This window comes from Lucilia sericata, unplaced genomic scaffold (assembly GCF_015586225.1).
Source record: "Lucilia sericata isolate MDLA Ls3-8-SP2 unplaced genomic scaffold, ASM1558622v1 Contig000000F_arrow, whole genome shotgun sequence".
Lineage (NCBI taxonomy): Eukaryota > Metazoa > Arthropoda > Insecta > Diptera > Calliphoridae > Lucilia > Lucilia sericata.
The window spans coordinates 2,965,465-3,088,589 of record NW_023994042.1 but is presented as its reverse complement, the minus strand read 5'-3'; the positions used below and the strand labels follow the sequence as shown (position 1 = coordinate 3,088,589).

Sequence of the window (123,125 nt, the reverse complement as noted above, 5' to 3'; positions counted from 1 at the left end):
CCTATTATACAACTTCCTTGAAAGTTGGTTTTAGCTTAATATTTTCGATTAATGGACTTCCAATATATTTTCTGAATTTATTTAGATCTAAAAATATTATTTGTTGTCGTATTCATGCATTAAAAACTCATCCATTTATGAAACCACCTCTAAATGTGTTACTTTATGGGTTTCACTATATGCTCTATGGGTTTCACTATATGATTTATGGTCTGAAATTAATTTTTTTCAAAAAAGATTTGTATAAAAATTGATCTGAACTAACTGAATATTGATCACGATGTTTAATAACTACAATTTGGCTTAGTTTCACTAATTCGGGACGCCTTAATGGGATTAATTTTAAAAAAGGATAAGCGCTTATGGGAAGCTCTTATCATTTTTAAATAAAATGTTTATTTTTAATGAGAGATTTTAAAACATTTGACTTCTTAAAGTATTCAAAAAAACTTTTAATGAAATTACCATGAGAATTTTCATATTTTTTTCGCGATATTTTTATAATTTTCAAGATATTTGAACAGATTTCATTTTCGGCAATTCTGATATTTTCTTTCAGGATTTTAAATGAAATAATTGTGAACTGAGCTCAAAATCATCTAAATATAACAGTTTTATAATATATTTTTAATATTTACTACGAATAAAGGAAATTAATCTAACTTAGATTAGATAATATACGGTACTCCTATTTTTTTGAACAGTTGTAAACGGATATGGATTTCGAAAAAAGTGAATACCAAAAAAACTAATGAATCTATATACAAAATTTCATTTGTTTTGTATTTTAAACACTTAACAAACAAATATCGTGAAAAAATATTGGATTTCTTTCTTTTTTAAATTAAGCTGCACAATTATTTTTAAGTCTCACTCCTATTTTTTTGAACGCAGCTGTACATACAAACAAACACACATTAATTTTTATATATAGATAGACGATGCAATTATTCGTCATTCACTCTCACATTCTTCATTCAACCCCCAATTACGAACTGAATTACATGATTCGCCATACAAAATTTCAGCTGCGAATTACACAAGCTGAACGTAATTCAGTTTGAATTACCTACGAATTACGAATCATTGAGTGCCATCTCTATTTTTATCAGGTATTTATCATAATCAGCTGTTTGTTTTCATTTGCTGTAGACAAATAAAAAATTAAATTACAAAAAAAAAAAATACAAATAGAAAATATATTACTTAATTTGTTAAAATAATGTAACAAATGGATTTTTGTATCATTCACATACATGTATTCCAAAAAAATAACGAAATAATGAATGAAATAAAGAACATGGCGATGAACTGTCAAAACGAATTACGAATGTATCATGGAAACGGGTTAATTGGCTATTGTAATTCAGAGGCCGTATTAAGTAATTCAACTGTCCGTGTGAACTTGTTATTAGACCCTAAAATTCGACATAAATGTCCGTAATTGGTCCGCCCCATACTCACATTAGTGGGCAGAATAATCAGTAGTAAATAAATGATATGTACTATATACTTATGTATTATACAAACATGTTTATAACTAACTCCGGGGAACCACTCAAATTTGTTCGTAATAAGACGAAACAATATATCGGCAAAATTTGTATAAAATTGTACGTGGATTCGTTATGAGCGAGTTCGTTATAAGATATTTTTTTGTATGAAAATAGTAATTAAAATGTCGGGACTTGAAGTACGTAATAACCGAGAATTCGTTAAAGCCGAGTTCGTTACAAAAGGTTTTAACTGTAACATAAAAATAAATAAAAATGATAGAGTTTATTGTGTTGTTTTTTACCATTATGTTACGATAACGATCAATATTTCCTACAATGAGAGAAAACTTGTAGTATTTTTTTCCTCATTCTGTCATTCCAATTAACATTGGAATCAAATTCAAACAATAATTAAATTATTTTTATTTTGTATATTTTTATTTAAGCATTTATTTGGTTAATTTAATATATGCGTGGCTAGCATTACATTTAATTATCATTTATCATTATCAATATGTATTTTTTTGTTGTATTTTATTATTGTTATTATTTTTTTATTTTCTCAATTGTTGAATATAATTAATACATCTAATAAAAATGGAATATTTTATAAATCGATCGTACTATTTTTTTTTTAATTTTCTTTATGTTTATGTATTTTAGATTATTTATTTATTTAAATTGAATGTGCTTTAAAGAATTTTTGTTTAAGATAAGATCAAATTTGAATAGATTCACATAAAATATGCATGTCAGTTACAAAAAAATGTATGATCAATAATGAATTTTTTCTTAATCAGTTTTAGCAAAGCAAAAAATTTAAAAAAAATATGGTTGATTTCGTAAAAAATGTTACATTGCATTTTGTTAAAAACACTTATACTTAATACATATATTATAATTTCTATACTTTTTTAATCGTTTTTTTTAATAACTTATTAAACAGCGTTTTTTCATTTTTAATATTTTTTGTGAATACTTTAGCATTCGTTTAAATAAAATTAAATTCTTTTGAAAAAATCTAAAACTAAGGAAACATTAGTCCAATAAAGAAACAATTAAAGCAAATCAATATGGAAATTTTTCCTTTTTTAAAGCCAATTATTTAAAAATAAAAACAAATACATTAAAAAATATTAAATTGCGTTTTACATTATAAATAAATAAAATCTCTACAATATGTATTTAATATTATATATTTAAATGTGTGTGTCTTTTATTTTTTTGTATAATTAATATTTAATTAATTTATTATTTTTATGTCTTATTAGGTAAAAGTGAGTATCTTGTCGTGTACAGCAACACTTTGAAATGCTTTGTTGTTTGAATGTGTTAAATAACTAGTTAATTCATAGTTAACTAATTAAAATATTATATTCGTTATAAAAAAATGTTCCAATTTCAGCAACATCAATTAAGTACTATAGTATACACCTATAGCAGACGATCCCATAAGCCTTAGATTCTATTTAATATCCAACTTATATGTAGAGACCTTCTTAATTTTTGAATTCTGAAATAAAAACAAAGACATTTTTAATAAAATATATATAATAAATCCTGTGTTTACATATATATTATAAGATTTTTGAATTTGTTTGATTAGCCTTTACAAATATATATACCTGCCCTTCAAGAGTCATTTTTTCTCAAATTCGTTAAATAAAATTACTAATAATAGGCTGAGTCTGGTATATCCAGCGTTCTAGAAGATTAATCAATTACAATTTTACAATTTTAAATCTATATTTGACAAAGGTTCCTATTACCTAATTATGAAAAATTCTAAAAGCATACGAACGGAATTTGACACAACCAAGTTAAATTTATATTCGGATCCTATTCATAAGGTTGAACCTATTCATAAATATAAATTGTAAATGTATAAATAAAACCTGAATGTAGTTTTTCTAAGCATTTAAAATCCCTGATTCTTGTTAATTTGGTTGACAATAACATTTCGTTAGCAGATTCTTATGTGTATTTGTTTTCACTCCTAATTTTCTTAAACGTAGTTTAAACTGTTAAACCAAATCAAATATTGAGCTCTATTACCATGAACAAACCGTTTTCTTTGTGATACTGATTTGTAAAATTAAATGTGAAATTTTAAAAATATTAATAAATATTAAAAATTAAGTGTTTTTGTTTTAATTAGAGTCCATCTTACCTAATATTGTTATATCAAAGTATCAAAAAACTTAAATATATCATTTTCGTATGAGAGAATTCTCTAATGGGGTGGATGATCTTCTTTGTTGAGAGCATCCTTCGTTTTTACATCGGTGCCTTCTTTTACTGTTTCTTCTTCGTGAGACCAATAACTTGATGACATCGTTAAGCCAGACATACTCATGGCAGAATCTTCCATGAGAGTACTGGAGGCACAGCTTGTTATACTGCCAGACATTTGCGAATTTCCAGCACTTGTCTGGTATGTGGCCGTAGTTCCCGCCGAACTGGTGGTGGTTTGATCAAGAGCACTCATTTGGTTAAGGGATTCGGCGGAGAAATCTTTCGTCATCATCTCTGGTGCCGAGGCATCAAGAGATGTACTACTGGCGCCACCACCCGTTAGAGTGGTTTTTGTTATAATTCGCGTTGTAACGGTTGTGTGTTCATGTCCGTCGGCATCCGTGCTTGTCGTCGTAGTAGTTGTCGTTGTTGTTAGCCCATCTCCTAATGTTACTCCGAATTTAGACATGACATCATCCATGTGTTCCATTTCAATTGATTCAATGCTTTCTTCTCGTGTGGGCTGACGTTTATCAACTTCCAAGGAATCAATGTCTGATTTTGTAGTGCCATCTTTCGAAATGTCAAAACTGTCATCCACACTGCTTGTAACCATGTCAACACTTCGATTCATTTCTAAACTATCTATACTTCCTTTATCCGAATCAGCCTTAGTTTTCGATATTTCACTTATTTGAATGGAGCTTTGAGCCCGTTCACATTCCTGCAATTTTTGTTTAAGTAATGTTTCGATATCGGGAGGCTGTTGACCAGACTGAAGAACTTCAGTGTGTGTTACTGTTCGTGTGACTTTACTGACTACGACTTTGGTTGAGTCTAAGATTTGATCGCGATCACTACCATTTGATTTGTTAGATTCATCGGAACGCGATAGCATTGCTGCTTCTTCCTTGGCTTTGATTTCAATAAGATGAGCTTCGATACAAGCATTTTCAAGTCCTTCAAATTCTTTGAGACTAGATATGGATATATCGTCACCTTGAGCTGGACCACTTGCGCTATTGCGCAATATGTACCGTCTCTGAAAACTACCATTGCTGGAATCGGTTGATCCTTGATGGGTTCGATTACGATTTTCTAATGAAATTGCTTGTTCCAATGATTCAAACTCTTGTAAACTGCTCATTGAGATATCATCATGCTCGCCCCTTGCTGCGTAATAGCGTCGAGCAGCCATGACGTCATATTCGGGTGTGCTAGAGAATGAGTCCTTAAAACTACTGATGCGACTGCTTCCGACCTCAAATTCTCCGTCTTCTTCTTTTATGTCCTCCAAGACACCACCTGTTAGGTCGTATGGATATCGCAGTTGGTTATCAGTTAATTGCATTTCGACCCAACGTTTATTGTTCGCCGCCATATCTGGACCGGAATCACTTTCGTCTTGAACTTCACTACCTGCACCTCCACTGCTGCCAGTTGGAGGACTTTCTTCAAATTCAAAGTTCAAATCATCGCGGAATATTTGCGAGCCAAGCTTTGGATCAGCTGGTGCAGATTTAATTATAATTTTTTCCACTTCTTCGTCATGCTTAGATTCATATTTGGTAGGGGCAATACGTATACTTTTGCCACCTAAATCATCTTCATTGGCTTCTTTGGCCACCTCTTCAATAATTACAAATTCATCCGAAATGTCGGGTTGGTCTACCATTTCAAATGAGTCTGGAGAGTCAGGTGCTTTGTTATAATCGTAGTCGGAATCACCAATTTCGGCTTTTTGTAATTCAGCCAACTTTTGTTTATACTGTTCTTGAACTAGTTTTTGGAAATTTTCTTCCTTTAAATCAATAACCATCTCTTTTTCTTCATGTAAAGGTCGATCGTCGGTGGCTTTGTGCAATTCTTCTTGAGTTTTAACTTTGTACAGAGTTTTTTCTTCGAAAGTGTCTTCTTCTAAAATTGGTGATTTAGGTTGGATGTCCTCTGTAACCATAATGTCTGGAATATTTGAATAGTTAAGCATATTTTGCGATGGTCGTCGTTCTTCCAAAAGACATTCCTCTGCTTCCAATTCTTCAGTTAGACTATCTTCTACAATTACTTCAGCTACAAGTTGTGATGGTGTAAAAGGGCGCTTTTCTGTTTCAAAGCTGTGATCCATTTCGGCAGCTGCTTGCTTTTTCTTCTTACTTTTACGATCTGAGGGTGATCGGAATTGACGAGCATATTCCGTTTCGTAAGGATCTGTATCCGATTCGCTCTCTGATTCTTTTCCTTCGCCTTGTGGTGCTGGTGTATCTTTGTCTGGAATACTTTTAATGTCATCTCCAGATACAGATGTGCTCTCGGAACGCTTATGGCCACGTTTTGTAGGTGTTTCCCCAGGAGGTGTAGTGGCAGTAGAATTTTGGGGAGATAAGTCTCCACTTCCGTCATCCATTTCCATTACGAATGTAGTTTCTTCTGGTAAAGAAGATGCTGCGAATCCTTCAATACCAGCTAGTGAAGAAGCACCAACAGATCCAACAATATCTTCGAAGTTTTCAACCACAGTGTCTATGTTTGAAGTACTTGACATACTAACAGACAGGATGCTACCTTCATCTAAACTAGATGCGTATTTAGAATCATCGATTGAACGTCTAATATCTCCATGATATAAAAGTATGTCATCGGTGTCTTTCAAATCATCTGGTTTGGTATCTTCCATAGGATATGTTAGACCCCAAGTTTTTTCTATTTCCTTTGGTTTTGCATATTCCTCAATTTGCACGGTTTGAATGCATTTCTCTTGATCTTCAAATTCTTCTTCGGATTTACGAGAAACTTCATCAGATTTTGGTTTGAAAATCATTTCTTGCGATCGTTTCATTTGCGACTGCTGTTGTATTTTACTTTCGCTTACAGTATAATCCATTGTTTCTAAATCCAAACTATCATCACTATCTTCCTCATCAGCTAAATCTCGCAATCGTTGAATTTCTTCAGCTTCTTCTGTGGACGACGCTACTAGAGTTTCTGACAACTCTGAAACATCTATGCTGCCCAAATTAGCGGATGTCTCAGACTGTGAATCAAGACTGCGCATGCTTTCATGGGAACTTATGGTTTTTCCTGAACTACTCTCGAACGTACTAACAGCACTTACAAACTCTGTAGTTTCTCTATAAACCGACGATACATCTGCGGCAGTCTGATATTCCGAAGAATTTGCTTGAGTCATTAGGTTTTCAATATCTGAAGAAAGCGGACGACTTTCACTTTTCTCAAAGCTCTTATAATAGCTCTCGCTTGAACTTGATTGGTCGATTTCAGGAACTGACCAGCGATTTTGTGCATTATCTGCGCTCTCAGTTTTAATACGATGTACCACGTCCTCGAAAGGTTTCATTGTTAGTTCAGAGGAAATTTCACCAAAGGTGTCGACACCAGCAGTAGTCGAGGTAATTACTTCTTCCTTCTCTTCTTTAGCTTCGGTTACAATATCGGCTTTTGCTAATTTTTCCTGATAATAATTTTCCATTGAGCTGAAGTCTTCAGCAGTTTCACTAGAAATAAAACCAAGAGAGGCTCGTTCTTCCTTAACAACATGATCATCTGATGAAGTATGAGAATCTTGGGATTCTGCAGTTCCGGTGGATACGAAACCGAGGGAAGTTTCAGGTTTCTTTTCTTCAAATATATTTTGAGCATAATGTAGCATAGCAGCTTCTCGATTTAAACTCTCAATAACTGTGCTAGTTATAATATTTTCTGTCTCTTGATTGTGTTTATCCTGTATATTTTCCGGAACCCCTATAAATGAAGATATGTCATCATCTTCCATTAGCTCAACATTTTCTTCAATGATCTTTTCCGTTTTAATACCCATATCTGAAATCTTTTCTGCCTCGGAACTACCACTGGCAATTGTTTGGGAAAATGAACGGAACTCAAATTCTGAGGGCGACTCTTTAATAGATTTACCGTCCTTTAAAACCGATTTAAGTTCATTTTTAGCAGCATCTAGTGACTCTTGAACTTCCTCGAGTGTTTTTGCGACCATTTCTTCGGTTAAGGCCTCTTTTGTTAAATTACTAAGAATAGGTTGTTGTGGTGAGTGCACAATTTTTCCCGTTCCTGTTGGAGGTATTTCTTTTTCTGTAGTTTCCCATTCACTTTTTTCTAGTGGTAAGTCCAAATCGATTGGTCTTTCGACTTCAATATCCATGGATTCAGATATCTCCCGTACTGAATCATCTTCCCCCGTGGAGTGAATGACTTCCAATGGTGCTGAACTAGTAGACGTAGTTGATGTTATAGTTGTTGTAGTAAAACTTTGTTCTGTACTTGTTTTTCGTAAAGTTCCGTCTTCGACAACTGCTCCAGCTGACGTTGTTGTTGTCATTGTGGTAACTACAGTTGTCGATTCAATTGTTTCTTTAGTTAGAGCGTCCTCTTCCAACAAATCATTTCGGGTCTCTGAGCTCTGACGACGAATTCTTGTGCCCGCTTCTGGTTCCGTAGGTTTTATTGTAACATATTCCTTGAAGACGTCGTTTTCTTCGTCAGAATCCACTGAGAACTCCTTCATCAATGATATGTCTGTTGCTTCAATGGGTTCTCTACACATTACTGCGGTTAGCGGCTCATCTGCTGCCCCTTCACTGACACTGAGCTTAGTGGGCGTTGTTTTAGTTATAATATTGCGGCTAGATTCTCCTATATAGAAACTGGTCTTGCGTTCGGTTTCAACATTTCCATCATCGATTGATAATTCACTAGGTGGGTCTATAGATTCTGTTGCAGGATCTTCAGAAGTAGTTGTTGTGGTCGTAGTGGTTGTTGTAAGGGGGTAATCGAGCTGTTGAGATTTCATTGAAATCGATACAGACACCGAAGGATCATCAGTTCGAGAGGTTTCTTCAGTGTAATCGAAGCTACGTAAACTTATACTATCGGATTGAGACGGTTGATGATGTTGTTGTAGTTGTTGTTGATTTAAAGTGTCAAGATTCTTAAATGAATCTGATGTTTTCATTTGGGAGCGTGGTTTCGGCACGGGAACTACGGAGATATCCACATCATCTGATAAGTCAAATGACACTTCCTGTTCTTCAGCTTCGTATGGCATTTGAGACGACATTTTTTCTTCTTCATCATCTTCTGTGGGCGTAGAAATTCTTACCGATCGGGGTTTTGGTTTCGGCACATCACCTATTAGTGCGCCTAAATCAGCATCAGCATTATCATGACTTAGCTGGGACGATGTCGTTGTTATTGCAGACGGTGGGACGGGTGTAATGTCTGTGGATTTTGTTTCTACAAAAAAGTAATGATTGTGAGAACAGAAAAAGAAGCATCTTAAAACGTGTCGTAGTGAAGTTACAGAAAAACTAAAACTCAAAAATAAAATCATAAATAGTTATAGGAAAGAAAGTAGTATACAATAAATAAGATAAGAATATCGGTGATTATGATACATATAGTGGGTTGTGGAGTTAAAAGTTATAGAACAAACGAAAATAATTGTATTTTATATATATATATATATATATATATATATATATATATATATATATATATATATATATATATATATATATATATATATATATATATATCTTTTTCAACATTAGACTGGTATATAAAAGAGAATTATTCAATCAATAGAAATCGATAATTATTTCAGTTTTTATATTTGGCTGAATAATTCTCATATTTTTTAGTATTGATCAGAGTGATCTTCTAAATATTTGTATTACTAAAAGTAAACATAATCACAATTTTGATTAAAATTTTGAATATTTAAAATACAAGTACTTTTTGTGTTGAACTTAATAGAAGGAAAATTTAATGCAATCATGCCAATTGTTTTGAATAAATATTGTTATTTAGGATAAACATGCTACGGCTCGTAAAAAATAAATTAAACAACTCAAATAAATAAATAAATATTATGAAAATGCATTTATGTACGAATCTACGCAATTAGAGCTCAATATTATTTAAATCTGACAATTGATTCAGTATTGTAATTCAAATGATGTATAAATATATCTTATACATATATAAGATAACAGCATATTACTAATAGCATATACTACATGTACTGGGTATGTATATATATTTAGCACGTTTGTATGTACATATTAACTATATTACTCGATCGTTATTACAAAATAATAAGAAACATTTACTTATACTTAAATTCTAATTTGTTGCTAAATATATTATTTTACGCTTAAATACATATTTATGTATGTTATTTTATTATTTATGTTTATTTTTGGCATATACCTGCTGCTATTTCTTGAATATCATTATCTGGTGTACTTTGACCAATATCGCCCAATGTATTCGTAGTGGGCGATTGACTATCATCCCAACTTATTTTAGAAAAATCTCCTTGTAAGTGACTTATCTCATCGTCCGGCACAACACTTTCAAATTGTTCATCAAATTTTGCCGCCTCGATGTCTACGTCCTGAACATTTGATGATATTTTTTGAAATTTATGTTCAACGCGTCGTGTTCTAATTGTACTACGATCTTCTAAAACATCGTCAACTAATGAATTTGGGAAAATTTTAATTAATTTAAATATAATAAATTATATCGATGGCAAAATATTGACACCATTTAATTAAGAAAATGATGTCAATCATTATTATCTTCATTATCACATGTTTTTTAAAAATTTTAATTACTTGTGTATATCGTTTATCAGAACCTTTACTACGTAGAAACATATTTGTGTGATCATATATGTATGTATGTAAGTATGTACATTAGAGTGTCTCGAGGAATTGCCTTTAAGAATGTAGTAATATCTCTCAATCGATACGTATTAATATACAAAACACGAGGAAAATAAATTTTTTTTTTGATAGGGGCCTCAGTTCCCTACCAGCGATTGAAAGCTTTGACCTCAGTACATTATTGGTTTTAAATATTTTGATTACTGGGAAAAATTGCAAAATAGATTTAAAGTATTTTTCGCTTTTTTTTATCGAAATAGCGAAAATTTACGAAATTTTTAGCTTATACAGAAAAATATTAAAAACTTGTTCGATATTTGGATTATTTTGGAATTTATATGCCTCTTAAAATGAACTAAAACTCGTTTTGCGGATCAAAAATATTCTAAAAAAAATCGAAAAGATTGCAAACAATTGTTTAAATTTGTTGTACAGAGATAAGGATTTTCAATCGCTGGCAGGGAACTGAGGTCCTTTAAAACAATATTTTTCTCGTTTTTAGTACATTAATACGCATTGTTCGAGAGATATTCCTACAAAAAAGTGGTCCACGGAACACCGTAATGACATTAGGGTATAAGCAAAATTAGGCCCTATCACTACATTGTAGCCTGTAGTGTTCCAATACAAAAATATTTTACTCGAGTCATTTTGGTGCTAAAACTTTCTAAATGTTTTGGTACTAAATTTAAAAGCCTTTTCTACGGGTAAAAGTCGTGGGTCAAATAATGATATTTGTTTATAACAAATTTCGAGTTTATATTAAAAATTTAAAATTTGAAGCCGCGGAAACTTTTTTAATGCTCAGAAAAGTTTGATATACTTTTTCAATGTACTTTTCAATACTCTATATGCAATAGGGTGATGGATTATTCAACATTATGCAAATAGTTCAAATTGGTAACATTTGAAAAAACCGGTTGTTTTTTTTCAAATTTAATTTTTAAATTTTAGAGCCTTTCCTTTTAGGAGGAATTGTTAAAAAGGGTCGAATCATCGGCTTACAAAATCCTTATTTTAGGGGTATTATTATAAAACGCAATATTTAAGTTCATCCTAAATATAGGATATATCTGATTAACTATTTACTATAGTCTAAGGGTTTAAATTTTGGAATCAATGTTAAAATAAGTATCTCGAATTATGTACTAATTAAAAAAAAATAAGCTAATACATTTTTTTTTTATATTTACACTTTAAATTAATACTAACATAACTACTAATAAAGAAAAACTAACATATTTCAGATCACTATTTTTCAGAATTGTTTATTTAAAATGGATCTATATGGGATTGTGTGTGTAGATGTGTACGTGTTAAGAGTACATTTGTATATTGTGTATTTGTATTAAATTTTCTGATTCTGACTGAATTTCTGAACGAACAAAGATATTGTTCATATATACTAACAAATTGTGTTTTTACCTTGTGCCACAGATGTTTGAGTAGTTGTGAATTTAGTTCCACACATTTCATCACCATCTTGTGGTAACATTTGGTTTTTTTCTTGTGTTTGTTGTACGGAATATGTTGTTAAGGTTGTTGTTGTTGTTGCCGATGGACCAGCAACTGTTGCAATGTGTTCGTCCGTAAAACTCAAATTGTCATCGAAAGATTTGCCCGACATTGATTCAATTGTTGGTGACTTAATGACATCCAAGCCGTCAACGTCATCGCATGTTATGGCATAATTTTCACTTTCGGAATTATATTCCGCTCTAGCATTATTGTCAACAACAACATTGTACGTTTCAATATGATCACGATCTTGTTGTTCATTGACAAACTGAATACTCTCTTCAAGAACATTGTCAACTAAAACGGTTGCTTCACGGCGCACATTTTCAACATTCGACGATAGTGATTTTGCCATTATGGAATCGGTATCAATTACAGATTTGTCATGTTCATGCTCATAGTCATCGTCCTCTTCCTCGTCGTCCTCATCATCGTCAACATGATCATCACGGTCTTTCTTATCACCATCATCATCATCTTTCACATATTTCTCAATTTCTTTTTCATATTTTAAAATGCCTGGAAAACAATTGCACATTTGGTTTTTATTGTTTCGCTTGGGCGTTTTTCAATATTATATTTTGAATAAAATAATTTTATTGAAAGAAAAAAATTTAAAACTTAATAAACGCAATTAAGAGAAAGAAAAACACGTTTAAATCACGCGCATTGTATGTTAAATTAACGATATTAGTAAGAAATATTTGCAAATGAAATGTGCAATGGAAATTAAACGAAAAAACAACAACAAGAAAAATATATAATTAATAAAATCTGTTCAGGATAGATGTAGCATCCGGACCCGTTTCTAAATCCAAACCTCAGTTATTAAATAATTTAGAGTTCTAGTAATATTAACAACATACATAAATAAGTATGTATGTAGTATATGTATACCAAATCTGGTGAAACAAGCGCAGTTCAAAATTTTAATTTGTTTATGTAGAGTCAAGCTACAGATGACATTATTGATTCTGTGGCACGAGATTTATAAGAAAAGTGAAGTTTTAATTCTATAGTATTAGGAATTTAATTTGATTCTCGAAATTACATCGAAGATATGTCAAATCATATACGAAAATTAATTTTTTTTGGGAATTTTAATCATATCTTCGATATTTATGGACCGATTTTTTTATTTAATAAGTATGGCCTATCAAATAATGATAGGTAAGATTTTTGTAAAAAATGAGTTATAACCCTAGTGAACATTCAAATTTCGAAATTTAAATTTTTTTTTAATCATAAACTAAGTAGCTATAGTTTTGAATTATAGTAAATAAGAAAATGATATTGACTAAAAAATCAAAGTCAAGATTAAATCAAGATTTGGTATAAGAGTTTTTACATTTATTCCGTGAAATATTTTACTAATGTGAACATTGTATTAAGCGTTACTTGTTTAATTTGTAATTCTTTTCCAAGATCATATATTTTTAAAATAAATTTATACCACAAAAATTAAAAATAATCAAATTACAAATACATTTAATTTATTAATATATTTAAATTAAATAAGTAGTAGTTGTTGCGGCCGATGGTGATGGTGGTGTTAGTGATGATTTAATGGTGTTGTAATGATAAATGTTTGTGTTTTTACTCAAAAGAATGAAAATTAGTAATTATGCTGATGTGATTTAAAAAATATATTTCAAAAAGCATTTATTTTATTATAAATATTTACACATTTTAGTAAAAATCCTCATAAAGAATATTTGTACGTGGTACTGTCACTGAGAGAAAAATAACTTGAGTCTGCGGTCTAAAACCTATGCCAGATAAAAATAAAATATATAATACATATGTATGTATACTATTAATAGGGTGGCCTCAAAACTCAAAAAAAAAAAAAAAAAACATAAGAATTCATATGATTTTTTAAGATCATTATTTAGAATTGTTTGTTCTGTTACGAATATTTAGTGAGCTGGATCAAATGATAAGGTTAAAACGGTCGATTATTGATAGCAAACACACTTCAATCAGCAGTCAACGCAACTGCATAAAAATTGATATTATGAATGGCAACTTTCATTAGTTATCATAAAATTATCGATATTGTGTCATCTGTGGTTATTTTGACAGACTAGCAACTGAAAAATGTAAACAAATAATAAAAGATGTAATTTTAAATTAAAGTTGAATTTGTGAAAAAGTTATGAAATAAATTCAGAAGTGAAGTGCACATTGAAAATCCTTTTAATCAAGTTAACAACCACTAATAGAAATGATAACCGAACCACTTCAATTTGGGGAGCTTCAACTTCTATAGAACCTAACATATTCTCTCCAAGTAATGTAGTTCTTAGGATTTTGTTTTAAAAATAGTTTTGAAAATCATGGCCAAAAGTTTTGAAAAGTTTCAAAACAAAATTTCTAGTTGTCAATTTGGCAACTGATATTTGCAGCTGTTTTTTGGCAGTTGCCATCTGTAATTTCATTTTGGCAACTGACAACTCAACTAAGTTCGGTTGCTATAGATAACATACCCATTAGTCTCTTAAAAAACTAAACTAAACTATATACATATTATAAAACTATTTTGCCAAGGCAAAAGGGCCTACATCTAATTATGATTCATTATATGAAATTTGAAACAGATATTCAGATGGTATATTTATATAGTCTTGGGCCAGATATAAACTTATATTCTTAGAATATTATAATGGATTTCGGAAGCGGCCCTAATTTATTTTACAGTTAGTGTGGAAATCATTAATGAATCTATTCTAAAACGAAGTATTGAGCTCATTTAAAGTGCTTGATCTCAACATTTCTTAAGTTTCGAACAACATTTTATGAGATAATTTTAATACATTAATATTTTTTGATTATTATTATTATTTTACACATAATATAATAAAAAATAATGTATGCTATTTTGCATAAGCTACTTTAAATAGTATATATTATATTTATCAGGAAAAATTGCATAAGTTTTGAACAATACTGTATGTGCGCTATAAAATACCTTTTTATGTCAATTGTAATATTCAAATTGTACAGTTTCAAGAAACCATAAATTATTAATTAAATTAAGGTCTTATTTTATGTAGATTATGAACAATATTTAATTATTTATATTATTAATCATTTTTATATTATCGTACATAAACTAACGAGAATACTTATAAATATGAAGCTCTAAATGCGTCTAGAAAATAAAATTAAAACTACAAGCAATATGCATAATTATACAAAAATAATAAATATTTACATATGAATGTTTAATGTTATTAAACTATTTACAATAAATTAAACATTTCAAGCGAAAACAGCATTTAACAAAAATTTTAATCTACAAAATAGCGAAATGAAAAACTATATTTAATAGACAATCTATCATACAAATTGTAGTACCAACATTTCCAGTCCTAATGTATTTACGATATATTAAAAACAAATATCAGACAACTTACAACTCATACAATAGATCATGAATTAAACATATTAACATATGTGTGTATGTTGGAAGGTTTTAAGAAAATGTCGAAATATAAACTCACCTTGTGTTGCAATTGCTTCGACAGATACAATTGGTTGTGGTTCGGGAATGTATGTTTGCAGGGTTTCTGTAATTGAATAACAAGTATTCGCGTGAAATAGAGAGAGAGAGAGAGAAAATGAAAAGAAGAATTATTAATTACAGTTATAGGCAATTTTATATGATAAACACATACATTTATACATAAATATCAATAAAATCAAACGATATAAAATATAAATAGACGATTTTAACAGTAACGAAATTTCTATCAAGTTACTTAACTGAAATTATAACAAAATAAATTATGGTTAGATAATAACTGATGTACAAAGTACGAACGAAAAGTAAACGAAACGATATTGTGTTAATGATGTGAATCCAAAGACATTTTTTCGAAATTAGTATTTATTGTGGTAGTATCCATAAAAATCCTTAAAAACTAGCTGGAATGTGTTGGTTAGTAGTATTAATGGTAAATAAAACAATATACAACTGTACGACAGTGAATAATGGAATGCATGAAATAATGAATGAATTTTTTATTCTGGCTAATTTACATATTCGAGAGAATAAAGTTTTTTTGCTTTTTTCTTTCGCTTTCGATACGTTGAATTTTTACTTACGAATTGGTTTTGTGATTGAAATAAATTTTAGATTTGAATTAAAAATGATTATTTGATTTGATTGAAATGTTTGGATTAAAGTTGCGGATTTATTGTATTCGAAATTATTTGCTGCCTCTAGCGGCCGATTCATCTGACTCTACATATTCAATGTCAGTGTGAGATTCGCGTAGCATACCCTTTATGTGTAATTTCTCGGCATCGATATTGAAGCTATTGCTACATTTTTCGTGGACTGTTGTACAGCTCTCATTTAGCATTTCGCTTAATTCGTTGCAAACACAGTCAACTGTTGGTTCACTGTTATTCATGAATTCTTCTGCATCTGAAGGGAATTGAACGTCTTCGACATCTGTCTGCTGCTGTTGTTGATTATGATGTGTGATTTGACAAGTTTCCCGGAAAACATGAGTATTTGCTGTTTTACGGCTGTTATGCTTGGCACATGTCGCCGATCCACAGGTCTCTAATGTGACCACAATATTTTTACTACTGAATTCATAATCTTTTAAGTTGGTAGTGTTCGTGTCTATTGGAGGTAGTTCAGCATCTGATACATCATCGGCTGTCATGTCTTCTACATCGGTTACTTTCTCAGAATGAGACTGATAAGATTGGCGGTTGGCTTCAAGTTTCTTAACACATTTAAAGGCGCCGACGGATAGACCACTTTCACTAAGATCCATATCTTCGATATCAGTACCGCCGCCGTCTTCTCGAGTAGTTGTTTTTGGAGTCTCTAAAAATTTAGATTTACCTTTGGATTGGGTGCGAGTTTTCGATTTCTTTTTTCGACTATTTGTTCCGGCCATATAAATTTCCTCAACATCTGTGACCGACTCAGCATTGGATATAATCTCTAAACGTTTGCTTTGCTGAGTTTTAAACACTTCGTTTGCTACAGTAACATCAGATTCCACTAGTACGTTGCTAGGCGAAGGAGATGGCGAACATGATGGAATTTCAACTCCAGATACTTGAATATCCAAATCATCTGCACAAGAAAATTCCTCAGTATCCGTTACACATTCATCTTTTACAGCTGCATATATCCCAAATTGATATTCTTTATCCATTGGCATTACACTGGTAATGGTGTCTCCAAATTTGTTTTCTTGAAGCATTACAACCTCTCTTTGCGGTAGCGGTATGGCGTTCAGGTCAACAGAATGTGGAGCTTCGTTGTCAGATGCTGCTGTTTCGGACATATCGTCACAAAACATGTCTTCGCAATCTGTGACACATCCGCCCTCATCACGTGTAGCCATAACGACAGCTTGAGGAATTGGTTGCTGGTCATCATCACCATCAAAACTGTCGTCATCATCACCTTCTGCCACCGAATCATCAAATCGTTCAATATCGGTTAAAACTTCCTCCTTCTTGTTTTCTTTTACTTCTAAAAACATTTTTCTGCAAAAGCCACCTTTCGGAACTGCACCTTGCACAAATGGATCGTTTATAAGCTTGGTCCTATTTGTGGTATGAATGAATGCAACATCTAATGGTGGCATACTAGCACTACTAAGTAGATCTTCTTCTGAAATATTTCCTTGATGTGATATAGATTCGGAATCTGAACATGATATTTGGCAAATTTCCTCATTACCAGATAACTCTAGAACTTCATCTTCAGACATGGCATGCAATTCCTTTCCAGTAACATCGGATATAGCCGAAGCCATATTGCTTATATCACTTACAACTGAAACTTCGTCGTAGTCATAGTCGGAGTCCTCGTGATCTTCAGTGTTTACTGTCGTGTCCGCTATGTTAACTCGACCTTGTTCCACAAACGTCTCATTCAAATCAACACATACTGATTTCACGTATTCGTTTTCTATTTCAGACTCTGTATTATAGTCTTCACAATCAGTCAAATAATCGCTAAGTGTATTTAGATTTTGGGCTTGCAAAAAATTACCAGATTTGTGCTCTACCATCTCCTTTAAGCCATTGCTAGTCGATATTTGTTCTTGAATGTCATGTTGCAAAAACTCCCGCAGCGAAACCTTTAACTCGGGATAAACTACACTTTTATCATCCTCTTCACCTAAATCGCTATCATTATAATCTTCAACATCAGTCACGTCGCCTTGAGTATCTGGTAAGCCTTTCGTTATTGCCACGCTATTCTTCGATGATCTTCTTGATCGAGGTCTCTCTATATCTGCGTAACTATCAAAATCTTCAACATCGGTCACACCACCTCCAAAATTTTGATTATAGTCCATATCATTACTATATGAATCGGAATTATCCTCAGAATTGGACGAAGATGATGTGTGGTGGTGTTGATAGTTATTCGAAGAATGAGACTCAGCAGTAACTGATATTTTTGGTATATTTGTGGACATATTGATATCGGTATTTATTATTAATTTTTTTCGTTTTTGGGAATTTTTGTACTAATTGTGTTGCTTTTAGTGGAAAACTTTTAGAATTGTTGTGTTGTGTACTTTCAATGATTTTCTATGTGAATTTTTCGGGGAAAAAAACAAATAAATAAAATGATTATAGAATAGAAAATGGCGAGCAAATAATTGTTTCATTACGCCGAAGGAAGTTGTTAAAGTAATCTTGTGAACTTCATTACATAAAATTAGAAGTTGTCATGTCATTTAAAGTGGGATATATTTAAATTATTTCTTTAAAACTCGTTTACTAATCCTTAATATTTCGAAATTCGAAATTAAATATTAATGAACAAAACAATTGCACTTTCAGGTTATATTTTACTAAGCGATGCATACTGTACTTATATATGTATGTAGGTATTCAAATCAAGCCCTGTATAAATTTTAATTATTAATCTTTTCTCAAGGTTAGATTTTTATAAAACAATTAAGATGGAATTTAAGAGATTTATTTATATCAAATATGGACCGATCATAATGAAATTTTGTACTTATATTTTTGTATATGAAACTTATTTGGATTGAAGGGGTTTATTAAAGTTCGTTTTGGGAAGTATTCATTATTATATAGTATTCTGAAATACTACACGATTTCCGCGATTTCAGAAATTTATAATTACATTTTAGGAATTTCTAATTATGTTTCAGATATATAAAATATATTTAAACATAATATTTTCGAAATTTCTAATTCAATTTCAGAAAATTCCAATAATATTTCAGATATTTCTAATTATATTTCACAAAATTCTAATTGCATTTAGAAACTTCTAGTTGTATATCAGAATTTTCCATATTTATTTCAGAATATTCCAAATATATTTCAGAAATTTCTAATTGTATTTCCGAATTTTCTATTTGTATTTCAGAAAATTTACTTGAAAATTCTAATATAAATTTCTGAAAAATAATTAGAAATTTCTTAAATACAATTGGAATTTACATACGTTTTAACAAAGTGTGTAGACAACATAAATAATATATATATTTCTAGATATATAAATGCATACTTATGGAGTACCTACATATAGATACAAATAAGGATTATTTACGAGTTTATTTGAAATACTTAAAATATAACTTTCCTTCGGCAGAAAATAGATATTTATAATTTCAGACATTGTTAAAATAACTATGGTGTGTATCAATTTAATTAATAAGTAAATAGAAACCAAAAAATAAATAAAACTGTTTGTACTTAAATCGATAAATACTTATTATATGTATATACATCGATAATAATAATAATAATAATAATAATAATAATAATAATAATAATAATAATAATAATAATAATAATAATAATAATAATAATAATAATAATAATAATAATAATAATAATAATAATAATAATAATAATAAGAAGAATATTAATAGTAAAATGTGATCGATATCTTAGTTAGATTGTGTTTGCAAATATTTGAAAACTTTACCTTGCTTTTGCAGATCGTTGTCGTTAACTATAGACGTTGTCATAGGGCTTTCAGATTCCGATCCAATCATGCCCACTGCTTCAAATTGTCTTTGCAATGTGGGATCCAGTGCAAAACCACTGGCTTGCTGTTTGCGTATTGTCTCCTCTATTAGAGCAAAGGGGCTGCGTGTGGGTTTAGGTGAACCAGGACTGGCAGCGCACAAGCGATCTTGATCAGATGTAAATGTTGGCAATGCCACCGAATCGGAGAGACTTGAATCGGTTGTATCAATGAAACTAACATCGTATTCGTTGACACAACGTTGTTCAACTGACTGAGGACGCATTATGCTCATGTAATCTACTTCGGGCTGACGGTATATTACTTCGAATGGTTTATCGGGACCAAATGTCTTGGTGAAGACTTCACTTGTTATTACCTTTCGACTACCAGATGAACTGGAGCTCTTTGTGCTATCATTGGAACGTACAGATCGTGTATTGTTTTCCGAGTCATTGTCATCGGTTATTACGACCGTACTTACAAGAGTAGTGGCTATTGGTTCGCGATGGAGTTTTACGGTTGAAATTCTATTGGTGCCCGAGGAGGTGACGGTTGTTGTAAATGACTTTTTCTCAGCTAACTTACTATTGAGTAATTCTTTCTCAATTTTATTTGTAGACTGGCTATTTTTTGAGGTAGTTGTTGTTGTTGCAGATGTAGATGTTGATTTGCGAGAACTGTAAGAAGAATGAGACATTGTTGGGGAAGATTTAGGAGTTGAGCCCGCTTGATTGTTGAGTGTGTTCTTAAGTTTCTTTTGTACTTTCAGATCAATATTTTTACTTTGCACCAATTTATCTTTCGTGGTGTCAAGTTTCTTTGTGGTATTTCGTTTCACCGTGCTTTGTTTTTGGTCAACTTTCGCTTTAAGTTCTAATTTATTAACTTTCTCATCTGGAACTCTATTTGTTTTTGTTCTAATTGGAACTTTGGATGATGCATTCGTAATTCGCTTTTGATTTGTTGTCGAACCATCACGGTCTTTTAATCTGTTAGTATCTTCGGATGATAGTTTGGAGTCTTCTCTCTTTGTTGTGGACTTCGAGGTAATTTTTTTCTTGTCGACCGCCTTTTCTTTTGAGATTTGTCGATTATAACGTACATTGCTGACTTGCTCAATTATAGCTGACTTTGTTAAACTATCGGATTTGTCAATCGTACTTTTCAAACTGTTGTCTTTGATATACAAGTTTCGGGCTCGTTTTGTAGTAGATTTTTGTTTAGTATCTGCTGTTGATTTCGTGCGCTCAATAGAAATTTTAGTTTTTGTTTCTATAGATCTTAATGATTCCCTACTATTACTATTGATTTTGTTCGTTTGCATTTTTCGAGTTCCCGATTGAGGTTTTGTTTGTTTACTTTGAAATGTGTTTTTATTTGTGGTGGCTGCAATTTGAGGAACTGGAGACTTTGAAAACTTTTCATCTAAACTAAGTTCACTATCTGCTGATTTCAGATTTCCATAACGCCTGCTATGTGCAATTGTTGGTTGCATGTAATGATGTTCTCCAATCGGAACTGTCGGCGTTCTTAAGCGTCTTCTTTGTGAATCGTCATTTGGTGTCGAGCTTCTTGAGCTTGGTGAATGGTCGGTCTGTTTCCTGACAACAGACTTTGTGGTTTTTTGTGTTTTTCTAGTATATGCATATGTACTTGTAATAGAAGAATAGTCCGGTTTAGGTCGGTTAGCTGGTGGACTAAATGTTCTAAGCGTTTGTTGCTGAGGAACTCTAGTAATATCAGTTCGGATTCTAGGTCTAGGGGTAGTGCTACGACTTCTAGACTGTACATTTTCAGAGAAACTAGGATTTGTTTGAGGACTTAATGTTCTTTCTAAACGTATTTGATTATTTAAAGCGGAAATTTTTGTTTTGTCAGATATTATTCTCTCATAATCGTTAACAACAGTTTTCTTAATATCTTTGCGAGGCTTTAGATTTGTAACGGAACTCTCCATGTTATTTCTTTTGGATAATCGTTGGGTTGTTTTCATTTCTCTAATGCTTGTTTGAGTTGTACTTTTCTGAATTTTAGGAGAAGTTTCGGAAATAGTAGTTCTTTTTGAGTAAGTCTTCTTGCTAGTTAAAGGTATTTCCCTAGGTTTTACAGAAGATTTTGTATCTAATTTAGGTTTACTTATTTTTAATTTTTTATCATAATCTTGTTTTTGGTGTATATTTGGTCTAGAATGATGAGATTTTGATTTATCACCTTCGTCCAAGTCTACGAAATAAGCAACTGCACGAGTTTTAGTTTTGTCAGTGTTTGAAAGTTTTTCACTTTCAAAAACAGTATCAACTGCATTTGACAGAGTAGGACTTGAAATATGTTCAGTATCTTTAATAATTATTTGTGATGTGTCAGAATCTTTATGTGTTTCTTCTGAAATATATTTAGGATGTTTTGGAGAGAGTGACGTTAATGAATTCAAGTTTTCTAAATCATCAATATATACATCACCGGAATAAGGCTTTTGTTGTAATTTGGGAGTATCATAAGATGGCTTGCAAATATCTAATGGACTGGTTGAGTAAACCAAACTATCATTTTCAGTAGATTTCATAGCTGATGATGTCATCACATCATTTATAGATTTTCTATCCGAATACTTTATAATGCTTTCTGACTCCATTTCATCGCCCGACTCATCATCTGAATAAGGCTTTAGTGGCGACTTTGGTGCAATAGTTGGCGATGTGGGTTTTTGTGATATATATTTCGCGTCCATAAGATAATTTTTACGATATATTGGACTTGAACTATTTGACTTATTCAATAACACTTCGTCTTCCGATTCATCATCAGAATATGGTTTTAGAGGGGACTTTAGAACGTCACTACGAGGCAGCGCGTTAGCGCTTGAAATAGATGTACTCATTAGAGGAGATAATCTATTTTTGGGGCTATACCTAGTACGTACTTCCACGCAAATCTCATCCTCAGAATCATCATCTGAATAAGGCTTAATAGACGATGGAGAAATCGATTTACTACCGTTAGATTTGTCGGATTCACTAGCAATTCTTGACAAAACTGAAATAAAATTATCTAATGACTGTTCTGGGCTACGCCAAACTGGCAGATTGCCATCAACTTCATCTTCAGTTTCATCATCCGAATAAGGCCTAATGGTAAGATTTTCTTTGAACACTGGAGGTTTAGGTTTATCTGCAACATCAGTTAGAATCGGTAATCCTAAAGATTTGTTCGAATCTGGAGGAGATTTTGGTATATTTTCTACAGATGTTGTAGATAATTCAAGAGAAGATTTTGGTTTGTCCGATTTGTCAAGAGATTGTGGTAAATCAGAAAGCTGTGGAGGCATCGAAGGCTTTGAGTCAATAGCTGTTGGATTCTTTAATTCAAATTTATCTTCAGAATCATCAAAAGATGTTGGTTCAACGGATGACTTTTGCGAATCTACAAGAGATTTTGGCTTTTCCGATTTTTCAAGAGACCCTGGTAAATCAGAAAATTGTGGAGGCATCGAAGGCTTCGAGTCAAAAGCTGCCGGTTTCTTTAGCACAAATTCATCTTCAGAATCATCTGCAGATGTCGGTTTAACGGCAGATGTTTTCGAATCTGTTGGAGATTTTGGTTTGTCTGATTTGTCTAGAGATTCTTGTAATTCAGAAAATTGTGTAGTAATCGAAGGCTTCGAGTCAATAGCTGTTGGTTTCTTTAGTTCAATTTCAACTTCAGAATCACCTAGAGATGTCGGTCTAATGAGAGATGTTTTCGAATCTGCAGGAGATTTTGGTTTGTCCGATTTGTCAAGAGATTCTGGTAAATCAGAAAATTGGGGACGAATCGAAGGCTTCGAGTCAATAGCTGTTGGTTTCCTGATTTCATATTCATCTTCAGAATCATCTGCAGGTTTGGCAGGAGATGTTTTCAAATCTACAGGAGATTTTGGTTTGTCCGATTTGTCTAGAGATTCTGGTAATTCAGAAAATTGTGGAAGCATCGAAGGTTTCGAGTCAATAGCTGTTGGTTTCATGAATTCAATTTCATATTTAGCATCATCTACAGATATCGGTTTAATGGGAGATGTTTTCGAAACTACAGGAGAGTTTGGTTTGTCCGATTTGTCTAGAGATTCTGGTAATTCAGCAAATTGTGGAGGCATCGAAGGCTTCGAGTCAATAGCTGTTGGTTTCTTGATTTCAAATTGATCTTCAGAATCATCTGCAGGTTTAGCAGGAGATGTTTTCGAATCTACGGGAGACTTTGGTTTGTCCGATTTGTCTAGAGATTCTGGTAGTTCCGAAAATTGTGGAAGCATCGAAGGCTTCGAGTCAATAGCTGTTGGTTTCATGAGTTCAATCTCATATTTAGTATCATCTACAGATATCGGCTTAAAGGGAGATGTTTTCGAATCTACAGGAGAGTTTGGTTTGTCCGATTTGTCTAGAGATTCTGGTAATTCAGAAAATTGTGGAAGCATCGAAGGCTTCGAGTCAATAGCTGTTGGTTTCTTGATTTCAAATTCATCTTCAGAATCATCTGCAGGTTTAGCAGGAGATGTTTTCGAATCTACAGGAGATTTTGGTTTGTCCGATTTGTCTAGAGATTCTGGTAATTCAGAAAATTGTGGAAGCATCGAAGGCTTCGAGTCAATAGCTGTTGGTTTCTTGATTTCAAATTCATCTTCAGAATAATTTGCTGGTTTAGCAGGAGATGTTCTCGAATCTACAGGAGATTTTAGTTTGTCCGATTTGTCTGGAGATTCTGGTAATTCAGAAAATTGTGGAAGCATCGAAGGCTTCGAGTCAATAGCTGTTGGTTTCTTGATTTTAAATTCATCTTCAGAATCATCTTCAGGTTTAGCAGGAGATGTTTTCGAATCTACAGGAGATTTTGGTTTGTCCGATTTGTCTAGAGATTCTGGTAATTCAGAAAATTGTGGAAGCATCGAAGGTTTCGAGTCAATAGCTGTTGGTTTCTCGATTTCAATTTCATCTTCTGAATCATCTGCAGGTTTTGCAGGAGATGTTTTCGAATCTACGGGAGATTTTGGTTTGTCCGATTTGTCTAGAGATTCTGGTAATTCAGAATATTGTGGAGGCATCGAAGGTTTCGAGTCAATAGCTGTTGGTTTCTTGAGTTCAATTTCATCTTTATTATCATCTGCAGATATCGGTTTAATGGGAGATGTTTTCGAATCTACAGGAGATTTTGGTTTATCTGATTTGTCTAGAGATTTTGGTAATTCAGAAAATTGTGGAAGCGTCAAATGCATTGAGTCAGTAGCTGTTGGTTTCTTTAGTTCAAATTCATCTTCAGAATCATCTGCAGATGGCAGTTTAATGAGAGATGTTTTCGAATCTACAGGAGATAGTGCTTTGTCCGATTTGTCTAGAGATTCTGGTAATTCAGAAAATTGTGGAAGCATCGAAGGCTTCGCATCAGCAGCAGTTGGTTGCCTTAGTTCAAATACATCTTCAGATTCAATTTCATCTTCAGAATCATCAAAAGATGTCGGTTTAATGGGAGACATTTTCGAATTCACAGGAGATTTTGGTTTGTCCGATTTGTCTAGAGATTTTGGTAAATCAGAAAATTGTGGAGGCATCGAAGGCTTCGAGTCAATAGCTGTTGGTTTCTTGATTTCAAATTCATCTTCAGAATCATCTGCAGGTTTAGCAGGAGATGTTTTCGAATCAACAGGAGATTTTGGTTTGTCCGATTTGTCTAGAGATTCTGGTAATTCAGAAAATTGTGGAAGCTTCGAAGGCTTCGAGTCAATAGCTGTTGGTTTCTTGATTTCAAATTCATCTTCAGAAACATCTGCAGGTTTAGCAGGAGATGTTTTCGAATATACAGGAGATTTTGGTTTGTCTGATTTGTCTAGAGATTCTGGTAATTCAGAAAATTGTGGAAGCATCGAAGGTTTCGAGTCAATAGCTGTTGGTTTCTCGATTTCAATTTCATCTTCTGAATCATCTGCAGGTTTAGCAGAAGATGTTTTCGAATCTACAGGAGATTTTGGTTTGTCCGATTTGTCTAGAGATTCTGGTAATTCAGAAAATTGTGGAAGCATCGAAGGCTTCGAGTCAATAGCTGTTGGTTTCTTTTGATCAAATTTATCTTCAGAATCATCTGCAGATGTCGGTTTAATGGGAGATATCTTTGAATCCACAGGAGATTTAGGTTTGTCCGATTTGTCTAGAGATTCTGGTAAATCAGAAAATTGTGAAGGCATCAAAGGCTTCGAGTCACTAACTGTTGGTTTCTTGAGTTCAATTTCATCTTTAGTATCGTCTACAGATGTCAGTTTATTGGGAGATGTTTTCGAATCTACAGGAGATTTTGGTTCGTCCGATTTGTCTAGAGATTCTGGTAAATCAGAATATTGTGGAGGAATCGAAGGTTTCGAGTCAATAGCTGTTGGTTTCTTGAGTTCAATTTCATCTTCAGTATCATCTACAGATATCGGTTTAATGGGAGATGTTTTCGAATCTACAGGAGATTTTGGTTTATCTGATTTGTTTTGAGATTCTGGTAATTCAGAAAATTGTGGAAGCATCGAATGCGTCGAGTCAGTAGCTGTTGGTTTCTTTAGTTCAAATTCATCTGCAGAATCATCTGCAGATGTCAGTTTAATGAGAGATGTTTTCGAATCTACAGGAGATTTTGGTTTGTCCGATTTGTCTAGAGATTCTGGTAATTCAGAAAATTGTGGAAGCGTCGAAGGCTTCGCATCAATAGCGGTTGGTTGCCTTAGTTCAAATACATTTTCAGATTCAATTTCATCTTCAGAATCATCAAAAGATGTCGGTTTAATGGGAGACATTTTCGAATTCACAGGAGATTTTGGTTTGTCCGATTTGTCTAGAGATTTTGGTAAATCAGAAAATTGTGGAGGCATCGAAGGCTTCGAGTCAATAGCTGTTGGTTTCTTTTTTTCAAATTCATCTTCAGAATCATCTGAAGGTTTAGCAGGAGATGTTTTCGAATCTACAGGAGATTGTGGTTTGTCCGATTTGTCTAGAGATTCTGGTAATTCAGAAAATTGTGGAAGCTTCGAAGGCTTCGAGTCAATAGCTGTTGGTTTCTTTTGATCAAATTTATCTTCAGAATCATCTGCAGATATCGGTTTAATGGGAGATATCTTTGAATCCACAGGAGATTTAGGTTTGTCCGATTTGTCTAGAGATTCTGGTAAATCAGAAAATTGTGGAAGCATCAAAGGCTTCGAGTCACTAACTGCTGGTTTCTTGAGTTCAATTTCATATTTAGTATCGTCTACAGATGTCAGTTTATTGGGAGATGTTTTCGAACCTACGGGAGATTTTGGTTCGTCCGATTTGTCTAGAGATTCTGGTAAATCAGAATATTGTGGAGGAATCGAAGGTTCCGAGTCAATAGCTGTTGGTTTCTTGATTTCAAATTCATCTTCAGAATCATCTGCAGGTTTAGCAGGAGATGTTTTTAAATCTACAGGAGATTTTGGTTTGTCCGATTTGTCTAGAGATTCTGGTAATTCAGAAAATTGTGGAAGCATCGAAGGTTTCGAGTCAATAGCTGTTGGTTTCTCGATTTCAATTTCATCTTCTGAATCATCTGCAGGTTTTGCAGAAGATGTTTTCGGTTTGTCCGATTTGTCTAGAGATTGTGGTAATTCAGAAAATTGTGGAAGCATCGAAGGCTTCGAGTCAATATCTGTTGGTTTTTTTTGATCAAATTTATCTTCAGAATCATCTGCAGATATCGGTTTAATGGGAGATATCTTTGAATCCACAGGAGATTTAGGTTTGTCCGATTTGTCTAGAGATTCTGGTAAATCAGAAAATTGTGGAAGCATCAAAGGCTTCGAGTCACTAACTGCTGGTTTCTTGAGTTCAATTTCATATTTAGTATCGTCTACAGATGTCAGTTTATTGGGAGTTGTTTTCGAATCTACAGGAGATTTTGGTTCGTCCGATTTGTCTAGAGATTCTGGTAAATCAGAATATTGTGGAGGAATCGAAGGTTCCGAGTCCATAGCTGTTGGTTTCTTGAGTTCAATTTCATCTTTAGTATCATCTACAGATATCGGTTTAATGGGAGATGTTTTCGAATCTACAGGAGATTTTGGTTTGTCCGATTTGTCTAGAGATTCTGGTAATTCAGAAAATTGTGGAAGCATCGAAGGTTTCGAGTCAATAGCTGTTGGTTTCTCGATTTCAATTTCATCTTCTGAATCATCTGCAGGTTTAGCAGAAGATGTTTTCGAATCTACAGGAGATTTTGGTTTGTCCGATTTGTCTAGAGATTCTGGTAATTCAGAAAATTGTGGAAGCATCGAAGGCTTCGAGTCAATAGCTGTTGGTTTCTTTTGATCAAATTTATCTTCAGAATCATCTGCAGATGTCGGTTTAATGGGAGATATCTTTGAATCCACAGGAGATTTAGGTTTGTCCGATTTGTCTAGAGATTCTGGTAAATCAGAAAATTGTGAAGGCATCAAAGGCTTCGAGTCACTAACTGTTGGTTTCTTGAGTTCAATTTCATCTTTAGTATCGTCTACAGATGTCAGTTTATTGGGAGATGTTTTCGAATCTACAGGAGATTTTGGTTCGTCCGATTTGTCTAGAGATTCTGGTAAATCAGAATATTGTGGAGGAATCGAAGGTTTCGAGTCAATAGCTGTTGGTTTCTTGAGTTCAATTTCATCTTCAGTATCATCTACAGATATCGGTTTAATGGGAGATGTTTTCGAATTCACAGGAGATTTTGGTTTGTCCGATTTGTCTAGAGATTCTGGTAATTCAGAAAATTGTGGAAGCATCGAAGGCTTCGAATCCATAGCTGTTGGTTTCATGATTTCAAATTCATCTTCAGAATCATCTGAAGGTTTAGTAGGAGATGTTTTCGAATTTACGTGAGATTTTGGTTTGTCCGATTTGTCAAGAGATTCTGGTAATTTAGAAAATTGTGGAAGCATCGAAGGCTTCGAGTTTATAGCTGTTGGTTTCTTGATTTCAAATTCATCTTCAGAATCATCTGCAGGTTTAGCAGGAGATGTTTTCGAATCTACAGGAGATTTTGGTTTGTCCGATTTGTCTAGAGATTCTGGTAATTCAGAAAATTGTGGAAGCATCGAAGGTTTCGAGTCAATAGCTGTTGGTTTCTCGATTTCAATTTCATCTTCTGAATCATCTGCAGGTTTTGCAGGAGATGTTTTCGAATCTACAGGAGATTTTGGTTTGTCCGATTTGTCTAGAGATTCTGGTATTTCAGAAAATTGTGGAAGCATCGAAGGCTTCGAGTCAATAGCTGTTGGTTTCTTTTGATCAAATTTATCTTCAGAATCATCTGCAGTTTTCGGTTTAATGGGAGATATCTTTGAATCCACAGGAGATTTAGGTTTGTCCGATTTGTCTAGAGATTCTGGTAAATCAGAAAATTGTGGAGGCATCAAAGGCTTCGAGTCACTAACTGTTGGTTTCTTGAGTTCAATTTCATCTTTAGTATCGTCTTCAGATGTCGGTTTATTGGGAGATGATTTCGAATCTACAGGAGATTTTGGTTCGTCCGATTTGTCTAGATATTCTGGTAAATCAGAATATTGTGGAGGAATCGAAGGTTTCGAGTCTATAGCTGTTGGTTTCTTGAGTTCAATTTCATCTTTAGTATCATCTACAGATATCGGTTTAATGGGAGATGTTTTCGAATCTACAGGAGATTTTGGTTTATCTGATTTGTCTAGAGATTCTGGTAATTCAGAAAATTGTGGAAGCATCGAATGCATCGAGTCAGTAGCTGTTGGTTTCTTTAGTTCAAATTCATCTTCAGAATCATCTGCAGATGTCAGTTTAATGAGAGATGTTTTCGAATCTACAGGTGATTTTGCTTTGTCTGATTTGTCTAGAGATTCTGGTAATTCAGAAAATTGTGGAAGCATCGAAGGCTTCGCATCAATAGCAGTTGGTTGCCTTAGTTCAAATACATCTTCAGATTCAATTTCATCTTCAGAATCATCAAAAGATGTCGGTTTAATGGGAGACATTTTCGAATTCACAGGAGATTTTGGTTTGTCCGATTTGTCTAAAGATTTTGGTAAATCAGAAAATTGTGGAGGCATCGAAGGCTTCGAGCCAATAGCTGTTGGTTTCTTGATTTCAAATTCATCTTCAGAATCATCTGCAGGTTTAGCAGGAGATGTTTTCGAATATACAGGAGATATTGGCTTGTCCGATTTGTCTAGAGATTCTGGTAATTCAGAAAATTGTGGAAGCATCGAAGGCTTCGAGTCAATAGCTGTTGGTTTCTTGATTTCAAATTCATCTTCAGAATAATCTGCTGGTTTAGCAGGAGATGTTCTCGAATCTACAGGAGATTTTAGTTTGTCCGATTTGTCTAGAGATTCTGGTAATTCAGAAAATTGTGGAAGCATCGAAGGTTTCGAGTCAATAGCTGTTGGTTTCTCGTTTTCAATTTTATCTTCTGAATCATCTGCAGGTTTTGCAGGAGATGTTTTCGAATCTACAGGAGATTTAGGTTTATCCGATTTGTCTAGAGATTCTGGTAATTCAGAAAATTGTGGAAGCATCGAAGGCTTCGAATCAATAGCTGTTGGTTTCATGATTTCAAATTCATCTTCAGAATCACCTGCAGGTTTAGCAGGAGATGTTTTCGAATCTACGTGAGATTTTGGTTTGTCCGATTTGTCTAGAGATTCTGGTAATTCAGAATATTGTAGAAGCTTCGAAGGCTTCGAGTCAATAACTGTTGGTTTCTTGATTTCAAATTCATCTTCAGAATCATCTGCAGGTTTAGCAGGAGATGTTTTCGAATATACAGGAGATATTGGCTTGTCCGATTTGTCTAGAGATTCTGGTAAATCAGAATATTGTGGAGGAATCGAAGGTTCCGAGTCAATAGCTGTTGGTTTCTTGATTTCAAATTCATCTTCAGAATCATCTGCAGGTTTAGCAGGAGATGTTTTTAAATCTACAGGAGATTTTGGTTTGTCCGATTTGTCTAGAGATTCTGGTAATTTAGAAAATTGTGGAAGCATCGAAGGTTTCGAGTCAATAGCTGTTGGTTTCTCGATTTCAATTTCATCTTCTGAATCATCTGCAGGAGATGTTTTCGAATCTACAGGAGATTTTGGTTTGTCCGATTTGTCTAGAGATTCTGGTAATTCAGAAAATTGTGGAAGCATCGAAGGCTTCGAATCAATAGCTGTTGGTTTCATGATTTCAAATTCATCTTCAGAATCACCTGCAGGTTTAGCAGGAGATGTTTTCGAATCTACGTGAGATTTGGGTTTGTCCGATTTGTCTAGAGATTCTGGTAATTCAGAATATTGTGGAAGCTTCGAAGGCTTCGAGTCAATAACTGTTGATTTCTTGATTTCAAATTCATCTTCAGAATCATCTGCAGGTTTAGCAGGAGATGTTTTCGAATATACAGGAGATTTTGGCTTATCCGATTTGTCTAGAGAATCAATAGCTGTTGGTTTCCTGACTTCAAATTCATCTTCAGAATCATCTGCAGGTTTAGCAGGAGATGTTTCCGAATCTACAGGAGATTTTAGTTTGTCCGATTTGTCTAGAGATTCTGGTAATTCAGAAAATTGTGGAAGCATCGAAGGTTTCGAGTCAATAGCTTTTGGTTTCTCGATTTCAATTTCATCTTCTGAATCATCTGCAGGTTTTACAGGAGATGTTTTCGAATCTACAGGAGATTTTGGTTTGCCCGATTTGTCTAGAGATTCTGGTAATTCAGAAAATTGTGGAAGCGTCGAATGCATCGAGTCAGTAGCTGTTGGTTTCTTTAGTTCAAATTCATCTTCAGAATCATCTGCAGATGTCAGTTTAATGAGAGATGTTTTCGAATCTACAGGAGATTTTGGTTTGTCCGATTTGTCTAGAGATTTTAATAATTCAGAAAATTGTGGAAGCATCGAAGGCTTCGCATCAATAGCAGTTGGTTGCCTTAGTTCAAATACATCTTCAGATTCAATTTCATCTTCAGAATCATCAAAAGATGTCGGTTTAATGGGAGACATTTTCGAATTCACAGGAGATTTTGGTTTGTCCGATTTGTCTAGAGATTTTGGTAAATCAGAAAATTGTGGAGGAATCGAAGGTTTCGAGTCAATATCTGTTGGTTTCTTGATTTCAAATTCATCTTCAGAATCATCTGCAGGTTTAGCAGGAGATGTTTTCGAATCTACAGGAGATTTTGGTTTGTCCGATTTGTCTAGAGATTCTGGTAATTCAGAAAATTGTGGAAGCTTCGAAGGCTTCGAGTCAATAGCTGTTGGTTTCTTGATTTCAAATTCATCTTCAGAATCGTCTGCAGGTTTAGCAGGAGATGTTTTCGAATCTGCAGGAGATTTTGGTTTGTCCGATTTGTATAGAGATTCTGGTAATTCAGAATATTGTGGAAGCTTCGAAGGCTTCGAGTCAATAACTGTTGATTTCTTGATTTCAAATTCATCTTCTGAATCATCTGCAGGTTTTGCAGGAGATGTTTTCGAATCTACAGGAGATTTTGGTTTGTCCGATTTGTCTAGAGATTCTGGTAATTCAGAATGTTGTGGAGGCATCGAACTTTTCGAGTCAATAGCTGTTGGTTTCTCGATTTCAATTTCATCTTCTGAATCATCTGCAGGTTTTGCAGGAGATATTTTCGAATCTACAGGAGATTTTGGTTTGTCCGATTTGTCTAGAGATTCTGGTAATTCAGAAAATTGTGGAAGCATCGAAGGTTTCGAGTCAATAGCTGTTGGTTTCTCGATTTCAATTTCATCTTCTGAATCATCTGCAGGTTTAGCAGAAGATGTTTTCGAATCTACAGGAGATTTTGGTTTGTCCGATTTGTCTAGAGATTCTGGAAATTCAGAAAATTGTGGAAGCATCGAAGGCTTCGAGTCAATAGCTGTTGGTTTCTTTTGATCAAATTTATCTTCAGAATCATCTGCAGATGTCGGTTTAATGGGAGATATCTTTGAATCCACAGGAGATTTAGGTTTGTCCGATTTGTCTAGAGATTCTGGTAAATCAGAAAATTGTGGAAGCATCAAAGGCTTCGAGTCACTAACTGTTGGTTTCTTGAGTTCAATTTCATCTTTAGTATCGTCTACAGATGTCAGTTTATTGGGAGATGTTTCCGAATCTACAGGAGATTTTGGTTCGTCCGATTTGTCTAGAGATTGTGGTAATTCAGAAAATTGTGGAAGCATCGAAGGCTTCGAGTCAATAGCTGTTGGTTTCTTTTGATCAAGTTTATCTTCAGAATCATCTGCAGATATCGGTTTAATGGGAGATATCTTTGAATCCACAGGAGATTTAGGTTTGTCCGATTTGTCTAGAGATTCTGGTAAATCAGAAAATTGTGTAGGCATCAAAGGCTTCGAGTCACTAACTGTTGGTTTCTTGAGTTCAATTTCATCTTTTGTATCGTCTACAGATGTCAGTTTATTGGGAGATGTTTTCGAATCTACAGGAGATTTTGGTTCGTCCGATTTGTCTAGAGATTCTGGTAAATCAGAATATTGTGGAGGAATCGCAGGTTTCGAGTCAATAGCTGTTGGTTTCTTGAGTTCAATTTCATCTTTAGTATCATCTACAGATATCGGTTTAATGGGAGATGTTTTCGAATCTACAGGAGATTTTGGTTTGTCCGATTTGTCTAGAAATTCTGGTAATTCAGAAAATTGTGGAAGCATCGAGGGCTTCGAGTCAATAGCTGTTGGTTTCTTTTGATCAAATTTATCTTCAGAATCATCTGCAGATGTCGGTTTTGAATCCACAGGAGATTTAGGTTTGTCCGATTTGTCTAGAGATTCTGGTAAATCAGAAAATTGTGGAGGCATCAATGGCTTCGAGTCACTAACTGTTGGTTTCTTGAGTTCAATTTCATCTTTAGTATCGTCTACAGATGTCAGTTTATTGGGAGATGTTTTCGAATCTACAGGAGATTTTAGTTTGTCCGATTTGTCTAGAGATTCTGGTAAATCAGAATATTGTGGAGGAATCGAAGGTTTCGAGTCAATAGCTGTTGGTTTCTTGAGTTCAATTTCATCTTTAGTATCATCTACAGATATCGGTTTAATGGGAGATGTTTTCGAATCTACAGGAGATTTTGGTTTGTCCGATTTGTCTAGAGATTCTGGTAATTCAGAAAATTGTGGAAGCATCGAAGGTTTCGAGTCAATAGCTGTTGGTTTCTCGATTTCAATTTCATCTTCTGAATCATCTGCAGGTTTAGCAGAAGATGTTTTCGAATCTACAGGAGATTTTGGTTTGTCCGATCTGTCTAGAGATTCTGGTAATTCAGAAAATTGTGGAAGCATCGAAGGCTTCGAGTGAATAGCTGTTGGTTTCTTTTGATCAAATTTATCTTCAGAATCATCTGCAGATGTCGGTTTAACGGCAGATATCTTTGAATCTACAGGAGATTTAGGTTTGTCCGATTTGTCTAGATATTCTGGTAAATCAGAATATTGTGGAGGAATCGAAAGTTTCGAGTCAATAGCTGTTGGTTTCTTTTGATCAAAATTATCTTCAGAATCATCTACAGATATCGGTTTAATGGGAGATGTTTTCGAATCTACAGGAGATTTTGGTTTGTCCGATTTGTCTAGAGATTCTGGTAATTCAGAAAATTGTGGAAGCATCGAAGGCTTCGAATCAATAGCTGTTGGTTTCATGATTTCAAATTCATCTTCAGAATCACCTGCAGGTTTAGCAGGAGATGTTTTCGAATCTACGTGAGATATTGGTTTGTCCGATTTGTCTAGAGATTCTGGTAATTTAGAAAATTGTGGAAGCATCGAAGGTTTCGAGTCAATAGCTGTTGGTTTCTCGATTTCAATTTCATCTTCTGAATCATCTGCAGGAGATGTTTTTGAATCTACAGGAGATTTTGGTTTGTCCGATTTGTCTAGAGATTCTGGTAAATCAGAATATTGTGGAGGAATCGAAAGTTTCGAGTCAATAGCTGTTGGTTTCTTGAGTTCAATTTCATCTTTAGTATCATCTACAGATATCGGTTTAATGGGAGATGTTTTCGAATCTACAGGAGATTTTGGTTTGTCCGATTTGTCTAGAGATTCTGGTAATTCAGAAAATTGTGGAAGCATCGAAGGCTTCGAATCAATAGCTGTTGGTTTCATGATTTCAAATTCATCTTCAGAATCACCTGCAGGTTTAGCAGGAGATGTTTTCGAATCTACGTGAAATTTTGGTTTGTCCGATTTGTCTAGAGATTCTGTTAAATCAGAATATTGTGGAGGAATCGAAGGTTTCGAGTCAATAGCTGTTGGTTTCTTGAGTTCAATTTCATCTTTAGTATCATCTACAGATATCGGTTTAATGGAAGATGTTTTCAAATCTACAGGAGATTTTGGTTTATCTGATTTGTCTAGAGATTCTTGTAATTCAGAAAATTGTGGAAGCATCGAATGCATCGAGTCAGTAGCTGTTGGTTTCTTTAGTTCAAATTCATCTTCAGAATCATCTGCAGATGTCAGTTTAATGAAAGATGTTTTCGAATCTACAGGTGATTTTGCTTTGTCCGATTTGTCTAGAGATTCTGCTAATTCAGAAAATTGTGGAAGCATCGAAGGCTTCGCATCAATAGCAGCTGGTTGCCTTAGTTCAAATACGTCTTCAGATTCAATTTCATCTTTAGAATCATCAAAAGATGTCAGTTTAATCGGAGACATTTTCGATTTCACAGGAGATTTTGGTTTGTCCGATTTGTCTAGAGATTTTGGTAAATCAGAAAATTGTGGAGGCATCGAAGGCTTCGAGTCAATAGCTGTTGGTTTCTTGATTTCAAATTCATCTTCAGAATCATCTGCAGGTTTAGCAGGAGATGTTTTCGAATCAACAGGAGATTTTGGTTTGTCCGATTTGTCTAGAGATTCTGGTAATTCAGAAAATTGTGGAAGCTTCGAAGGCTTCGAGTCAATAGCTGTTGGTTTCTTGATTTCAAATTCATCTTCAGAATCATCTGCAGGTTTAGCAGGAGATGTTTTCGAATATACAGGAGATTTTGACTTGTCCGATTTGTCTAGAGATTCTGGTAATTCAGAAAATTGTGGAAGCATCGAAGGCTTCGAATCAATAGCTGTTGGTTTCTTGATTTCAAATTCATCTTCAGAATCATCTGCAGGTTTAGCAGGAGATGTTTTCGAATCTACAGGAGATTTTGGTTTGTCCGATTTGTCTAGAGATTCTGGTAATTCAGAAAATTGTGGAAGCATCGAAGGTTTCGAGTCAATAGCTGTTGGTTTTTCGATTTCAATTTCATCTTCTGAATCATCTGCAGGTTTTTCAGGAGATGTTTTCGAATCTACAGGAGATTTTGGTTTGTCCGATTTGTCTAGAGATTCTGGTAATTCAGAATATTGTGGAGGCTTCGAAGGTTTCGAGTCAATAGCTGTTGGTTTCTTGAGTTCAATTTCATCTTTAGTATCATCTACAGATATCGGTTTAATGGGAGATGTTTTCGAATCTACAGGAGATTTTGGTTTGTCCGATTTGTCTAGAGATTTTGGAAAATCAGAAAATTGTGGAGGCATCGAAGGCTTCGACTCAATAGCTGTTGGTTTCCTGATTTCAAATTCATCTTCAGAATCATCTGCAGGTTTAGCAGGAGATGTTTTCGAATCAACAGGAGGTTTTGGTTTGTCAGATTTGTCTAGAGATTCTGGTAATTCAGAAAATTGTGGAAGCTTCGAAGGCTTCGAGTCAATAGCTGTTGGTTTCTTGATTTCAAATTCATCTTCAAAATCATCTGCAGGTTTAGCAGGAGATGTTTTCGAATATACAGGAGATTTTGGCTTGTCCGATTTGTCTAGAGATTCTGGAAATTCAGAATATTGTGGAAGCATCGAAGGTTTCGAGTCAATAGCTGTTGGTTTCTCGATTTCAATTTCATCTTCTGAATCGTCTGCAGGTTTTGCAGAAGATGTTTTCGAATCTACAGGAGATTTTGGTTTGTCCGATTTGTCTACAAATTCTGGTAATTCAGAAAATTGTGGAAGCATCGAAGGCTTCGAATCAATAGCTGTTGGTTTCATGATTTCAAATTCATCTTCAGAATCACCTGCAGGTTTAGCAGGAGATGTTTTCGAATCTACGTGAGATATTGGTTTGTCCGATTTGTCTAGAGATTCTGGTAATTTAGAAAATTGTGGAAGCATCGAAGGTTTCGAGTCAATAGCTGTTGGTTTCTCGATTTCAATTTCATCTTCTGAATCATCTGCAGGAGATGTTTTTGAATCTACAGGAGATTTTGGTTTGTCCGATTTGTCTAGAGATTCTGGTAAATCAGAATATTGTGGAGGAATCGAAAGTTTCGAGTCAATAGCTGTTGGTTTCTTGAGTTCAATTTCATCTTTAGTATCATCTACAGATATCGGTTTAATGGGAGATGTTTTCGAATCTACAGGAGATTTTGGTTTGTCCGATTTGTCTAGAGATTCTGGTAATTCAGAAAATTGTGGAAGCATCGAAGGCTTCGAATCAATAGCTGTTGGTTTCATGATTTCAAATTCATCTTCAGAATCACCTGCAGGTTTAGCAGGAGATGTTTTCGAATCTACGTGAGATTTTGGTTTGTCCGATTTGTCTAGAGATTCTGTTAAATCAGAATATTGTGGAGGAATCGAAGGTTTCGAGTCAATAGCTGTTGGTTTCTTGAGTTCAATTTCATCTTTAGTATCATCTACAGATATCGGTTTAATGGAAGATGTTTTCAAATCTACAGGAGATTTTGGTTTATCTGATTTGTCTAGAGATTCTTGTAATTCAGAAAATTGTGGAAGCATCGAATGCATCGAGTCAGTAGCTGTTGGTTTCTTTAGTTCAAATTCATCTTCAGAATCATCTGCAGATGTCAGTTTAATGAAAGATGTTTTCGAATCTACAGGTGATTTTGCTTTGTCCGATTTGTCTAGAGATTCTGCTAATTCAGAAAATTGTGGAAGCATCGAAGGCTTCGCATCAATAGCAGCTGGTTGCCTTAGTTCAAATACGTCTTCAGATTCAATTTCATCTTTAGAATCATCAAAAGATGTCAGTTTAATCGGAGACATTTTCGATTTCACAGGAGATTTTGGTTTGTCCGATTTGTCTAGAGATTTTGGTAAATCAGAAAATTGTGGAGGCATCGAAGGCTTCGAGTCAATAGCTGTTGGTTTCTTGATTTCAAATTCATCTTCAGAATCATCTGCAGGTTTAGCAGGAGATGTTTTCGAATCAACAGGAGATTTTGGTTTGTCCGATTTGTCTAGAGATTCTGGTAATTCAGAAAATTGTGGAAGCTTCGAAGGCTTCGAGTCAATAGCTGTTGGTTTCTTGATTTCAAATTCATCTTCAGAATCATCTGCAGGTTTAGCAGGAGATGTTTTCGAATATACAGGAGATTTTGACTTGTCCGATTTGTCTAGAGATTCTGGTAATTCAGAAAATTGTGGAAGCATCGAAGGCTTCGAATCAATAGCTGTTGGTTTCTTGATTTCAAATTCATCTTCAGAATCATCTGCAGGTTTAGCAGGAGATGTTTTCGAATCTACAGGAGATTTTGGTTTGTCCGATTTGTCTAGAGATTCTGGTAATTCAGAAAATTGTGGAAGCATCGAAGGTTTCGAGTCAATAGCTGTTGGTTTTTCGATTTCAATTTCATCTTCTGAATCATCTGCAGGTTTTTCAGGAGATGTTTTCGAATCTACAGGAGATTTTGGTTTGTCCGATTTGTCTAGAGATTCTGGTAATTCAGAATATTGTGGAGGCTTCGAAGGTTTCGAGTCAATAGCTGTTGGTTTCTTGAGTTCAATTTCATCTTTAGTATCATCTACAGATATCGGTTTAATGGGAGATGTTTTCGAATCTACAGGAGATTTTGGTTTGTCCGATTTGTCTAGAGATTTTGGAAAATCAGAAAATTGTGGAGGCATCGAAGGCTTCGACTCAATAGCTGTTGGTTTCCTGATTTCAAATTCATCTTCAGAATCATCTGCAGGTTTAGCAGGAGATGTTTTCGAATCAACAGGAGGTTTTGGTTTGTCAGATTTGTCTAGAGATTCTGGTAATTCAGAAAATTGTGGAAGCTTCGAAGGCTTCGAGTCAATAGCTGTTGGTTTCTTGATTTCAAATTCATCTTCAAAATCATCTGCAGGTTTAGCAGGAGATGTTTTCGAATATACAGGAGATTTTGGCTTGTCCGATTTGTCTAGAGATTCTGGAAATTCAGAATATTGTGGAAGCATCGAAGGTTTCGAGTCAATAGCTGTTGGTTTCTCGATTTCAATTTCATCTTCTGAATCGTCTGCAGGTTTTGCAGAAGATGTTTTCGAATCTACAGGAGATTTTGGTTTGTCCGATTTGTCTACAAATTCTGGTAATTCAGAAAATTGTGGAAGCATCGAAGGCTTCGAGTCAATAGCTGTTGGTTTCTTGAGTTCAATTTCATCTTTAGTATCGTCTACAGATGTCAGTTTATTGGGAGATGTTTTCGAATCTACAGGAGATTTTGGTTCGTCCGATTTGTCTAGAGATTCTGGTAAATCAGAATATTGTGGAGGAATCGAAGATTTCGAGTCAATAGCTGTTGGTTTCTTGAGTTCAATTTCATCTTTAGTATCATCTACAAATATCGGTTTAATGGGAGATGTTTTCGAATCTACAGGAGATTTTGGTTTATCTGATTTGTCTAGAGATTCTGGTAATTCAGAAAATTGTGGAAGCATCGAATGCGTCGAGTCAGTAGCTGTTGGTTTCTTTAGTTCAAATTCATCTTTAGAATCATCTGCAGATGTCAGTTTAATGAGAGATGTTTTCGAATCTACAGGAGATTTTGGTTTGTCCGATTTGTCTAGAGATTCTGGTAATTCAGAAAATTGTGGAAGCATCGAAGGCTTCGCATCTGTTGCAGTTGGTTGCCTTAGTTCAAATACATCTTCAGATTCAATTTCATCTTCAGAATCATCTGCAGGTTTAGCAGGAGATGTTTTCAAATATACAGAAGATTTTGGCTTGTCCGATTTGTCTAAAGATTCTGGAAATTCAGAATATTGTGGAAGCATCGAAGGTTTCGAGTCAATAGCTGTTGGTTTCTCGATTTCAATTTCATATTCTGAATCATCTGCAGGTTTTGCAGAAGATGTTTTCGAATCTATAGGAGATTTTGGTTTGTCCGATTTGTCTAGAGATTTTGGTAATTCAGAAAATTGTGGAAGCATCGAAGGCTTCGCATCAATAGCAGTTGGTTGCCTTAGTTCAAATACATCTTCAGATTCAATTTCATCTTCAGAATCATCAAAAGACGTCGGTTTAATGGGAGACATTTTCGAATTCATAGGAGATTTTGGTTTGTCCGATTTGTCTAGAGATTTTGGTAAATCAGAAAATTGTGGAGGCATCGAAGGCTTCGAGTCAATAGCTGTTGGTTTCTTGATTTTCAATTCATCTTGTGAATCATCTGAAGGTTTAGCAGGAGATGTTTTCGAATCTACAGGAGATTTTGGTTTGTCCGATTTGTCTAGAGATTCTGGTAATTCAGAAAATTGTGGAAGCTTCGAAGGCTTCGAGTCAATAGCTGTTGGTTTCTTGATTTCAAATTCATCTTCAGAATCATCTGCAGGTTTAGCAGGAGATGTTTTCAAATATACAGGAGATTTTGGTTTGTCCGATTTGTCTAGAGATTCTGGTAATTCAGAAAATTGTGGAAGCATCGAAGGCTTCGAGTCAATAGCTGTTGGTTTCTTTTGATCAAATTTATCTTTAGAATCATCTGCAGATGTCGGTGTAATGGGAGATATCTTTGAAACCACAGGAGATTTAGGTTTGTCCGATTTGTCTAGAGATTCTGGTAAATCCGAAAATTGTGGAGGCATCAAAGGCTTCGAGTCACTAACTGTTGGTTTCTTGAGTTCAATTTCATCTTTAGTATCGTCTACAGATGTCAGTTTATTGGGATATGTTTTCGAATCTACAGGAGATTTTGGTTCGTCCGATTTGTCTAGAGATTCTGGTAAATCAGAACATTGTGGAGGATTCGAAGGTTTCGAGTCAATAGCTGTTGGTTTCTTGAGTTCAATTTCATCTTTAGTATCATCTACAAATATCAGTTTAATGGGAGATGTTTTCGAATCTACAGGAGATTTTGGTTTATCTGATTTGTCTAGAGATTCTGGTAATTCAGAAAATTGTGGAAGCATCGAATGCGTCGAGTCAGTAGCTGTTGGTTTCTTTAGTTCAAATTCATCTTTAGAATCATCTGCAGATGTCAGTTTAATGAGAGATGTTTTCGAATCTACAGGAGATTTTGGTTTGTCCGAGCTGTCTAGAGATTTTGGTAATTCAGAAAATTGTGGAAGCATCGAAGGCTTCGCATCAATAGCAGTTGGTTGCCTTAGTTCAAATACATCTTCAGATTCAATTTCATCTTCAGAATCATCAAAAGATGTCGGTTTAATGGGAGACATTTTCGAATTCACAGGAGATTTTGGTTTGTCCGATTTGTCTAGAGATTTTGGTAAATCAGAAAATTGTGGAGGCATCGAAGGCTTCGAGTCAATAGCTGTTGGTTTCTTGATTTCAAATTCATCTTCAGAATCATCTGCAGGTTTAGCAGGAGATGTTTTCGAATCAACAGTAGATTTTGGTTTGTCCGATTTGTCTAGAGATTCTGGTAATTCAGAAAATTGTGGAAGCTTCGAAGGCTTCGAGTCAATAGCTGTTGGTTTCTTGATTTCATATTCATCTTCAGAAACATCTGCAGGTTTAGCAGGAGATGTTTTCGAATATACAGGAGATTTTGGTTTGTCTGATTTGTCTAGAGATTCTGGTAATTCAGAAAATTGTGGAAGCATCGAAGGTTTCGAGTCAATAGCTGTTGGTTTCTCGATTTCAATTTCATCTTCTGAATCATCTGCAGGTTTAGCAGAAGATGTTTTCGAATCTACAGGAGATTTTGGTTTGTCCGATTTGTCTAGAGATTCTGGTAATTCAGAAAATTGTGGAAGCATCGAAGGCTTCGAGTCAATAGCTGTTGGTTTCTTTTGATCAAATTTATCTTCAGAATCATCTGCAGATATCGGTTTAATGGGAGATATCTTTGAATCCACAGGAGATTTAGGTTTGTCCGATTTGTCTAGAGATCCTGGTAAATCAGAAAATTGTGGAGGCATCAAAGGCTTCGAGTCACTAACTGTTGGTTTCTTGAGTTCAATTTTATCTTTAGTATCGTCTACAGGTGTCAGTTTATTGGGAGATGTTTTCGAATCTACAGGAGATTTTGGTTCGTCCGATTTGTCTAGAGATTCTGGTAAATCAGAACATTGTGGAGGAATCGAAGGTTTCGAGTCAATAGCTGTTGGTTTCTTGAGTTCAATTTCATCTTTAGTATCATCTACAGATATCGGTTTAATGGGAGATGTTTTCGAATCTACAGGAGATTTTGGTTTGTCCGATTTGTCTAGAGATTCTGGTAATTCAGAAAATTGTGGAAGCTTCGAAGGCTTCGAGTCAATAGCTGTTGGTTTCTTGATTTCAAATTCATCTTCAGAATCATCTTCAGGTTTAGCAGGAGATGTTTTCGAATATACAGGAGATTTTGGTTTATCCGATTTGTCTAGAGATTCTGGCAAATCAGAAAATTGTGGAGGAATCGAAGGTTTTGAGTCAATAGCTGTTGGTTTCTTGAGTTCAATTTCATATTTAGTATCATCTACAGATATCGGTTTAATGGGAGATGTTTTCGAATCTACAGGAGATTTTGGTTTATCTGATTTGTCTAGAGATTCTGGTAATTCAGAAAATTGTGGAAGCATCGAATGCTTCGAGTCAGTAGCTGTTGGTTTCTTTAGTTCAAATTCATCTTCAGAATCATCTGCAGATGTCAGTTTTATGAGAGATGTTTTCGAATCTACAGGAGATTTTGGTTTGTCCGAGCTGTCTAGAGATTCTGGTAATTCAGAAAATTGTGGAAGCATCGAAGGCTTGGCATCAATAGCAGTTGGTTGCCTTAGTTCAAATACATCTTCAGATTCAATTTCATCTTCGGAATCATCAAAAGATGTCGGTTTAATGGGAGATATTTTCGAATCTACAGGAGATTTTGGTTTGTCCGATTTGTTTAGAGATTCTGCTAAATCAGAAAATTGTGGAGGAATCGAAGGTTTTGGGTCAGTAGCTGTTGGTTTCTTGAGTTCAATTTCATCTTTAGTACCATCTACAGATATCGGTTTAATGGGAGATGTTTTCGAATCTACAGGAGACTTTGGTTTATCTGATTTGTCTAGAGATTCTGGTAATTCAGAAAATTGTGGAAGCATCGAATGCTTCGAGTCAGTAGCTGTTGGTTTCTTTAGTTCAAATTCATCTTCAGAATCATCTGCAGATGTCAGTTTTATGAGAGATGTTTTCGAATCTACGTGAGATTTTGGTTTTTCCGATTTGTCTAGAGATTCTGGTAATTCAGAAAATTGTGGAAGCATCGAAGGCTTCGCATCAATAGCAGTTGGTTGCCTTAGTTCAAATACATCTTCAGATTCAATTTCATCTTCGGAATCATCAAAAGATGTCGGTTTAATGGGAGACATTTTCGAATTCACAGGAGATTTTGGTTTGTCCGATTTGTCTAGAGATTTTGGTAAATCAGAAAATTGTGGAGGCATAGAAGGCTTCGAGTCAATAGCGGTTGGTTTTTTGAGTTCAGTTTCATCTTTAGTATCGGCAGCAGGCATCAGTTTAAAGGGAGATGTTTTCGAATCTACAGGAGATTTTGGTTTGTCCGATTTATCTAGAAATTCTGGTAAATCAGAAAATTGAGGAGGAATCGAAGGTTTCGAGTCAATAGCTGTTGGTTTCTTGAGTTCAATTTCATCTTCAGAATCATCAAAAGATGTCGGTTTAATGGGAGATATTTTCGAATCTACAGGAGATTTTGGTTTATCCGATTTGTCTAGAGATTCTGCTAAATCAGAAAATTGTGGAGGAATCGAAGGTTTTGGGTCAGTAGCTGTTGGTTTCTTGAGTTCAATTTCATCTTCAGGATCATCTGCAGATGTCGGTTTAATGAGAGATGTTTTCGAATCTACAGGAGATTTTGGTTTGTCCGATTTGTCTAGAGATCCTGGTAATTCAGAAAATTGTGGAGGAATCTCAGGTTTCGAGTCAATAGCTGTTGGTTTCTTGAGTTCAATTTCATCTTCAGAATCATCAAAAGATGTCGGCTTAATGGGAGATTTTTTCGAATCTATTGGAGATTTTGGTTTGTCCGATTTGTCTACAGATTCTGGCAATTCAGAAAACTGTGGAAGTATCGAATGCTTCGAGTCAATATCCGTTGGTTTCTTGAGTTCAGTTTCATCTTTAGTATCGGCAGCAGGCATCAGTTTAATGGGGGATGTTTTCGAATCTACAGGAGATTTTGGTTTGTCCGATTTGTCTAGAGATTCTGGTAAATCAGAAAATTGTGGAGGTATCGAAGGTTTCGAGTCAATAGCTGTTGGTTTCTTGAGTTCAATTTCATCTTCAGAATCATCAAAAGATGTCGGTTTAATGGGGGATATTTTCGAATCTACAGGAGATTTTGGTTTATCCGATTTGTCTAGAGATTCTGCTAAATCAGAAAATTGTGGAGGAATCGAAGGTTTTGGGTCAGTAGCTGTTGGTTTCTTGAGTTCAATTTCATCTTCAGGATCATCTGCAGATGTCGGTTTAATGGGAGATATTTTCGAATCTACAGGAGATTTTGGTTTGTCCGATTTGTCTAGAGATCCTGGTAATTCAGAAAATTGTGGAGGAATCGCAGGTTTCGAGTCAATAGCTGTTGGTTTCTTGAGTTCAATTTCATCTTCAGAATCATCAAAAGATGTCGGCTTAATGGGAGATTTTTTCGAATCTATTGGAGATTTTGGTTTGCCCGATTTGTCTAGAGATTCTGGTAAATCAGAAAATTGTGGAGGTATCGAAGGTTTCGAGTCAATAGCTGTTGGTTTCTTGAGTTCAATTTCATCTTCAGAATCATCAAAAGATGTCGGTTTAATGGGGGATATTTTCGAATCTACAGGAGATTTTGGTTTGTCCGATTTGTCCAGAGATTCTGCTAAATCAGAAAATTGTGGAGGAATCGAAGGTTTTAGGTCAGTAGCTGTTGGTATCATAGGTTCAATTTTATCTCTAGTATCATCAACAGATATCGGTTTAATGGGGGATGTTTTCGAATCTACAGGAGATTTTGGTTTGTCCGATTTGTCTAGAGATTCTGGTAAATCAGAAAATTGTGGAGGAGTCGAAGGTTTTGGGTCAGTAGCTGTTGGTTTCTTAAGTTCAATTTCATCTTCAGAATCATCAAAAGATGTCGGTTTAATGGGAGATATTTTCGAATCTACAGTAGATTTTGGTTTGTCCGATTTATCTAGAGATTCTGGTAAATCAAAAAATTGTGGAGGAGTCGAAGGTTTTGGGTCAGTAGCTGTTGGTTTCTTGAGTTCAAATTCATATTCAGAATCATCTGCAGATGTCGGTTTAATGGGAGATGTTTTCGAATCTCCAGGAGATTTTGGTTTGTCCGATTTGTCAAGAGATTCTGGTAAATCAGAAAAATGTGGAGGAATCGAAGGTTTTGGGTCAGTAGCTGTTGGTTTCTTGAGTTCAAATTCATCTTCAGAATCATCAAAAGATGTCGGTTTAATGGGAGATGTTTTCGAATCTACAGGAGATTTTGGTTTGTCCGATTTGTCTAGAGATTCTGGTAATTCAGAAAATTGTGGAGGCATCGAAGGCTTCTGGTCAATAGCTGGTGGTTTCCCGAGTTCCATTTCATCTTCAGAATCATCAAAAGATGTCGGTTTAGCAGGAGATGTTTTCGAATCTACAGGAGATTTCGGTTTAGCAGGAGAAGTTTTCGAATCTACAGGAGATTTTGGTTTATCCGATTTGTCTAGAGATTCTGGTAATTCAGAAAATTGTGTAGTCTTCGAAGGCTTCGAGTCAATGTCTGTTGGTTTCTTGAGTTCAGATTCATCTTCAGAATCATCAACAGATACTGGTTTAATGGGAAATGTTTTCGAATCTAAAGGAGATTTCAGTTTGTCGGATTTGTCTAGAGATCCTGGTAATTCAGAAAATTGTGTAGTCATCGAAGGCTTCGAGTCAATATCTGTTGGTTTCTTGAGTTCAAATTCATCTTCAGAATCATCAACTGATGTCAGTTTAATGGGAGACATTTTCGAATCCACAGGAGATTTTGGTTTGTGCGATTTGTCTAGAGATTCTGGTAAATCAGAAAATTGTGGAGGCATCGAAGGCTTCTTATCACTAGCTGCTGGTTTCTTGAGTTCAATTTTATCTTCAGAATCATCAAAAGATGTCGGTTTAGCCAGAGATGTTTTCGAATCTACAGGAGATTTTGGTTTGTCCGACTTGTCTAGAGATTCTCGTAATTCAGAAAATTGTGGAAGCATCGAAGGCTTTGGGTCAATAGCTGTTGGTTTCTTTAGTTCAAATTCATCTTCAGAATCATCTGCAGATGTCAGCTTAATGGGAGATGTTTTCGAACCTACAGGAGATTTTGGCTTGTCCGATTTGTGTAGAGATTTTGGTAAATCAGAAAATTGTGGAGGAATCGAAGGTTTCGAGTCAATAGCTGTTGGTTTCTTGAGTTCAATTTCATCTTCAGAATTATCAAAAGATGTCGGTTTACCAAGAGATGTTTTCGAATCTACAGGAGATTTTGGTTTGTCCAATTGGTCTAGCGATTCTGGTAATTCAGAAAATTGTGGAAGCATCGAAGGTGTCGAGTCAATAGCTGTTGGTTTCTTTAGTTCAAATTCATCTTCAGAATCATCAACGGATGTCAGTTTCATGGGAGATGTTTTCGAATCTACAGGAGATTTTGGTTTGTCTGATTTGTCTAGAGGATCTGGGAAATCAGAAAATTTTGGAGGAATCGAAGGTTTGGAGTCAATAGCTGTTTGTTTCTTGAGTTCATTTTCATCTTCAGAATCATCAAAAGATGTCGGTTTAATGGGAGAAGTTTTTGAATCTACAGGAGATTTTGGTTTGTCCGATTTGTCTAGAGTTTCTGTTAATTCAGAAAATTGTGGAAGCATCGAAGGCTTCGAGTCACTAGCTGTTGGTTTCTTAAGTTCAAGTTCATCTTCAGAATCATCAACAGATGTCAGTTTAATGGGAGATGTTTTCGAATCTACAGGAGATTTTGGTTTGTCCGATTTGTCTAGAGGATCTGGGAAATCAGAAAATTTTGGAGGAATCGAAGGTTTGGAGTCAATAGCTGTTTGTTTCTTGAGTTCAATTTCATCTTCAGAATCATCAAAAGATGTCGGTTTAATGGGAAAAGTTTTCGAATCTACAGGAGATTTTGGTTTGTCCGATTTGTCTAGAGATTCTGGTAAATCAGAAAATTGTGGAAGCATCGAAGGCTTCGAGCCACTAGCTGTTGGTTTCTTTAGTTCAAATTCATCTTCAGAATCATCAACAGATATCAGTTTAATGGGAGATGTTTTCGTATCGACAGGAGATTTTGGTTTGTCCGATTTGTCTAGAGGATCTGGGAAATCAGAAAATTTTGGAGGAATCGAAGGTTTGGAGTCAATAGCTGTTTGTTTCTTGAGTTCAATTTCATCTTCAGAATCATCAAAAGATGTCGGTTTAATGGGAGATGTTTTCGAATCTACAGGAGATTTTGGTTTGTCCGATTTGTCTATAGATTCTAGTAATTCAGAAAACTGTGGAGGCATCGAAGGCTTCGAGTCAATAGCTGTTGGTCTCTTGAGTTCAATTTCATCTTCAGAATCATCAAAAGATGTCGGTTTAATGGGAGATATTTTCGAATCTACAGGTGATTTTGGTTTGTCCGATTTGTCTAGCGATTCTGGTAAACCAGAAAGATGTGGAAGAATCAAAGGTTTCGAGTCAATATATGTTGGATTCTTGAGTTCAATTTCATCATTAGTATTATCTACAGATATCGGTTTAGCAGGAGATGTTTTCGAATCTACAGGAGATTTTGGTTTGTCCGATTTGTCTACAGATTCTAGTAATTCAGCAAATTGTGTGGTCATCAAAGGCTTCGAGTCAATATCTGTTGGTTTTTTGAGTTCAGTTTCATCTTCAGAATCATCTGCAGATGTCGGTTCAACGGGAGATGATTTCGAATCTACAGGAGATTTTGGGTTGTCCGATTTGTCTAGAGATTCTGGTAATTCGGAAAATTGTGGAAGCATCGAAGGCTTCGAGTCAATAGCTGTTGGTTTCTTGAGTTCACTTTCATCTTCAGAATCATCAACAGATTTCGGTTTAATGGGAAATGTTTTCAAACCTAAAGGAGATTTTTGTTTGTCCGATTTGTCTAGAGATTCTGTTAAATCAGAAAATTGTGGAGAAATCAAAGGTTTCGATTCAATAGCTGTTGGTTTCTTGATTTCAATTTCATCTTTAGTATCATCTACAGATATTGGTTTAATGGGAGATATTTTCGAATCTACAGGAGATTTTGGTTTGTCCGATTTGTCTAGAGATTCTGGTAAATCAGAAAATTGTAGAGGTATCGAAGGTTTCGAGTCAATACCTGTTGGTTTCTTGAGTTCAAATTTATCTTCAGAATTATATGCAGATGTCGCTTTAATGGGAGATGTTTTCGAATCTACAGGAGATTTTGGTTTGTCCGATTTGTCTAGAGATTCTGGTAAATCAGAAAATTGAGGAGGAATCGAATGTTTCAAGGCAATATCTGTTGGTTTCTTGAGTTCAATTTCATCTTCAGAATCATCAGCAGATGTCGGTTTAATGGGAGATATTTTCGAATCTGCAGAAGATTTTGGTTTGTCCGAGCTGTCTAGAGATTCTGGTAATTCAGAAAATTGTGGAAGCATCGAAGGCTTCGCATCAATAGCAGTTGGTTGCCTTAGTTCAAATACATCTTCAGATTCAATTTCATCTTCAGAACCATCAAAAGATGTCGGTTTAATGGGAGATATTTTCGAATCCACATGAGATTTTGGTTTGTCCGATTTGTCTAGAGATTCTGGTAATTCAGAAAATTGTGTAGTCATCGAAGGCTTCGAGTCAATATCTGTTGGTTTCTTGAGTTCAGTTTCATCTTCAGAATCATCAACAGGTATCAGTGTAATGGGAAATGTTTTCGAATCTTTAGGAGATTTTGGTTTGTCAGATTTGTCTAGAGATTCTAGTAATTCAGAAAATTGTGGAGGTATCGAAGGTTTCGAGTCAATAGCTGTTGGTTTCTTGAGTTCAATTTCATCTACTGAATCATCAAAATGTGTCTGTTTAGTGGGAGATATTTTCGAATCTACAGGAGATTTTGGTTTGTCCGATTTGTCTGAAGATTCTTGTAATTCAGAAAACTGTGTAGTCATCGAAGGCTTCGAGTCAATATCTGTTGGTTTCTTGAGTTCAGTTTCATCTTCAGAATCATCAACAGATATCGGTTTAATAGGAAATGTTTTCGAATCTACAGGAAGTTTTGGTTTGTCCGATTTGTCTAGAGATTGTGGTAAATCAGAAAATTGTGGAGGAATCGAAGTTTTCAAGTCAATTGCTGTTGGTTTCTTGAGTTCAATTTCATCTTCAGAATCATCAAAAGATGTCGGTTTAGCAGGAGATTTTGGTTTGTCCGATTTGTCTAGAGATTCTGGTAATTCAGAAAATTGTGGAGGAATCGAAGGTTTCGAGTCAATAGCTGTTGGTTTTTTGAGATCAATTTCATCTTCAGAATCATCAAAAGATGTCGGTTTAATGGGAGACATTTTCGAAGCCACAGGAGATTTTGGTTTTTCCGATTTGTCTAGAGATTCTGGTAAATCAGAAAATTGTGGGGGAATCGAAGATTTTGAGTCAATAGCTGTTGGTTTCTTGAGTTCAATTTCATCTTCAGAAACATCAAAAGATGTCGGTTTAATGGGAGATGTTTTCGAATCTACAGGAGAATTTGGTTTGTCCAATTTGTCTAGAGATTCTGGTAATTCAGAAAATTGTGGGGGAATCGAATGCTTCGAGTCAATAGCTGTTGGTTTCTTTAGTTCAAATTTATCTTCAGAATCATCTGCAGATGACGGTTTAATGGGAGATGTTTTCGAATCTACAGGAGATTTTGGTTTGTCCGATTTGTCTAAAGATTCTGGTAAATCAAAAAATTGTGGAGGAATCGAAGGTTTGGAGTCAATAGCTGTTGGTTTCTTGAGTTCACTTTCATCTTTAGTATCATCTACAGATATCGGTTTAATGGGAGATATTTTTTTAGAATCTACAAGAGGGTTTGGTTTGTCCGATTTGTCTAGAGTTTCTGTTAATTCAGAAAATTGTGGATGCAACGAAGGCTTCGAGTCAGTAACTGTTGGTCTCTTGAGTTCAATTTCATCTTCAGAATCATCAAAAGATGTCGGTTTAATGGGAAATGTTTTCGAATCTACAGGAGATTTTGGTTTGTCCGATTTTTCTAGAGATTCTGGTAATTCAGAAAATTGTGGAAGCATCGAAGGCTTCGAGTCAATAGCTGTTGGTTTCTTTAGTTCAAATTTATCTTCAGAATCACCAGATGTCTGTTTAACGGGAGATGTTTGCGAATCTACAGGAGATTTTGGTTTGGCCGATTTGTCTAGAAATTCTGGTAATTCAGAAAATCGTGTAGGCATTGAAGGCTTTGAGTCAGTAGCTGTTGGTTTCTTGAGTTTAATTTCATCTTTATTATCATCAACAGATGTCGGTTTAATGGAAGCTGTTTTTGAATCTATAGGAGATATTGATTTTTCCGATTTGTCTAGAGATTCTTGTAAATCCGAAAATTGTTTAGGTATCGAAGGCTTCAAGGCAATAGCTTCTGGTTTCTTGAGTTCAATTGCATCTTCAGAATCATTAACAGATGGTGATGATTCTGTCGGTTTAATTGGAGATACTTTCGAATCTGCAGGAGGTTTTGGCTTGTCCGATTTGTCTAGAGAATCTGGTAATTCAGAAAATGGTGTGGGCATTGAAGGCTTTGAGTCAATAGCAGTTGATTTCTTGAGTTCAATTGCAGCTTCATTATCATCAGCAGATGTCGGTTTAATGAAAGATGTTTTCGAATCTACAGTAGATTTTGGTTTGTCCGATTTGTCTAGAGATTCTGGTAAATCAGAAAATTGTGGAGGCATCGTAGGCTTCGAGTCAATTTCATCTTCAGAATCATCAACAGATGTCGGTTTAATCGGAGACATTTTCAAATCTGTAGGTGATATCAGTTTTGCCGACTTGTTTAGAGATTCTGGTAAATCTGAAAATTGTGGAGGCATCGAAAGCTCCGAGTCAATAGCTATTGGTTTCTTTAGTTCAGATTTATCTTCAGAATCATCAACAGATGTCGGTTTAGCGGGAGATGTTTTGGAGTCTACAGGAGATTTTGGCTTGTCTGATTTGTCTAGAGATTCTGGTAAATCAGAAAATTGTGAAGGAATCGAAGGCTTTGGGTCAACAGCTGTTGGTTCCTTTAGTTCTAATTCATCCTCAGAATCAGCAACATATGTCGGTTTAATGGGAGATGTTTTCGAATCTATAGAAGATTTTGGTTTGTCCGATTTATCTAAAGATTCTGGTAAATCAGAAAATATTTGAGGCATCGAAGGCTTCGATTCAATATCTCTTGGTTTCTCTAATTCAATTTCAACATCAGAATCATCGATAGTTGTCGGTTTAATGTCAGATTTTTTCAAGTCTAAAGGAGATTTTGGTTTGTCTTCAACATTATTTTTTGTTGAGACGATTAAATGCTGAGAAGTTTTCAGTTTCGAATCGTTTAGTTCTAGATCATCTTCAGAGTCCACTTCTGATACTGTTTTGACAGAAGTTTGTATTTGTTCAGGGGGAAAAGTTTGTATGTCTTGAATGAACTTATCTTGTTCCATATAGTGTTTTGTTTGGGCGGAGATGGGAAATGATGAGTGAGGTTCATCGTTATCAAAAGGTAAATTACCGGCAATATTCTTTATGGAATTTGTCTTACGTTTATCAAGTAATGACATAATTTTATGATTTTCGTAAATTTGTTTTAATTGTTCATCATTGGAAGATTCTATTTCAGTCTGTGATTTTTGAATAAGTGGTGGAAATGTTATTTTGTCAGCAATTTTGCCCATTAACACATCAGTGCCATTTTGAGGAGAGTCGGGCAAATTTGTCGATTTGAATAAAGGAAAACTTGAGGGTTCTCTTCTGATTGTATATTCTTGTTCGATATTTCTTGTTTCATCGACCACTAATGTTGTTGGTTGTTCGCTTGTTATTGAGAATATCTCTAATGAAGTTTTGGTTAGAGACACGCCGGTAACAAGTGTTGACGATACCTCTGTTCGGTGCTGGTCAACAGTTGATATTTTTCTTATTTCTTCTTTGACATGAGCTGTTATTTCGCTGCCTGTTGGAAGGTGTGAGTCAGTGCTGAGATCATTTTTATTATCCCACATTTCATTGGAAATGCTAAACTTTGGTTTATTGTCTATGGTTTTCGGTTTACCTAAGGGTAGAGTTGTACTTTTATATTCTAATGGCTTAATAATACTAGTTTGGTTGGAAGTCAAATTCAGTTTTGGTAATTGACTTTCGTTCACAGTCTTTTCAGTTTCTATAGTATCACTATGTTTGGAATCAATCTTATCTAAACTAGTTTTGTCATATTCCTGAGTTTGATTTTGTACAGTTTCGGATGGAACTTCAAACAATTTTGCTAATTCACTAATTCTACGTTGCGAACATACTACTTCGCATGTCTCTTCAATAGGTGTTGTAGTTTGTTGGGGACTATTTATTGTTGGTACTTGAACCTTTTTCTCTGTAATTGTGGGGGCAAGTTTTTCTAAAAGTAAATCAGTTTCGGTTAAGATTTGTTTTTCCACATCGGCTGTATCTAAGTCTGTTGGTCGTTTTTCCCGCCGTCTTGGGCTAAATGGAATGGCTTCTACTGTGGATGTTGGGAATTTTTTCTCAAATACTTCTACGACTTCTCTAACTTTTGGTAATGTGTCATTATCATTTTTGGGCATTTCCCCTGTAATTGCATCAATTTCTTTGTACTTTACAATGTCGTCACTAATATTCATTTCATTCGTATCTTTGACAAACTTATCTAGTTTTGTAGGTTCTTCAGCCACCTCAAATGTTTTCTTTTTTTGACATATTTTTTCACAAACAACCTCATCAATGGCGCTCATATTACTAAATTCCTTTTCAGTTGCCTCGATTGGCGATAGTTTAACAACGTCGATGGGTGGTTCTGATGTCGTCAGCTGTGTCAATGCAACATCAACTTCATTTAAAATTTGTTTTTCTAATTGTGGCAGGTCACACTCAGTGTGGCTTCCCTGGCGTTTTCGTACCGCAAACGGTATCGCTTCGACAGTCGATCCAATAATTTTTTCTTCTATTGCATGTACAACAGTTTTAACTGAAGCATTCTTATCAATTGATTCGGATTCTGAATCCGATTGTTTACTTATATCTGTTGGACATAGTCCCTGAGTTTCCAATTCCTGTATTTTCCTTTTAACATCGCCGCATTTCATAATTTGCTCCAAATAATCTCTATCGCTTATAACGGGTACAGTTTCAGATGGTGTTAACTCTATCATTGTTGCGATCTTCTTGTCGAACCCTGAAGGAATGTTTTCATTTTCCACTTTTGGTGTAGATTTTGTAAAAGGGAATGTTGTTGTGGTTGTTGTTATTTTGGGTGTTTTCGTTCGACTACTTTCACTCATTTCTGTAAATGAGGGAGTGTCTTTAGTGTGGTAGATTTTTGTTGTTGACGTGGGAGTTTCATGAATTTCTAACATTTCTTTAGGCAACTTCTTGGATTCAATTAGTTCTTTAGTAACAATGGTGGAGAAAGTTGCGCTACTACTAGCATAAGGTTTAATGTTTTGAATGCTGAAGTGCTCTGTTAGTTACGAGTAATTAATTTAATAACATTTCAATACAAACAAACATTGAATTAGTTAATAATTGAAGTATGAATTATATAATTTTAGCAATAATGATCCGTAAGTATATTGGAGTAGTAGAATTGAAGTAGTAATAGTAGTAGGTAGCATAGTATGGCAGTAGTTTTATGTAGAAGAGGAGAGGAAGTAGTTTTTTTTTTATTTATTTTTTGGATGTGGTAAGCAAGTTGTTTGTTACAAGCATAAACGAAGAACAATACACGAAGTAGAATTGTTTGAATTAATTATATTTTTCGTCTTATTTATTTTTTACATAGAAAATAACATTCAATACATTTCTTTATATAACATACAGATCTACACAAAGTAATAATATGTATGTTATACATTATATATATAGCTATGTATGTATGTGTAACAAAAGTTGTAAATAAATAAAAGATGTATGTACGTACATACTTAAGTAAGGATATATGTATGTACGATTATGCGATATTGTGCAAATTTAAGCTTTTTATCATGCATTGCAAATTTTTCGTTTTTTGGAATTGGAATAACATTTTATCAGCATTTTGTCCTTTAAAAATTCGTCCAAAATATAAAATATAATACATAGTTTGTAATTTCTAACAAACATCATATGGGAGTTCAATTTGCTAACAATAAAACCACTATACTGGTAGCTCTTGGTGTATGCAGTACTTTATTTACCAGATCTTTGTATAGCACCCATGGGGGCATCCAGAAGTACTTAAATTAAAGTAACCTAACTTTCATGTCTTTCCTTAGCCAGGAATATGAAAAAAACATTGCAAAAAAGTACTTCTTTAACCTTTGACCCAGCTCACCAAATATTAATGTCAGGACACATAGTTTTAAGAATTGATATCTTAGAATCAATTAATATTAATACATATTAAATTTTCATTTTGGGAAGTTTTGTTTGAGAGCTAACCTAATGTAAATGTAAAGTTTTTTGTAGAGTAATTTCCAAAATCTTGACCGAAGAATTTGCAGTGATAAATGGCAATTATTAAGACAAATAGTAGTTTTATTTGAATGGAAATTTTTGCGAATTGATAATATAACAAACAAATAGAAAGTCAGTTTCTAATTTGATATCAAAATATGAAATGGACAGAACTAAAGAAAACAAAAACACAATCCAAAGAAGCTGCATAAATAAGTTGTTACAATATTTTTTGTGTGAGTTTAAGTAAAGGTTAGTGTTGTGTTAGTATTCAATCATAAGTATCGGCCTAATATGTAGTATCCTGTCAAATTTTGGTATGATATTATCAAGAATCTTGCTTTGAGTATTATTTTTTGTTTTCTATATAATTTCTCTACAGAGAAGTATTAACCAATAAGAAATTTATGCCGAGTAGGGAAACTTTTATGTAAAAATTACAATCCGATTTCCAATACCAAAATCTGACTAAAATAGGATATTGGGCCAAACTCTCCGATGTATGAATGTATTAATATGTATGTGTATAAGTGTGTGTATTATGTACATACATATGTATGTATGTGTGTATATTCCAAATGCTACATGAGGTCGTGGATTATCTTGAATGTAGTATTTGTTATTTTATTCCTTTTTTTTTAATATTATACAAATATTGGGCAAAAATAATATTATTTAAATATAAATTATAAAAAGTTGACTATTTAAGAGTCCAACAACGTTTGCAATTTTAATATTTACATTATTTGTTCACATAAATGCTAATTTATTTTTTATTTTTAAAATAATTTTTTAGAGTGTACATTTCTAAAATATTTTTCTTTTAATGAAAATTATTTAACCACGACTTCATATAACATATTTGAAATACATATTTATGTACATTTGTAGTCAAATGAATATGATATATATTTTTTACTATTAATACATTTTGTGTTTTTTATTATAAATATTTAAGGCAAAATTAAAAAATATACAAATAAATTAAAATATAACTAAATACAATATTAGTACATATGTAGGTATGTACATATGTAGTATACACTGAACGAAAAAGCTTGTTTCCATAACAATGATTACTTCATTACAACAATACAATGCCAATTGATAGTTAATAATTGAAAATTATAAAATTAAAAAAAAAAAACAACAACATTGCAATTATAAAGTATAGTTAAAATTAATGCTGAATAATTATTCATTGAATGAAAACTTTACAATGTCATTGCCGTGTAAATAATGAAGCCATTCCATGAAAATTAAAAAAAAAAATAGAAAAATAATTAAAATGATCAATATATTGTGCAGCTGCATTAGTTTTGACTTTCAAAACTACACATTTAACTAATTGTAATTAATTCATACATAAAATCATTAAATATTTAAATTTTTTTCAAATTTCGAAACACAATATATTATTCATTCATTTTGATTTATAATTGAACTAGTGTTTATCTTAATGAAATTTTGATTTCAATACTTTATTAAATTTCAAAAGAAAATCAAAAAAATATTTCAGTTGTACACTCAAGTTTGCTAAAGAAAACAGTAACAAATCTACTTAAATATTGTATTTAATTAAATGAACGAGTATTTATAAAAAATACCATCAATCAATCATTGAAACATTAAACTCAAAGAAAATTTTGAATAAATTAGTTTTTGGGAGTAAGTTTAAAAAGTTGTCAAAAAAATATGTATTGCCATAGCTCGATAGAGAGAAAAGGATCATAGGGATATACAGTGACATTTTGTAAATTGCCAAAAAATCTTGCAAGAATACTTTTAGGCTACTTACAAAAAAATAACTAACTAAAAGTATACCATACATTCCATGACAATTATTATTATAAAAAATGAAACTGTAAAACCCCTTTAGATTACTTCATTACAACTTTGGGACAATACAAATTACATAAAATATCATTATAAACATTGAAAAATATATACCAAAAAAATAATTATATAAAATGCAAACATTGAAAATTGCAAACGTAATCTGAACAAAATATTCTTACTTTAAACTTGTTAAATATACTTTATATAAATTAATTTCACTTAAATATTTTTTTTAAATTTAATTTTAAAAATACTTATTTTTTTGTAAAAAGAAGAAACGCCTAAAAACATACAAATATTTTTTTATTAATACTTAAAAACAAAATTGATACACACCATTACAAAAATATGCTAAAGTTTTTTGGAGAATAGATTTCCAATTTTAGTTTTTGATCGGACATTTCAACAACTTACCGTTATTTTAGTACAATTTTATATGCAATAATAATTTTTATTTATTTCGGTTTTATTTGTTTACAATTGTTTTTAATCAACACTTTTGTTTGCTTAATTGTTTAAAAAATATTTTGTGAATTAGATAATTGCTTAATTTCGTTTAGTTTTTCGATTTCACAGAAATTTCATTTTTTTTTGTAAACACGGACACACACAACAGCAGACAATATCTGTCTGTAAATTTTAAAACGTTGTTTCCTTCTTCAAATACAAATTTTCACTAAATTTAAAATATTCAGAGGACACAATAACATGTCTGTACAAATCTAATTGCAGGGAAAATAACAACTAATTTAGTTGTTCTAAAATTGTGTTCGTATTGTATTTAGTACGTTTTCTGTTATAGTCACAAATTAAATTAAAATAAATTTAAACAGTCTACTATGTATGGATTTATTTTTCATATGTGTGACCCTGAAATCGTTGATTTTCTTATTTCTTTATTTTCTTTTGGTTTTCTATTTTATACTAATATGTACTACTTATGTATGTATGAAAAGAATAAAGAATCCGATTAAAATTGGTACCCAATTTTGGCTGCTTATTCTTAACATTGAATTCAAATAACAAATACAAGTATCATTTCATAGTCATTTGTTTAAGACTCTGATATATTTTTCTACTTATTGGAAATATTGACTGTCAGAGATGGTTTCGAAACTTATAAGACCCATTTCATCTAGGCGGTAAATCAATAAAAAAACAATTTACTTTGCCAAAGAATCAGGATTGGCAAAGTTATTTATAAGTAATTAGAGCTCGAAGACCCCGCTTCTCCTCATCGTCAAAAAAATTATAAATAATTGACGCTTTTTTTCGAAATTCTAGAATCCGTATCTAGACTCATCTTTAAAATAAAGTCGGCAGATAGGTTATCTGTTATATTTTCCATCTTCTAGATATCTTTACATATACTAAGTATGTAGTTAAAAAAAAATCTTGTTGAAAAATTGTGTCTAAACTAACTACTATCTAATGGGACTAACATTGGTCCAAATTTCGGAAGACTTGATTTTGAATCCCCCATACATGTCACAATTTGTCTTAATTTTTTTCCATAAAAATACTTTGTGAATTGTTTACAAATATCTGGCGTTTGCTGAGATATCGCCTGATAAAGTGTTTGAGAAGTCATCGGTTTCAAAAATTGACTCACTTAACATGAAATAGCCCCATTTTTTCGAAATTCTAGAGCTACAGATTACGGAATTTTTATGAGCTAAAATGGAATATATGAACTTGAATAATATTAAGTTTCAGCAGGATGTAGCACTAAGTGTTATCAGCCGTCTGGATATGTCAATTCGACGCCTCAGATCTGTGATTTTAACATTTTTTTGTGTGCCGATATTATGGCAATACTTTAGAAAGTCCTCATTACCCTTAAGGTTAATATTGTTCGAAACATTACATAGTGTCACATTTTCCCTATCTAGAACAACAAAAGTCAAAACAGAAAAGTTGTTCGATTTGCTCATAGAGAAATGTATTTTGTAGTTTTAATTAGACATATGTATAAGGTAAATGAAGAAAAAAAAATGATAATTCTTTAGTTCCACTAAAATAATATGATGTATACAAAAGCGGATAACTTCTATTCGGAGTTAGATTTAAATTGCATATAAAAGTCTATTAAAATAGGATTAAAAATAATAACATTTTTATGCAAAATATTTATTTCAAGAGATTTTTTTCAATATGTATTTTAAAACTCCACTAATATATCCAAAATGTAAACAAAAACTTAACTTTTAATGCAACTCATCTTTTGACATTGGTCCGAAGTGGTCGTCAGACTATAGTAGGTGTATTCGTGATTATCGGTAGTATAAACTCCGACTCCGCACATTTTAGAGTTGTCTAAAAAGGACATTTTTAGCCTTTATTCGTTAATTATAATTTCAATTTTAAATATATTATCTCAAATCTAATGCACTTGACGTAAACTTTGTGATAACCCTACAAAAAATGTGTGAGGTAATATCATGAACACGCCCACTTTATTTGCAGGGTTTGATTTACGTGGTTTGTGACTTTTCTCTTGATCAATGTTTAAAATAAAACAGCATTAAGCAGAACAACTATAACTACAATATTTGTTGAACAATTATGATTATGAACAAATTAACAGCGAAAGGTGGGCGAAATGTTTGGTTGTGGGCATGGTTATCATAAAGATTACTTGCATAAATTTTCTATATAAAGAGTAGGCGTGTCCTTATTATAACTACTCCTATTTATTTAAAGCATTTTGATCTAATAAGGCTTGATTCTATTTGTTCCTTTTTAAGTTACTGATTTTTATTGTACTCAAGAAGATCGAAATTAACACTAACATACGATGTGGGCATGATACAAACGCCCTTTTTTGGTGCGGTTGTTCTAACACTTATTGTGAACATATGTATATGCCTTATATGAAGTCTATATTTCTAAAATTACACTTTTTTCGTATCAGAATGTACTAAATGTGACACTGTGCTATGGTTTGAATGCTACATTTACATATATGGACTTACGTAGAACAAATAAAATCTATTAGTACCAATTTTAATCCAACCATTTCAGTTTTTCTGTTTACATTTTTCATAGTTCTGCCGTTATTGCTTATAAGTAGTACCTATTAAAATATTACCTATACGTTCATTGTTTCGTTGTAAACGCCATTGAACTTTATCGTCTATATGTATGTATGTATATCTGTAATGTTATTCATTTTGTTCAACAGTTGCTCAATGAGAACGTACATATTAATTAGTTCCAAATATCGTTCAAACAGATACATACATAAAAGGACATACATATATACGTACACTACATCATTTCCAATTGTACTTTTTAACTTTTCATTAAAAAGTTATAAATTCAACAATTTAATCTAAATGAATTTTAATCGAACATTTACAAAAATTTTAAGAATTATTGAACAAGTTTAATATAATAACGGGCTATTTCCATAATATTTAAATTGTTATAAGATCTGAACTATAATTTTTAGTAAATTTTCCAAGAATCGATTGAAATAGAATTGTCACGTTACAATAGTATGTTTCGACTAATCCGGGCATTAGCGTCAGACTAAGCATTAAAATCACATTCAAATATTTAAGTTCTTTTATTCTTTTTAACAAGTCTTAAATTTAATTGTTACTTATTAAAAAAAAGAAAAAAACACTAAATAAATCAATAGTGAGAAACCTCAGAAAATCGAATAAAATACATTCAAACAAAGTTAACGCGTTTTTTTTTTTTTTGTTTATTTACCTTATCCTAGTTTGTCCCTGACATTGATAGTTATGTATGTATGTATGTAGTTCTGAGTATGTTTGTAACATCATTAAGGTGGTCCCATTTTTATGAAGAAATTTTGTTCAAAGCTGATATAGATTCAATCAATATATCAAATGCTTTAAGGAAATTTTTCTCAAAATTTATTTGATTTTTTAAAATTTTTATTTACACTTTTATTTTAGATTGAGATCGGTGATGATAATTCGAATATAAAATATATATTCTTGGCCCTTATTAGATTCTAAGGCGATCTAGCTATGTTCATCCGTCTCAATCAGCTACATATACATATAATTTATATATATGTATGAACTTAAATCGTGCCGCAATATTTTCTATAGCCCTATATTTAACCCAGTTATTTATCAACAAATTTTGAAAATATTTTATTATATTATCACAACTGGTGTAGGGTATTACATGGTCGGCCATATACAACGATGCTTTCTTATTTGCTATAATACAAAATTTATACATTAAATGAAGTCAAACTAATTTAAGTTGGAAACAGATAATTTTGTCAGCTGTATACAAATGGAACCACCCTAATAACTGTCGATATCCAGACATAGTAGGTATTTTACAAATTAAGATTTAATTACACTTGAACTTTATCGTAAGTACATACACATAAACCTGTTTATAATGGCGTAACGACATTTGAACTGATTTCCGATAAATCCGATTTAACAATTTCGAGGAAAACCAAAAACAAAAATATAATTAAATAAATATAGAAAATACTCGTATTTAAACCACTGCCAACCACTAATTCATTCAATATTTCTTGGTATTTCTTAAGATTTTAAAAACTTAATATAAATAAAATTTTGATTTTATCGTACAAGAATATTTCCTTAAAATTTTATTAAGATATACACAATTTTCATATTTTTATTTATCGTTATAATTAATATTGATTTGATAAGAATTGATTTTCAACTAAATATGATTTGACATTTGTCATTGATACGATTAACACGATTTTTAATGATACTATGGATTTTTGCAATACACACACAAAAAAGCCTTTGGACATTACATTAAAATAAATATTTTTGTTTATTAAAAGGAAAATAAAGAAAAATTAAATGAAACGTAAAAGAAAAATATTAAGGAAAACTAAAAACATGTTGGTTTTACAATCTACATTTAGCCAAAGAAAAATAATAAAGTGATATTTTTTTACTTTTGTTTTTCAAACGATTTTGCTTTTTTCGTTTTAAATTTTGATGTTATTTTGTAACAAAAAATGTGGCAAACATAAAAAGGTTAATGGTTTTAATAATAGTTAAGGTTTATCGATTGATATTATTATTCCAAAAAACTCATATTAAAAATATTTGCGACTTACCTATAGTTGAAATGGTAGAGACACGTTCAAATGTGGACTCTGTGGTTTTGTGCAATGTTTTTATGGTATCAATCACATTATCTGGAAATAAATTTAAAAAAAATTTACACGATTAAACCTTACAACAATAACACAATTTGAAAAACGTTGAAAAACTGGAATCATATACTTTCTAAATGATTGAGCTACCCCGAATCAGAATATGGTCCCATCTGAAAGGGTTATCTATGTTATCTTCCATCTTCTAGATATCTTAACATTTAGTTTGAAAAAAATCTTGTTGAAAAATTGTGTCTAAACTAACTACTATCCAATGGGACTATCATTGGTCCAAATTTCGAAATACAATTTGTCAATTCTACAAAAATACTTTTTGAATTGTTTACAAATATCTGGCATTTGCTAGGATATTGCCAGATAAAGTTTTTGTCTACCGTTTTTTTTCAATCGGAAGACATCGGTTTCAAAAGTTGAGTCACTTAACATGAAATAACCCCATATATTAAAAAACTATATTTTTATCAATTTATGACTGTTTAAAGTTTTAGGTAATGATATATCGAATATCAGTCCTTTAGAAAACTGAATTAAAAATTTGACGGTCTGTCTTAACAATAAATTATTACCTTCGTCCATTGTGGGTTTCTGATGTATTACTTCTTCCTCTTCTTTTTCAATTTTAGTCTCGATTGGTGTTGGTGGAGGTGTTTGCGAGTGTGGAATATCGCTTTCTGAAAAGAAATTTTAAAACATAAATATATAGTAAATGCAACATACATTCGCATCAAATCATGAGGAATCCAAATTTGCTAAAAGATATTAACACCTATCATGTATTAAAAAATTAAGACGAATATTGCATTTATTTACGATACGGAATTCTTATTATAAGTAGATGTATGGCAATATTTTCTGATATTTTTCGTTTATTTTATTCTAGCATCATTATTTGTTTAGACAATTTAGAACCATGAATACAGGGTAAAGGTTCATTCTGATGTAAATATAGATTATAACATACCTTTTATTTTAAGCTCGTCACTAATTTCAATTAGTCCCTCGCTCATTTTCTTAGTTATAGATTCCTGTACTGATTTGCAAAATTCTGCATCTGTTAATGATTTACGTGGCTCAATTGGAATTGGTGCCATCAATTCGTCGGTTGGTTTGACACTTGTATCTTTTTGAGGTTTGTGGGTAGTTTGCTCCATGGAAAGAAAATCACCAGTCATTTTGATAACACGTTGATGAGTGAAATCTGTAAGATCTGATGTTGTTGGCACGAAGGTATCCTCCGGACGATCAGTAGATGTTTTTGGTTCTTCAGTTGATGTTTTAGGTGTTGTATACATGGGTACGGATTGCTCAAAGGTAAGAAAATCTTGAGTTAATGTTTTTACCACTGAAGCAGGCATTTCTTGAGCATCTTTAATGGGGGCGGCCATCTCGATGCCATCGTCTTTGAGTTGTTCAGATTTTAAAACAGATTTTGAATCCTCTTTTTCGATTTTTTCCTCTTTTGGTGATGGTATGGCTTCTTTGGGTATTTCAGCGCCTGCTGAAATTGTTGTCATTATATCGGTAGCTTTTATAAGGACTTCATCGATAATAGATGATGGTTTTGTTTGCTCTAATTCGTCATGTGGTTTAGCCTTAGGAGGAGAGAAGGGTTGTTGCTTTTGTTCCATGCTCAGAAAATCATGAGTAATTTTTCTGGCATCAATGTCGGCTTTTTCAAAGTGCTCAAGTGATATTTTCTCAGAATCGGTTTCGATAATGGGAGATTTTTCAACAGAGTGCTGTGAAGATTCAGTTGACAATTCTGAGATATCATCAGCAGTCTGCTTTTCACAAGGGAGTTGAGATTTTTGTTCCATACTTAGGAAATCATGAGTGAGTTTTCTTGAATCCAATACCGTTTCTTGCACTGATGGTTCGACAGTTTCCTTTAATGCACTTTCATAAGAAACAGTTTTAGTTTCCGGTTTAGACTCAACCTGCTCTTCAATTTTTTTGGTCACTGTCTCGGTTACAGTTTTCTCGACAATTGGTGGGAATGTTATTGTAGTTTTAATTGTCTCCTCTATAAGTCTCGATTCTTCTTTCATCTCCACTTTAGTTTGTAGTGGTAGTTGAGACTGTTGTTCCATACTTAAAAAGTCCTTAGTAATTTTTCGAGCATCGGCTACAATTGATTTCATTTCTTCTAATTTTTCTAGAGATTCTTCGAATGTAGTTTCTTCTGTAGTGGTAGTGATTTTTCTCGGTGCAGCTTCGGGAGCAGAAACAATAGTTTCCTTTTCATCCTCTGCTTTGGTTGTTGTTGGTAGGCCAACCCTTAATTTTGGCTCCAAGCCATGGTATTCATAAGTAACTTTTTTCGCTTCGAAATCAGCTATTTTGTCTTCGATTTTATCAGATGGTATGATTTTCTCCTTTTCAAATTTCAGTTCAGCACTAGATTTATCAAATGATTCAGAAAGAGATTTTATTGTTTCCGAAACCTTCTTGCTCTCCTTTTTAGTGGAGTCAATGAAATCGTCAAATTTCTCTTCAATCTTTGAGGTCGTTACTTTTGGTTCTGAAAAAGATTTTATTGTTTCTGCAACAGTTTTGGTTTCAGTAATTATGAAATCCTCAGTGTCTGACAACTTGTCTTTCATTTCTTCAAAACCCAATTTAAAATCTTGCGTTTTTGTTTCGATAGTATCTCCCGCAATTTTGGTTGCGGCAATAAAAGTTTCACTTACTTTGGTTTCTACTTTTGAAGTATCTTTTTTAATATCCTCAATTTTGGGTTCAGTAAAAGCTTTAATGGTTTCAGTTACACTCTTGGTCTCTCTGACAAGAGTCTCTTTGGTGTCTGATATTAAATGCTCCACTTCATCAGATTTCTTATCAAATTGTGTTCTTGTTTCTTCGACAATAGAGTCTTTTGCAAATCCTACTTTAGTTTCTACTTTTGAGGGTTCTTTTTTAATGTCATCAATTTTGGGTTCTGTAAAAGCTTTAATAGTTTCAGCAACAGTTTTTGTTTCTGTAATAATTGAATCTTTTTTATCGGAAACATATTCCTTTATTTCCTCTGATTTTGTATCATAGTAAGATTCAGTTTGTTGGACGATCGATTCTTTTGCTAAATCAACTTTACTGTCTAGTTCCGAAGTTGTCTTTTTGATGTCTTCTATTTTGGGTTCTGAGAACGTTTTAATTGTTTCTGCAACACTCTTAGTTTCTGTGACGAATGAGTCTTTTTTTTCCTCAACATGTTTCTTGAATTCATCAGTTTTTGTATCAAATAAGGATTTTGTTTCTTTAACTATTGAATCCTTTGTTGATGTCATCTCCGTTTCTAATTTCGCAGTTTCTTTTTTGAAGTCGTCCAATTTGGGTTCAGTGAAAGCTTTGATTGTTTCAGTTACACTCTTCGTTTCTGTTACAATTCCGTCTTTCATATCGGCAACGTGTTCTTTAAATTCTTCAGAACTTTTGTCATAGAACGTTTTAGTTTCCTCAAGTTTAGATTCGATCTTTGAAGCTTCCTTTTTGATATCATCAGCTTTTGGTTCTGCAAAAACTTTAATTGTCTCAGCCACACTCTTGGTTTCTGTAATAATAGTATCCTTTGTTTCGTGAACTTGCTCCTTAAATTGCTTATCAATAGAATCTTTTGCAAATTCAACTTTGGTTTCAACCTTTGATGTTTCTTTTTTGATGTCCTCCAGTTTAGGTTCGGCGAAAGCTTTTATTGTTTCAGATACGCTTTGGGTTTCGGATATAACTGTTTCCTTTGCTTCGGAAAGTTGTTCTTTAAATTCTTCTGTGCTTTTATCGAACAAAGACTTTGTCTCTTTTACAATGGATTCTTTTGCAATTTTTACGTCTTCAATTTTTGGTTCATTAAAGGCTTTAATTGTTTCGGCAACACTCTTTGATTCGGAAATAAGTGAGTCTTTTTTGTCTATAACATGTTCTTTAGTTTCTTCAGTTTCCTTCTTAACTTCGTCAATTTTCGATTTAAATGCTTCGGTGATATTTTTTGTTTCTGATGAAATAAAATCTTTAGTTGTTTGAAGTATATTAATGGTTTCACTAATTTTAGTATCTTTAGTGTCCGTTATTAGACTTTGTAAGGCAGCAGTTTCCGTTTGGAGTTCATTTGTTTTAGTATCGACAAATGATACGATTTTATCAGCAGTACTTTCTGTTGCTGTTGCAATAGAATCTTTAGTCTGCAAAATATTCTTATCAATTTTGGCTGTTTCGGATTTCAATTCTTTTACTTGGGTTTCCGAAAATGTTTTTATTGCATCAGATACGCTCTTTATTTCACTTGAAATTTCCTCTGTGAGTTTAGTTGTTTCACTTTCTATAGCATCTGTTTGGGATTCCTCAAATGATTTTAAGGATTCCTCAACTTTAGTGCTTTCTTTTTTAAAAGAATCTTTGGTGCTGGCAATTTTATCTGAAATGTCGTCTAATTTAGTTTCAGTAAAAGCTTTAATTTTATCCTTTACGCTGATTGTTTCGCTAATAATTGATTCTTTAGTTTCAACAATAGATTCTTCTACTTTTGTTTCTTCTTCTTTAGTGAATGTCTTTGCAGAATCCACAAATGATTTTCTTTCTGCAGTTATAAAATCTTGAACGCCCTTAAGTGTCTCTTTGGTTGAGGGTTGCTTTTCTGGTTTCGAGGACTCGAATGATGAAATAATACTCTCAACTTTTTTGCTTGCAGTTTCCATAGTTTCTGTGACAACTTCTGCAGCCGTCTCTTTTATTTCATCATCTATTTTTCCTTCATCTGATTTTTCTTTAACTTCCTCAACAAATTTCTCGGTTATATCGGTAGTAGTAGTAATAGTAGTAGTAGACAGTACTTGGGACGGTAGTTGTGTTAATTTCTCAAAAGCCAAAAAGTCTTCCGTCAATTGCTTAGATCCGGATTCCATCGATGGTTTTTCGCCTATTAGTGAATCAATTATTTTGCTTGGTTTTTCCACACTTGTTATGTCCTTGACAATCTTTAGGTTGTCAACTTCTTCGTGACCTAACTGGCGGGCGCTTGAGGTGTCTTCCACCTCAGGTTCTTCTTCCGAACTACGACTGGAGGACTTGAATTTGTGTGTCAACTCTTTGTCAAAATCACTTTTGCTCACTTCTGTTGAGTCTATTTTTCCCATTTTCATTTTAATCACTTGTTCAGGCACAACTGCCGACTTGACGCTGTTGTCAGCGGGTAATTGCATGAAAATCTCAGATTCATGAATTGCTTTCTTGTCTTCGATGAGACTCTTGCGCTTGATCTCTGTTATTTCGCGGGTTATTTCCTTTTTCTGGGACGATGCAGGTATTTGACGTTCAACCGAAAGTCGTTTCACAATTTTATCTCTACGTTCTGCTACTGTCCGTTTAGCAATCTCTTCATCAGACTCTGACTCTTCAATCTCCTTTTCTTCGGCTGAATACTTGATTTCTTCACGTTCATGAATTTGCTGTATCCGTTTGCCTATAAAAAAACACCTCGTTAAAATTTGAACTAAAAGATATATGTTTGGTAGTATATACTTACTTTCTTGTCGGACCAGCTCTTCGACAGACTCGGAGTTCTTCATAATGTCAGTCTCATCAAAGTCACGAGAATGTGAGAGTCTTCCACTCTTACACTTATTCATAATGTCATCGCGTCCGATGTTTTTAAGAGCTTGTTCTAACGAGTGTATGTCATAGTTGGGCTTATCCTTATATAACCTGATCATACTTTGGGCTTGTCGGGCTATACTGTCCGTATTCTGATTAATAATTTCATCGACTTCCTCTGTGCTGATATCGATTTCTGAGGCCAGTTGAATCCAATCTTTACCGAGAAGGTTTGATAGATCGACAATGCGGATATCACCAATATAATGGTCGTTCTGATGTTTGCTAAAGCTTAACAACGAACTACGATACGTGGGTGTGATTTTATCTGAGAAGGCAGTTACGGAATCAGGTATTACAGCTTCCGGCAAAACAATGTTAAGTATGCAAATTGGATGCTGTGGCGGTTCTCCTTTGGCGACTTTTGGCTCTTTCATGAATAGTGTACGACCAACTATATCAGCATGTTGATCCTTAACTCTTACAGTGAACGGGAGCCGATTTTCTCGAAATGCTTTAAATGGCAGTTGTAATTGTTCGCCCGATTTTGTTACAGGCACTAAGTTACCCGCCATTTCTATGTACTGAGGTTTGCCCTCAAGTACTTCCACATCTCGGCTCTTAGCAACTTGTGTGTAAAGTTCCATTTTCTCAAGAGTTTTATCCTCTCGATCATCTGTCATACAAAATACGCGTAGGCGGGCTTCAAATGGTTCAACCTTTTTCGCAAACACCACGAATTTTGCAATAAATGGAACATGAATCACTTCCCTATAAGAAGAGAAACAAAATAGAATCATATTTCAATTTATTAAAATCTCAAGTAAAATACATACTTGTATAATTCAGTGGCCATTTTTGTAGCTTCACTAATATTACGACAATCCATAAGCCAAAATCGTGCCGAAACGGTGGTAGTAAATGAAACGCAGTCATTGACGAATGTCAGTGGTGTAGATCCGGTAACATCCTCCCATTGAGCCCTTGAAGGACCTCCTAACAAAAGGGAACATTTAATTCATCATTAATTATGCAAATCTATTTTGTTATAGTTTTCTAAATCAAATTTCTTCATTAGTAAAAACGAAATAAGTTTTTATTCTAATTAAGAAATTAAAATCACTACTTGTCTCAATTATTAGCAATTCAAATTTTTATTTATATATAATTTTATTTCCATTTTCATGTAAACAAAAGACAATAATATATTTTCTAGATTAAAACTAAAGCATTAAATAGAACATAAATTACTCAAACAATAAAAAATTAAATGAAATATTTAAATAAAATGTGTTTGAGGATTTAATTAAATAAAAGCAAATAAACATGAGATTTTTTTTAGAAAAAACACGACCAAAAATGCATCAATACCCGGAATAAATATTTCAAGGAATTAGTTTTTCAATATTCTAAAGCATGAAAATAAAATCGATGAACATAGTCTTTGGTTTTTGAGTTCGATTAACAAATAAAATATATTTTTAATTTAATGTATTTCCAAATAAACCTAGACTATTGACCATAATTTTTTTTTCAAAAATTGTAATAAAATAAGAATGCCTAATCATATTTTAAATGTACTTGATTTTTATACTCTACACCACTATAACGAGGAAGGTATTATGCATTTATGCTGATGTTTGTAACACACAAAAGTATTGATCCCATACCCGCCTTAAAGTAGTATACCAATCGTCTTATATACTCTGAGTCGATTAAACATGTCAGCCCGTCTGGCTAACTGTCCATATAAGTAAAACTTTTGCGTAAGGTACAGGTCGCAATTTCGTAGATAATTATGGGATATTTGGCATATAGGGAGGTACTTATTATGCGTTTGTACTGATGTTTGATCTTAGAATTATTTGAATATGATTCGATTAAGCCAAGTCCGGCCGTCTAGATATACGAGTAAAGCTTGTGCGCAGGTCGTAATTTTCAATGTTTGGTAAAATTTGGCAACTACGCTGTTTCAGAAAAATAGTTTTTCGTCAATAAATTGTTTAAAGGTATTCACCACTATTGCTTATTACGAAAAATAAATCACATTTTATACTCATAACTGGTATAGAGAATCATGAAAATAGGTCCAAATACAAACAATATATAAATAATAAAACAACCCTTCGTTTTTATTTCAGTAACTGATAGATTGCTTTTTAATGCAAGCTATATGCGCTTTAGCCGACGGAACTATTTTTAACTAAATTGAAGACATGTTCCTAATATGTATGTGTATATACATATATTAGAGAATTAGGGACGTTAATTGGGATAGATTTATAAAAATCCCGGAATTGTGTATTTTAAATAAATCCCGGAGTCCAGATGTCAGGATCAAGGTATAAAAAAAACCGGAAAATTTTAAATTAGTTATCGGTAGTTCTTAGAACTAAAAATATTAAAAAAAATCTATAAATGAAATACTTTAGAAAAAATGTTAATTATATTTCGCGAAGTAAGCTTAAATTTACGGAATTTTTGATAACCGTTTTGAAAGTATTGCAGAATTTTGTTTTAATATTATACTGAGATTTTCAATAGCTGGTCCCTCGATTTTCTCGTATTTAGTACAATAATACGCTTCGATTGAGAGGTATTCCTACAAAAAGATGACGAAGGAACACCCTAAGTAAGTACATCGAATACATTATTCTTTTTCTAGACAAAATGTATATCAGATGAAAGTTCTTTCGAATGTCATTCTTATAATATACTTACATATTGAATATGTACTTTAGAGGTGTCAAAAAATATCGACTTTCCTCAGATGGGTAATACTTGTGTGACATTTGAAGCTAATCGGACTATGATTTAACGTAAGTATGTTTTTGTCACCTATAAACAAAATAAGACCCATCAGAGCAAAATCGATATTTCTTGGATAACTCAACTTCTCATATAGAAACTCTCATATAGAAACAACATTTGATATATATATTTGAAATTCTGAAAAATCCCGGATTATTTTTGGAATTTTGGTTAAATTTTGACTCTAATAGAATATATCTAGACATAACTGAATGGACTTCCCTATCTATAATGTTTATTATTTATATCAAGATACGGTTGAATATGGGATGACTCTAAATAAAATAATAAACAAGTTTTACATGGACACAAGACGGACTTTTACTTTATGGTGCGTGTAAATCCAACATTTTTGTGCCCAAAAATTGTACTATAGTACAGGTAGGGTATATTGGATTTGTGCTGATGTTTGTAACATACAAAAATATTCGTCCTAGACCCACCTTAAAGTATACCAATCGGCTTAGAATCGTTTTCTGAGTCGATTAAGCTATGTCCGTCCGTCCGTCTGGCTGGCTGGCTGGCTGGCTGGCTGTCCATGTAAACCTTGTGCGCAAGGTACAGGTCGCAATTTTCAAGATAATTGGATGAAATTTGGCACGCACGTTTGATTTGGCCCAAGGACGAAGCTTATTGAAAATGGTTAAAATCGGTCCATTATTTCACCTAGCCCCCATAGAACAGAACCCGAAAAGGGCTTCTGAGCTAATAATTATGCTAAATATACAGATATATCGATAAAATACGGCACAACTAATTTTTATTGAAGTCTTGATGACCCTGCCAAATTTCATAAAGATCGGGCTCCATTTGACTCTAGCTCCCATACAAAGTCCCCTTCGGAAAATTACTTGAATGTCCCAAATTAACTTATAAACACAAATATCGCGATGAAATTCAGCACAATAAAATATTATGTAAATATAAATATATTGAAAAAATTTTACCGGGCTTGGTCCATATTTGCCCCTAGCCCCCATATAAAGCCTCTTTCAGAAAATTAGTTTTTCATCCATAAATTGCTTAAATGTATCGGAACAAGGGAATATTGAAGATAAATGCTTTATTATGAAAAATAAATCACATTTAATATTCATAACTGGTGTAGGGTATCATATGGTCGGCCACGCCCGACTATACTTCCTTACGTGTTTCGGATTATGACAATTTTGTAGTAAATGAGCGATATGTACATACATATGTATATGAAGGCAAATTTTAAAGCAAAAATAATGAAACATTGAAAAACTCATTCACTTTTTAAATGAAAAAGTATTATTAAGTAAAATTAATAATTTAATAATATTTTTATGAAAGTATGTAAGTGAATTAAGAATTAAGTAAGTAAATATGTAGTATGCTTTATATGTATGTATGTGTATATATTTTATATTTGTGATTGAAATTTTAAGTTATTATTAGAATTGAAAATGTTTGAATATTAAAACTGTGAATATATGTATGTAAGTATGTATTTACAGCTTTATGTTAAATATGTATGTATGTATATAATGATATTATAAATGTATTTAAAAAGTTTATCAAAGTTTAAAGTATTATGGCCAATAAATTAAAAAAATTAATAACTAATAAATTTATGATAGCCAGATATTTTGGATTAAAGTTTGAATTATCTCTATTATTTGTCCTATCCTCCAACATAGCTAAGCCGGTTGAATTAATATGAACATATATACAGCTATTCCAAGAATTTCTTACTTTTAATTTGACTTTTTTAAGTTCGAAATGGTAATTATAGATTTGTATAGAATTTAGTATAACGATTTTCTCATTTATCATTAATATACCTACAGGTGCTTATATGAGGGCCAGCGCATGGAAGAGAGACAATACGTCTGATCATAAACAACTTTATCAGAAATTTATACTGAGTTTTACAAATATCAGCACAACGCTTAGGAAGGGTATTATGCGTTTGTGCTGGTGTAGTATGTAAATAATAATCCAAATCAGGCATGGAAAATTCAGTACTTTTTATAGTCTAGTATATAAACAACTATAGTCTAGTCTAAGTCTAGTCTATAGTCTAATCTAAGTCTAGTCTAGTCTATAGTCTAGTCTATAGTCTAGTCTATAGTCTAGTCTATAGTATAGTCTAGTCTATAGTCTAGTCTATAGTCTAGTCTATAGTCTAGTCTATAGTCTAGTCTATAGTCTAGTCTATAGTCTAGTCTATAGTCTAGTCTATAGTCTAGTCTATAGTTTAGTCTATAGGCTAGTCTATAGGCTAGTCTATAGTCTAGTCTACAGTCTAGTCTATAGTCTAGTCTATAGTCTAGTCTATAGTATAGTCTATAGTCTAGTCTATAGTCTAGTCTATAGTCTAGTCTATAGTCTAGTCTATAGTCTAGTCTATAGTCTAGTCTATAGTCTAGTCTATAGTCTAGTCTATAGTCTAGTCTATAGTCTAGTCTATAGTCTAGTCTATAGTCTAGTCTATAGTCTAGTCTATAGTCTAGTCTATAGTCTAGTCTATAGTCTAGTCTATAGTCTAGTCTATAGTCTAGTCTATAGTCTAGTCTATAGTCTAGTCTATAGTCTAGTCTATAGTCTAGTCTATAGTCTAGTCTATAGTCTAGTCTATAGTCTAGTCTATAGTCTAGTCTATAGTCTAGTCTATAGTCTAGTCTATAGTCTAGTCTATAGTCTAGTCTATAGTCTAGTCTATAGTCTAGTCTATAGTCTAGTCTATAGTCTAGTCTATAGTCTAGTCTATAGTCTAGTCTATAGTCTAGTCTATAGTCTAGTCTATAGTCTAGTCTATAGTCTAGTCTATAGTCTAGTCTATAGTCTAGTCTATAGTCTAGTCTATAGTCTAGTCTATAGTCTAGTCTATAGTCTAGTCTATAGTCTAGTCTATAGTCTAGTCTATAGTCTAGTCTATAGTCTAGTCTATAGTCTAGTCTATAGTCTAGTCTAAGTCTAGTCTAAGTCTAGTCTAAGTCTAGTCTATAGTCTAGTCTAGTCTATAGTCTAGTCTATAGTCTAGTCTATAGTCTAGTCTATAGTCTAGTCTATAGTCTAGTATATAGTCTAGTCTATAGTCTAGTCTATAGTCTAGTCTATAGTCTAGTCTATAGTCTAGTCTATAGTCTAGTCTATAGGCTAGTCTATAGTCTAGTCTATAGTCTAGTCTATAGTCTAGTCTATAGTCTAGTCTATAGTCTAGTCTATAGTCTAGTCTATAGTCTAGTCTATAGTCTAGTCTATAGTCTAGTCTATAGTCTAGTCTATAGTCTAGTCTATAGTCTAGTCTATAGTCTAGTCTATAGTCTAGTCAATAGTCTAGTCTATAGTCTAGTCTATAGTCTAGTCTATAGTCTAGTCTATAGTCTAGTCTATAGTCTAGTCTATGGTCTAGTCTATAGTCTAGTCTATAGTCTAGTCTATAGTCTAGTCTATAGTCTAGTCTATAGTCTAGTCTATAGTCTAGTCTATAGTCTAGTCTATAGTCTAGTCTATAGTCTAGTCTATAGTCTAGTCTATAGTCTAGTCTATAGTCTAGTCTATAGTCTAGTCTATAGTCTAGTCTATAGTCTAGTCTATAGTCTAGTCTATAGTCTAGTCTATAGTCTAGTCTATAGTCTAGTCCTAGCTATAGTCTAGTCTATAGTCTAGTCTATAGTCTAGTCAATAGTCTAGTCTATAGTCTAGTCTATAGTCTAGTCTATAGTCTAGTCTATAGTCTAGTCTATAGTCTAGTCTAGTCCTAGTCTATAGTCTAGTCTATAGTCTAGTCTATAGTCTAGTCTATAGTCTAGTCTATAGTCTAGTCTATAGTCTAGTCTATAGTCTAGTCTATAGTCTAGTCTATAGTCTAGTCTATAGTCTAGTCTATAGTCTAGTCTATAGTCTAGTCTATAGTCTAGTCTATAGTCTAGTCTATAGTCTAGTCTATAGTCTAGTCCTATAGTCAGTCTAGTCTAGTCTATCTAGTCTAGTCTATAGTTAGTCTATAGTCTAGTCTATAGTCTAGTCTATAGTCTAGTCTATAGTCTAGTCTATAGTCCTAGTCTATAGTCTAGTCTATAGTCTAGTCTATAGTCTAGTCTATAGTCCTAGTCTATAGTCTAGTCTATAGTCTAGTCTATAGTCGTCTATAGTCTAGTCTATAGTCTAGTCTATAGTCTAGTCTATAGTCTAGTCTATAGTCTAGTCTATAGTCTAGTCTATAGTCTAGTCTATAGTCTAGTCTATAGTCTAGTCTATAGTCTAGTCTATAGTCTAGTCTATAGTCTAGTCTATAGTCTAGTCTATAGTCTAGTCTATAGTCTAGTCTATAGTCTAGTCTAGTCTATAGTCTAGTCTATAGGCTAGTCTATAGTCTAGTCTAAGTCTAGTCTAAGTCTAGTCTAAGTCTAGTCTATAGTCTAGTCTAGTCTATAGTCTAGTCTATAGTCTAGTCTATAGTCTAGTCTATAGTCTAGTCTATAGTCTAGTCTATAGTCTAGTCTATAGTCTCGTCTATAGTATAGTCTATAGTCTAGTCTATAGTCTAGTCTATAGTCTAGTATATAGTCTAGTCTATAGTCTAGTCTATAGTCTAGTCTATAGTCTAGTCTCTAGTCTAGTCTATAGTCTAGCCTATAGTCTAGTCTATAGCTAGTCTATAGTCTAGTCTATAGTCTAGTCTATAGTCTAGTCTATAGTCTAGTCTATAGTCTAGTCTATAGTCTAGTCTATAGTCTAGTCTATAGTCTAGTCTATAGTCTAGTCTATAGTCTAGTCTATAGTCTAGTCTATAGTCTAGTCTATAGTCTAGTCTATAGTCTAGTCTATAGTCTAGTCAATAGTCTAGTCTATAGTCTAGTCTATAGTCTAGTCTATAGTCTAGTCTATAGTCTAGTCTATAGTCTAGTCTATAGTCTAGTCTATAGTCTAGTCTATAGTCTAGTCTATAGTCTAGTCTATAGTCTAGTCTATAGTCTAGTCTATAGTCTAGTCTATAGTCTAGTCTATAGTCTAGTCTATAGTCTAGTCTATAGTCTAGTCTATAGTCTAGTCTATAGTCTAGTCTATAGTCTAGTCTATAGTCTAGCCTATAGTCTAGTCTATAGTCTAGTCTATAGTCTAGTCTATAGTCTAGTCTATAGTCTAGTCTATAGTCTAGTCTATAGTCTAGTCTATAGTCTAGTCTATAGTCTAGTCTATAGTAGTAGTCTATAGTCTAGTCTATAGTCTAGTCTATAGTCTAGTCTATAGTCTAGTCTATAGTCTAGTCTATAGTCTAGTCTAGTCTAGTCTATAGTCTAGTCTAGTCTAGTCTATAGTCTAGTCTATAGTCTAGTCTATAGTCTAGTCTATAGTATAAATATTATCCAAACAATTCACTGATCATACAAACTCAAATTCTATTTTCATTTTAACTACATATTTGGTCTAAAAACATTAATTTTACAATTAGAGAAATGTTGATGTTTAGAAAATAAATTAATAAATAAATAAGAGCAGCGTTAAAAATGTAAGAGGGAAAATTGCATTAGCCATTTTTATTTACAATAATGTTTCAAACCTTTAAGCTCATTATAAAGAAAACCAAACAAAAAAATTATAAAATATTTAAATCAGTTCAACACAAATAACAACATGCTTAATTAATTTAATTGAATTTAATTTTAAATAACAGTATGTGGGTGGGATTTATAAACTTGGTTTTAATGTTTATTATTTATAAATGTTCTTTGTAGGTGATTTAATGTTGGTAAAATGAATAAGAAAATTTTAAATATTAAAAATAGAAAAAAAAAAAAGAAACGAAATTAAATAAAACGTAAAAATATCCAAAAGATAATAATTATTAATGAAAATATAATAATTATTTAATAAAAGTATTGTTAACTGAAAGTATCTGGCATTTAGCACATAAATAGTTTAATAAAAATTTATTTGTTTTGTTTTTTTTTTAAGAAAAGATGTTTTAGTTTCAGAAAAGTTCTCTTTGGGGCCACTAATTTTATTTTTATTATTTCAACTTCTTAATTGTTAAAAACGATAATGTGGAATTGAAATGAATCAAAGACAAAAATTATATAAAATATAAATTTATTAAATAAAAATATAATTTGAATATAAATTGAAGCAAACATATTAATTCATCCATTAATTATTATTATTATTATTATTATTTTATATTAGAATATTTTTATTATTGTTATGTTTTTTCTGCAAAAAATAATCGACATTAATAAAAGTGTCACTTGGGTTGTATTTAAAATAAAAATTAATAATAACTCTTGCTTTAAGGCATTATTTAGTAGAAAATACTAAAAAATATATAAAAACTTCAAACAAAAAAAATAATTGCAATTAAATAAAAAGTAAATTATATAAAAATTAATATAGAAAAAAGGGCGAAATTAATGTGATTTAGGCCCAAAGAGTAACTTTTTAAATTGCAAATTTTAGTTAAACAAAAACAAAGTTGCTCGTGCTTTGACTTCAAATTATTTAATATTTAATTATAATACATTTTATAAATTGCAATTATTCAATACAAAAACTTATTTTTTCATAATCAATTTTATTTTTAAATTTATTATTAATTTTTATTTAGATTTTGTTTCGTAGTTTTTATTCTTTAAATTATAAAATTAGAATCAATTACGTATTATCATTAATATAATCCAAAAAAAAAAGTGTAATTAACAGTTACAACTTTTCTATAACGACGACTGAAATCATACCCAAAATTCAAATAATTTTTAATCCAGAGACCAAAGTAAACTTTTTTAAATGATTGAGCTGCGCTATCTCCGAAATCGCACCTCAGAATTTGTTCATCACATTATTCAAGATATCGTGATCTGAAGTTTAAAAAACTCCATTTTTGTCTTTTTTTGAAACGTTATTACACCGTTATGGCAACTTTATTTATAATTGTTGGTCTTTTTTTAAATTTTATCGTCTTGTGTTATTAAAAAAATACATATTTAAATAATATTTTACTAAATTATGACCATTATTGACCTACAAGGCCCACCAAACTCCATTAATGAAAGTCAGATGCGAATTTTTAAAATACATTGGAAACGCATAAACCTACGAAGTGTAAATATTCATGATTTGTGAGAAATATTCATGCAGTTTAATAACTTATTTATATTGACCTATTGAGGACGAAATTGAAGACGAAATTGGAAACGATTTCCTACAGCAGAGATTTTTAGGAGTAATATGAAAGTCTGTCTACATAATAAACCGATGTACTCAGAATTAAAAAAAACTAATAATAAGAGTTATTAGAGTTAGAGTTATTTGTACGTGTGCTTATGATGGCGCACACGATATTTTTTAACAAATTGTCTTGTGCAGGCCTTTATTCGACACTGATCTTATTATAACCTCTATTTATACATCGAATGGCGGAAATGTCTTTAAAATCTCAGACAAAGATTATGAACCGATTGTAGCATTATTTACTAATGTTATATATACTTAGCAAACACTGTTGCCAATTCGACGTTTTCCCGTCAAATCTGATGTTTATAGTCTAGTCTATAGTCTAGTCTAGTCTAGTCTCTAGTCTAGTCTAGTCTAGTCTATAGTCTAGTCTATAGTCTAGTCTATAGTCTAGTCTATAGTCTAGTCTATAGTCTAGTCTATAGTCTAGTCTATAGTCTAGTCTATAGTCTAGTCTATAGTCTAGTCTATAGTCTAGTCTATAGTCTAGTCTATAGTCTAGTCTATAGTCTAGTCTATAGTCTAGTCTATAGTCTAGTCTATAGTCTAGTCTATAGTCTAGTCTATAGTCTAGTCTATAGTCTAGTCTATAGTCTAGTCTATAGTCTAGTCTATAGTCTAGTCTATAGTCTAGTCTATAGTCTAGTCTATAGTCTAGTCTATAGTCTAGTCTATAGTCTAGTCTATAGTCTAGTCTATAGTCTAGTCTATAGTCTAGTCTATAGTCTAGTCTATAGTCTAGTCTATAGTCTAGTCTATTCTAGTCTATAGTCTAGTCTATAGTCTAGTCTATAGTCTAGTCTATAGTCTAGTCTATAGTCTAGTCTATAGTCTAGTCTATAGTCTAGTCTATAGTCTAGTCTATAGTCTAGTCTCTAGTCTAGTCTATAGTCTAGTCTATAGTCTAGTCTATAGTCTAGTCTCTAGTCTAGTCTATAGTCTAGTCTATAGTCTAGTCTATAGTCTAGTCTATAGTCTAGTCTCTAGTCTAGTCTATAGTCTAGTCTATAGTCTAGTCTATAGTCTAGTCTATAGTCTAGTCTATAGTCTAGTCTATAGTCTAGTCTATAGTCTAGTCTATAGTCTAGTCTATAGTCTAGTCTATAGTCTAGTCTATAGTCTAGTCTATAGTCTAGTCTATAGTCTAGTCTATAGTCTAGTCTATAGTCTAGTCTATAGTCTAGTCTATAGTCTAGTCTATAGTCTAGTCTATAGTCTAGTCTATAGTCTAGTCTATAGTCTAGTCTATAGTCTAGTCTATAGTCTAGTCTATAGTCTAGTCTATAGTCTAGTCTATAGTCTAGTCTATAGTCTAGTCTATAGTCTAGTCTATAGTCTAGTCTATAGTCTAGTCTATAGTCTAGTCTATAGTCTAGTCTATAGTCTAGTCTATAGTCTAGTCTATAGTCTAGTCTATAGTCTAGTCTATAGTCTAGTCTATAGTCTAGTCTATAGTCTAGTCTATAGTCTAGTCTATAGTCTAGTCTATAGTCTAGTCTATAGTCTAGTCTATAGTCTAGTCTATAGTCTAGTCTATAGTCTAGTCTATAGTCTAGTCTATAGTCTAGTCTATAGTCTAGTCTATAGTCTAGTCTATAGTCTAGTCTATAGTCTAGTCTATAGTCTAGTCTATAGTCTAGTCTATAGTCTAGTCTATAGTCTAGTCTATAGTCTAGTCTATAGTCTAGTCTATAGTCTAGTCTATAGTCTAGTCTATAGTCTAGTCTATAGTCTAGTCTATAGTCTAGTCTATAGTCTAGTCTATAGTCTAGTCTATAGTCTAGTCTATAGTCTAGTCTATAGTCTAGTTCATAGTCTAGTCTATAGTCTAGTCTATAGTCTAGTCTATAGTCTAGTCTATAGTCTAGTCTATAGTCTAGTCCATAGTCTAGTCTATAGTCTAGTCTATAGTCTAGTCTATAGTCTAGTCTATAGTCTAGTCCATAATCTAGTCTATAGTCTAGTCCATAATCTAGTCTATAGTCTAGTCTATAGTCTAGTCTATAGTCTAGTCTATAGTCTAGTCTATAGTCTAGTCTATAGTCTAGTCTATAGTCTAGTCTATAGTCTAGTCTATAGTCTAGTCTATAGTCTAGTCTATAGTCTAGTCTATAGTCTAGTCTATAGTCTAGTCTATAGTCTAGTCTATAGTCTAGTCTAGTTAGTCTATAGTCTAGTCTATAGTCTAGTCTATAGTCTAGTCTATAGTCTAGTCTATAGTCTAGTCTATTGTCTAGTCTATAGTCTAGTCTATAGTCTAGTCAATAGTCTAGTCTATAGTCTAGTCTATAGCCTAGTCTATAGTCTAGTCTAGAGTCAAGTTTATTAAATATTATAGGTTTTAGTCCAGTTTATAGTCTAGTCAATGATCAAGTCTATTGTCTAATCTAAAGGCTTGTTTATAGTTGGCACTACTTTCAATAGCCTAGTAGGCAACACTGCTAGCAAAAATTCTTTATGTTCATATGTTGAAAGTTGATAAGTGGTAGATAACACTACAATAAGTGGACCAGTTATTTATTATTTTAATCTAAATATGTAATTGATTCCAATTGACATTCTTCGTTAAGTTTCTGCCAAAACTAATGAATTATAGAAAATTAAAACAAAAAATTATAAAAAAATTATAAATAAATAAATTAAAATAAAGAAATAAAATAAAACAAATTTTTAATAAATAAGAAAACGAAATAATTGTTAGAAAAAATAAGTTAATTTGCTTCGAAGCTTAGTATAAATAGAATAAAGTATTAAATAGTAGTAGTAGTAGTTATTGTAGGAGTAGAAGTAGTAGTAAGTAGTATTATTAATTTATTTTAATTAATTTGAAAAATATGTTTGCAACAGTTTAATTTCAATTGATTTTTTTTATTAAGTATTTATGCAGAAATATTTGTTTATTGCTCTTAAAATTTAAATTGTCATATTCTAGGTTTGTTTAATATTTTATTTCAAAAATAAGTTTTTTTTAATAATGAAACAATAACGGAACGAAACGTATGAAATTGCTGTTGGATTGATACAATATTTGAATTGAAAAATAATTTGGAAACAAATTTTCAACAAACAAAAAAATTTAAACAAAAAAATTTTGTGATTTTTTAATTTTAAAAAACTTTTTGTTAAGTTTATTTTTTATCTAATTACCTTTTAGAGATCTTTTCCGAAACACACCTTCATTATGATGGAATTTAAACGGAATGGAATGCGTGCACATTTATTAATGCATTGAAACGCATTAGTACGAAAAATAAATCGTAAATGAATTTTAATATTCAGTTTTGCTGTTTTGTTTTTATTATTATTTTTTTTACTTTTATTATTAATATTTTTTTTTTTTTTTGAATTGTCATTCTTAAATAAAATAAAAGTAAAATTATAATTAAAACCAAAAACTAAACGATAATAACTTAAGTCAACTTAAAAGTAAACGAACGAAAATTAAGAATAATTAAAATAATTAATTTTATACAGATTAAAAAAAGATCATATTGTTTTATATTATGTATGTATTTTTGTATTTATGTATGTGTGTTTGTACATATGTGTATGTATGGTGTTTTTATGAAATTTTTCGTTTTAGGAAGCGCGGATCAGATTATCGTTATATAACATTATTGTCAAATAATGAAGTTTAAGTAAAAATCAGATAATCGTTCATCTATCCTGAAGTTGGTAAAATAACTTTTGACTTTTCTCACAAAATTTTCTAATATAATTTATATAAATATTAATCTTTGCATTTATTTCTAATTGTATCATAATGTACATTGAATTTTTATATATGTATGTATAACATATCCAGAAATGTATAAAAGTAAAAATCCGTGTTAATAACAAATTTAACCCAGAAATCAGAGTATACTTTTTTAAAGGATTGAGCTGAATCCGAATCGGACCTCGGGTACTTATTTTGCCACAATCGGGACGTTATAACAACTCGACCAGAAAATAAAATGGATGTATCACATTTATGGTAGCATTAAGAAGGCACATAGGTGCTGGCCGCTATGTAGGAGAACCATGTGCCCGAAATGGGGCCTTAGTCCTACTGCGACACATTGGCTTTATAAAAGCGTGATTAGACTACTTTGGACAAAAAGTGCAATATTAAACTACTACAGGCAGTTCAACAAACATGCTGCTTGGGTATAAATATTTCCATGAGCACTACATCAACCAATGTTCTGCAAGTGCTGTTAAATATTCCACCCATTGAAATATATTTAAGAAATAAGGCGGCACTTACTGCCGAACGCCTCTTAATTTTAGGCAAACTGACCAAAGACGGTTATAGAACACGTCATCAATATATGCTGGACATATTGGAAGGTTATACACAAACCTTGGAAGTGCCCGATAGCATACCAGTCACAGAATATGTCGAGAAATTTGAAACACTGATAGAATGTCATGGTCAAACTGGGGGACAAACAGGCCTGGGATTCTATATTGAAGACGAAGTAATAGAAATATATAAACATAACACTAGCTTACAAGCAATATCGGAATGCGTAAATTGTATTAGAATAAACATGGCGCAGGGGTCAATATATTTAACGACAGCCAGAAGGCAAATAAGACGATATCAGGTGATAAAGTTAAATATAAGACCGTGTTGAATTGTAAGAAAGCTTTAATCGAATACTATCAAAGAGGAGGGCTTTGCATCATATGGGTACCAGGCCACTCGGGTGTAGTCGGAAACGAAAGAGCGAATTTACTTGCTTAAAGGGAAGAGAACTCGAGTTAATTTGAATGAGGGATGAATTAAATATATGGGCGAGAGAATCCCATAAGGCCTCTTGGAATAATGAAACGGAGGGTAGAACCACACAGATCCAATGGGATGACCTTGACGAGAGCAGGACGAGAAGACTGCTCGAAATGAGCAAGTCTGAGATTAGTATGATGGTACATATTTTGAGTGGACTGTCAGGATTACGGGCACAACTATACAAAAGTTGCGAAGTCAAAAGAATGTAGAGCATAGGATAGTGAAACTCTGGAGCACTTTCTGTGTCATTGTCCGGCTTTCGTCGAAATTAGATCCAAATATCTTGGGAGTGATATTATTCGGGATATAAAATTCCTCACGAACACTGATTGGAAAATTTTTAAGAGTTTCTGAATATAGGACGATAAATATATTCTTTAATCACTACATAAGGTTTTTGTTCATACCAACAAACATTTTCCATAAAACGGAGCGCACAACTGACCCGATAGTGTCCTAGGTGTATTTCTACGAATTTGATGTAGTATATATCCTAATATCAAACTAACCTAATCTAATATTTGAAATAAATGCGATTTTTGTTTATTTTAGGCAAATTTATAGGTCCCAGTTTTTCAATTTACTGAAATATCGTTCGTTTAAACTTTTTTCCTAAATTATGACAAAAATCTATATTTTGAATTCGTAGTTGTTTTAATCTATGTATATTGAAACCAATAGATAGGTCTTTCAGACGACATAACAAATTGTATAAACAAAGGACTGTACGCTATTATAAACGTAAGGCAAAGATATATCGAAAATCTGATGTGATAAAGAAATTTATATTGTAAGTGCTTTGTTATGAAATTCTGTAACTCGTATCCATTCCCATCTTTAAAATATATAATAAATATTGTATTATTCTATATAGACTAAAATTTATATTAGAATATTTTGGTCCAAAACGTACTGTAAAACGTAACGTTTTAATATTTAGCCAACATTTTCACCGATTCAGTTTCATGTTAAGTGAATTTCTACTCAGATCCACATTCCTTGAATTTCGGAAAATTATAATAAAATGTCTTTATTACATATGTATTGTATGTATGTGTTTATGTATGTATGTAAGTAGTTGTAAATAATTCAAAGTTTTATTACACTTACTTCCACTTTAGTAGAATTTTTTAAAAATATGTCAAATACCGATCAATATGTGAAAAAAGAGGTTGATTAATCGATTTTAAAATAATTTAAATATTAATATTCAAGCTTAAGTTGTCTGGGGGGTTTGTCCAGGTTTTTAACAATTTTCTAGCATTGTAAATTTTTTAATTTTATTAAAATTATTTTTAATAGCGTCTCTTTCCGTACTGTTTCGACATTTACAAAATCGATGTTTGATTGTTTTTCCTTCAAAATAGTAGTTCGACTATCGACAAGATATTAGGTACTATATGTATGTCTTACGTTTACCCGGTTGTTGGCTCTGACATTAATGCCAGATAAAAATTGTAAGTTTACACAATTGTAAGACATTTTCTGTGCATTTTTCTGACATATAGCATAGAAATAGTTTTTACAAGGGCATGAACAATTACTTTTAATTTAGTTAATTAATGGGGGTTCCATGTCGAATGACCCAACTTTTGAAACCGATGTCTTCCGATCAGGATGTCAAATGTTTGATCCAAGAGAGTTCTTGACCTATCTTGTTTAAAATTGAATCTAATCTAAAAATTCAAATTTCATTCCGGAAGACATCGGTTTCCAAAGTTGGGTCACTTGATATGAAATCTTTTATTAGTTAAATGAATTAAAAAGTATTTATTCATGTAATGTAAAAACTAGGTCTGTTCCATAAAGATCTAGGACTAGTCATAAACTATCCCAAATATGTATATGAAACAAAAACTGCATCATTTAACATTGAGATGTCCTAGGTGAACACCAAGTATTCCCTTACAAAAACTATTAGAGTACATGATCCACTTTAGTATTCACAACATAGTCCTATACAGAGGGGAAAAAATATAAACGCCTGGTACCAAATTGACATCAAAATTTTCATATGTTGACCAAGCAACGTAGATTGCGAGAACGAATTGTTGCAATGTTGACATCGGTGCGTGGTCAACATTACATGTTGTTGTTGTATGTATGTATATACTCGACAATAGATGTTATTGAAAAATTTTGCGTCAATTTGGTACCAGGCGTTTATATTTATTCCCTCTGTTTCTTTTTCATAAATTTAAAATAATCCATGGTTGCTTTACATAGGACCACTAGTAGGATTAAGTACTCCAATAATGTTTGCAAGTGACATGCTTTCGTTTTCAGAGTTAGTATATTAGGAAGTATGAAAGAACCTCGAAGCAAAACTAAATTAATATGTATTTTACGATACGATGTTATAAATCGTTTAATTTTTAATTTGTTTATATGAATGTTTTGAAACTTTTTTGAAAATAAATATATATGTATATTAATAAATATAATGAAAGATGATTGTAATGAATAGATGGGAATGAGGATATGGTTATGTACGATTAGTTTGTAAATCTATTTATAATAAATGAGATTTTAAAAGTTTCTTGCATTGAACTATTCTAAAAGTATTATATTTAGTCAACCAACATAAAAAATATGTATAAATACAATATATTTTGTATGTAAACATTTAAAATGGAATAATTTAATAGTTGAATATTAATTGATTTGAGTAAAATTTACATAAAATTATTTGAAAAGTAAAATGATATTGAATTTTTTATTCATAAAAGTGAAGTTTTCTATTGTTGATTTTTTAAGTAGATAGAAATTTGTATGACTATTTACTAAGTACATATGTTTGTATGTATGTATGTTGTATGTAGGTAGTTTAACAAATCAAATACTAACAATCACTAATACCGACCGATTGATCTTCAATTATTAAACTATGATTTTGTTTATCTATTTTGTTTGTAACAACAAAAAAAAAAGAAACTATTTAATTATGTGGTAGTAAATAGTAGTAGTATTAGTAAGTAGTAGTAGTATAGTAAGTAGTAGTAGACCAAGTATAAATAGTAGTATAATGTAGTATATATTGAGAAAAGAATAAAACAAAACAACTTAATTAATTTACAAACAAAAACGAACTTAAAATAAAAGAAAACAAAATAACACCCACTTAAAACAAAAATAAAATATTAAAAAAAAAATAAAATATTAATAAGAAACTAAACAAAGAATTTTTTGTTTTTTTGTAAATAAAAAATTATAATCCTAACTTTAGCTTAAACATTAAAATTTTCTTAATATAATTTTATCAAGTACAACTAATCTTTTTAGCAGATCATTTCGAAGAATTAAACAACTCATTTAAATATTTAAGAAATTACAAAATGATAGAACCAAATATAAATAAAAAACAATACAACTTAAAAAAGAAATTAAATAAAAAAATTAAATAAATAAATTAAAAAACACAAAAGTAATACAAAAAAACAACAATCAACGACAACAGCAACAAAAGTAGGCAACTAATAGTACTTACCGGTTATGGAACAGAGTAAACGCAGGGTGGGAGTATTGCCCGAGTATTGATTTATCATGCCCTGACTGTGAGCCTTAGGGGCGGGCATACTCAATGTTATGGCCTTGTGGAATTTACGACGACGTGGTTCAACAGTAACGATAGGTGATACTGCAACACCACGTCCTAAAAGTTTAGCAGTTAGATCTGGATCGACCGGTTGTGCCTAAACGGAAACGGAAACAAAACAATATGATTTGTAGCTTAAATACAGTAAACAAAATGATTTTTCTTTCATTATTTTTCAGAATGGCCACTTAAATTATAATAACAACTATTATTCATTATATACATTTTGTTTTTTTCTTTTTTTTTTTCGTCTTAATAAATTATAAAGAAAACAAATTAGGAACAACAACAAAAATATAAAAGAAAATTGTTAAACTAGATTTTTCTACAAAAAAAGTTTTGCACCAAAAAAGCTTTCCTCTGATAAACATTTTCTCGTATTTCATTATTACTTTTTACAAACAATTATATTTTTTTCACTAAAAGCTAACTTACAAATAATTGGTTTTAGTTAAATATAATTTATTTAATTAGTTTATTTATTAAAATATGCTTGAAAAGAACTTAAATGGGTTACAGAATACAACCCTTTAGAAAAAAATAAAAATATTCTCCGACCGTTGTAGTTTTCATTCTCAAGGGAAGGATTTGTTTGCAAAGGGATTAAATGGTGAACATTTATCTTTTATTTGTTTAATTTATTAAATTTTTGTTTAAAATGTTTAATAATTTATTTATTTTTTGTTTTCATTTAACATTAACGCTGATAATTTTTATAATTATTAGAACATATTTTATAAACGTTCTTCTTATAAAATGTTCCAGCCCATTTATTTCCCAATAAATTTAGTTATTAAAAAAACTTTAACTACTTGAAAAATAAAATCAATTATTTAACTATAATAACTTAAGTATAACAGCAAACAAAAAGTCTTTGCAACAATAACAATAATAATTATGGCAAAATAAATTTAAAAAAAAACACACACACACGATGAAAATGAAAATAACATAAAATCAACTCAAATCAATTAGAAATTAATAAGAACTAAACAAAATTAATTATGAATTCTCATGTACAAGTATGAATGTTATTATGTTTATTTTTATGTATTTTATGAATAAATGGACATGAATCTATGAACAAATGAATAAATGATTGATTTATTTAAAAAAAAGGGCCGTTGAAAAATCATTTTTTTTGTTTTTTGTATTAAGCTTTCAAAATGAGAGAAAGAGAGACAGAAAGAGGCACTTAAGTTTCCACAAGACCCAATTGCTTAAACGTCATTTTAAAACGTCTACTCAGAAAATAACAAACGAAAAAGTAATCAATCCATTTCTAATTTATGTCAAATAAATATTGTTGTTATTAATTATTCAATTAAATATTTAATTGCGTTGCACATTTACCGACAGACAACCATAAAAATAACAACAACAATTAACAAAAAATTAGAAATATTAGAATTAAAACATTTTAGAACACATAAAGTTTTTGTTTTAACTAAATTTATTGGGTAATATTATGTTTTTTTATATTGTTTATACTCTATATATATGTTATTTGTTTTTATTTTATAATAAATCAATTATTAGTGACGAATAAATAAGAATTTAATTATATCTCTTTTTTATAATATTTCAATCATGTAGTAATAATATTATTAATCAATTAATATGTTGGTTTATATGTATTTGTTATAAGTAATAATAAATAAGTTATAAAGTTAATTCAAAATTTATCAAATTATATATTTAGATAGTGAGTAGTATACTAATGTACTGAGAAAGAGCTCTAAAGTCGAGAGAAACTTTACTCCTTTTGTAAACAGTAGAATCTCGAATTTTACAAAAAAACTAAAAACTTTATTCAAATGTAAATGTTTTTTAATTGCAAAGCATAAAATAAATATTTTAATATGTCGACTTCTGAATGATGGAATTTTTACATTTTAGAACAAACCAGATCGCTTATAACTTTATATAGTATTTGAAAATTTTAAATCGGCCCTATCCATTTCACATGGATACTCCATAAAGTAGGTATAAAAAGAATTAAAAAAGTTTCCTCGGGAAATGCTTTAAAGATTAAGAATGGTTTTAGAAAATCGAGTTGTCAAGCAAGGTTTTTGAACTGAAATGATCCGAGTAAAATGTTTTCATCATTAAAACTCAACTGGCCTAGTTTTGGTTATAACTCTATATAACAGAACCGTTCAATTTGAGATCTTAAAAAGCAATTTTGGAACTAATGTTGTCACAATTATTTCTGATGTTTGATATGCGAAACAATGTTGTGGTTCTGAAGTACTACTAAAGTTTTGTGTTGGAACCAGTTCTTTAGTTTTAAGCATTTTATTGACCAAAAGAGGCTTTATATGGGTGTTGGGATCAAATATGGGCAGATCCTTAGAAAATTTGGAGGAGAACTTCAGTTTAATTAGTTTAGCTGAATTTCATCGCGATTGTAATGGTTATAAATCAATTAAGGACAATTAAGGCATTTTCTAAAGTGGAGTTTGTATGGGGACTATGGTCAATTGAGGGCCGATCATTACAAAAATCGTCACTGTTATTTATTTCTGAAGAGATACTAGTTACTTTGTAGTAGTTATGAGCTAAAAAGTCCAAATAGGAAAATCAAGTTGTAGGGGTTAGGTGCAATAATGGACCCATTTCAACCATTTTTGTTCTAGGTCCGAAAAACATGTATGGTCCAAATTTCATCAAAATGTCTAGGAAATTACGGCCAGTACTTTGCGCTCAAGGGTTTTAAGACTGACAGAGGACATGTCTTAATCGACTCAGGAAGTGTTGGTGGTGTAGAACCAATATTTTTATGCGTTACAAACATCAACACCAGGCATGGGGGGTAATTACTTGTATTGTGTAATTGAGCAATAACCAATTACAAATAATTGGAATTTTTCCAATTACAAATACTTCTAATGTGTAATTGACCAATTACAATGATTTGTAATTGAAGTTTCCAATTAAAATTACTTGTAATTGCACACTACAAATAATTATAATTGGAAAAACTTCAATTACAATTACAAGTAATTGTAATTGGTAAAGCTTCAATTACTTCAAATGTAATTGTAATTGAAAATGTAGTTATTACCCACAACCCTGATCAACACAAACTGATAATACCCTTCCTAAAATGGTGGTGTAGGGTATAATCATCGATTAAAAAACTGGTTCTAAAAACGTTTCTTTGAATAAATTTCGATTAAAAAACGCTTCCACAAAACTACAATCGAAAATGACAAAAGTGATCATTGATTCAGTAGCTAATTGTCGAACTAATATAATTTCTTTCTGAATATTTAAATTATAGGGGTAAATATTAAAATGAAATAAATAATAAATAAACGCATAATAAAGAAACCACTGATCTGCCACCTTTCGCTTAAAGGTCTTTTAAATTGTTATGGATATGTCTTTTTAAATAATTAAGCATTTTGAAATCAAGATTCTACTGTTTTTTCTTCTACTTTTAAAAATATTTGATCTTTTTAATGAAAAAGTTCTACCATTATATTGTAATAATAAACTCTTATTTAGTATTAGTATAATCAAATAATTTAAACATCTTGCAAAATGTTTTACTCGTTTATAAGAATATTGTTTTGTTTGCATCAATGATCCCAGATCATCTACATATTTTGTTATTTATCATTTAAATTTATATTTAATTTTTAATAAATTCAAAATTTTTTTTATTGTATTTTATATCTTTGATATTAAAGAATGTTTATATGTAAGTAATTTAAGCAAATTTCTGTGCATATTTTGTGCTTAATTTGTATTTTTTATTTTAAAAGAAAAAAATATGGCAACTTTGTAAAACTTTTGTTTCTGTTAATAATAGAAAAAATAATGATTTTCTGTTCGGATTTGAAAAAGCAAACTATAACTTTAAAACAAACTTCTAAAGGAGAAATATTCAATTTTAAGTTTATACATAAATTAGACCGTCATTATCTTATGATTTATATTTATTAAAATCTTAAAAAAATGGTTTCTTACAAAAATTTCTACTATTTTCTGACATCGTCAATTCTTTTGAGAATTAATTCACTTTCATTTGTAATTACTTTCGAAATTTTTGAATGTACTATTTTTCAAGATTAATTCAAAAGATATTACTTTTGTAAAATTATAAAAGGTTTTGATTAAATAATATTTCGTATTATGCACGAAATTTTTGTAAATATTACAAAAAAAGTTGTTTTTTTTTTTTTAATATTCATTATTATTTCTTAATTCTGATACAAATTGAATGAAAGAAGACCTTATGAATTGAATTTGGAAAAATATAAAATGTATTTAATTTATTTCAAATTGAATGTTTGAAAAAATTAATATTTCAGAAGGAGTTCTACGTTCCATAGGAATAATTGAAAATTTTTATAATTCAATTAATTATTTAGAAATATTTAAACATTCCATAGAATTGAACAGAGAATAAATTTACCTAAATGGACCTGAATCTAAATTTTTCAATACTATAACGTGTTATTATTTCAAAACTTTTTAAAATAGATGGTTTCATTATTATTTATGTCTATTTATTTATGAAACTTTATAAGGTTTTCTAAATTTAGCAACGAATCGGTCTAATGTATGTATATGTAACGGAATCGAGGTTGATATTTAACTGGCTTAATCCTTATAAATTGTATTTACAATAAATTTTGCATTTGAAAGCAATTTTATTTAATTTTAAATATCTTATGAAATATTGAGCAACTAGTTTTTTTATTCAGGTACTTTGCCTAAATTTTAAAATCTAAAAAAAGTTTATATATAATTGAAATATTTTATATTTAAATCATACAATCAATAATAATGATCGCAGTTCTATAAGCAAATATTAAAAGGTAAATTTAGTTTCCAAACCTATTAATTCAAATTTAGAAAAAATTTAGAATTTTGAAACTACAGTAAAAATATGTTTAAATCGCTTCTTAATTAAGAAATGGATTTTACTGCCTTCATAAACATTTATCAAAGGTTTATAGTACAAATTTTGTATGAAAATTTGATTTATAAACCTTTGATAAAAGTTTATGAATAAGTCCCTTAATCTCTAAAATTTTGTAAAAATATTTGTTGTAATTTAAATTGTTTAAGCCAGTTAAAAATTGCTAACACGTCTCCAAAATCTGCATTTCTTTTTAGATTATTAATAACAATATTTATGAATAATTAAATAAAATTTTTTAAATAGCAAAATATATAAAGGAAACATAATTTGTTAGTTTTTATTGAAAATCCAAATTGTTATGTAATTATTTTTGCAAATGTTCAAATACTTATTAATGGAAGATTAAGGAAGAGGAAGATTAAGCAATAGAGTGCATTAAAAGTTGTAAGTAGTATCATATGAAAATTATACGTGATATAGCATCGTATCTGTATTTATTGGTAAAATAATAAAGTCAAGTTCAAAGAAACCATATAGATTGGTATTTTTGATAAAATCTTATGTAATGTTTCACCTCAACTAAAGAGGCTTTATAGTGTGTGTTTAGATGATATATATTAATTGCCTTAAAATCGTTTACCAAATTAGCGAGAAGCGCTTCTTCTTTGGTACATGATTAACACTTATTTTACGTAGTTTTTCTGGCGCAACACCTTTGCGTGGTTTAAATAGATTTACCTGTAAGCCAACTTTTATCTTCTTGGTTAGAGCACCTTGTGGAAATACGGCCTGAACTTGTGGCACTACTGTACTGGATACCATGCCACCCTCGGGGCCAATTGCATGTACCTCCTGACGTATACGAGTTACCACAGCGAAATATTGTGGAAAATCATATGTAACAAAACGACAGACATGATTTCCAGCTTGCTCTTCCAATTGAGCGATTTCTGCAAGTTAAAATAAAAATACAAATTATGTATAAAAGTGTTTCAATAGTTTTTCCTTTAAACATTTGTTTCTATTTACCTTCAGGCTCAAAACATTGTTGCAGAACATCATGTATTATCTCTTCGGAATTATCAATAGTATGCTCCCGCCAAGTTTCACCATTATCGGAACGCAGTATTATAATTTCGCGTTCTTTACCACGTAATGAAGCAAAATGGGGTACTTCCATGATGACAGGACCGATAAACTTAGTGGAGACTGGACCAAGTTCTAAAACACGGCTAGCCAATGCTTCACCCTCCATTAATTGAGGAGGATGCATGGTGCGCTGAGGTTTGACATAGCGGCAAGTGACACGAGTGGGCTGGCAAGTAGAACGTGATGGTATAATCATGCGAACTCCACTGTGGCGGCAACCGCGCATAGCTCCTCCGCGAGCATCTACCAGGAAAGAAACCAAGAAACTACAAACAAAGAAACATTTATTATTAAATATTTGCCCTTCAGTAAAATTATCCTTCCTTAACTTACCTCTTCCACTGCAGTTTGCGGCTGTTAATGTTTTAAAAAGGATAGATAAAATTTAAAAAAAGGTATATAAAAACAAGTCCTCTATGATTTCAACAACAAAACTTACCCAACATGTTGGTGATCATCTTCGCTAAGACCATTGGCCATATAAATACCATCGACCATGGATTTACCAGATGCGGCATTATAGGTCTGAACCTTATGTGGACTAATAGCTTCTTCGACAATCGGTTGTTGTTGCTGTAAGCCGGCACCATATTCAGCACTTTGTGCCATACGATTAGAATCGACACGTTCATCGCGTGTCACATCGATCGGCAGAGAATCATCTCCTAAGGATTTCATTTCATCAACTGTCAGATATCGATAAGGTTGATCGGAAAGCATATTATCTTCGCCTGATGATTTTCAATAGTTGTACGAGTAGCATTTTATTTCAGCGTTTGTGTCATTGGTGATATTTGTTTTTTTTTTTTTGGTTTTAGCAAATAATTCATATTCATTCCAATACAATTGAAGAGAGCGAGCAGGCAAGATGATGGTTAGTGCAGTGATTTTGAAAATACATACAAGAATGATAAATGAATTAAATTTGTATCTCACTCTCTGTTTATCTACATATAGATATATTTTTCATATGTAATTTTCTATAAGTTCATAATAATAACGGTTTTTAATTAAATTTTTGTAATTTATTTACACATGCATTTTTAATAATTTTTAATAGTTTTGAATGAATATAGTGAAGAAATTAATGTAATTAATAATCATGCTGTGTTTGAAACATTATTTGGTAATGGGTAGTTTTTATGCTCTGCAATACTATAGCTTAAAAAGGATTCTTTCATCGGTTGGGTTTCATTCAGTACTTCGAACAAATTTGATTAGATTCGTTAGTGAAACATACCATGAGTTAGTCCAGATTACGAAAGATGACTGTACGAAGATATCTACTAAATTTTCGTCTAAAAAATTTTGGCAATAAGTGTTACGTGAGTACCCCATATGAACTGACATGCGTCCGATCATGTGTCTTATAAGTAGTTTTAACGAATTTCTGTCAAAATCCTTTTCCGTGAAGGACAAACCCAGAACATTTTGGATATACTACAAGTGGTAATAGTAGACAACTTTTCCTTTATAATTTGTAAATTTTATTTTATTGCGTGGCCAGAGGAATATAGGTATTTTCTAGAAACAGTTTTATACAAGAACTTACTGTTTGCAATTTTATTCCCCCAAATGACCTCAAGTCCTGAAATTCATATAAATGTGTACATTAGATTGTCCCGAGGAACTGCACTTTTAAGAATCTCATAGAGGAATACATCTTAATCGATGAGTATTAATGTACTGAATACTAGAAAAATAAAAAGTATTTTTTTAAGAGGCCTCAGTTCTCTACCAGCGATTGCAAATTTTGATCTCACTCAAGGCAATCAGCAAGATCATCGGAGAATGAGCGACCCAGTTCCACCGCTATCGACCTATAGATGGGTTGACCCCTTGACCGTTAAGATTAATTATCGTTGGTAGATATTTTTTTTATAAAGAGCTCTACATCATCAGCATATGGGACTAACTTGGTACCCATGTTTCTGAACTTAAAAAGGTTTTGACACTGAGATTAACCAGTCCTTCGTGTATTTTCAAAAAAAACTATGACAAACTCATTCCACTATAGTATTATGGTTTATTATTCCAGCTTTCTAAAAGAATGCACCCCTTCCAGGCTTCCCCTCATTTGAATTTCATATAATTTGTTTTTGTTTTTTCATGGACTAATGACTAATAATTTTCGTTGCAGCAAAGCAATTAAAAATGCCGATTTAGTTATTAGATTTAGTATGTATACGGGGCAAGAATTTAAAAGAAACAATAACTAAGTAATTTGATTTTGATAAAACACAAAATTGAGCCAATTATTTTTAAATAACAAAGAGAAATTACATTATTTACAATTTTATTATAAACAAAAAGAAAATGTATAAAATTATATATTAAAGCATCATATTTACATGGATTAAAAAGGTCTCTGGACTCATAAGTTTAAAAATGATTTGACATTTCGAATTATTGGTAACTGATGTTGAAATTATAACTCCGAACAAAATACATATACCCATTCTTAAAATATCACTTTCTACTCCAAAATTCATAGCCTCTGATGTGTTTTTTTTTTTTTTTCAGATATCAAGTTTTTTGCTAGTGTAATATTTATTGACAATATAATGATTTTTAACTCGTAACAAGAAGTGATATTAAAGCAAATAAATACATATGAATATCATTAAAATATATGTATGTATATCTGTATACATATTAGGGTGATCGATTATTCGACATTTTCCAAAAACCGGTTTTCGAATAGTTCGAATAGTTGACATTTCAAAAAAACCGGTTGATATTTTTCAAATTCAGAAAAAACCGGTTAACCGGTTTTTCATAATAAATAAAAAAATATATGTTAATTTGAAGAAACTAATGTTTATGTTTAAATTTGATTAATAAAACATGGCCCAAAATGATTTTTAACAGTTTAACAGATTATAACTTTAGATCTAGTCGTCTGATTTACATTATTTCTTTAATATAAAAAAAATAGGAAAAAAGTGGACACTTCTGTTAAACATAAGGTACTATGTAATTAAACATAAGGTACTATGTAATTAAACATAAGGTACTATGTAATTAAACATAAGGTACTATGTAATATATTCTAAAGCCCTTTTAGGAAATTTTCATAGGCATTCCAACACTTCCATAATATTTCAGCGGTAAATTAATTATTGTAGTTGGAATATAATCTTAAGATTAATAAAATTTTTTTAAATAGTTATCAATTTTACAAATAAAATTTTTTAATTAATTAGGAAAATCAAAAAAGTTTAACCAATGGTGCTTTAGAAAAATATATCCTAGTTCCTGGACTCGAATATTTTTAACATTTAAACGGGCTGTATTATTTACTTCAAAATTTCATTTAAATAATCTTTGAATACAAAGTATTCGAAACCGGGTTTTAAAAAGTGAAAAAACCGGGTTATTCGATATTCGAAAAATCAACATTTAGAAAAAACCGACACTGGTAAAGCAGAAAAAACCGGTTTTAAAACCGGCTGAAAAATCGAGTCGATCACCCTAATACATATGTATGTATTTCTTAAGAATTGAATAGTTTTATTATTATTAACTAACTAACCTATATCCAGGTTAGTTAGTTAGTTTGAAAGCAGTTCCTCGTTTCTGTAATTTTCTCGAATCGAGAAAAAACTTAAAATATAATAGTCTTCCAGTTTTTAACTGTGTGACTCTGATTATTTTTAAACTGTACTCATTAAAATTTAATAAGAAAATTTTAAATTTCTTGTATTCACCCTGTTTTACACAAGATGGTCATGAATTTTTCGACAGATTTTCTCGATGAAAGAATTACAGAAACGGGGTACAGGATGTATTTTACATCAAATCATAAGAAATACATCTAGGCCTCCATCGGGCCTGTCGAGCGCTCCTTTACCCGTATCTCTGGTGAGAATCGAACCCACGACTCGCGGTCTAACATGCTAGAATGATAACCGGAGGCATACATATATATATATATATATAGGTATCGTTCCTCAGAAAAATATTTATTTTGAAACGCGAGACTTTTTCATCCATCAGTAACTGAACACATACATGTATCTACATATATATTAGGGTACTTTTTAATTGTTTTTCAAGAAATACGGGACTGTAGAAAATAAGGCCTTATTAAATATTATGACCCGAAAACAGATTTAATTCAAATTTACGCACTCCTTGAAATTCTGTTTAAAAAAACACCCAACTGTATATAAATGTATGTGATTATGTATGTATTTGTGTATGTATAATTAAAAAATACTATGTACAATAGACAACATTTATTTATATGTATGTACATTAGGGTAATGGCCATTTTTTACAAAAAATCAACACCTTAAAGCCAATATTAAATTAATAATAAAAATCTTATTCGAGGTCATTTTGGTAAAAAAAATTCCGCACCTAATGTCTGTTCGGCTGTTTATTAAAATCAGTTTTTAAGGCATACTATTCGATTAGATATGCCTTTAAGAATTTTGCTATTTAAAACCAATAAAATCGGTCCATAAGTATCGGAGATATAATAAAAACTAGAGAAGAAATTACAACTCATTTGGTGCTGAAACTTTGTTGACAACAACGAAAAACTAAGATTGTGTTTGTTAATATTTTGTATGGCCTATTTGACTAGGGGATATATAATTGTATATTTGCAAAAAAAAAATCAAAAAGTCATACCCTAATGTACATACATAAGTAAATATATTTTGATTAGAAAGGAAAACATTTACATGTACATCTACATTTACATACATTTATACATGTATTTATATATAAATTATGTACATAATATGTTAAATATGTTTAAATGCCAAAAATACTCATACAGAATCGGTCAATTGTAATATCAGTAAAATCATAAAATTTAAAGTGCCTCATTTTTAGTTCAAGAAATTAATGAAATACTGGGAGTCAACGTATTCAGACAATATTTTGACCAAATGTCTATGTACTTGATTAATTTCAATATATACAATTTTGATCTTTAAAGGTCCCCATAAAAGAGAGAGTCCCAAGAAATCAAAAAATTAGCTCCTCTCCACTAGATGGTATATAGGAATTTCGGTTCAAAACTGTTTACCAGCTCAACACCAAGAATATTATCGAATGTTGCATGGACCAGAATGTACAAACATATGTACATATATACATACATTAAGAGATCGGTCCCCGAGCAATATTTTCGATATTTCGGATCGGAGAATTTTAGAATGACGTGCTAAAGTCATCTCCACTTACATAAATAGAAGAAAAAAAAAAACATTTCTTTCATTGATTAAAATGTCTAACGAAATCAAAGATCCTAACCTTATATCATGATCCTAACTATATAAAATTTGTTGTAATTGATTCATTGATCCGATTAAAGCTGTATGTATATACGTATATTCCATTCAAACAATTTAACATTGTTATGTACAAATGTATATGTATGTATGTGTTTTATATAAGAAAAGGAAACGATTAAGGACCCCATTAACTTACAGGATAAAAATAATGATTCGCCGCGATAATAAGGCAGATAAACATGGCTATCATTGTTCTGTCGGTCACTTTTTAAGCCCAAACATGGATCCCAATCATTTGTGTCACCTAAATGACACAATGGAAATTCAATTGAGAGCAACAAACAAAATCATATACACACACATATACAAACATAATAGAACCAAAGTAAATAAATATAATTGATCCTTTAAAAAATAATGGCTCACAAGTGTTTTCAAATTCAAACACCTGAGTGTTGAATAGTATTTATGTAAAATTCTTAAATTATAATGATTTTATATAAAACAGTGTAGCATGAATATAGGCAGAGTATGAAATTATATTTACGTTGTTTTTGTATAAATTACTGTACGAAAAAAACTATAGATTCTGAGCCAAATTAAGAAAATAAAAGAAATCTAAATAAATATGTATGTATGTAACTTAAACATAATGATTTGTTGTTGTTGTGCAAAATTCATTCTTCTAATATCTAAAGAACAAAGTTAACTCGATGTGTGTGAGATAAATTTTTAAGCAAATAGTACGTACCTCCTTCTTCTTCCGAATCCGACATAAAAGATTCGTGCATGGCCTCTGGGGCAACGACACGATATTTTTCATCCGAATGCAGTTGAGTGGAACCTTCTGGTTCGTCAGTTATCGATTTGAGTGAATCCAATACACTGATATAGCCCAATTTACGAGCAATATCCAACGGTGTCTGGCCACTTGTAGTCTGAGCATTGGCATTTGCATTGTGTTCAAGCAAGAGTTTTACAATGTGACAATGACCCTGCTGGGCACTTTGATGTAGCGGTGTATAGCCAATCGATGTAGCAGCATCAACATTGGCGCCATGCTGCAACAAGAAACGCACCATATTTGCTTGACCAAAATGAGCGGCCACATGAAGAGGTGTATAGCCAGCCTTCGTGGCCATATCAATATTGGCTCCATTGCGTTGCAATATTTCAGCAACATTAACATTATCCTCCTGGGCACACAGATGCATTGGTGTCAAGCCATTCTTGGCCGGATGATTTACACCTGCCTTGTGTTCTATTAATAAGTTTGAAATTTCACTATGACCCTCTTGGCAGCTTAAGTGCAGAGGAGTAAAACCAGCCTTGCTCTCAGCATTTGCTTGTGCTCCATACTCTAAGAGAGTTGTAGCAATGTCCATTTGATTTTTGCGAGCCGCAATGTGAAGTGGTGTGTGACCATTCTTTGCTGTAGCATGTGGACTGGCGCCCTTCTCCAGCAGTAGAAGAGCAACATTCTGGTTGTCATAATGGCAAGCTACATGCAAGGGAGTGACACCGTTTTTGCCTTGAGCATCGACGTCAGCTTCCTTTTGCAGCAGTAGTTGAGCCACTTTGATGTGTCCATATTTAGCAGTTAAATGTAGGGGAGTAAAACCTTTTTTGGTAGCAGCATCTAAGGCGGCACCATTTTCGATTAGAACAGCAGCCACCTAAAATTTTTTCAATTAAAATTGTTTACTTACATCATCCTCAATCATAAAATTAATGAATATTTCATTCTTACAATGAAATTAAAAAAAAAGAAAACAATTAAATGAAAATAAATTCATTAATGAAACTATTAGTGAAATAAAAACATGGACAGTAAATTTAAATTGAATTAAAAAACCGGGAATTCTAACAACTTTTAGTGCTGTTGCCACTACTTCAGAAAACCATTTTGTGGAACCTTGTTGGGATTCTATAGAATTTTTTGTTCTTTGGTTTTACACTAGTTGAAATTGGACTAATTGCGGGCTAGTATGTACGATTATAGCCTGTGTATTGATTTTAGCCCGCAATAAATTTCGATATGTATAGAGACATACACATCTAAATATTTAACTGTTTCTCTCTGTGTTCCCAATGTTCACAATTGTTAACAAAAATCACTGAAAAGAGAACTGATCCTAAGAATCTGGTCTTGTTTCTTCTTTAGCGTATTCGGGCCGCGAAAAAAAGAACTATATTTTGTTTGTTTCAATGAACATAATTTGAAATAGCATACTTTGAGGGTGTAATTTAAAAATTAATTAATAATATCACTAATTATGCCAAATAGATAAATATATACAAGGGAATACTTTTTGCAGTCCCACCGATTACGTTTATCTCGAACCTCTTTTTAGGTGCTTATCACCTTCAATATTAAATCAAAATAATCCAAATAATAAATAATATACAAAAAAGCGTTTAACAAATATAATTTTTAAAGAAACCTAATAGTAAATAATAACATAAATAAAATTAATAAACTGAAAAAATCCATGGGAATAAAATATTGATTTTATTTTACAAATAAATAATCAATTTCATTACATTTTATGTAAAAAATAAATTAACAGAAACAAAAAATATATGTAATAAATTATAAAGAAGGTATTCAGATAACACTACAAATTAAAAAAAAAAATAATATTAAATTACAATAAAATTAAAAGAATATATTTTAGATCGTTCGTACTACAGTATAGTATACATACAGTTTGCAAATTAAAACAACAAATTAATAAATAAAGTGTAATAAAAACAACATAAAAATAATTAAACATAATCGATAAAAAACTTAAAATGTTCAAATGAAATATTCTTGATGACGTATCCAAAATAATTGCATTAAATATACAGTATCAATGTGATCCAGTATCTTTTTGGCAATTAATTGTTTTACCTCATCTTGACCCTCCTTGGCAGCGATGTGTAAAGCTGTGTACATGTCCTTAGTGGTGGCATCAACTTGAGCACCGTGCTGCAAGAGCAACATAACAATGTCCACGTTACCCAAACGTGAAGCAATATGCAATGGAGTTTGTTGCTCTCGAGCACGAGCATCTACCTGGGCACCATTGCGCAACAAAATGCGAATTATATCAGTCTAGAAGAACAAAAGTAAAGATATTTGACCTTAGTCAAACTTCACAACTATTTCCAATATGAATGCAAACATACCTGATTGGCTCTTGCGGCTAAATGCAATGGTGTTTCACCACGTACAGTGGGTACATCGGGACTAGCATCATGTTGCAGCAAATAGATAACAATATTCATGCAACCCATAAAAGCAGCCACATGTAGTGGTGTCAAACCACTCTCAGTGGTTGCACTAATACTGGCGCCATGGCGCAACAATAATTCAACAACCTTAATACGATTCTTTTTACAAGCAATATGCAGAGGGGTAAATCCATTTAAGGCTCTGGCATTGGCATCCGCATTGCGATCCAATAGGAGCTTAGCGACACGCACATGACCACAATGTGCAGCCACATGGAGTGCGGTCAAATAATCGACGGTGACTTCATCAACTGGAGCACGGTGATAGAGTAAAATGCGGGCAGCATCTACATGTTCACCCTGGGCCGCCATATGTAGAGGAGCTAAGCCATTCTTAGTCTTAGCACTAATTGGTGCACCTCGTTCCAATAACATGTCTACAACCTGTTCGTGACCCGAACGTGCTGCGCAGTGTAAAGGTGTAAGTCCATCACGGGTTTTAGCTTCGATGTTTGCTCCTTTTTCCAATAGCAAGGAAACCATATTGGTTTTGCCCCATTTAGCAGCCACGTGAAGAGGACTGATATTGTGCTTAGCCGAGAAGTTTACATCGGCACCCTTTTGTATTAATAAATTAGCTATAGCTTGGTTGCCATAGTGCGAGGCGATGTGCAAAGGTGTAAAGCCAGATTTTGAAGTGACATCTGGATTGTGATCGTTCTGTAAATGAAAACATTGAGAGAATATTTTATTAAAATATACCATTAAGGTAAAATTATTTAAACTTACGTCCAAAAGCAGTGTAGCTGCCTTAACGTCATCCTTTTTAGCAGCAATATGCAGGGCCGGCAACCTCACCTTACCGCGTGTATCGCTTTCGAGTAAAACTGCCACAACCTTATCGTGACCCTGTTGCATAGCAACTGCCAGTGGTGTAAAGCCATCCTCTGTGGCCAAACTTTGATTGGCTCCATTGGACAATAACAACTTGACCACAGAATCGTGATTTTCCTGAGCTGCCATATACAATGGTGTGAAACCATTCTGAGATTGTACATTTACGGAAGCTCCATGTTGTAAAAGCATTTTAACAACTTCCTCCTGACCAGCCAATGAGGCAATATGCAACGCTGTGTTACCTTTCTTAGTAGCACTATCAACAATTGCACCTCGTCGCAGCAGCTCCGACACAACATGAATGTGTCCATCTTTGGAAGCTAAATGCAGGGCATTTAATCCATTCTGAAAAGGAAACAGAAATAATATAAATAGGCAAAACAAAAGGATTTAGTATATGTGTTTATTTTAGCAACTTACAGCATTGCTGGTATTTATGTCAATGTTATTTTTCAAGTGTTCCAATACTTTATCTAGATTTCCAGCTCTGGCTGCTCGCAGAAACGATGTATTACCATCGCCCTATAATGATAAGAAATTAAAACATATTATGAATATCAGCTTAAAAATTGGGTCTATATATAGGAATGAGAAGTAGATTATATTTCTTTAATTAAACTTTAATTTGAGTTGTATTTTTATTCCCAGCCTAAAGGAAAGGATCCAGGGAATGAAACAAATTTGAAAAATAGAACAAAATGTCTGTCCTTCGGCAAAGGACAAGAACAAAGCATGGACTGAAAAGTAAATTTAATAAACAATATAAAACGATGTGTGAAATCAGAAAATCTCTTCGGGTATGAACAAAATTTAAAACTATCACAATTTTGTGTTTGTAATCTGATTTTAAAGATTGTTCTAAATTTTACTACTTAGTTAGTATCGTCCCTAGACTTAACTCCCCTGGTGACCCAATCAAAATAGATAGATGACTGGGCTTTGAAAATATCACCACTTGCAGAATATCGAGACTGCTCTGGCACACTGAGACAAAGGATGGAACTAGGACTCTCTTATCATTTAGTAAGAACTCGATTAGGCTTCCACGGGTATAATTACTGGGCACTGTCGGAACGTATGGGCTACCCACGCTATAGCTACTGAAGACGTTGTTTGGATGAGGAAGAAGAGGAATTGGTACAACATGTTCTATGTGACTGGTCAGCCTTACAAGAGCACAAACTACTTTATCTTGGTAGAGCTCTTTTGCATGATCTGGACTATCTCAGAGATGCGTCACTAGCATACTTGATTGGTTTTATTGGAAATACCGACTGGTTCTCATGGGGACCGCAGGGAGCACATAGTCAACGAAATTAGAGAGGGAATCCATTCTCCTTTATGTATAAACTCTCAACATAAGGGAATGGTAATTATAAGGGGCCACAAGGCCTCCGAGTGAACTCGCTAGCTAGCGAGCAACCCACGTAATCTTTTTAACATAAGGGGATCATTTAAAAGGTTCTTTGAACCTGCGTCATATTTTTATTCCAAAGTAATAATACGTATGTTTTGTCATTAAAAAACATCTAGCAAAAATGTATCTTTTTTCAAAAGAAATATTATTTTTTTCAATTGTTCAAAATTAATAGGCTGTGTGGAACTATTACTAATACAGTAGTTATGAACAATTCCATTTAAAAATAAAAATGTATAAAGCTTATATGCATAAAAGCAACAATTTAGCAAGTAAATGCGGAACCAAAAAATGTCATCCTTAGAAAGTTTACAAAACAATAAAGTTTATTTTTCTTTCACTCTTTAAAGAAAATTAAACACCTTTAGGCATTAAAAACTCTTTCAAAGAAAAACACATGATTTCGTTCTATTTTTAAACACATATGGATATACATTTGTAGTACACATACATATTTATTTAAATATACATACATACATATGTATGTAAATTAAATATGTGTCTGTAATGAAAGAAAGACAGGTGTTATTCAACTCTTAAACGCTTTCAAAACCAAAAGAAAAGCAAATCACCACCCAATTAATTACCACCAACCGTCCAACTTAAGTACAAAAAAGTATCAAACAATTAAAATGTTACAATTATGAATATTAAAATGAATGTTTACTAAAATACCATATGCTTCCGCTTCCGGTAGCAGCTGGTGCGCAGGCGTTTGTTTACATTTTTGATTTGTTTATTTTTCGAAACTTGAAATGAAAATGATGGCGTCATTATTTCGAAAGAGAGCAAGAAAACAAAATATACAGAGAGTTTTATTCTCATTTAACTGAAGCATATTTCGTTTTTCGAAAATCTTGAAAACGAATTGGCAAACAATAAGAAATACATATGAGTAACCAGACATAAGACAGACAGACTTTTTTGAATTGCTTTTCTTAGAAAAAATAACAAATTAGAAAAACACACACACATCAAGAAAAAAAAACGATGCAAATAGTAGCAGAAATTTATTGTATGTATAAACAAGTACATAAGTATGTATGTAGTTTAAGAATATATGCTATATACTCATTTATATATAAATTAATGAACATAGCATAAATACATAAACTTCCTAATGGTATATGTACATTAGAGTGTCAATCTTTACTTTTTATACCCTACACCACTTTAGTGGGGAGGGTACCTATATTGGATTTGTGTTCATGTTGTTAAGTCGATTTAGTTATGTCCGACCGTCCATCTGTCTGTCCATATAAACCTTGTAATCAAACTACAGAAATTTGGTACACTCATTACTTTTGACCCAAGGACGAACCAAGGACCGGACCCCCTAAATTATTATTTGAAGCTCATAATTATGACAAATGTACTAATATCCCTACAAAAATAGTCACAACTACGTTTTATACAAGCATATTGCAAAATTTCGTAATGAGCGGCCCTTAATGTCAACAAAATCCGGGATCGGTTCATAATTGAGCCTAGCCCCCATATATAGCCTTCATCAGAGAAACATTTTTTCTTCAAAAATATATCGAAATTAAGGAAAAATTCAAAATAAATGCTTTATTATTAAAAATAATACACATTTTTGATATACTCATAACTGGTGGTCGGCCACACCCGACTATACTTTTTTACTTGTTTTATTATTCTTTAATTAATAAAAATACTTTATTTCTAAAGATACCTAAATTTGTATAACCGTTTAAAAAGATATTGGTCGCGAAGCCACAAAATATCTATATGTGTCCCTATTAGATTCTAAAACACCTAACCAATATCCTTCCGTTTGTCTTAATATAAACAAGATAGGACATAAACAAGCACTGTTTGGCATTGACAATTTGACAAAATCGGTGCATGATTTCTCCTAGACCACATAGAAGTGAATACAGTTAAAATAGTCATAAATATATTGATTATCAGCAACCGTTATAAAATTAACGGTAATTAAGAGAATTCTAGACAAAAATTTAGATACTACTGGGTTTATTTTAATAAAATTTTAAATTTAAATAAAAACAAGTAGGAGTTCTGCACAAATTCGCCAAATGTGCCGTGTCTTAAATACCCTTCACCATAGTGTGTTTTAAACAAATTTAATACTTTAAAAATTAAAAAAAATTCTTCAATTTAATTTTTTAGTTTCTTAAAATGAATGTAAATTTTTATGATTTTTTTCTCATCCTTGCACAATTTTCCATCTCTGACTTTGGCAATAACAAAAGAATAAACAAGCAAATTAAGTACAAGAACAAAATATAGCATAAAAAGCTGTATGTTGTTGTTGTTTGCATGCATGAAAATTCGAATCGTTTACGAAATTTTCAGAAGTTATATCGGATTTTTGCTCATATTCCAGTTATTTATGTACCGATTTAGCTAATTAGAAACAGTAAACTTCTCGAATGCTTGTCTGATACAGATTTGGATCCTAAATATATCGGGGGTCTTTAGAAAATTTATTTAAACAATTATGGACAGATGGACAGATAATTTTCAATTTTAATTTAAGAACATTAAGGGAATTCATGAAACACGTGCGCAAACTTGCACATTTGCACAAATAGCTATCTGTATTATTTAGAAGATAAATTTAGTTTAAAATGATCAGTTGAAACAGTCGATCAAATGCATCAGTGTTGTGTAAGTGAAATTCCATACGTTTTGTGACAAATTCAATGTAAAATAAAAAATGCACAGTTTGCGAGGCTTTTGAACGTTTGCACAAATGGCTATTTGTATTATTTAGAAGAGAAAATTTAGTTTAAAATTATCAGTTCAAATATCCGATCAAATGTATCAGTGTATATGAATATATAGTCGGGCATGACCGACCATATGATACCCTACACCAGTCAGTATATTTAAAATGTGGATTATTTTTTAAATAATAAAGCATTTAATTTGTTTTTTACCTTAATTCCGGAATACTTATTGTTGACAAAAAAAAAGAGATTTTTTCTACAAGAGCGCTCATAGGGGAATAGGGGTAAATATGAGCCTATTCTTATAAATTTTGGTAGAGGAATTTACGTCTGCTTCAAAGTTATTTATGTAGAATTTAATCGTATTATTAGTGTTTATAAGTGAATTTTGACTTTGTATGGCGGCTAGGGTTAAAATCGAAAATCGGTAGTATCGTTTAACGTTCTATAAAACTAAGTTTTGCCGATTTTTGGTTGACGTAATAGAACATTATGAACCCAAAAGCCCTATTCGGGGGGTGGCTGTAGGTGGTGTAGGGTATAATAAAAAAATGCTAATTTTCATAAAAATATCCTTATAATTCCAGTTCTACAATTGGAAAGCTTGGATTTCATTTCAATTATTCGTTTCCAACTTGATTACACCTTAATTCAATAGCATTCTTCTGGAACAAGGAAACTCAAGTCAAAGTTTTACGCTTGAAAACTATTACAATTTTCAATAAGATTGTATAAGATTTGAAAACAATAAAATGTTGTTGATTCTTATTTTAAAATTAATAAAATTTAAACAATATTTAATGAAGAAAATTTATGTCTTAATCCTAGTAAATAAATCTCCGAAAAGTTTATTAAGAGATTTGAAATATCAAGAGTGATATATTTTTCTTCTATTTTCTATTTCTATTTTCATTTCACTTCAATTAAGGAGATGACATCATGCATACATAAATGTCAAAGGTTAATAAAGAGCTATAGAATGTCAATGAGAATTTTTTCAACTTCTTTATATACATTTTAATTACATACATATAAACAAATATGTATGTATATATCCTTTTATTTACATGATTTACAAACAAACATACATATAGATGACTTAGAAAATTATTATTGTGTTGTACTCAAGTTTCAATTGGATTCAGTTTGAATAGAAAAAATGGAAATATATAGAAATGTATATTATATTTGAATTATATTCATTTCAAGGACAATCTTTTGTAATTATTCTTTTCTTCACTCCTTTGTTTAAGGGCTTCGAAGGACTCGCACCGAAACAAATAGAAAAAAACATGCATGAAATACGCATTATTTTTGTATAATATTTTTGTAGTTGTTTTAGTTTTTGTTCTGTGGATAAGGTGAAATCACGTAATCCAATCTTCTTGCCACAACAACTTTCCAAATGACAACAATAACTCTTATATACGAAATGAGTCATACTTGTACACATTATGTAATGTCCTCATTACTTTCATTTAAAAATAGATAAATTGTGAAAGGAACGAAAAAAAAAACACACGCACGCCATAAAATAAAACAATTCTTAAAAATAAAATAAAAAATAATAAGAGAAACAAATGACACTTGAATATGCAACATTTCGTGTCTAAACGTATGACACATCCTTTAGTAACCTAATTTTTTTTTTACTTAAACTTAATTCTTTGCCAACCAACCTCAAAGAGTGGAAAAAAACTTGGAGTTTTGATACGCAACATGCAAATGTAAATTTCAAATAATTCACACAAAAACCACACCCTAATGAAACAATAAAAATTCTATATGATCTACTTAACATAATGTAGTAAAATTTAAATATTTATAAAAAAAAACTTTTCAAAAAAATTAAAGTTGAATTTCAAATGTAAATATAAAATGCATTTGGCTGTTTGGAGTTTGTATTGATTTTTCGTAGTCGTTAAAAAATGGGTGGGTCCTTTTCAACTGCCCAACCCATTTTCAATTTTTAAATTTTCTTTAAAATTTTTAATAAATCTACAAAAATACTTAAATCTTATTCAATTATTATAATTGAAATCTTTTTAAACGTATTTACTATTATTTATTAATATTTTATAGAAATTAACAGCAATTAAATATTTGAATTTGTAGCAGACATGAAAAATCGATAAATGAAAATGGACGCCATCATGGCTGCCAGACAATAGAAAAAACATAAAATTGTGCATTTTTCAAGGATTTTTAACGAAAATATTAAGTTTTTGTGAATAAATTTATTAAACTATTACCTGTGTGCCATTTTCCGTAACCATTTTTATAAAATTTATTTAATTTCTTATGAAAATATTAGTTTTAGAATTTTTTTCTACTGTCTATAGTATAGAGAAATTGTGTAAGCGTATGTCGTCACTGCTTAGTCATATTTTTTCTTTTTGCAAAATTTTCTTTTTTTATTTTTGGTTTATTAATTTTCTTATTAAAAAATGTGTTAAAAACTTTAAAAAACTTATTTTAAATTAAAAAAATAATTCACTTTGAAGAAGGTGCAATAAGATTTTGAAACATTTAATATTATTTAAAGCACTTTTTGAATTTTTTCCTTCTATATACTATATTCTGGTATATATATATTTTATTTTCACATATATGTATGTATGAATGATTTAAGGGGTGTGTGTGTATGTGTACTATGTTAAGGGAAGATATTTATTTTTTTTATTTAAACTTGTTTTCACTTTTATTTTTACTTATTTTTTGCTTCCGTTTAGTTCAAAATTTAACTCCAGACTGAACAAGATTCCAACTTGAAAATGTCCTGTAAGCCAAAAATGCTTCACTTTTCTTATAAGTACGATATACCAAGGACCTGCGCACAGGAAATTCGAATTAGAATATGACTTAGAGTGCACAAACTCCAATTTAGTTAATGGTAAGGGTAGATTCACTCACCCACCACACATAAGGGTTATTCGAATTCACAAATAAATGAGCGTATGATAGCAACAGAGAGAATTGGACAACTAAAGATTGAGAGAGTTCAAGACAAAGTGTGACATTCGATATTTGTCAATAACACGTGCTTTTGTTTGTTATTATTTTGTTTTGATTTTTTTTTTTTTTGTTTTAGAGTTGCCGGTTGCCGGGTTAAGAATATTTAAAAGGACCTTTACTTGTATGCGATACGATATGGTAGTAGTTGTATAGACCCCCACACACACATACTAATATAAATGCAAGTATTTTTACAACCCCGAATAAGGTTGATTTTGATACCAAACAACAATATTTTTTGTTTGGTGGTGCACTAGGTTTTTCGTACGTTCATGCCACGATGTATGTCAATTGTTTAAAGTGGCCCTTCGTATAAGTTTTTACATCCTTTAATATTGTTTTTTTTTTCTTCTTTCTTTTTTGTGTTTTTATTAATGCTGTCTTAAGGTTGCCTTGGAAGCCTCATAAAGAATTTTCATGACTAAATAAAGGAACAATAAAGATTTACTTGAGTATTTTATATGTTTAATATCAAGTTTTTGTAATTTTTTTATAAATAAGAATTTTGCAACAAAAATTACAAAATCTAAAACTTTGTTAAGTGTTAAGAAATATTTCGTCATTCACAACCTATTGCTATGGGTGAGTTTAAACGACATTTCACACATTTACATGATTAATTTAGAATAACGATATATTGAGCAATTTCAGAGAATTGTTAAGTATTTGCACAAAAATCTGTATAATTAAGTTTTATATACTGATAAATAATACAGGTAAATTTCGTAATAATCGGGCATCATTTGACACTTGTCCTCATACACTATTCCTTAATGAAAATTTTAGATAGTATACATATATTTTAGTCAAATCGGAAACCCGTGCCGGAAATCGATTAGAAATTGTAAAATTGGGTTAAAATACGACTATTTTAATATTAAAAAAAGCTGCCATTTAAGCTTTTACAGCTTTTGTATAACTATTCTAATCCCTTAAAAATAGTTGGTATAATCCGATTAGGAGTAATTATAATTATTAGCTATACCCAGTGTGCTTCGCTACCCTCATATTATTGTAAATTGTAGGCTACTTCTATTCTTGTAGGCTACTTCTATTCCCAATATTACAGAAAATTAAAAAAATAGCAGTTGAAGAACGAAAAAGTACATGAAAGTCCCTGTTTGTAGATTTTCATTAAACAAGGATGATACATGTTTAATTTCAACCAGGTTTTAGGTTCAATATTATAGAAATCCATAAAGTATTAGTAAAAAAACGAAAAAGTACCAGAAAGTCTATTTGTATAAATTTCCCTATAATCAGTAAACTGTAGGTTTAATTTTATGTTTATACACAGAGGGAAAAAGAAATATACACGCCTGGTACCAATTTGACACCAAACTGTATATAATTTTTCAATAACATCCGTTGTCAAAGTATAGACACACGCACGACAACACTATGTAACGTTAACAACATTGCAACAATTCGTTGTCCAAATCTAAATTTTATACACATCAGTTGTCTAAATGTTAACAAAAGTGATAAGCTCACTATTGACAAACAATCCGTTGCCAATGGTGAGCTTAAATTTAGATTTCGACAACGAATTGTTGCAATGTTGACAACGTTGTCAACATTGCAACAATTCGTTGTCAATACGTATGTATGTAGTGTTGTCGTACGTATGTATATACTTTGACAACGGATGTTATTGAAAAATTATAATTATATTTCTTTTTCCATCTGTGTATATATTTAATATATTATAAAACTCAAAAAGTTCGAAGAAGTACCAAAAGACCTCTTTTATTTCATTTTATTTCTTGTTCCTAAGTTCGATTTTTTAGAAAATTCAAAAAGTACCAGTTAAAGAACGAAAAGTACCATAAGGTTCCCTTTTATAGCTTCTCAGTTACTCCAAACTCTTTATGCTCAATTTTATGATTCTAGGTTCAATGTTATAGAAAACTCAAAAAGTACCAGTTAAAAAAACGAAAAAGTACCAAAAAATACCCCTTTATGGATTCTCATTAACTCCGACCTCTAAATGCTTAATTTCATATTTTTAGGATCAATATTATAAAAACCTCAAAAAGTATCAGCTAATACATTAAAAAGCACTAAACAATAGTACTTTGTACCGAAATTCAAAAAGTACCAGTACCAATTCATAAATTTTATTACAATCGGCTGAATGACTTTGAATAAAACTTCCACGTTTTCCTATTTTTTCCCTATTTAAGTAATAAACATTTTATTCCAAAAAGTTGCAATATCGTAGTGGAAACCCATCATTAAGTTTTAATTTCTTATGATAAAAATACCCAAAAAATAGACACAAACACCACCCGAATATCCAAAAAGTACTAATAGCCAATTTTACTTGATACAGTTGTTGTTGTTTTTGTAAAAATTTTTTACTTTAAATTTCTAACAATAAATTTGATTTTTGAAACACTTTTACACAAAATCTATTCCATTTTGCCATTCAAATTTAAAGGAGCGCAGACCAGTGTTATCAATCTTGTTTAAAATTTTAGCATGACAGTTTTATTCTAACCAACACTTCTTTAACTATGAACACTGAATAAAACACCCTAACGTTTCTTCATTTAAAGCCCTGATATTGCAAAATATAAAGGAAATAATAAACAATAAGAGTGGGAGGCAATTAAATACGAAAACCATTAAATTTTACACATGTCGTTATTTTGAGAAAAACGCACTAATAAATAATTTATTATTTAATACAACTATATGAATAACATAAAATGCACCCTTTTCTTTAACTGCAAAGCGAATTCTGTTCAACGAGGGAACGGTTTTTATACTGTATTTTTACTGCATTGCATTCTAAACACATGAGCATGTTGCATTTTATGTATATTTTTAATGTACGATGAAATATATAAAATGTTAAGGGTTGATTTTAAAAACATATCACTAACTAAGTTAGTAATGACAAAATATGTATGTATGTGCTTGTCTAAAACAAACATATTCCTAATATCAGTTGTGGACAAACTGATAGAAAATGTAAAATATCACCGCACAGTGGGGCAGAATGGAAATTTTTTGGAAATAAATCTGGCATTTCTAAACGGCTGATCCGATCGGGATAAAATTTGGCGTGAGCGTAGCCAAGGAGTATTCGAGTTTAAGTTTTGAAGATGAACCCTGCAGATGCCCCAGGGACGGCGCTGTGGCGGCTCAAAGTAGGGTACCTACGACATGTAAAATTTTTAAACTCGTGCCATTTTTTTGTTTTTCACCCAAATACAAAGATTTTTATATTTTGTGAAAGCGCTCGACGAGATCTTGAAAAAACATACTTGGACATACTACTTATCTCTTATAATATCCGAGTTATAGGCATTTAAAAATTTAGTGATACAAAATTTACCATACCTTGGTCCGCCTTTTTTTGAATACCGGGCGTAATTTTGGACCAAATGGACTCAATTTTTTCTTGTTAGTTAGACAACAAAATTTCCAATAATATACAAAAAATTTCAGATCAATATCGTTTACAGATCCAAAAATATACGTTTTTTAATTTAAAAATTCAAAAAATTTTAGATTTTTGGCGTTTTTTTGCCAAAAATGTGTCTTAACTCTTTTATTAATAAAATAAAATTTTTATTAAGAACATATAACAATTTTATAGTTTTCTAAAAGGTATCTTTACGCAGAACGCTTTGGCGTAAAAAACTTGTCCTATTTTTTGAAAATGTTGCCACTGCGTCCTTCCGAATATGACCTATTTTTTATCAAAACTTCAACTTTGGGCGACATGTTCTAAAATCCCAAAGCTGGGATCAGAAAACTGAAAGCAGTTTCAATATGTTTTCTATTTACTCCAAACGTATTTTCCCAGCCCTGAAAGAAATGTGGACCCTATGGGCAAAAAAGTAAAAAATCCCATTTTTGGGATTTTCATTCCTATTTTTGGGAATTGCGGGATGCCCTTTGACCTTTTCAATTTTTTTTTTGCATATTCTTATTTGAAATGTCAAATTTAACAAGCGTTGAAAATTTCATTGAGTTTTGTTCATAAATAAAGATTTTGTCATATATTACATATTTGTTTAATTTCTAAAACTATGATTTATATCAAAATTTTAATAGGATCGCAGATAGCTACAACAATTTAGTCCATATTTATCCCTTAATATCATTTTTTAGTTAGATATGGAAATTCTCGACCCATTACAAAAAATTTCAAGCCAATACTCAATTACATTCAGAAATATGTTCATTTAAACCTGTGTCCTTTAATTTCATCTTTTTCATATTTTAGTATTAAGTATGACAGCACATATTTAAATCTTATATTTACCTATTTTTCTATTTGTTATAATTGAAAGGTCCTATTATGCTTAAATTTTCAAAAATGTATAACTATTTTTTACCTAAATTTTTTCGACAGATCATTTCGTTCTGTTTCGTTTATGATCATGTAGGTAAAAATATACAGGTAATGATAATTTCGATTCATTCACTAATAAGAAATATCAATGACTGAATTACAGGTTATAGTAATATAGTCCTAAATGTTAATAGGTAGACAATTCGTAATTTTTTACTTTGGAATACCTGTATCGGAAATGACAAGAATTGGTATATAAGTAAACTTCTCAGATTTTAAGTACCATATTTAATAAATCTACAATGAAGATTACATTAAAGTACGAAGAGTTGTGTTCCGTTTTATGGAGTATATCTTCAAAAGGTCCAGAAAGAATTGAAGACATTTCAAATTATATAAAAACTACATATAGTAGAAAAGTAGACAAAACAGGCATATCAAAAATTGAAAACTTTTTAAAACTTTTTGATGTAAAAAGTAAGTCTGTGGATGGAAATCAAAAGAAATTTCGATTAAAATTTTGTAGTTGGATGGAAACTACTACGGAAATCTCAACTAACAACACATCAATAGGAGCGCCTTGCAAGTCATACGAAGACTTATGTTCAAGGTAAAAAAAAAGAGGGTCACACAAAAACTTTTTTCAATCTCAAATGAGGAAATTGCTGATACATTTAACGAAATGCTGAAAAAGGAAAACCAACATATGGATGTCGTACATATTGCAACTATTCTTCCTAATGCATCACCAAAACGACTTAAGCGAATTGTGGAAAGTATACCAACTCCAACATCATAATCAAATTTTACTGAAGAGGAAGCAATAGCGCTTATGTTGGAACTGGGTCTCAGTCGAAATAAGTACCAAATATTAAGGAAAGCTTTGCATGAAAAAGGACACAATATATTACCATCATACAAGGCGATCCAGGAAAAAAAAAACAAACTATCCTACTAAATCAACAAAAAATAATGAAGAATTGAAAGAACTGAGAGCTGCGGAAAAAAGCAGAATCCAAGAAGAATTTAAAGTTCAGATGGGATTAAACATCGACAAACCACTTTCAATTTGCGGTAGTACAAATGACGGTAATACGTCGAGAAGGTTTTTTCGTGATTTTGAAATTACTTCAAAAATAACTGGAATCGACAAGGAGTTGCTTCGAAGAGTTAAAACTATTTTAATGGCACTGAATAGTAAACATAAAATTAATGAAAATCGATTTGGGGAATACACATCTGAAATTTCTAAATTACTTGTATCTCTGTATCCATAGAGGGAACTAACACCAACAGTACACAAAGTATTGTGTCATGGTCAAATAATAATTGAATCGAATATTCTTCCACTTGGAGAGTTAACAGAAGAAGCCCAGGAAGCGAGGAATCGAGATTTTAAGCATGTTCAACTATTCAGCTCAAGAAAATGCTCCAGGCAATCACAGAATGAAGATATTTTTAATAGTTTACTTCTATCTTCTGATCCTGTTCTTTCAACTATGCGAAAAAGATGGATTTGTTATGAAACTCTATCATCTCAAAACAAGGATGATTTAAAGGACTTATATTACCTTCTGGATATGTACACCGATATGACAGATTATTTTATAGAAAATAAGTAGTGTTAGGAATTAACTATATAAGTAGGTTGTAAGAATTAATTGTATTATGTTTAAGATAAACAGTTCAAATAAAAAAAGCTATTATACTAACTGATGATATTGTATTAAATTGTGTTTTATATTTCGGTGGGCGGGAAAGGTAATTTGTGTGGGGTGATTTAGGTGTTGTTGTGCGTGGCTCATAATAAAATTATAATTTTTTTTATTTTATATACAATATTATAATAAAATAATTAACTAAATAATTTTTAAAAATTGTCCAAATATTTTATTCAACACCAAATGTATGTTCTGTCATACTTAATACTAAAATATGAAAAAGATGAAATTAAAGGACACAGGTTTAAATGAACATATTTTTGAATGTAATTGAGATATTGGCTTGAAATTTTTTGTAAAGGGTCGAGAATTTCCATATCTAACTAAAAAATGATATTAAGGGATAAATATGGACTAAATTGTTGTAGCTATCTGCGATCCTATTAAAATTTTGATATAAATCATAGTTTTAGAAATTAAACAAATATGTAATATATGACAAAATCTTTATTTATGAACAAAACTCAATGAAATTTTCAACGCTTGTTAAATTTGTCATTTCAAATAAGAATATGCAAAAAAAAAAATTGAAAAGGTCAAAGGGCATTTTAGAACATGTCGCCCAAAGTTGAAGTTTTGATAAAAAATAGGTCATATTCGGAAGGACGCAGTGGCAACATTTTCAAAAAATAGGACAAGTTTTTTACGCCAAAGCGTTCTGCGTAAAGATACCTTTTAGAAAACTATAAAATTGTTATATGTTCTTAATAAAAATTTTATTTTATTAATAAAAGAGTTAAGACACATTTTTGGCAAAAAAACGCCAAAAATCTAAAATTTTTTGAATTTTTAAATTAAAAAACGTATATTTTTGGATCTGTAAACGATATTGATCTGAAATTTTTTGTATATTATTGGGAATTTTGTTGTCTAACTAACAAGAAAAAATTAAGTCCATTTGGTCCAAAATTACGCCCGGTATTCAAAAAAAGGCGGACCAAGGTATGGTAAATTTTGTATCACTAAATTTTTAAATGCCTATAACTCGGATATTATAAGAGATAAGTAGTATGTCCAAGCATGTTTTTTCAAGATCTCGTCGAGCGCTTTCACAAAATATAAAAATCTTTGTATTTGGGTGAAAAACAAAAAAATGGCACGAGTTTAAAAATTTTACATGTCGTAGGTACCCTACTTTGAGCCGCCACAGCGCCGTCCCTGGGGCATCTGCAGGGTTCATCTTCAAAACTTAAACTCGAATACTCCTTGGCTACGCTCACGCCAAATTTTATCCCGATCGGATCAGCCGTTTAGAAATGCCAGATTTATTTCCAAAAAATTTCCATTCTGCCCCACTGTGCACCGTCCAATTACCATAGAGGCAGAAAGAATCCTACAGTACGAATAGTGCCAATTGGCAACTTTCACTAGTTATATTATCGCATATCAAACTAATTAGTTACCTCTGATAAATAAAGTGGTCGATATTTTGTCGCCGTACTCTAGGAACTTATACAGTTCTTCTGACGTGACTAATACTTTAGTAACAAATTTAATCTAGTTGATGTGATTATTATTATGCCCCAATCCAGACAAATCTAAAATCCTAATTATGTGTCTTTAACATATGAGTCCAACCAATACTGCGATTAAGAAATTGACATTATCGTCATCTATGGCTTAGTTAATACAAACTACATATATATTTCTTAAACATATTCCTCGTCCACATTTGTTAAACATTTGTTTGATTGTTTTATTTAAAACTCACACAAATTAATGCCAAAAATTCTAATGTTTCCCAATAAGCAAAAACCTTTGAAATGATGTAAATATGTATTTGAAAACCTATTCAAATTTCATACATAGCCTTTGAGAACAAATTTGAAAATTTTTGTTTTCAAATGGAAAATTATGGCCTTCTCAAACAAAAAGGCAGTTAGAAATCAAACGTATTTTTCAAATGTATTTCAAATTTAAAAAAAGGCTAGAGGTAAGCTTGAAACTAAAAAAATTCTCAAACGTATTTCAAGTATTCTTTATTATTATTTTCATACATATTTCAAACCCTAATTATAATGCTAACTATTGCAAAATTCATATATTTTTTTACATCACCTGAAAATAAAACATTCATACATTTATTTTAGCATATTTTTCTTTTATATCTCCGCTTATTTCTCCTATATTTAACGTTTTTTCGCTCCCTTGCTGTAGAAAAAATGTTCTGTTTTTATTTTTCTAAAATAATTTATTTTTTGAAAGAAACTTTTCTAAGTTCAATTAAAACAAAACTTTGAAAATTTTATAAATATGTATCACACATTATATTTTTTAAGCGTTTTTTTGAAATTATCATGTTTATTTCAAAGGCTAAACTTTAAAATTTGAAAACAATTTGGAAAATACATTATTTAGTTAAGAAAATTTTCAAAAATATTCACAGGTTTGAATCGATGTTTATTGGGTTACATGTGACACAATACACGTATGTATTTAAAAATACATTAGACCGCCTCACAGAAAGAAAAAGTACTTCTGTTCTGTTTTAGCAGAAGAATTTGTGAAAAATCCTGTTTAACATACGACTAAAATAAATAGTTTTCCCTTCGTTTTTCTTATCCCAAATACAATTGTAAATAGTAATATCAATTAATTTGATTAATATTAAGCTAAATTTTTTAATAATATTACACTATGCAACAAAAATAAATACCTGGCAAGTGATACAATTTTCCTTCAAGGTGGATGCGATTAGAACAAGAATCTGTTTTTGAAATTTGCCAAACAATACTTTGTAAAAACTTGGAAAACGCTGCAGAACTAAAATCGAAAATATGTTTGCCAATGAAATCCATAAATATTTCTCCAGGTTACTTAAACATCATATATCTATATATATAAAACTGAATGTGTGTTTGTTTCACAGCGTATTCCTGTATGTCTGGAATAGGTAATAGGCTACTTTTTATTTTGAAATTCTAAGTGCGCTAGGAGCCACGCTCATATTAAGAAAATATTAAATCCGTATATTTGAAATCATATAACAGTTTGAGTCCTCAAATTTTGTCGGAGCAACTTTAGTGTCAATATAATTATTTAGGACAATAAGTAGGGGAAGTGGCACCTCCCATATAAATTAAATACAAAACTATTACAGTTGGAAACTATTACAGTTATAATCTTCAAATTTTGCACGAAAAACTTTAACATCCATTTAAACAGTTTGGGTAATAAATTGGCGGACTACCCATGAGGGGAGCGGCACCTCCCATATTAATTAAATACAAAAATTCGTTTATCTGGGAAACTAATGAAACTAAATTCTTCAAATTTTGCACGAAGATCTTAAATATTCATCTGAACATTTTGGAGGAAAAAGTGCGGACTTTCATCTGGGGAGCTTGAAGCCCCCACATGAATCAAATAGAAAAATTCTTATATCGTATATCTTCAAATTTTACATGAAGAACTTTGACATTCATGTGAACATTTAGAGCATAACGGGCGGACATTCAATAGATGGCTTGGCACAACATATATGAATTAAATACAAAATTTCGTTTTTCTTGAAAACTCTTATATTATTAAAATTTTTCATAAATATATAGAAATTGGTGATAGATAGAAACTGGTGAACTTGCAATAATTTGCTTGACATCTCTCATATGATACATATTATAAATCTGAAAAACTATTGTAGTTAGAATCTTCAAAATCGATAAGTGGGTTTTTATTTATAAATATTGCTTTTAGGGTAGCAAAGCACTCTGGGTATAGCTAGTGTTAAGAAACTTATAATCGGTTGAGATTCAATTAAGTTACTGACTTATAAGTGCTTAAGGCAGGAAAAATCGGTTTTTTACCAGCATCTCATTCATTCTGATTCTACTCGGATCCATCTTTCAGAAAAATAGTATCACTTCCCAGGTATTTGAATTTTCGATTGTTTTGTTTCACTGTGTCATTTGTACTTAATTATTTTATCAGAATGGCAACATTTTTAATAGATTTATGCGAGTTATAGATTTTCAGAGGATAACTTTAGATAAGAGCAATATAAGTAAAACTCCATAAAAATCACAATTTGATCGTTTATGAACAGAGCGGCACTAATTTATGTTTGAAACATTTTTGGAGGGCTGGCCTAATGTACAAGATTGTACAAACATGTATGACTGTTTGGTCATGTGTATTGATGATTCTCTGTCTGTCTGCTAAAAGTAATATATGTATATATATGCACATAGGTAAAAACGTATTCACGTTTATATATATATTTTTCGGTATAACAATAAATGTTCAAATGTGAACCTGAATTTTTTATTTAAATTTTATTTAATAAACTCTAATATCTCAATTTAAATTTTTAAACCATCATATTTACAAAAATACATAAAAATGTATATTTTATTATGTATAAATACATACATATTTATAGAAACATTTCCAACACATTCTTACAATCGTATACAGATTTTTCTCTAAGTGCAGACCAGACAATATCTAAACATTTTTTATTTATTACATAAAAATTTGTGTTTATTTCTGTAGCCAGACACATTTTTGTTTTTAAAAATACTTTTCTTGTTTTAATATTTCATAAGTTTTCGTCAAAAATTCTTTAAGTTTTTTTTTTTTTTGTAAATTATTGTTTTTATTTATTTATTTATTTACTTTCTTTCACTTACACCCAAACTCTGCAGCGATGGAAAGCGTTTTTTTAATGGATTCAACATTTATATTTTCAATTCCTTAAAACGTTAAAAATTCGTATTTTAATATTAAAGAAATTTTTATTATATTTTTTTAATAATTTTATTTTTATAAATTTCTTTTCTTTTTCACATTAATAATAAAATTTCGTTATTTTAGTTTCGTTCTCGACAAAATATACACCAGTCGATTTCAGTGGATTCGTAATATTAAAATTTAAATTCTAGCAAACACTTTTTCGGGGAATGAACTAGTAAATTAGCCAAACAATTATAGAATTTGCTCTTAAGGTTATTTTTCAAAGAGTTTTCTCTGCGTTAGAAGAGATGACCAATATTAGAAGAAAATTCTCTTGAATTTTAGTTATTTTTAAATTTTCTCGGAATGGTCTGGTGCAAAAGTTTTATTAAATACAAACTCGAATAGTTTTGAAATATGTGTCTGTTTGTTGAACAGAGAAGTATATATTATTGAAGTTTTGCAAAAACTATACATAGATTTATATGTTAATATACTATAAATATTTTAATTTAAAGATGTGCATAAAATATACTATTTAATAAATTTCCTTCCTAAATTGAAGAACTTATCATTAATTCCCGATCTATAATATATTTTATACTGTTCTTTTAAAAATATTTCAAAATTCTCTTTTCCTTTATTCTAAATATTTGTTATATTTCTCATTCAAAATTAAATTTCTCAAAATTATGTTAAATAAAATTTAGTTCTCTTTTTTGAATTCGATTTCAAGTAAATTATCAAATTTTGTAAATACTTATTTTCATTTTGAATAGAGATTATGACTTTTAACATAAATATTTTTAATATAAAAGCAAATAATTAAAAAATGTCCTTAAAATTCATACTTTTCTTATAAATAACTAGCGTACCCTGGGTGCTTAGCTGCCCCAATCAAAATTAAATGCAAAATTTAATTATGTTCTTTTATAGAAAATTTAAAAAAAATTTAAAACTCGGAACAATATTAGGCGGACTTTAACCGACAATTGTGATTTTCAGTTATGGATTTAAGAGCATTTAACTTTGTCAGTACCTTTTAGTGAACAATGAACAGCTGTTTTTTTTTTTTTTTGAAATATTACTTTTGTAAAATGAAAACTTTTAGAAAAAATTATAATAAACATTTAAAACAATAATAATATTGATAAAACAAATCAAAAAAATTAAGTTTTTCTTCTTCCGAATTGATGATTTTATTGTTTTTGTTGATTGTGTTTTCTCATTTATAACTTAGGTTTAATTTGACAATAACACTGAGTTAAACTAAGATAATTAGTAACGTAACTGATTATTAAAAAACACAAAGTATAGATTAAACTTGAATTAAACAAAGAATGTAGATTATCTTTATCAGAAGAAAAACACAATCATCGGTTAAAGTTCGCCTAAATAGTAGTAAGAAAATCGCTTTTAATGTTTCTGTTTTTCGAAGATTTACGTAAATTTAAAAAAGAAGTAAGAATTTATAGTCGAGCATGGCCGACTATATGATACCCTACACCAGTGATTATGTTAAAATGTTGATTATTTTTTTAATAATATTTAATTTTTTACCTTAATTCAGAAAAACTATTTTATTTTAACAATTTGTTGACAAAAGAGCGATTTTCAAAAAGAGGGCTTAAATGGGTACAGGGGGTTAATATGGTCCTATCCTTATAAATTTTGGTAGAGGAATTTATGTCTGCATTAGTTATTTATGCAGAATATCATGTTATTAGTGTTTATAAGTGAATTTTGACCATCAAGTCATTTACTGAAGAGCACAGATATGGGTGAAATCATTAGTCTTATTACGACTTATTTTAAACTAAGTTTTGCTGATTTTGGAATTGATACTAGAACATTTAACATAATTATGAGCTCAATAGCCCTATTCGAGGGTACGGTTGTATGGGCGCTAGGCGAAATAATGGACCGATTTTAACCATTTTCAATAGGCTTCTTTGGGTCAAAGGAGGAGGATGTGCCAAATCAAATTATCTTGAAAATTTGGTTTACATGGACACACAGACAGACGGGCATAGCTAAATCGACTCAGATAGTTATTCTTAGCCGATTAGTATACTTTACAAACATCAGCACAAACCCATAATACCCTCCCCACTATAGTGGTGTAGGGTATAATAATAGCCGGGTAGAAAAATTACTATTTGAGCCTTTTAGAGAATTGTTCTATGAAACATCTAAAGATCCAATTTGAAAAGGAAACAATATGAAAAAATGCCTTCTTATAAATTCTCATTCAATAAGGACTGCGTATGTTTAGTTCCATGTTCATTATTATAAACAACCAAAAGAGTACCACATGAATAAATTCGCACTTCGAAAGTACCATTTGACGAATGAAAAAATACAAAGTACTAATATATGTTCTTATTCAGTCAGGATCCTACATATTAAAATTTATATTTCTAAGTTCTAAGGTTTTTTAAATTTGATGAACGAAAAAGTTGTCTCTTATACATTCTTATTCAATGAAGTCTATGTAGTTTAAATTATGTTATTTCTATATCCAGCAAAAATTAAACAAAGTACTTCCAAAAGAAGGACATTTATCACCACTTCTAAAGTAGCACTAAGTGATTTTTTTACCTTCTGTGGAAGTTATGTTTAATGACTTCCGAAGAAGCTAAAATAATCCATTTTTTCAATGCTGAAGATATATTTTTGTTGTTCGTACATTTTTATGAGTTAAAATTTTTTTTTAAATTTTGTATTAAATGTGTCTATTTTCCTTATTAATGTTAATTTTATTTTATTTAAGTCAAAATTAGTTGTATTCTATAATACAATTCCGCATCCAAATAACTTCCAAAAAAGAACATAAAAATTCCTTCTTGAGAATGACTTCAGAAGTAGTGAATTTGGAATCAAATAAAAAAGACATTCCTCCTATGACAAGCCTGTGTTAAAATCATCACTTCTGCAGCTCTTTTTCAGTACATCCATGGAGTAAATTCTACTTCTTTTTCGCTTTTTTGGATGTTCTCTTTTGCTGGGTATTGTTAAATTAAAAAAAATAATAAAAAAATAATAAATCCTTTGTGAAAATTAATACATTTTCTCATTCTTGCCCAGGAACTGGCTGGTCATATCACACATAGAACTCAAACGATACAAATCTACATTCATTTGCAAAAGAACAATTATTAAATATGGCGGTTCGGATCATGTGATCAATATGCGTTATGTTCAAGACAATAAAATACTTAAATGTTCCGAAATAATCGGCTAGAGAGCACAATTTTCTTCAACAAAATTGGTAAATTACACGTTTTTTTTTTGTAATACGTTGTATGTATGGAAATGTTAAATAAACATATGCACACACATTTAATTATTGTCATTTACATGTGAATTCACAAATTTAAAATTTAACAAATGTTTTTATATGGATTCTCCTAAAAATAACAATATAAATTTAAAACTGAATATACATAATAATATGACTGTTCATTAACAAAAAATTGTTACAAATTATCACAAATTGTTTTTGTATTTCAATACAAATTTCAAATATTTTTTGTTAAAATTAGTAACAACTTTTAGTTATTGAGCAGACATATTTTATTTTATAATGAAATTAAAATTCGAAGTTAATGTCAGTTCAATAAACTTTTTAATATCATTAAATATATAGGTAAGACCGTCTACTGAAAACTTAAAAAGAATTTCTTAAAAAACATACACATACACAAACGAAGTCATATTGTACGTTTGGACGGTGTATATTTCTTTCAAAATCAAATTTATCGACTTAAATTAGAACACAAACAATAACAACATAAAATAACATTAACATTGGGAGCAAAAATATGTAGATAGTATGTGTATGAATAACAGGACACATATTTACATAAATTGTTAACAGAGTAGTCCTTTTTATTTCACTCTCATTTACTTTTCATCAACAACCACTCTGAAGTTAAAAAAAACCTCAACACGCACTCTGTTAGTTTAACAGTAAAAAATATGAAAATTTCAAATTGTATCCTTTAAAATTAAACGGCCACTAACTCTCACATACACACACACACACTCTCACGCAACCATACAAACGCAAAAA

The 123,125-nt window shown here is 31.6% G+C and overlaps 4 protein-coding genes across 12 annotated transcripts; all 4 read right to left on the bottom strand.

Annotated features, from left to right (window-relative positions):
* Window positions 1–2,039: 2,039 nt before the first annotated feature.
* Window positions 2,040–57,400, bottom strand: LOC119606780 (titin homolog). Of its 9 annotated transcripts, XM_037960718.1 has the most exons (7): window positions 57,089–57,397; window positions 16,242–18,535; window positions 15,460–15,525; window positions 11,861–12,472; window positions 9,975–10,244; window positions 3,667–8,996; window positions 2,040–3,009 (listed from the first exon to the last, which is right to left on the bottom strand). In XM_037960718.1, the coding sequence occupies exons 2-6, from the start codon at window positions 18,418–18,420 to the stop codon at window positions 3,730–3,732; spliced, it is 8,394 nt and encodes a 2,797-aa protein (XP_037816646.1). In that variant the 5' UTR covers window positions 18,421–18,535; window positions 57,089–57,397; the 3' UTR covers window positions 2,040–3,009; window positions 3,667–3,729. The 9 variants fall into 9 exon arrangements, with proteins under 9 accessions (XP_037816646.1, XP_037816816.1, XP_037816730.1 ...); XM_037960888.1 differs by lacking the exon at window positions 57,089–57,397 and having other exon boundaries at window positions 16,064–16,467; XM_037960802.1 differs by lacking the exons at window positions 9,975–10,244; window positions 11,861–12,472 and having other exon boundaries at window positions 57,089–57,395.
* On the bottom strand, window positions 36,955–39,892 carry LOC119602812 (muscle M-line assembly protein unc-89-like; the record flags this gene model as incomplete). Its single annotated transcript, XM_037954588.1, has 1 exon — window positions 36,955–39,892. A coding segment is annotated over exon 1 (2,865 nt), but the record flags the coding sequence as incomplete, so codon positions are not given.
* On the bottom strand, window positions 39,893–88,533 carry LOC119602741 (titin-like). Its single transcript, XM_037954462.1, has 9 exons — window positions 88,489–88,533; window positions 85,691–85,895; window positions 68,252–68,411; window positions 67,348–68,186; window positions 62,797–67,284; window positions 62,402–62,506; window positions 61,776–61,856; window positions 39,944–53,861; window positions 39,893–39,896 (listed from the first exon to the last, which is right to left on the bottom strand). Exons 1-9 carry the CDS (start codon window positions 88,531–88,533, stop codon window positions 39,893–39,895), a joined length of 19,845 nt encoding a protein of 6,614 aa, XP_037810390.1.
* Window positions 88,534–88,740: 207 nt separating this feature from the next.
* On the bottom strand, window positions 88,741–108,097 carry LOC119607447 (ankyrin-3). The gene is made up of 10 exons (XM_037961388.1): window positions 107,581–108,097; window positions 101,615–101,716; window positions 101,087–101,539; window positions 100,253–101,017; window positions 99,975–100,178; window positions 97,830–98,754; window positions 92,266–92,557; window positions 92,160–92,180; window positions 91,707–92,092; window positions 88,741–91,627 (listed from the first exon to the last, which is right to left on the bottom strand). Exons 1-10 carry the CDS (start codon window positions 107,602–107,604, stop codon window positions 91,314–91,316), a joined length of 3,486 nt encoding a protein of 1,161 aa, XP_037817316.1. The 5' UTR covers window positions 107,605–108,097; the 3' UTR covers window positions 88,741–91,313.
* Between the last annotated feature and the right edge of the window lie 15,028 nt (window positions 108,098–123,125).

Coding starts and splice junctions, on each gene's coding strand:
- LOC119602741 (XM_037954462.1), bottom strand. CDS start 88,533: ATGTCCTCTGTCAGTCTTAAAACCCTTGAGCGCAAAGTACTGGCC. Junction 68,187..68,251: donor ATGGCCACTGAATTATACAA/GTATGTATTTTA, acceptor CTCTTCTTATAG/GGAAGTGATTCATGTTCCAT. Junction 62,507..62,796: donor TGACGAGCTTAAAATAAAAG/GTATGTTATAAT, acceptor ATTTCTTTTCAG/AAAGCGATATTCCACACTCG.
- LOC119607447 (XM_037961388.1), bottom strand. CDS start 107,604: ATGGTTACGGAAAATGGCACACAG. Junction 92,181..92,265: donor GATGATCACCAACATGTTGG/GTAAGTTTTGTT, acceptor AAACATTAACAG/CCGCAAACTGCAGTGGAAGA. Junction 92,093..92,159: donor CGCAAACTGCAGTGGAAGAG/GTAAGTTAAGGA, acceptor CTTTGTTTGTAG/TTTCTTGGTTTCTTTCCTGG.
- LOC119606780 (XM_037960406.1), bottom strand. CDS start 36,954: ATGCTTCCACAATTTTCTGAATTACCAGAATTTGTAGACAAATCGGAC. Junction 12,473..15,459: donor CGAAGCAATTGCAACACAAG/GTGAGTTTATAT, acceptor ATTGTTTTCCAG/GCATTTTAAAATATGAAAAA. Junction 8,997..11,860: donor TCAAACATCTGTGGCACAAG/GTAAAAACACAA, acceptor ACTTTTTTGTAG/AAACAAAATCCACAGACATT.